The sequence below is a fragment of the Hyperoodon ampullatus genome, assembly GCF_949752795.1.
Source record: "Hyperoodon ampullatus genome assembly, chromosome: 6".
Lineage (NCBI taxonomy): Eukaryota > Metazoa > Chordata > Mammalia > Artiodactyla > Ziphiidae > Hyperoodon > Hyperoodon ampullatus.
Genome location: NC_136919.1, coordinates 79,659,280 through 79,803,458, shown reverse-complemented (window position 1 = coordinate 79,803,458; position 144,179 = coordinate 79,659,280). Strand labels below are relative to the sequence as shown.

The 144,179-nt window shown below is 38.3% G+C and overlaps 2 protein-coding genes across 3 annotated transcripts in view; one reads left to right on the top strand and one right to left on the bottom strand.

Moving 5' to 3' along the window:
• Window positions 1-42,211: 42,211 nt before the first annotated feature.
• Window positions 42,212-104,454, bottom strand: LOC307054752 (uncharacterized protein C9orf85; the record flags this gene model as incomplete). 2 transcript variants are annotated; one of them, XM_079706651.1, is made up of 4 exons in its annotated part: window positions 42,212-42,362; window positions 42,857-42,970; window positions 75,335-75,441; window positions 104,353-104,454. In XM_079706651.1, 4 exons carry the CDS (start codon window positions 104,452-104,454, stop codon window positions 42,212-42,214), a joined length of 474 nt encoding a protein of 157 aa, XP_079562777.1. The 2 variants fall into 2 exon arrangements, with proteins under 2 accessions (XP_079562777.1, XP_079562778.1); XM_079706652.1 differs by lacking the exons at window positions 42,212-42,362; window positions 42,857-42,970 and adding an exon at window positions 53,512-53,590.
• A 31,967-nt stretch (window positions 104,455-136,421) lies between these two features.
• The window catches only part of ABHD17B (abhydrolase domain containing 17B, depalmitoylase), a gene marked incomplete at its 3' end in the record, with an annotated part of 8,254 nt that continues 496 nt past the window's right edge, over window positions 136,422-144,179 (top strand). The window contains exons 1-2 of the mRNA XM_079707261.1: window positions 136,422-136,891; window positions 141,112-141,291. Coding sequence (XP_079563387.1) covers window positions 136,425-136,891; window positions 141,112-141,291 — 647 coding nt within the window. The 5' untranslated portion in view covers window positions 136,422-136,424. The remainder of the gene's footprint in view (window positions 136,892-141,111; window positions 141,292-144,179) is intronic.

The following is a 144,179-nucleotide window of genomic DNA, read 5'->3' as shown; positions in this document are numbered from 1 at the left end:
GGAGAAGAACAGAGGCTTTGGAGCTAAAAAAAAAAAAAAAAAAAAAAAGGATCAAGGCTGTAAGTTTATTTCCACCTTTTAGTAACTGTGTGACCCAGAACAAGTCACTCAACTTTTTGAACTTTAATTTTCTTCTTTGTAAAACAAGGTCAATAACATTTACTTCACTGGATCTCATAGAATGTCTGGCACATGACAAGTGCTCACCACCTGATCCTCTTCTTTTTTCCTCACTGCTCTAAAGTTTCCATCAAGAAGGCAGGGCAGGATAAGATAAATAGCAATTCTGAAAATGGGAATGTCAGAGGCGGGTGAGGCCGTGGTGGGCAGAAGAGGTGGAAATTGTGTGGACATTTGTTGACCAGGGTGTGGGGTTCTCAAACTATCAGGGCCATTAAACCACCCCGGGCAGCTTGTTAAAAAGCAGATTCTTAAGACCTGCCCCCTGGCGGTCTTTAGGTTAGAGGTGGAGTCCAGTGATTCTGCTACAAGCAGAGCGCAGACCACATACTGAGGAGACACTAATTTAGATAAATGGAGGAGTGGACAGAGCATTCTGGGGGTGGGGCACAGGGATGTACCTGGTTTCATGATCTGTTTCTTCTAAGCAGAGGGTTCACGTGACAAATCGCAGCATGTAAAGAAGAAAACTGAGTACCCGGTAAATGAATTCTTGAATCGTGGGCAAGACTGAGAAAGAAGTGAGTATATACACAGCTTTGATTTTAAAGCTCTGCATTTAATTTCATGACTAGGAGGGGTCACAGAAGAAGAAAAGGCCATGGAAAAAGAGATGCAGACAGATCCAGGAAAGGGAGAGTACAAGACAGATAACTCTAGAGAAGGGGAACAGAGGAGAGGCTTGGGAAAATACACCACTACCAGAGTCACTCACGTTGAGCAAAGACTTGTTAACCAAAATTTGAGAAATGGAGACCTGATTGAAATAAAAAGATGTTTATTTGGGGTTTGTTAGGACTGCAGCCCAGGAGACACAGATTCAAGAAGCACTTGAACTGTGTTCCACCAAACTACAAAATGGGGGAGGTCTGTAAAGGCAAAAACTGCAAGGTTCCAGTTAGTTACATGAGTGGTTTATCAAGAATCATAATTGGGGACTTCCCTGGTGGCACAGTGGTTAAGAATCCGCCTGCCAATGCAGGGGACCCGGGTTCGAGCCCTGGTCCAGGAAGATCCCACATGCCAACGGAGCAACTAAGCCCGTGCGCCACAACTACTGAGCCTGCGCTATAGAGCCTGCGAAGCCCGCACGCCTAGAGCCCGTGCTCCATAACAAGAGAAGTCACCGCAACAAGAGAAGCCCGCACACCACCCCCGCTCTCCGCAACTAGAGAAAGCCACGCGCAGCAATGAAGACCCAATGAAGCCAAAAATAAATAATAAAATAAATTTTTAAAAAAATCATAATTGGAGCTGGCAAGAAGTAAGGGTGTTTATGAAGTAAGGATTGGTTGGGGTCCGAAATGGTTGCATAATTAGTTACAAGGGGGAACAACCTTGAGACTCAAGATTGCAATTACCAGATGTTGTTTTAAAAATGGCTGGTGTCCTTGGCGTAGGCATAGTTCACAGGAAGTTCTGGTTCTCAATGGTGCAGGGACATGTCTGAGACCAGATACTCCATGACCACCTGACTCCATTTTTGTATGCCTGAGCTATGATTACTCCATTATAATCTCAATTTATCGTCAGGCTTAATGTCACACCTTTCGCTTCCAACATATGGAAAAGACAGGATTGGTTTATAATTCCTGAGATTCTTGCAAGCACCAGCTTCCTGTGGCTCTCAGTTGGGTGTGGGGTGTGGAGGAAAGCAGTCCATGAACTTGGATGGGAAAAAAATTACACATTTATTCCTTTCTTTTCACTCACTGGTAACTGAAATTTAGCTTTTCCTTCCATAATGAATAAAAGCAGCATGTGGCCATAGTATTAGAACTACCTGTGACTTTATTAAAAAGTAGCAAATATCTTTATGTCATGTTATTTATATCACAGATAAAAAATGTCTGTGTGGACAACTCCAAACAATCAACACTTTGAAATTATAGTAGTCATTATACGCAACACTAGATCTTATTTAATACATTGATGAAAAGCACATGTATTGTCATATACTGGGTTTTTAATCTCTCAGAGTGCCTTTGTAATCCTATATATGCTCTTTTAGCACTTGGAAACATTATTCTGAAATGGGGTCTGTTTGTGTTATCTATTGCTGTATAACAATTCATCACAAAACTTTGTGGCTTAAAACAACAATCATTTTATTTTTATCTCTCATAGTTCTGGGGCTGACCGACCTCCACGAGGCCAGTCTCCCTTAGGGTTTCTCATGGAATTACAGTCGGGCAGTGTCTGGGGCTGGAACCATCCATTTACAAGTCTAGCTCCTAGGCTGGGAAGACCTGAACCACTGTGGACAGGAACGGGTGGGCTCACTCAGCATCTCTCTCTCTACCTGTGTTGTGTATTGGTTTGATACAATTTCAAATGCACTTATTTATGACAAAGACCAAAAAAAAAGTTGTTTTTAGAAGTAAAGCTGTGTCAGGATGTCATCGTCACATCAGTTGTCCTTGACATGCACAGCTGCTGAGAGGCCCCGCTGGGGGCCTATCGATAAGAGCACGTGGAGAAGCAAGGGGACTAAAGGCAAGGGGACATTTAGACTGTGAGCACCTAGAGCTTGTGAGGAATATCCCCGAGAGTTTCGGTCTGGGCAAAAGCTACAGACTTTGAGCTGATGATCTAGCTCTCCACTTGCTCCTGCCGTGGCCAGGCTGCGATTGGTCGGCAGTAGTGTTAAACTGTACAGCAATCTAAAGAAGAGAAGGGACATCTTTTTCCTGTCGTTTGCAGTGGTGTAAGGTGGGCAACGGTCCCTGGAGGGATAACCCTGGGAGGAGCCTACCCTGCCCCACAGGTGCTGTGGTTCCCTAGCAACAAGCTCCAGCAGCAAGGGACTTTCGTTTTGTGCTGGCAGCTGAAAGTCAGCTCCCATCTGGCTAAGCCTTCTGTCCCTAGAAACCAAGCTTGCATAAAGGTGCACCTCGACTTAATTTGGACTTTACCTCTGTCATCTCCCCTTGCCCGGAACAAGAGTGTGATTAACCTATCGTTGGTTTAGAGTATATTATTTCTTTATTGTCTTATTAAGAGACATGACCCTGTATACCAGTGGCTTATGAAATTCCTGCAGTGATCATGTGTTAAATAAACTGTTGGCAAAGAGAATATCAGTCTCAGCATAATTTGCCATTCCCAAGACAAAACACTGTGTCTTTCCATGTGGTCTCTGTAACGTGGCAGCTTCAAGGTAGCCTGATTCCTCACTGGGCAACTCAGTAACCCAAGACAGAGACAGCCAGAGGGAAGCTGTACCACCTTTTATTACTTAACTTCAAAAGTCACACGTCACTTCTACTGTACCCTATTAGGGAGGCAGTCATGAAGGCCCGTCCAGGTTTACGGGGAGAGCATACAGACTCTGCCTCTTGATGGAGAAGAACTAAGCTTCTGGAAAAAGATGAGATCTGAAATATGGCTGAGGCCATTTTTAAAAAATATTATCTACCACAGGATTTATAAATTTCACCAGCCTGTCAAATGAGCCCATGGCATTTAAAAAAAAAAAAAAATTAAGAACCCTCCCCTTCTAGAACCTCATTGCAACAGAAGTCCACATTACATAACTCACCCTAAAATGCTAATCACCTGGACCGAATCCTGCCTGGTGATCATATCCAGCCTGTTCTCTAGTTCAACTGTTCATCTTGTGTTTTGATGTGGTTTATTTGAAACTATGCCTTCCAATGAACCACACCTCCAAAACACACACACACAGAGGCATGCACTCTTCTGCATTTCATTTTTCTGGCATAAATCCCGTCAGAACCAAAGTGAGCCTGTTTGAAACTCACCAGTGAACTCTATTTTCAACCTTTCTGAATTATATTTGCCTAAACAACTGGCCCTCGCTGCTTAGGACGCTGTCAACAAACCCTTCTGCTTTTGGCTCTCAGGCCTGTGGGGAGCCTCACTTCAGCCAGGCCCTCAGCGCACCTGTAGCCTCCGTGCCACGTTTCCCTGAGTGTCTCTGCCATCTGGTGGCCAACCGTGGTAACTGCACCCTGCGGTCCATCATAGTGACTCCCCTGCACTGCTCTTTCCTTTATCCATCAAGCCAGGATGCTCTACTTATTATCTGTTTTAGGTCCCAGTATCCTGCACCAAGTTATGCAAGGCAAAATCCTTGAGCTATCAAAATATATGCTAAGAGGTCTTTGTGGCAAGTTAACTAATCACAACCTGTAACAGTGCCTGTGGATGTGGTTTGAAGTCTGACAGAGGGGAAAAGGGTAAAAAATATAGGAAAAAGAAAGGAGGGAAGGTAATTCTTGGGGTGTAGTGAGTTCAACTGACCCACTGGATTATATAGCTCTGAAGTTCAAAAATCAAGTGGGAGGGACTTCCCTGATGGCACAGTGGTTAATAATCCACCTGCCAATGCAGGGGACATGGGTTTGATCCCTGGTCCAGGAAGATCCCACATGCCGTGGAGCAACTAAGTCCACGGGCCACAACTACTGTACCCACGCGCCACAACTACTGAAGCCTGCACGCCTAGAGCCCATGCTCCACAACAAGAGAAGCCATTGCAATGAGAAGTCCAAGCACCGCAATGAGAAGCCCACGCACCACAATGAGAAGCCCATGCACAAGAGTAGCCCCTGCTTGCCACAACTAGAGAAAGCCCATGCACAGCAATGAAGACCCAATGCAGCCAAAACCAAAATAAATTTTAAAAAAAATAAAAATCAAGTGGGAATCCTATATTGCATCATTGAGGACCACAACTGGATTCTGTCCTAGCTGTATAACTGACCAGCTGTGGGCAAGTTACTTGATTTCTCTGATCCGTGGTGTCATCGTCAACAATGTCATGATTATAATATTTGCTCTGTATAATTGTTCTGAAAGACAATAGACTACTTTAAGAAAAACACCTAGTCAAGTGGCTAGCAAGCATGAAGTGCCCAGTCATTGGCTGCTTTAACTAATGCTACTACAGAGATGGTTCAAAACGTTAGAATCCTTTCTGTTAAGACTAGACAAACTCTTATTACACCCATGAATAAGTGCTAGAAATTTAGAAGGGGGTTAGATGCTAAAAATTTAGAGGGGGTTTAGATATGAAGGAGAACCTGAGGGAGAATTTGGGACCGGGATTTCTTATTTACGAAGAAGCCATTTAAAATCTTTTTCTAAAAAGGCTTTCCCATGGAAAATGGTAACAGATCACTGTCCCACCTCATGTCCACTAAAGCAGGGGTCCCCAACCCCCGCCCACAGCCTGTTAGGAACCAGGCCGCACAGCAGGAGGTAAGCGGCCAGCGAGCAAAGCTTCACCTGCCGCTCTGCATTGCTCCCCATGGCTCCCCATCACTCACATTACTGCCTGAACATCCCCACGCCCCATCCGTGGAAAAATTGTCTTCCGCGAAACCGGTCCCTGGTGCCCAAAAGGTTGGGGACCACTGCACTAAAGGAAGAACCAGAGGAAATGAGGCCAAATGGTTTGTTAGCAATTATGCTTAAACCAGAAATACCTCAAAGACATTTATGGATCCTCTTTATGCTTTTTTTTTTTTTTTTTTTTTTTTTGCGGTATGCAGGCCTCTCACTGTTGTGGCCTCTCCCGTTGCGGAGCACAGGCTCCAGACGCACAGGCCCAGCGGCCATGGCTCACGGGCCCAGCCGCTCCGCAGCATGTGGGATCCTCCCGGACCGGGGCACGAACCCGTGTCCCCTGCATTGGCAGGCGGACTCTCAACCACTGCGCCACCTCTTTATGCTTTTAATCTCAAAAAAAATTGTATCTCCCCTTAAACAGAATAAGTCCCAGGTATGGATTGGCATAATATGGTCTGAATTGCCATCGCCAAGGTGGAAGAGGTCTAGTGTTATCAACCTGCCACTGAGCAGCTGGCTGATCTCCTCCAGGTATTGTACCCCACTGAGGGTTCAATGTCATTCCTTGGCACTAACATGCTGGAAATTCAGCATTGGCGGTAGCCAGTAACCAGTAGGTCAGCCTTGGTGAGAGGCAGCTCATTCTGTTAGAAAAATACAGAGCCTCAATTCATATTAATACAGTCACTCTATTTTCAGGCCCATTGCTCAAGCATCTGGTGGCCAGGGAGAGATATTGGCTGATATTCACTAAGTCATCCTGTCCACCTGGTTACTGAGCATCTCCCCTAGAGTGGATGCCCTTGTATCCACTCTTATCGGTCCACCTACATACCTCCAATCTTCCAATCTTGTTAGTTTCATGCCCCTGACCAACTAACCCAACTATTTGCTCCCTACCCAGAAGCCTATATATATATCCATATCGCTGGCCATTTCTCCTCCCATACAAATGAAACAACCAAGTATCCCAGCCACAGCTCTGTCCACTGGGAGGATTCCCTTCACTCTGTCCTTGAAGATCAATACTGAATGACTATTATGTGACAACTGTTCATTTCCTTCTCCCAATATACTGATCCAACCCACCTATGAACCAGACACAAGAAGTTTCCTCTTCGACCATTGGATCATCTGGAAGTTGCTGTGAGATCAAGTGCATAAACTGAGGAAGAGGTGCTATGCCACCAAGGTGACACACCCTCTAAACCTGCTTGGGCCTGATCTGCATGAACCATTTCTCATCATGCAGTGGATTGTGGTAGCTCGTTATGATTTAGTGGTTATGTCGCCCAGTCCATGGTGATATCATAGTCACTTGATATCCTATGGTCAGGTTGTTCCATCTCTACAATGTCACAGTAGCCCTCATGGAGCTTTTTTTTTTTTTTTTTTTTTTAACTATGGTGAGTTGTTCTCTGCTACAGAAGGCATGGTCATGTCCAGAACCCTTCAGGTCTGTGCTGTGGTTCTCCTATCAGAGCTTGTCAGAGACTAAACAGTATCCTTTCCACCATGGGTACATCTAGCACCATTTGGTCTGCTGAATCGTTTAGCACAACCATCCGGGCAGACTGTAATGCAACCCTAACCTGTGATAAAGTCCTTTGTTGCTCTGGTCTCCACTCAAAACTGGCTGTGTCCAAAATATAAAGAGGCCCAACAAGCACTGAGCCTCTTTCTTAGTGACTGAAGGTATAAGGTGCTATAAGTTGGTTTTCTCCTTAAAGGGATGTCCCAGCATACTCCAGACAATTGAACCCCTAATAACTTCACCAATACGGCAGGACCCAGAATTTTTTCAATTTGTCTTTCATCCTTTGGACCACATATGTCTAACTAAAACATCCATAATATTTGCTACTTTCTGTTCACCAGCTCCAATTAACATTGTATCAGTGATATAATGGACCAGTGTGTTACGCTGCAGAATATCAAGATGATCAAGGTTTATGAAGATTATTTTGTGCCAGAGATCAGGACAGTTGATATAACTTTGGTCAAAATCAGTGAATGCGCCTCACTGTTTTTTCCACATTGTGAACTCTTTTGATCATCTTCACTGAAAGAACTGAAAGAAAATGCATTCCCCAGACCAACAGCCATATATCAAATGTCCAATCTGCAACAATAAAGATGCCACATACAGTACAGCAGCTATAATTGGGGGTACCTTTGTCTAAGTCTATATAGTCCATCTTTACTACAACAATCCACCCGGTTTTTGCAGGGGTCATGCAGCTGAATTGAACAGGAATACAATGGAGAGCCTTTAAGATTTTGAGTTCAGTCCCTATATCTGTGTGGACAGTGCTCAGATAGAAACTGTCTCAGTATATACGTCTATCTGGGGAAGAACTGAAGGAATATATATTGTATATACTTGCTGGAGAGTTGCAGAAGCCTACCTCCAGGGACCCTTCCTCCCCTTCAAGTGATGGGCTTTGGGTCTTAGAACCACTCAAATATGAAAACTGGGAGAAAGATTATTTATAGTGGAAAAGTGACATCAGTCTTTTGCTCACCAACTCTTAATTTTTTTCTGGTTATACAAGTCAAGCATCTCCCCAGTTGGCAACCCATTTTTCTCATCCCTAAAAACACCAGAGCCTATTAACCATCACTATTGATCCCTGCAGGTCAAGGTGCTCTGCCTGATATTCCACCCTCACTGTTAATTATGATAATTATGCATACTTTGCATCTGATGTTTACGTGCTGCCACTGGCCTCTGTTACTCTTCCCATTGACACTAGGAAGATTAATTTTGCAAAAGCACCTATGATTGATAATCCCCGCCTACAAGGACAGCCACCACGGAGCTTTCAGTGACTTTGGTGCCCCTCACTAGTACATTCGTTATCACTTTTATACAAGCAGTATGTGCTGGGTCTCCTTTGAGAATCCAGCCAGCAGGTGGCTTCTCTGGTCTTATTAATAAATCCATTCTGCATGCCCACCTCTTTGATCATACCGACTCCTTCCTCCATATGCCTCCACACCAGTTCTGGCATCACCACCTCACTTGCTGAAGGTCATCAACATGTTCAAGCTTCCCATCCCAGTGGCATATCGGGACCAGCTGCATGTTTAATCCCAGGTTACAGGAGAATGCTCCAGCATCATTTCACTCTCCCCCATCCGTCCGGCTTTATATTCTGCTCCTCCACCACCTTGCCCATCCCGATAGTCTCAAAATCCATTCCTGCACATGCTCCCCTGGTTCTACACAATACATACTAGCCACGCCCTGCAATTATTTGGGTGAATACCTATTTCTACCACAGTAAGTTTTAAACCTCCCCTCCTGGGTTATCCTGAGACCTAACCCTGGTTATTGCCTCCAGGCAATGAGCTGGAGGCTGGGGATGGGAGTGTCAGATCTTGAGAACAAACATCATCTTGTAACACAGCCACCTCATGGGTGGTCTTTGAATGTTCTCCAGGCAAGAGGAGACTGTTGCTTCTGCCAGCCCCGTGGGTTCACAGGAATATAGGGAGGGGTTCAAGGTTCTTAGACACATCCTTGAAAATATCTTCATCCTGAGGCCCTGACTTTAGCACGGGAGACTGGTGGAGGCTGTGCACTTGAATAGTGTTCTTTGCAGCCCAGCCGCCTTATTTAAATCTTGGGCCTGATTTTTAGCACAGACTGCCCTATAGCTGCAAGAGATAAGATTCTTTTCATATGCTGCCAAGCAAGCCTTCTGGCTCTTACACCTTCCTTTGAGTTAATAGTTGGCTGACCAGGATGTGTTCTTCTTTTCCTTCAAAGATTCCGAGGCAGACATCCAGCCAACTCCATCATCTTTATAATAGCCACTGCCCATACCACTCAAGTGCTGAGCTTCTGAACAACTCAGTGCTTCCCCTTTCACTTGTACCCTCACGCAACCCACCACACTGAGAGCCTTAGCAACTGTGATGCTACCGCAGGCAAAGGATAACATCACCCACTTACCATTGGCCAACCACCAGTAAGACATTTCCAGAGACCATTTTAATAGCTTGTTTTCTAGAGCTAGTTCTGCTCCAAATATCTTAGTTCAGATTCACCCTAAAGCAGAACTTGAGACTAGGACTTGAGTGCAGGTTGTTTATTCGTAAGATGAGCCCAGGAAACAAGAGTGAAGAAGAGGGGAAAGTGAATCAAGAAAGAAAGGTCAGTATTAGTATACATTGTCAAGGTTGGTCCTATCTTGATTCTTCTGGTACCTTCTGAAAAGTAGAATTTTCCATCTGAAGGATGGAAAGCTGTAGCATTTATTCACTGGCTCCCATCCCCCACTGGCTGAGGACTGCTCCTGGGACCATTAACTCCCCTCACTTCCAGGCTGCTCTTGGTGGGGGGCCCTCATCTTTGAATATTAATTAAAGTAATAATCTACAGAAAAGTACACCCTCATGAATTCTGAGTCTTGTAGACATAAATTCTTTCTTTAACCCAAAAGACCCTCATAATCATAGGCTTATAGATAATATTCATAAAGTTTGGGGGTTTTGATTCAATTTCCTCATGGCAACATTACCTGTTGACTATATAGATTCAATGAAACCGACCATTTTAAAGCTCCGTATCAGTTCTTTACATAAGACTAGAAAGCCGTAGAAAAGTAGGCAGTAGAAACTTTAAGTGAATTTTTAGCAAGATTAAATATAGATACCAATTTAACTAAGATTTCAATAGGTCTATTATATCTTAACCTTATTGTCTAAAATGTTAATTATCCTGGCACTAAACTTTAGATTTCATAAAGTTGTTCCTGTACAAATTTCATGGTTATTAAATGATGTGGTAAAAATCCAACATGAGCACACAACAGTCATTATAAATAGTCCCTTCAACATCAAACATATACATACACAATTACATTTAATATTTGTTAAGACCTGACTGTTAGAAAACAATCATAAGAAATATTTAAGACTAATGAGGAATATGAAAAAATATCCAGAGAAATAAGAGCTCAAGAATTTATATACATACGTGACTATGGAATTCTCTTGGCCAAAAAACAAAGTCGCCATATGTCTGCCTCTTGGGAGACATGAAAGGTAATAAGTATTGAATGGGTCAGACGGTCATTGAGAAAACATGAAAAAAATGACTGGCTAGTGGGTCTGTTGCAATGGGGTATATAGGCTGGGGTTCTTTCACACACCGTCCTAGTTCCCTAGTGGCTGTCACTTTATCCAGCTCTTCCTTGTGGGAGAAGTTGTGGCTTTAGGCTTTAAGCCACATTCTTGGTCATGACTTCTGGGAGGGTCCTGCCTCTTAAATCCTATACCTTCCTCTCAGCAAGACTCCAGAGCTACTTTTTTTCAATCCAAGCATCTCAGTGGACTAATAACAAGAACACCTGAAATGCTATTGACCCCAGGTTTGAGTATCGTGCTTCTGATTGGTGGAGGCCTGCTATTCGGTCCAGTTTAAGACAGTGGTCCTCCTTGGGGAGCCTAAGAGGCAGCGGAATGTAAAGCGAAGGGTATGAATTTAGGCATTGGGCACACCTGGATTTGAATCCGAGCTCACTGGATGACTTGGAGAAATTATTTATACTCTCTGAATTTCTATTATCTACTACACGAGGAAACTAATGGTGGCCATATTTCAGGGCTGGGTCAAGAATAGTTTGTATAGAGCTCCTGTCCTATTTTCCACTCAGTAAAGAGCAGTGTGTATGGGGTTGAAAAGTGTGGGCTCTAGGGCTCTTGCCACATAGTCACTGTTTGATCTTGGGCAAATTATTAGCCTCTCCATGCCTCAGTTCCCATGTCTGCAACATTGGAATAATGACAATACCTTCCTCACTGGCTTGATGTGAAGAGAAAAAGTATCCCTGCTCTTTGTACACTGACCTCTTTCTATTCATCCAACATAAGCTTATTAGTATCTCAAAAACTCTGTGCCTTTTTCCCTGACTGTAATGTTCATTCAAAGACCGGTTTGTTTGTTTGTGTGTGTGTGGTGTGTGTGTGTGTGTTTATAAAACATTTAGAACAGTGCCTGGCACACAGTTAGTGTTCCATATGAATGAACTATTGATAATAAAGAGGAAAAAAAAAAAGATTGAGCTATTACAATATCACTATTATCCCGTAACCCTATAGAACTGAAAATCCTGAGGTCAGGCTCTTCCAGAACCAGTTCCTCTGTCTTCTAGAAATCTTCCAAAGCTAGCTGAACTGCTGCATGTAAGTCCACTAAGAAATGTATCTCTCCAGGACACCTCCATTCCCCAGTCCCTTTATCATGTACTTAGTATATGTGCAAATAAAATACCACATCCACACTCTTGTCCTTGCCATTAATCTTACTTGGCACTCAGCTGGTGCCCAGAGGACAACACTGGACTTGCAGTTTGAAGAGCCAGGTTTCAGACTCTGCTCAGCCTTTGCTGGGTGACCTCTGGATCCATCACATAACTTTTCAGTATCTTTCTTTCTTTGTCTTAAGCACTAATTTCCTCACTATCTGTTGAAAGGATTAAATAAGTAATATAATTTGTATATATGTAAATAATATTGGGTCACTCACCTGCTCAATGGCTCTCCTTTGTCCTTAGAACAAAATTTAAACTCCTCACCATGGCCTTTGCCTGTCAGACCCACCCCACTACTTCCCTTCCCCTCTCTCCACTATAAATACATCAAACACACCAAGTTTACTCATAGCTCAGCAGCTTTGCCCTCGTGTTTTCCCCTGTCTGTAATGTCCTTCTCCAGATCTGTTCACAACTGTTTGGGGTGTCTGTCTGTTTGTTTGGGGCCTTCTTCAGATTTCTCGCCAAGTGTCCTCCTGTGGGAGGCTTTCCCCACCTGCCGAGTCTACGTGGTACTGTCCCAGTTGCTCCCTATCCCATCATCCTCTTTTATTTTCCTCACTGCACTTATCAACATCTGAAATTATTTTGTTCACTTATTTAACAATTTTCTCTGAAGGCAAGGGCCATGTCTGTTTGATTGACAGCTCTCCCCACAGTGTCTAGACAGCACCTGGCCTATGGCAGATGCTCCTTAAATATTTGTGTATAAATGGATGTGGACATGTTCCACAAAGGGGTACGAATGCTGGTGTCCTAGAGGATGTATTGCACTGGCTGTGGCCACTCACTGCTAGAGCCACAGCCAAGAGAGCAGCTGTTCTCAGGGATCCGGCCCCAGAATCCCCTGGAAGGCTTAAGACACACATCACATCAGGAACCCCCAGCGTTCCCGATCCAATAGGTCTGGGTGGGACCCATGAATGTGCATTACTAATAAGTTCCCAGATAGATGCTGATGCTACTGGCCCACAGACCACACTTTGAAAACCACTGCTCCCAAGGATCTAAGATCCTCCTTTGTGTCTTCAGAAGCAAAGGGGAAACAAGGCCAGACATTTGAAAAGAGACCATACTAAAAGGCTCAGGAGGAAAACAACCCAACACCAAACCAAAAAACCCACAAACACCCAGAGCTAGACCCAACCAGATAATATGGTTTATATTTTATGTCTTTGAGTTCTGAGAGCCCTCTGAGTCCCAGCTTCCTGACAGATCCAGCCTCTCTTCCCCAGCCCCTTTCTTCAGGGCATATGCACATGCCACACAGAGATAGTAAGATGTTTCACCCCACAGCCTTAGCAGGAACAAAACCAATGAGAACATAATACAACACAAGAATTGCATAATCTGAGCAAATGTGATACATATAATGCAGCAGGAAGTCTTTATTTCCTTAACAGTGTCTTATGTATTTTGCAGCCCCCTCCAGTTTCTAGGGCAGGGCTTTGTCCCTGGAGTGTGCCTAATAAATATCAGAAGTGAACTGAGTTATGGCTTATAACATCTCTTCACCCACAGAAGCACAATATACTTTACTGATGTTACCCATTTGTTCTTATCCAACTGTATTTATCCATAGTACCTGGGATCATTTATTATTTTTAAAGTTGCTATAGCTTTCTAGATAGCACACAGGCTCAATAAACTACACCTTTATCCTTCCTTCTCTCTGTACTCTGTCTTTCTGGATCATTATCTTGGAAACCTGTGCTTAATTACTAGTCTTGCATTTCTTTCAGTTGTCATGGTTTGTCATGACTGTGGGATATTTTTGAAGAAAAATATGCATAAAAATTTCTCCCTTAAAGCTCAACAATAATTAATTACCCTTTAATGCCATCTATGATCCTCTTGAGAATGAAAATTAAACTTCCCACTATGTTTCCCTTCTTATCCTTTTTTTTTTTTTTTTGTGGTTGTGTGCCCCTTACATATAGAGGAACAGTAAAACTCCCTGTTTTCTTGCACACAAGTATTTCCAAAAGCCTATTGGTCTTCAAAACATAGACTAAAGCAGGAGTAGGAGGACATGAGGACTGACAAGAGATGACCATAGCATCTAGATCCACAGTAACGTTTCTCTGTGGACATCACTGAGTTCCAAATAAAGAACAAGGTAAAGTAATGGACAGATGAGTACTAGAAGGGGTGCAGATCAAGCTCCACCTGTGGTAGTCATGGGTATACCAGTCCTCTTCACTCCTCAGCCCTGACAAGTCTCAGGCAAAACCTTTGCTCTAGACCTTAAAAGGACATGCCAGGAAGAAACTGGAGTCAAAGCAGGTCTAAGACAAGGAGCAAAAGAGAATCTTAGAGTGTGAGAGTAGAGAAAAGGAGTGAGAAGATGGAGAGAGCACAAAAGAGAAAGAGATAGAGATGCAGAGACTCTTCTAGAAGGATGAATCACTCTTCCGACCTAGCTACACACACACACTCCCCAAAAACACCTTGCAAGTCCCTCAACCTGGAAGTCCAAGCTTCCACAGACTGATTCACCACCCAAGCCCTAAATAAACTGCTTGACTTAGTTCTGAAGGGATTACTCTTAGCCTTAGTCACTCTTAGATTAGTATTTCCTTTATACCTGCAGTGGCCGCCTGTTTTGTCCACCCAAGGTGATTAATGGACTAAAGTCATTTTTCTCACATCAACTTCATGCAGCCAGGTTTGTTTTTTTTTTCTTTTAAGACCATTCAAAGCCTAAATAAAATAGAATGTGGCCTCAGGATTCTCATTCAGATTCAAACAATTGAAACCATTCCTAGACCAGGTTAGAGAAACGTAAACAAAGAAATCACAAGAAATTAAAATGTGGCAGCTGTTTGCCAACCCTCAGCCAAAAGGTAACCTTTTATGAAAGGATGTCTTGAAGAGCAAGTGTCATGCTTGCAGATCTTTGTGGAATGGAGGGATTTAAGAAATTTCTGACTGATGATTTATGGGTGAAGACAACTGGTATATCACATTTGATCCCCATAATGGGCCAGTGAGAAAAATGAATTTCATTTTATACATACGGCAACTGAAGTTCAGAGAAGGTAAGTGATACACCTATGATCACACAGCAAGGACCAAGAACTAAAACCCAGGCCTCCTAACTCAGAGTCTAGTGCTTGTGAAAGTATGTACAGGCAAAACGTTGGCCTTCCCCGAACTTAAGACAAAGAAATGTATCTCCTTACAGTCAGTACTATTAAAAATCTCCCACAAAAGTATGCTTATATTTACATTCGCCCAAAGAAAGCATAATCGTCTTATTAAAAAGTCAGGATTGGGGCTTCCCTGGTGGCGCAGTGGTTGAGAGTCCGCCTGCCGATGCAGGGGACACGGGCTCGTGCCCCAGTCAGGGAGGATCTCACATGCCGCGGAGCGGCTGGGCCCGTGAGCCATGGCCGCTGAGTCTGTGTGTCCGGAGCCTGTGCTCCGCAACGGGAGAGGCCACAGCAGTGAGAGGCCCGCGTACCGCAAAAAAAAAAAAAAAAAAAAAAAAAAAAAGTCAAGATTGCTTGCATTTTTTTCCTCCCAAGACAATAATGTATGAAGTTGAAAGGACAATAATCAAGAACTAGATGTCTAGTTCAAAAACAATGGCAGCCAAAGCAAATCCTCTTTATCCTTTAATTTCCTCTCAGTCTCTCAAAGAATATATTGTTTGCTATAAATCAAGGATAGTCAGACATTTCCTATTGAAAACTTCAATAGGAAAAATAGAGGCCCAAACCAAACACAAAAAAGGGAACCCAGAGGAAACAGGTATAGTGTAGGAAGTAGCATAAAATATTTTTTAAAAACCATCATTATTTTCATTGAGACAAGAGGAGGTATTTCATCCATAGAAACTAAACAGTGTGCTATGGGAAAAGAATCAAGAATAAAAAAAGTTCTTTGAAAACTCAGAGTATGACCAAACAACTTACAAATTCAATAGAGGAGTTAGATGATAAAAATTAAGTAAATCTCCCAATATGTCTTACATAAAAGACAAAGAAATGGAAATAAGACAAAAAAAACAAGAAACTTAAAGAGGAAATCAAAGATATCTATCAAGTGACAAATAGCAGTATCAGAAAAAGGAAGTAGATAAAATGGAAGGAATATTATCAAAGAACTAATACCCAAAACAAAAGCACCCAGAATAGAGGAACATAAGCCTCCAGCTGGAAAGAGCTCACCAACTGCCTGTTTTAAACAAACAAAAAAAGACTCACATCTCAGCATATGACAAAAAAATTTTGGAGGAACAAACCAAAGATTCATACCACTTTCAGACAGGAAAAACAAGTCACAAAGGATGGGGAATCAAAAGGATATTTGATTAAATATTAAAGGACTAAAAAAAAAATACATATTGCCAAGATAAAAAAGAAAAAATAACTTCATTAAGTGAAGTGCACCCTTAATTCACAACAAATATGTTTTTGAAAACTAGATATGGCTTGGCTGTCTTAGAAACCTTTCTTGTTATTCATTTGCATCAAACTCAGTCATTATTAAAGGAACTTTTGCAAAAAAAAAAAAAGAAAAGGATATTTGATTCTGAAGAGCAACACCAACATCAAAAGGTGTTAAGACAATTACTTCAAAATGTTTAAGAAACAGTGCCTGCCAAATTCTGTATCAAATTACAAATCAAGTGTGAAGATAAAGACACTTACATACATGCAAGGGCTCCAAAAATTTAGCTCATGTGTCCTTTCTTAAGAAGCCACTGTAGAATGTGCTTCAGCAAGGTAAAGGAGTTTTAACAACAAAGGAGACAGCACGGAATACAAAAAACAGGGACCCTACAAAAGGAAGTCACAGAATTGAGAGGCAGAGCGGTGACCAGCAATTCAGAATGGACCAAAGGGACCAAGGACAACAATGGTCAACCTAGAATCACATTCTCAGTAAAACTCTTTTCCTTTTTAGAAAAACAAAGACTAAAATTGCTTACCACCAAAAGACTCTCACTAGAGAAATGTTAAAAAACATACCTGAAGATGGAAAATGATCACAGGTGATTGAAGGAAATAGGAAGGAGGGGATAAAGAAATAGGCTAAGATCCTGGTAAATATAAACACATAGAGATTGACTATATAAGTCAGTAATAATGAAGTCTAATTAGGGGGGGAAAACAAAAGAAGATAGAATTAAAACCCTGACAAAAATAATGTGTAAGACAAATGCCAAGGTTCTTGAATTCGGGGGGAAACGGATTAACTTAGATTTTGTTAAGAATGCACATTAAGATTGTAAGGGTTAACAGGAAATAATTAAACCTTTATACCATCTTTGAAGTAAGAACTGCAATTAAGAGTAACCCAACAGCCCTAGCCAAAAAGAAAGCTCTTCCTTACCATAGAATTTCAGCTAATACACGTAAAAGAAATAAAAAATTAGGAAGTCACCATTTTGTAGCCCCTAACAAAAAAAACAAAACAAATTTTAAAAATGGGTCTAGCAAGGATTACAAGTGAACAGTAAAACCAACAGGTAAAAATTTGATGGAGAATGAAATATTTGCAAAGTAAATATTTCACAGGTTACTTGTGAGTCACAAGAGGAAAAACCAAACATTATGTTGAAGGCATTAGGCTTACCCCATCTGAACCCAGTAATGGATACTCATCACTATTAAATGGAATGAGACATTATGTGCAACTTGATGTGATGCAATGGGAAGTAAACAACATTGCCTATGATGTATTCTTGCCAAAAATGCTTAGCCTGAATCTAATGAAGCCTTTAGCTCTCATTTGTAGTTTACAGGAAATACAGGGACTAGAAGAACAAGTTAAACAGGACTACAAGGAAGCAGTCAAACAAAACCAGAATTGAGGACCTTCTACAGTTAACTAGACAATGTCATAAAAAGAAAAGGCGTGTGTGGGAGGGAGGAGAGGCGTATTCTAGATTCAAGGAAGCTTAAGAGACATAAAACATTATGACCAAAAGATACATACAGACCAAGATTGGATCCTAGTACAGACTAAGTAACTGCAAAAGCTATTTTGGAAATAGTTGGAGAAAACTGAATACTAACTGAGTACTCGGTGATATTAGGGAATTATAGTTGATGTTGTTAAGTTTGATGACGATATTGCAAATATGTAGAAATGTTCTTATTTTTAAGAGACCGTATTAAACTACTTAAAATACAAGATTTTTCCTTTTCTGCAATTTACTTTTAAATATGTAAAGAAAAAATAAATATATGAAGTAATTATGGCAAAATGCTAATATTTGTTAAATATAGGAGATGTTTTTTCATTAAACTAGTGCTTCTCACACTTTAAAGTGCACATGAATCAACTGCGACCTTGTTCAAACGCAGATTCAGACTTAGCAGTTCTGTGGGGGCCTCGGATTCTGCATTTCTAAGAGGCATTCAAGTGGTACCGATGTTATTGCTTCATGAACCACATTTTCAGTAGCAAGATATTATAATATTTTCTATGCATTTCGGATTGTTAATTAAGGCTATTCACTAAAGAAAAAGAAATGAGTGCATAAAATCCAAAACAGAAGAAACCAAAGTCAACTTGAAAATAAATAAATTCATAAGAAAGTGTCACCAGCAAAGCCCATTCTGGGTAATAAAATAAAGTCTAACCTTTTTTTTTCCTTTCCCTTTGGGCTTAGTCTTTCACTTGCTCGTAGGACGCCGCACTCCGAAGCACCGCACCCACCACTTCAGTCGGAGCTCCTAGTGAGAAACGGCTGTGCGGACACTTGCACTCGGAGGGTGTGTGCGCAGAAGCGCCGCGCAGGACGCCTCCGTTCAAGATGGCGGCGGCGGGCTGTGTGCAGAGACGCTGGGCCTGGCGCTGGGATCTGGAGCCTAAGCAGCACAGCTGCGTCCAATATGCAAGAACTCTGCTCCCTCCCTCCCCACTGACAAGATCCTTATGAAACAGCCCCGCCCACAGCCGGTCGGGAGAACAAGTACTCTAGAGTGCTAGCTCGCACCTCTCCATTCTTGGGTCGAAGAATAGAACTTTCCTTTGCTTCTGAACCAAACTTGGTCTCATTCTCTTGGCTACAACGACACTGGGCAGGAAGACCCTTTTTGGGTACCAACCCGAAAGGGTCAGTAACAAAAGCAGTGGTAGAAAAAAAGAGGGAATATAGGAAACAGCAGGATGAGAAAGCAAAAGATAACTTAAAAATAAATTTGGGCACATCAGGAATCACAAAAAAAAATGAATTCTACTTACCTGTTAAACAACTGAGATTGTCAGACTGGAAAATAAAAACTCTAGTCATATCCTATATACAAGAGAAAGACCTAAAACATAAGAACATAGAAAAACTGATAATAAAAGAACTGAAATATAGATAGTACTAACCAAAATAAAAGCTTTTGTAGCTATAGTACTAATACAAAATGGAATTTAAGGCAAAAAATATTATTAGGTTAAAGAAGTTCCCTAGGTTGATAAAAGTTTCAGGTACTAAATTGTGGTATTCTTGTAAAATGGAATACTCTAAGAGCAGTGAAAAGGAATGAACCAGAGTAAAAACAGTAAGTTACAGAAAGATGTGTGCATTATACTATTTCTATACAGTATAAAACCAGGCAGAAAATATATGTACACACATGTGTGTGATATATATATATATATATAAAATACGCAAATACATGTGTGTGCACGTGTGTATGGTTTAGGGATACATAGACATATGGGAAAATTATAAAGAAGTACATGGGAATGACAGAACATGAATTCAGAATAGTGGATCCTTCTCAGGGGAGAGAAACACGGGAATAACAAGTGTCCTGGAAACATTTTATGTATTAAATGGCTCTGGTGTTTATTACATTAGTCTTCTATATTTCATAATATTTTTTCAAAGATGATGTAATGAGAACATGTACTTACTCACCATTTGTTCAAATCCCATTGTAATGGCAGAAAAAAATATTTTTAAAAGAATGAATTCCTAATAGCTTCAGAAGCAACAGCAAAAAGGGGACACAAACCATCAGACTAAAACAGTGCAGGTTCTTACATAGAGTAGTAAGAGTAGGGAAATCATATCCCCAAACCCACAGCAGGACAAAGAAAAGAGCAGTCCTCTGGGAGAGACTGGAAGCTCACAGTCATGACTTGAAAGCACATCTCAATTGCTAACACCTCGAAAACTCTCCAAAAGCAATTGTTGACAGGCTGCCTTAATTAAGTCCACCTGCAGCAATCATCACAGAATAACTGGGCCCGACTGACCCTTCTCTTTCTCCCCCTCCTCTTTACAGCTGAGGCAAGTGGAGCTCCATGAGATTAAATGATCTGCCGAAGGTCATACAGGCTCTTAAGTGTCAGTCTACACACCAAGCATCTCTTTCCACTTTACCATTTAGTCTTCCAGGAAAATAGCGTTAAACCAAATGATATCTAAGAAAGCATCCAATTCAAAAACTCTTTATTAATTTAAAAAAATATTTTGTTTTTTTCAAACACTTTAAGATTCTTGAAAGTGTTTCACTAGTACCTCTGCCTAGTGCCTGCAAGCTCCAGAACCTTCTACTTCTAACCATAAATAAGTGAATAAATTGGATTATCTCTTTTTGCTTTTTTAAGGCAGGAAATATTAGCAATTCAGTTAAATCTATTTCAAGGTAATGAAAAGTAAAGCAATAGTAGCACATATAAAAACGGAGCCCTGGTGAGAGGAGACACTGATAGGTAAAAGTTCATGATGAGGTATTCTTGTCCACAGTTTAATGAGACTCAGTGGTTTAGGTATCCATTTCCCCTAGTGGCCTGAGGGAAATTGTTTCCTGCCACAGACCCTGGGATTACCACAGTAATCTCTCTAAAGATGTTTTAGGTTAAAACATGAATTGTATGCCGTATCTTCCTCATAATTCTGGCCATTTAATTTCCAAAAGGATTGCAGTATGTCTTTGAGTTTATCCATTCTTTTCCGTTTATATTTATTGAGGGTCCACCATATACAGACTTGGGGCCCACCATATACAGACTTAGGCTCCCACATGAAGCCTAGGGTCTAGTGGGAGAGGTTGGTCAATGAGAATGTCAGTAACTAAAAAAATTACAGATTTTGAAAAATGCTAGGAAAAGAAAAAAACCAGGATGATGAAATGTAGAGTTTCTGGGGAAGGATACTTTGGATAAGGAGGTCAGGGAAAACCTCTCTGAAGAAGGGATATTTGACCTGAAACCTGAAGAATAAGAGGGGGCTGGGTAGAAGAGAGCTGGGGAACAGCACTCTGACACAGGAGCAGTTAATACAAAGTTCCTAAAGTGGGAATGAGCTTAGTGTTCTTGGGAGACAGCAAAAGCTGGTGTGACTGAAACACGAGAAAAGAGAAGAACCCTATCAGATGAGGTTCAGGGTGGGCAGGCCACAGATCACGCAGGTCTGAATGCCTTGGAAATGAATCTGGATCCTATTCTAAGAATAATGAAAGCCCAAGTAAGTGGGTTAAGCAGACAGGCCTTCCCTGTCAGGTGTCCCTTGTCAAACAGACAGGTGTCCCTTGTCAAACATCAATCCCCATTTTTTCAAGTACCCACCTACCAGGAGGGCCAGGCTAGGACCTATAAAAGCGAGGCGTCAGGGCCTTTAACGAGCATCACAGGTGATCCTGATGCATCCCCAGTTACAAGCCATCACTCTAGATCACACGCTCAGGGAGACATTCCAGTAACTGGTTCACCTAGGGCCAGTGTTTCTTAACTCAAAATATAAACAATCCAATAAATTGTTACATTACTTACAATATGGATAAGCAGTGAGTGTTATTAGCACACCAAATTCTAGAAAAGTCAAACAAAAAAATGGATACAACTTTCAGGGTTTGGTTTCGAAAGCTGTTTTTCAGTCCTTCCTGGTTAAGAGGGCAGCTACAGAACACTTGGCTGAATCATCCCCCTGGCTTAATGGGATTTACGAAAAAAAAAAAAAAGAGAGAGAGAGAGAGAGACTGTACAAAAGAATAGAAAGTCCCAACAGGACTTCAAAATAAAAATATCCATTATCAGGAAGGCAGATCCTAATGTTCAGTAAATATAATGTGATTGAGAAACCATCACCGACTGGTTCAAATTATGACCCCTGAAACTAAACTTTGTAAACTTCGTAGCCAAAAGAAAGAAAGGAGAACAAAGCCTCCACTGGGGATGGAGGATGGAGGATGGAGGATGGAGGGTGGAGGGTGGAGGGTGGAGGGTGGAGGGTGGAGGGTGGAGGGTGGAGGGTGGAGGGTGGAGGGTGGAGGGTGGATAGTGAAAATACTTAACAACAGGTAGCACATGGTCATGGATCAGTCAGAGGCCACAGCTGTGAGCCCCTGAAGCTACATGTACAGTGTTTGAGCAGGAAGGAGGTGAGCGTCAGACCCACTTCCTCTATTCTCACTCTCCTATCCACCACGGACAAACCAAGAGGTCACCCCAAAACTGCAGGACCTCTTCTGAGGCAGTTAGAGCCACTGCCACACCCCTAAACTGATTATTACTTTCTCTCTATCCATTCTGAGTCTTCAAACCCTAGAAATGCAGCATGAGCAGTGATGCTGATGCTGGCCGTGAGCTCAGGAGGGCTCTGAAAGCAAGTGTTGCTCTCTAGGCATTGTGGTTTTTCAGGTACCACTTCTGATCGAAACAAAACAAGAAATTGCAAGCTAGTTTAAATTACCTAGGAATAAATTCTCTGTAAGGTTAAGTGATGAGGTAGCAGGTCCAGAAGAAGAGCCAGCCTTAAGGAGTCTGAAGTCTATGACCACCTGAGAACTACTTCTGGCTACAACTGAAAGCAGCCCCCACTGATGATCAGAGAGGAGTCCAAGAGCTCCCAAGTGTGGAGGAGGCAGGGCAGGCCTCCCTTCTGCTGGCAAATTTCAGGGTTGGGAAGATCTCTCTCTCTCTCTCTTTTTTTTTTTTTGCGGTACGCGGGCCTCTCACTGTGGTGGCGTCTCCCGTTGCGGAGCACGGGCTCTGGAGACGCAGGCTTAGCGGCCATGGCTCACGGGCCCAGCCGCTCCGCGGCATGTGGGATCTTCCTGGACCCGTGTCCCCTGCATCGGCAGGCAGACTCTCACCCACTGCGCCACCAGGGAAGCCCTAATTTTTTTTTTTTTTTTTGACTGCGTTGGGTCTTCATTGCTGCGTGCGGGCTTTATCTAGTTGCGGTGAGTGGGGGGGCTACTCTTCATGGCGGTGTGCAGGCTTCTCATTGTGGTGGCTTCTCTTGTTATGGAGCATGGCCTCTAGAGCACCGGGGCTTCAGTAGATGCGGCACGTGGGCTCAGTAGTTGTGGCTCACGGGCTTTGTTGCTCTGTGGCATGTGGGATCTTCCCGGCCCAGGGCTCGAACCCGTATCCCCTGAATTGGCAGGCGGATTCTTAACCACTACTCCACCAGGGAAGTCCAGAAAGACCTCATTTTTCAAGGAACAGTACACAGAAGAAAACACCGCAATACCTATGGAATATTCTGCAACAAAAGAGAAAGGACATTGTGTCAAGCTGCGAGAGAATGACTTACTTATTGAGAAAAATATACTTCATAATACTAAAAACATAAAATAAAAATAAAAAGCATTTGCGTTATGTTCAAAGGCAATAACATATAAGAAAACGGTGACTTTGAAGTTAGATTCATAGTGGAAAATCTTTACAAATAATATCACAGAAAAAGAGCCACTCTCCCTAATACTTAAAGAGCTCCTAGAAATCAAGAAGAGAAAAACCAAAAAACCAGTAGAAAAATGGGCAAAGACCATTCACAGAAAAGGAAGTACAAATGACTGTAGATTTATGAAGAGTTGCTTAACCTCACTCATAATGAAAGAATGCAAATTAAAACTATCCTGAGATACCATTTTCCTCCTCTGCTAGATTGGCTAAAATTCAAAAAAGTAAAAGCACATTCTTTTAGCAAGGAAGACCGACACTTCACTCTGATTGCTAGTAGGAATTTAAATGGACAACCCCAGTCACTTGTTAAAGTTATTAAAGATACTATTGCAGATTCTTTTAATCCAGCAATTCCATTTCTGGGAATTTATCCTGTATCCATAAGTTCATACCTTTAAAATGACATATATATATATATATATATATAAAGTTATTCATTGTACAATATTATTATGACAGCAAAACATTGGACCATCAATGATAGGGAACTGGTTAGATAAATGATGATTGGGGGAGGAGAGAATCATGTTGCAGAACAGTGTATATAATAACCTTGTGTATATAAAAGAGAAAAGTTTGTTTAATCATTCCTCTATAAAGGGGCATTTTGATTGTTTTCAGTTTGAGGCTATTACAAGTAAAATTTCTATGAACATTCATGTACAGATTTTTGTGTGGACATGAATTTTCATTTCTATGGGATAAATGCCCAGGAGTGTGATTATAAGTCATGTGCTAAGTGTGTGTTTAGTACTTTAAGAAACTGCCAAAGTATTTTCCAGAGTGGCTGTATCATTTGACCTTCCCACCAGCAATGTATGAGAGATCCTTATCCTTGCCAGCATTTGGTATTGCCACTATTTTTAATTTTAGCTGTTATAATAGGTGTGTAGTGATAGCTCATTGTGGTTTTCATTTGCATCCCCCTAATGGCTAATGATGTTGAATGTCTTTTCATGTCTTTATTTGCCATCCATATATCCTCTTCAGTGAAATGTCTCTTCATGCCCTTTGCTCATTTTCTAATTATATTGTTTGAACACACACTTGTAAAAAGTTTATGGATTTACTTTATAAATGCAAGTTTATTTTGTAAACACGAAGGAAATATAACAAGGCTATATGATGATATGGATAGTTAAATTAGTTTCAGGAGACAGAATGATGATGACACTAAGACAAATATTGGGGAGATAGTACCAAGATATGAACATAAAAAGGAAAAATAAAGAGAAAGAAGGAGGGGGAGGCCTTCCCTGGTGGCGCAGTGGTTGAGAGTCCACCTGCCGGTGCAGGGGATACAGGTTCGTGCCCCGGTCCGGGAGGGTCCCACATGCCGCGGAGCGGCTGGGCCCGTGAGCCATGGCCGCTGGGCCTGCGCATCCGGACCCTGTGCTCCGCAACGGGAGAGGCCGCAACAGTGAGAGGTCCGCGTACGCAAAAAAAAAAAGGAGGGGGAGTGAGGGAAAGTGGATAGAGACAGAAGAGAGGGAATAGAGAGTACAGGGGCAAAGACAGCGAGGGTTAGAACAGAAAGAATAAAGGGAGAATAGCAAGAGAATAATGGCTCCAAGGAGAAAGATGAAATAAATCAAGGCTAAGTACACCCTAGGACCAAGGGCTTTTATTGGGGGCTAGAAGGCACCTCCAAGACAGGGGAGACTGAGGTTTTCCATAAAGAAGTTTTTGGTATTTTAAAATCGAATTGAAACCTGCAAAGTGGTGAGACTTTGACTTTTTTCAACTAAATCTAAGCTGATTGTTCATGGCGAAGTTGAAAGAGAATTAGAGTCAAAGGATATGATTTTTAATCCCAGCTCTGTCAAAGACTGAGACCCCGGACAAGCTTTTATTTGTAGACTAGGAAATCTGCCCTTTCTCTCTCTTGGGGGTGTCGTATGCTATAAGGCACTTCCTAGAAAACACTTTTGCGCCTGTAAGGTATTCTACAAATAAAAATTGTGATTGCTGATATTACAATGATGTTGTGCTCTTCACATTATAGTTAATTTCAAATGTAAATGATACAATAATCTACATAAGTATATAGGACCACAGAAAACAAGGTCGGGTGCAGGAGACGTGAAAGAGGTTAGAGTTAATGGAATGGGAGGCTGTGACCCTGTACAGCCTTTGGTGAGAGGAACCTCTCAACCTCTGTCTTCCTGTCATGGCAGTAAGAGGAAAGCCTGGGGTCATCTAGCAGATAGAGAGGTGGGAAATTCCAGGGGTGGTTTCCCATACTGAACCCTCTCTTCCCAATCCAATTAGACACCAATTCAAAGACACTGTCCTCTTCTCAAAGCCACCACCGGATCAAAATCCTTATCACTTCATACCAGAATTTCAGCATCAGCCTCCAACTCAGCAGAGCATCAGTATTTCCCATAAACCAGCTTTCCCTGATTTTCCCATCTCAGGCCATGACACGTTTAGCCTTTCTGTTTAACATTTTCAGTTTCTAAACTTTAAAGTCATTCCTTGTAAATTGGTGCAGCCACTATGGAAAACAGTATGGAGGTTCCTCAAAAAAACAAAAATAGAGTTGCCATATGATCCAGCAATCTCACTCCTGGGCATATACCCAGAAAAAACTATAATTCAAAAAGATACATGCATCCCTATGTCCATTGCAGCACTGTTTACAATAGCCAAGACACGGAAACAACCTAAATGTCCATCAACAGACGAATGGATAAAGAAGATGTGGTATATATATGTACACATACAGTGGAATATTAGAGCCATTAAAAAGAATGAAATAATGCCATTTGTAGCAGTATGGATGGACCTAGAGATTATCATACTAAGTGAAGTAAGTCACAAAGAAAAAGACAAATACCATATGAAATCACTTATATGTGGAATCTAAAATACTACACAAATGAACATATCTATAAGCCAGAAACAGACTCACAGACATAGAGAACAGACTTGTGGTTGCCAAGGGAGTGGAGAGGGGAGTATTGGGAGTTTGGGGTTAGCAGATGCAAACTATTATATATAGGATGGATAAACAACAAGGTCCTACTCTATAGCACAGGGAAATATATTCAGTATCCTGTGATAAATCATAATGGAAAAGAATATGAAAAAGAATATATATACAATGTATAGCTGAATCACTTTGCTGTACAGCAGAAATTAACACAACATTGTAAATCAACTATACTTCAATAAAATTTTTTTTAAAAAGACATTCCTGAATCATCATCCTACATATATATGTATATATATAATAAAATTTTATAACTGTATGGTTATAAAGATGGATACAATCCAGACTGGATTCATTTTATATATTCTTTTTTTTCTCACTTTGAGATAAATTAAAATTCAAACACTGTTGTGGGTTCCTGAAAATATCATGAGTCCTAGGCACTGTGCCTACTGCTTAAGGGGTAAGTGAATCCTGTTGTCCACTAAGATCCACAGGCTGTGGGACGAAGTCCCAACTTTCTATACAGAAGTTCAGAGCCTTCAAAAATATGACTATTGCTCACCATTATAAGTGTTCCTGCCTTTGCTTTCCCCAAAGGATACTTTTCCTCTGTCAAACTAGCCTGCCCACTGTTTCAAACACAGTTGTTCCTGCTGCCATTGCTAGAGCTGCTTCTAACCTTTTGGAATCTATTTCCCCAAATCTTTACTTTCACTTATATCTGTTATAGGAGGCCCATTTCAATTTCTGGCATGAGAAAGAAAGACAGTATGGTATAGGCAGAAGAATATGAAGTAGATTTAGATGGATTTAGGTTACTTTTCCTCTCTGAGGTAGAGTTTCCTTATTTCTACAATCAATATATTACCCTCTCTGTGGATTGTCCTGAAGATTACATGAGATGAAGTACAAACCAAAACCCAAAAACCCTAGTAAGGTACTGAGCACACAAGCATCCTTTCTTCCTTTCCCTTCTCTCATCTTCCTAACTGTGTGGGATTTCCATGATCTATTTCTCTGTTGAAACTCCTATACTACATATTTAATTAAACCCAGGCAATTTCTTCCTGGATTGGGTTATAAAGAAATATAAAGAAACAGCTTTACTGAGGTATAATAGACATACTATAACTTGCATTTTTTAAAATGTACAGTTTCTTGGGTTTAAATATACATCTCTAAACCCATGAAGCCATCACCACAATTGAGATAATAGACATACTTGTCATCACCAAAAGGTGGTCCCTCCTGTCAACCCTCCCAATTCCCCTCCTGCCCCAGGCAATCACTGATCTACTTTCTGTCACTATAGATTAGTTGGCCTCTTCTAAACTGTATATAAATGAAATCATACAGCAACTATGCTTTTTTTATATCACTTCTTCCATTTAGCATAATTATTTGAGATTCATCTTTATCATTGCACATATCAATAATTTGTTCCTTTTTTGGCTGAGTAGTATTCTATTGAAATATCACAATTTATTTATCCATTCACCAGTTGATGAACATTTAGATTTTTTCCCCCAGCTTTGGGCTCTAAAGTTGCCACGAACAATCTCCTACTGGGGATTGCCAGAGGTTTCATAAGACATTCTGTCGGTCACAGATATTTGGGGTATGATTGGGTCTACTGGGTCATAAGGTTCAAGTGGCAGGGCAACTTGCACCTCAGCCTGCACCTGTTTCAGAATGCTTTCTTGCTCTGGACCCCACTCAAAGCTGTCAGCTTCACAGCTTACTAGGTAAGTGGGTTGGAACATTATGCTCAAATGTGGCATATGCTGCCTCCAAAATCCAAAGAAACCCAACATACCTTGTGCTTCTTTGTGGTAGTCAATGCAAGGTGCAGCAACTTGCCTCCCACTTTAGAGAGACATGCCTCAGCCTGTTGCACACATCAAAACATCACACATGTGGAAGGCCCTTGAACTTTCATAGACTTTTGTCCCACCTTCTAGGATGAATGTGACTTACTAAGGCATCTAGGATACATGCTACTTCCTGTTCCCCAGTTCCTATTAGCATTGTGTCATTACTGTCGTGGATTACACTGATGCTATGTAGACTATCAAGATGATCAAATTCCCTTTGGACTGTTTTATAACAGAGCAAGAGGGTTCACATGGCCTAGAGACAAATCAGGAAAGGTACACATTGCCCTGCCTTGAAAAGGCAAACTACTTCAAGATGCTTCTGATTTTTATTAATGATGAGAATGGAGAAAAGCATTTGTCAGGTCAACAGCTAGATAGGTAAATTGTCAGGTAAACAGATATGTAGGACTATATTGATTTGTTCTAGTAATGGTACTCCAGTCAGGCCATGGTTATGATTGTCATTACCATCTGTTTAACTTTTCAGTAACATCTCCATAAACCATCTGACTTTTATACTAGCCAAACAAGCAACTCGAAAGGGGATAGGATAGAATCACACCACTGCATCTTTCAAGTGTTTGATGGTGGCACCAACCTCTGCAATTTCTCTAGAAACAGAGCATCGCTTTTGGCTTACTATCTTGATGGGGAGAGTTGTGTAGCTCCAGCGTTTTCACTTTACCTGTTCTATAATAGTAACAACAATGACATCTGCTCCATAACTACAGGAGATGCTCTCATCTTTCAAAATCTGACAACCTTCAGAAGCTTCAAAAGGCTTTCGGATTATCCACTTACTGTTGGAAACTCACTGTTTCATTTCTCCTTTATCTTTCATACACTCTCTAAGGCTGTCAAAAGAAGCCAGGTGGCTCCATGATCTATATAATCATTTATTATCAGCGTAATGACTGAATGCCACAGCTACTTGATTTCCCAATGCCTTGTCCTCTTCCTGTACTTCATCTCATACCCACACAGTGATAATCTGAATAATCACAATGCTGCCTTATACCAGGGATCATATTTCCTCTGCCAATAGTTAGTTTCTCTCACATCTCTCGCATAGCACAAGATTTAATCTGTCCTGCTATATTTCCCTATGGCTCCTAAATCTCACCCACATTTTCCCCTTACAATAGAATTTTTCCAAATATGGCCAGCTTGTCCCCATCAGTTATGGCCCACACCTGAGGTTTAGACAGCCCTGTGCCTGAGGGTCTGTAGTACCAGGCTGTCCAGCAGGGTGAGTCCAGCCTTCTAGCTGTGCTAAACATACTGTAATGACACAGTGCACTGACAACTTGGACCTTGGCCTGCTGAGCCATTTCAGCCTTCTCTACTGGCTCCCCAAACTAGCTGGTATCAACTTTGCAGAAGAGCTTTGCCTAAGGGGCTGGAGGATCAGTAGTTTAAATGCACATCACAGGTGATTCTGATGTACACCCAGGTCTGGGGACCACTGCCCAATATGATATCTCAGTTGCTGGGGGTTTTTTGAGGGGGTTAATGGCACTATACAGTGATCTTAGTGTCCACACTTTTGGGCAGTGGAGAAAATATTTTCAGTTTCAAACAGGAACAAATTCGTTCCACCAAATGGAAAGAGAGAAGAGAAAAGAAACTGCATCAGGCAGAGACTGCAAGTGAGGGTTTTTTTTTTTTTTTAATTTGGCCATGCCGCGCAGCATGCAGGATCTTAGTTCCCTGACCAGGGATCAAAGCCAAGCCACATGCAGTGGAAGCTCGGAGTCTTAACCACCGACTGCCAGGGAAGTCCCACAGGGCATTTTTATATAAGATATTTTAAAATGTTTGCTATAGAAAACTGATGCAGACTCATTTTTTTTTTAATTTATTTATTTTTGGCTGCATTGAGTCTTTGTTGCTGTGCACGGACTTTCTCTAGTTGCGGCAAGTGGGGGCTACTCTTCCTTGCAGTGCGCGGGCTTCTCATGGCGGTGGCTTCTCTTGTTGCAGAGCGCGGGCTCTAGGTACACGGGCTTCAGTAGTTGTGGCTCACGGGCTCTAGAGCGCAGGCTCAGCAGTTGTGGCCCACGGACATAGTTGCTCCGCAGCATGTGGGATCTTCCCGGACCAGGGCTCAAACCCGTGTCCCCTGCATTGGCAGGTGGATTCTTAACCACTGTGCCACCAGGGAAGCCCCAGATTCATATTTGAATGAGAACAAAAGCAAAGACTTAATGACTCTCTGATGTGGAGCAAAAAGCTGCCAGTCCAGTGGTGGACAAGAGCAACCTTGAAAATAAAACTACAAAATAAGAAAGAGGCTCTAGATGGACCAAAATGATTCCTGCTACTACAATGGTTATACACCATTTTCTTAGGAAGAACCAGAGGCTAATATGAGAATCTACATTTGGCTTTTATGGTTTGCTGTATACACAGTTTTCATTATTGAAGGTAGATCCAGTTATTCTTTTGTGCCCTTCCTGCAGTACCTGGTTGAACCACCTCCTCCAACCATGTTTGTTTATTTACACACACAGACATACACACACACACATACCTTTATACACAAACTGAAATACAGAAATACTACTTTGACTTAAAGATAACGAAGCCATTTCTTCACATTCTCAAGAGATGCCACTCCCCCCTGCCCCCACTCCCTAGTCATACTGGACATGCCCACAGCATACCCACCACAGAAGAGAACAAAAATTCCTAACAGGAAATTTCATACTAACTTACTGGGGCAATGTGCTGAACTACATGTTCTCTACCTGTCTTCCAGTTCTAGAAATCTACCCAAACAAACAGGACTGCATGCGCAATGGTTACTCTAAAATTTTCATAAATGATGTAGCATGTAGCTGGGAGGGGCAACGGACAGTTAGTCAGGCTTTAGGACTGCAAACATCCATAGCTACCAGAGGGGTTATTATGTCTCTACACTGGTAATTTCTTAATGTGAAGGATACTATTTTTAAATTGAGTTACATTTATATATCTGCCACAGACTGGCAGAAAAATATTTCCAAGTTATATCAGATAAAGGATTTGTATATAGAATGTATATAAAGAAATCTTACAATTCAATAGTAAGAAAACAACCCAATTTTAAAAATAGGCAAAATAGGGCTTCCCTGGTGGCGCAGTGGTTGAGAGTCCGCCTGCCGATGCAGGGGACAAGGGTTTGTGCCCCGGCCCAGGAGGATCCCACATGCCACGGAATGGCTGGGCCCGTGAGCCATGGCCGCTGAGCCTGTGCGTCCAGAGCCTGTGCTCCGCAACGGGAGAGGCCACAACAGTGAGAGGTCCGCGTACCACAAAATAAATAATAAATAAATAAATAAATAAAAGGCAAAATATCTGAATAGACATATTACCTAAGAAGATATACCATTGGCTGATAAGCACATGAAAAGATGCTAAGTCAACATCATTATTCATTAGGAATATACAAATTAAAACCATAGTAAACTTCACACCCACTAGAATGGTGATAATCAAAATGGATCAACAATTACAAGTATTGGTGAGGATGTGGAACCTCCTCAATGAGAACCCCTCAACACTGATGGCAGGATTATAAATGGTGCAGCCACCCTGAAAAACAGAAAAAATTTGGTAGCTTCTTAAAAATTATATGTAAATTTACCATAGGATCCATCAATCTCACTTCTAGGTATACATACACTCAAGAAAAATGAAAACATATGTCCACACAAACACAATGCAGATGTTCACAACAGCATTACTCATAATAGCCATAAAGTGGAACCAATAAAGATTGGAATGGGTAAACAGAATTAGTATGGCCATACAATGGGATGTTATTTAGCAAAAAAGAAAAAGAGAATGATGAACTACTGATACATGTTACATGAATCTATCTCAAAAATGTTATGTTCGATGAAAAAACCCAGACTTACCGACTACATATTTTGTGATTTCATTTATCTGAAAGGTTCATAAAAAGTAATTTTATAGACACAGAAAGGAGATTAGTTGCCTGGGGCTGGGAATAGGAATGGGGAGTGACTAAACACTGGGCATGACGGATCCTTCTGAGAAGATGGGAATGGACTAAAACTAGATTGTGGTGATAATTGTACAACATTGTAAACTTACCAAATCATAAAATTAAACACTTAAGTAAATTTTATGGCATATAAATTATACCTCAATAAAGCATTTAAATAGTATAGAGATGGAGTTATCACTATGTTGTATGAAAAGCTTTTATAGAATTTTACAGAATTTATAGCACAGTGAAGACTGATACTTTTAGCAGTGATTCTCAACCATTTCCAGGACTAGAATCCTTTTTTAACAGCAAAAATAGTGACAGCCCTGCATATTTATATATATGAATTGAACATTTGGTATAAATTGAGGAAACATAATTTCAAGAATACTGTGAACTCAGTAATAATTTTAATTGAATTTGCATTTAACTAATCACATCTACACATAAAAATAGTAGATACATATGTAAGACGTATTATTTATTCAGTCTACTGTCAATGCTGAGAGCACATGTGGATTCATAGGCTCCTTGAATACTGGTGGGGTCAGTAGCCCCTGAGTTGAAACTTATTCGAAATTTTTTCATCTCCTAATGCAGCACTGAACGCCCCCCCCCACAAAAAAACCCCAGCAAATTTACTACTTTAAGTTCAGTTCCATGGTGTTTTAGTCATCTCTGTAGTCAGTTTACAGCTGGGAAGAACATGACTGACTTTTGGACTATAGGTATGTCCTACATGGGGGCAAAATGTACTTAAGTGGATCATGGAAAAAGAGAAGTCGTATGACTGGAAAAATACAGAAAGCTTGTCTGGTTGGATGCTTGTTCAAACATACAATGGAACTGTTTTGTGGATTCCTGTTTTGTCTCCAATCCATCCTCAGGGCCCATTTCAGTTGTAACTGGTCGTGTCACCACAGTTCTCCAGCACAAACCTCGTATTAGGTGATCGTGACCATGCAGAGACAGCATACTCCCACATGTCTTCCTTCCTCTGGGATTTTCATTTTCTGTAGGATATCCTCTCAACTTTACAGACAGTGGCATAGCGTCATTAAATATTTCCAGAACTACCAGTTGAGGGCTTCCCACATATAAATCAATCACTTAACAGGATCTGAAATGTACTATTTTCATTGCCAAGAAATGGATTCCAAAATTGTTTCCAAATTATTTATAAGAAACACTTGTTTGTTTCAGTAAGTCTTGTTTTTGTCACTGTCCACTAGCAGCCGCTCTCGCTGCACCTGCCTTGTTCAGCTGGTAGTCACAAATGTTGCAAAGGCAAGAAACATCGGAGAAACTTATTTTTTAAAACAGTGTGTAACTATTCAGTTGTACTTCCAAACAGTATGTCCAGTATGCTCTTGGATGAAGTATAATAAATACACTATTCTCCTTGTGTTTCCAGATGTTCTGGACACTCTGTAGTGTATCGATTACGTATTTTTCTAGAATAACAATTGGACCTATTGCTTTAAATTTAGAGCACTTCATCAGGAAACCTACTGAGTATACTATTTGAAAGTGTAAATAACATAATTTAAGTCAGTTTATGTTTCCGAACTTCGTGGACATGCTGTAATATCCTCTTCTAAGGGACGTCAGTTTTGTCCCGTAGATCATCTTTCCTAACCTCAGCTGGTCCTGGCAATTTCCCCAGGGCCAATTCATTTCCTTTATCAGCCATTTAGGTCATTGTTCTCCATGTTACTGTGATTTTTCTTCATAACACTAAGAGAAAAAAATAACTTTTACAGATTAAAGAAAATATACCCCACAAATAAATTGTGACTAGATTAAATAAGTGAAAATAAAAAGTAGAATAAATAATTACGAACAACTACACAAATAATGTTGTTTGTAATTTAAATATGCAAGCTTATAATTTAAATAAAAGTTCAGTGTAACGGAATATGCTTTTCTAATTTATTTTGTATTTTTAATTCATTAGGTAATTTTAAAAATATAAATTTTTTGATCATTTGATTTACTAAAGTTTCTCAGTTCCTGTGTCTGTGTGATATTAATTACGGTTGGCAATATGGTATTACTTAGTTTTAACAAAGAAATGAAGGGAAGTTTATAAAGTTGTTACTGTCAGAAATATTTTTTCTAAAGCTCACTATTGTACTCACAAATTTGTGGATGTTGTATGTATGTATGTATGTATGTATGTATGTATGTATGTATTTACTTATTTATTTATTTATTTATTTATTTATTTATGGCTGCGTTGGGCCTTTGTAGCTGCGCGCGGGCTTTGTCTAGTTGCAGCGAGCAGGGGCTACGTTTCGTTGCAGTGCACGGGCTTCTCATTGCGGTGGCTTCTCTAGTTGCGGAGCTCAGGCTCCAGGCACGCAGGCTCAGTAGTTGTGGTTCGCGGGGCTTAGGTGCTCCAAGGCATGTGGGATCTTCCTGGACCAGGGCTCGAACCTGTGTCCCGTGCACTGGCAGGTGGCCTCTTAACCACTGTGCCACCAGAGAAGTCCCTGGATGTTGTTATTGAAGGGCCTATCCCTCACAAATACCAAAAATAGCCGATAGCAAGCCTGACATGTCTTATTACAAATGGAAGGGTTTGCCTCTTACTTGCAGTGTATACGAATTCTGTATCAAGGTTTCTTTTCTCTCCCCCACCCAAGAATTTTCAGTTTACCTATGTCTCACCCACACAAAGCATCTTGGGATAATTTGAAAGAAAATGTCTAAGCCAAAATTTATAAAGTAATATTTATAAGCTCTATGAATAGAGCACCTATGGGCCAGGAGCTTTATAGATAGTGTATTTAAACTAATAGCAATCTTTTTTTTTTTTTTTTGCGGTACGCGGGCCTCTCACTGTTGTGGCCTCTCCCGTTGCGGAGCACAGGCTCTGGACGCGCAGGCTCAGCGGCCATGGCTCACGGGCCCAGCCGCTCCGCGGCATGTGGGATCTTCCCGGACCGGGGCACGAACTCGTGTCCCCTGCATCAGCAGGCAGACTCTCAACCACTGCGCCACCAGGGAAGCCCAATAGCAATCTTATACTGTAGAAATCAGTCTTCATTTTACAACTAGGTAAAGTGCACAGAAGGTAACTTCACAAGGAAATTGGCCCAGGGTCACAAAGCTAGTGAAGGAGCAGGGTTAGGGTTCAAACAGATCTTTCTGCCTCCAAGTCTCTCTGCCTGCTACTCTTCCTGACGCCAAAATCCACATTGCTTTATTTTAAGGAATGGATTTGCTAATGGTATCTATTAATTTTTTAAAATTAAGTACTCTAATTACTTTTGAATTCAGGTAAAATTTAGATACAATAAAGTGAACAAATCCTGTTAAATTTTATATTTTTAGATACTTCTGTAACTATCCTTAGATCAGGATAAGGGCAATTCCAGCACCCCAGAAGTTTCCATTGTGTCCCTTCCTAGTCAATACCACACTCTCAAAGGTAACCACTATTCTGGTGTCTATCATCATTAGTTTTGACTATTTTTGTTCTGTTTGGTTTTGTTTGTTTGTTATTTTGGGGTTTTTTTTGGCCACGCTGGACGGCTTGTGTGATCTTAATTCGCCAACCAGGGATTGAATCCGCACACTGGCAGTGAAAGCTCTGAGTCCTAACCGCTGGACCGCCAGGGAATTCCCAGTTTTGATTATTTCTGAATTTCATACAAATGGAATCATAAAATGTATAATCTCGTGTTTGGATTCTTTTGTTCATCATTATCTGTGAGGTCCATCCATGGACAATGTATAATTTTAAAATGTTAATTACAAATTAATGTTTATGTTCAATTCAAAGACATTTGATTTGCCTTAGAAAATAGAAAAGTTATTTTTAAATATTATTTAAATAATATACATTTAAATATTGAATATTTTTATTTAATTTATATACTACAAATTAATATTTCTGGAGGTTACAGAAACTTCTAAACCAAATTTTGATGGAATATTGTATCACTTAGTCAACTTTTGAACACTTAGGTACTGTTTGTAATTTTATATCCAATATATTTTTTAAAACCCTCCATATTAGCATCAAGTACCAACTATACATTTTATAATGCAAACTATTTGATTTGAAAGGAAACATTTTTAAGATTATAAAATTTTTTTTACTTTTAAGATTATATAGAAGTAACTGATGTAACCTTATGTGTAGTTTTATGTAATGGTATCTTTTGAAAGCCTGGTACTTTAATTCCTTAAAAATTAGTCTTATTTAAGAGATTTGGGGATGCATAATTTTTTCCATAGTTGTTGATGAAATTGTGCAGCTCATTAGCATAGAGCTAAGTAATCCCAGCGTACTCCCGACTCTGTAAGTTTGCCAGTAAAAATTGTGCAAAACAATCTTGCAACATTTAACATTACTGACAAATTTGAACATAATGAGTGACAAAAATTCTATGCCACAAGTTCTATGGAGGATATCTATAATCTTTTTATTTTTTTAAAAATGTAGCTTTTAAACAGGGCAATCATTCAGTACAGGACTAATGTTACGAGAGAGGGAAAAGACCTAGAAAGAGGGACATAAGGAAAGGATAGAGGTGTGTTCAGGTTAATGTTGTTACATATTTCACTTAAGAAAAAAAGCATTTAGGAACATGGAATATTTGTAATTTTGCACAAATGTGGTTGAAATAATATAGGCTTTGGAGCCACAAAGACTTGGTTTGAACCTCAGGTTTATTACTTATTATCTTTTTGACTTTGGCAAGTTACTTAACCTCAAGCCTTAGGTAAGTCACCTGAAAAATGGAGAACACTAAGAACATTGCTGTTTATCTTTTATGATGAAAAAATATATATAAGCACCAAGTACATATAACAACTTTTTACCCTCCTAATAATTATTACCATATTAGGAGATAATCACTACAACTTACCTTCCCAATACAGCTACTAGATATATCCAGAATTGCTTGCAAACACCTATATTCCTTCCATTATGCAGTAGGTCTCACAATAACATGACATCACTAATTAGGAAGACCACAGGTATTATGATTCATATATGGAAATCAACAATCATGGAGGAGAGTACAAAAAAAGTGACTTGAACTCAGGTATATCAGCAGTGGCTAAAAACTTAAGCTCTCTCCAGTGATGCCTGGGACAGTTCTTCAGAAAAAAAGAGAGAAAAGCTCTAAATTCTCTCAAATAACGGAATATGAAAGTGTGGCAGTGGAAATGACTGTCAACAGAGCCCTGGAATAGTAGTATGAAAAATAGTGGAGTTATCCAGTCAGCAACTCACATATTTTTCTTAAGCATACTAACCCTAATAGGCAGAATAGGGTTTGGGATCAGATGATTGTGTAGGTTCAAAATCTGGACCTAACTCTGTGGCTGTATGTCAATTTACTTAATCTCAGTTTCTCATCTGTAAATGTGGATAACGATAGTTATCACTACGCAGGGCCATGATATACATTCAAGGAGTTTATCACTTAGTTTAAACTAAGCCCTAAGAAAGGGCTTAGTTTAGAGCACTGTCAGAATACAGTAAGCACTCAATATGTGTGCCTGTTGCCTTTCAGGACACCCTTTCTTGGTTCTCCTTCTACTTCTCTGGTCACTCCTTAGTCTCCTAAACTGCACACATGCAGGGCACAACTCCAGGAGTCCTAGCAGAGAACAGCTGCTGTGAGGCTGAGAGGTAGGCAGAGACTTCAGAGGTCACCCAGTGTTGCAGTTTGGGCTCACCCAAGAGGGGAGGTTCCTTGGTGAACACCAGTGGCATTGAGACCTCAGAAAATACATGCTTAGGAATAAAAACAATACTCAAGGAGTAAGAGCCAGGAATAAGTGTGAAACTGAAATAGACCACCCCAAGCCTAAACCCAAGTTTTGACAGGGTCAAGGTGATCTGCGGTAATTTATTTTTCAGAGGAAGTCTCTATAATGTATCATTCACAATTTCTAGCATACAATAAAAGTTATTAGATATGCAAAGCTGGGGGTAGTGACCAACAATCAAGAGATAAAATAATTAGTAAAAGCAAACAAAAGTGAACAAGAACTTCAAAATAACTGTAATTAATACATTAAAAAAGAGAAAAAATGTACAAGATAGGTAGCACAGAATATTTCAACAGAGATAAATCTATTTTTTAAAAAAAGAATCAAATGAACATTTTAGAACTGCAAAATTCAGTTACTGAAATTAAGAATGTATTAGATGGGTTTAAAAGCATACTAGTAGGAATTGCCTGGCTGGCGGTCCAGTGGTTGAGACTCCGTGCTTCCACAGCAGGGGGCATGGGTTTGATCACTGGTTGGGGAACTGGGATCCCTCGAGCCTCATGGCTAAAATAAACAAATAAATATAAATACATAAATAAATACATGCCCTTTTCACAGGGAATTATACTCAATATCCTGTAGTAAACTATAATGGAAAAGAATATGAAAAAGAATATATATATGTATAACTGAGTCACTTTGCTGTATAGCATAAATTAACAGTGTAAATCAACTACACTTCAATAAAATTTAAAAAATAAAAGCATACTGAACACATTACTCCTGTTTATATAGAAGACAGAATTATGAATGCAAAGAAAGGCCAATAGAAAACATACAAACAAACAAACACAAAAAGGAAAAAACAAATAGAAAAAAGAAAGCAGAGCATGAGAAAGACGTGTGACACACTCCTATGTATATAGAATGGGAGTGCTAGAAGGAGAGGAAAGAATAGGAAAAAGCATATTTGAAGAAATAATGGCTAACGACTTTCCAAGTCTGTTCAAGGACATTGACCAACAGATATGAGAGACTCAGAAAACTTTAAGTAGCATAAATAAGAAATTCACACCTTAGAAATCAGTCAAATGGCTGAAAACCAAAGATAAACAAAAAACATCTTAAAAGCAGGTTTCACATCATCTGGCCTTCCATTACCTTCCTGATCTTATCTCTTTCAACTCTCCAACTTAATCACTCCCTTCCTTGCTGTCCCTTGAACACACCTGGCACAATCTTGCTTTAGAGGCCTTGTAGTGGCTGCTTCCTCTGCCTGGAACATTCTTCCCCAACATGTCTCTCCAAGCACCTTATTTAAAAAGACCACTTCCCATCCCCTTGTGCACCCTCATTCCCACCCCATCCATACCCTTAGACTCCCAATCACCCTACCATGCCTTATTTTTTTTCCCATAGAACTTTTCACCTTCTAACATTCTGCATTCCATATATAAACACATACATATGTTCTTCTGAAGAACATAGGCAAACAACCAAATTGACATCTTCATTATTAATAATTACTAATTACTTCATTTCCAGTTAATAATTACTAACTCATTACTAATATATATATATATATATATATATATATACACACAAAATCACAGTAGCAATAATAATATCAGTTGTTTAGTGCACTCATAGTTGGCACAGAAAGATTAATTAATTTGTACCAAGTCACACAGCTAGTAACTGGCAGAGCCAGGACTTAGATCCATGCTGAGTTCCAATAAAAATAATTTTTAGATTAGAAAGGATAAGACCTAAAGATATGTAAATGAGCTAAATGTAACAATTAAATTTCAGTCTGTTGAAAAAACAAAACAAAATCTCTCTTAGCACTAAAGAATGAAATGCAGATATTAGTACATGTCACTAGGTGATGCTCTTCATTAAATTTCTCTCCTAGTAAGGTAATCTGAGGAATTATAACTCACTCAGATGGGGAAGAATTTATGCTAGGTCTAATAATAATTAAGTTGGCTCATTACCACAAAAGTTACATAGTTCAGAAAACAAATTTACAAACAAAAAGGTAAGCCACACGAATTTATGGCAGAAAAACTTTCTGTGGACTGTAAACTTAGAGGTTTCTATATCATGAACATGATATCTCTCTCTATTTATTTATTTATTTATTTATTTATATTTTATTTATTTATTTTTTTGCGGTACGCGGGCCTCTCACTGTTGTGGCCTCTCCCGTTGCGGAGCACAGGCTCTGGATGCGCAGGCTCAGCGGCCATGGCTCACGGGCCTAGCCGCTCCGTGGCATGTGGGATCTTCCCAGACCAGGGCATGAACCCGGGTCCCCTGCATCGGCAGGCAGACTCTCAACCACTGTGCCACCAGGGAAGCCCCTCTCCATTTATTTTTATCTTTTTCCATTTGTCTCCATTTAATTTTAATGTCTTGATAAGATTTTATATTTTTGTCAACAGAGTTCTTGAGTGTTTTTAAAATTTACTCCTAGGTAAATAACATATTTTTGACGCCACTGAAATGTTATCTGTATCTCTACTTTTTTATGCTTAAAATATTTTAAAGTAAATTGACTATACACCCTTTAATATTTCAATATGTATCTCTCAAATAACATTATTACACCTTAACAAAATGATTCCTTAATATCATCTATTACCCAAAAACCAATGGTCAATAAACATTAAAGGGGGCTCAAGCTCATTAGTAATTAGAGAAATACAAATTAATAAGACAAAGACATATGTTGCACACATATCTGACAGAAATTTAAAAGTATGATACCAAGTGTTGGAAAGGATGCAGAGCACAAGAACTCTAATACATTGCTATGGGGAAGGGAGATAACAATCCTTCTGGAAAGACAGCATTACATAGTACATAGTAATACTGAAGATGCATATATACCTGATGCCCTCTACCACTGCTAGACACACCTAACAGAAACTGTAGCAAGAAACAAGACAAGTACACCAGGAAACATTTCAATCTTCTTCTATTACATACCTAACAGAAAATGTACCGAGAAATAAGACACTTATACCAAGAAACACTTAGTATTGTTTGTTATAGGAAGATTCTGAAATAACTCAAATGTCCCTCAATATTAGAGAGGAAAAATAAATTGTGGTATGTAAATACAATAGAATAAAACAATAAAATGTAGAATAAAAAATGTAATATTAACAAATTAGAGCTCTTGCAACAACACGGATCAACTTCACAAGTTTCATAATAATGAAATAAGAAGAGATACAAATTAACATGCATAGTATGTCTGTTCATATAAAGTTCGAAACCAATGCCTGCCACTTATTTTCAAATGGTTCAGCAAATAAAAAATATATCCATATATCTATTCAAATATAAAGAAAATGTGGCAAAATGTTAACAATTGTGAATCTAAGTGAAGAGCATACAAAGGTTCATTGTACTACACTGCTACTTTTCTTTAGGTTTGAGATTTTTCAAAACAAAAAGATAGAAAAAATGTTCAAAAATCAGACAAAGCTAACTTATATTGTTTAGGAGAATTTTATTCACGCGGGTGATAAATGTATGATTTTTCTTTATAATTATGTGTTAAACTATACATATAGATTTTATGCATTTTTTCTGTATGTAAATTTCATAAGCAGAAAAAGTTAAAAATAATGTGATAAGATACACGAAAACACTTTCAAAGAAAAACTGCTACATACTTGTTAAACATTATTATTAAAAAACAATAAACTTTTTGCTTTACAACAAGCAAGCGTAAGTAAGAGGGCTTTTGTTATGTGGGACATTAACCTGAGATCAATCTATCAAAAGGACCTCCTGAGGCTAGCAACATAATAATGTCATCTGACTTTTCCGTGAGATAGTTTCTATACAACCATCAATTCTGAATCTTGCTTAATTTGATACTAGATAGTATATTCTTCTAAATAATTCCCATGAACTGCAATACGATACTCCAATACTCATTTTGGCAGATATACTAGCATATGCTACTTAAAAATGTATTATAAGAAAACTCTGGATGAAAGCTTTATCACTATTCAAATATCATATACAATTCACATTGTCCATGTATTTTCTATAGGTTTTTCCAATGTCCTTACTAGGATTCCACAGTATTTTTTTTTTAAACCCTCAAAATCAAAGTTGTTCAGAATTTCATGCTTTCAAACTGTCTTTTAATATAGTTATATCAATCCATCTGATTGTCTTCTTCTGTGTCATCTAAATCAATATCAAAATCTAAATCATCATCACTTTCTTCATTTCTTCTGCAGCTTCTTCTGTGGCTGGAATGTAGATTATTTTCAACATTTTCTGTCTTTTCTGGTTCTATATTAAACCTAAAGATGGAAGAAAAAAACTTTATTTCTCAGGACTTCATTGTTTAACTGTGTAGATTGAAAAGACTTTTACACTACATTTCTTGATTAACAGGAGCCTAATGAAATAAATAAAGAGGAAAAGATCCTTGAAGATTAACTTAACTCAAGAGCCAACCAATTATAATACAGTTGTCAATAAAGTATGATCAAAGAAATTAACACATGATGTCCATTAAAGAAAAGAAGTTATATAATGAGTAATTCTTTTGTAATGTGTAATAAATGTGAACCTCATAAATATTTTAACTTTCTAAAAATGATGTTTCACTTTTATTATAATGATAGAAACATTTAACAATTAATTAAGATGTTCTTCCTGTTGGGTAGAACAACGTCTACATTAGTGTGATATTCTGCATCTTAAGATTCTCAGAGCAACTGAATGTTTCCTTAAAAGAAAATTCACATATTAATTAAAAGAGTAAATCCCAAACATAAAAAGAAATACTCACGGAATAACAACATCTTCTCTCTTTCCACATTTGGCACAAACTTCAAGATCACAGGCACATGGTCTACACATTATGTGATAAGAATCCTTCACTGTCTTTTGTAAACATTTAACACTAAATGTAGAAAAGAAAAGAAAATCTTAATTTTTTACTCATTATCTAAGGTTTATTTAATGAAATAAGGGGGTGTGTGGCTAAGTGTATAGCTGATAAGCCTCAATCTCAGATATTACTCTCCTATGTTACTTCAGATTAATTACATAGCATTTCTAGAGAACAGTGTACAGCTCAGAATAATAGTAGACATTTATCTACTTCCTTAAAGCTTTTAAAAAATGTCATCTGCAAATATTAACAGTTTTACTTCTTCCTTTTCAATTTGGATTCCTTTTATTTCTTTTCCTTATCTGATTGCTCTGGCTAGGACTTCCAACACTATGTTGAATAAAAGTGGCAACAGTGGGCATCCTTGTATTGTTCCTGGTCTTAGAGGGAAAGCTTTCAGTTTTCACCACTGAGTATCATGTTAGCTGTGGATTTATCATATACGGCCTTGATTATGTTGAGACACTTTCTCTCTATACCCACTTTGTTGAGAGTTTTTATCATATCATTGTGTGAAATGCTTTTTCTGCATCTATTGAGATGGTCATATGATTTTTATCCTTCATTTTATTAATGTGCCGTATCATATTGATTGATTTGAGGAAATTGAACCATTCTTGCATGCCTGAATAAACCCCACCTGAACATGGTGAATGGTCCTTTTGATGTATTGTTGAATTCAGTTTACTAATATTTTGTTGAGGATTTTTGCATCTATGTTCATCAGGGATAATGGCCTGTAATTTTCTTTTCTTGTGGTATCCCTGTCTGGTTTGGTAGCAGAGTAATGCTGGCCTCATAAAATGAGTTTGGAAGCATTCCCTCCTCTTGAAGAGTCTGAGAAGGATTAGTATTAGTTTTTTGTTTTTTTTTCTTTTGGAAGAGTTTGAGAAGGACTGGTATTAGTTCTTCTTTGAATGTTTGGTAGAATTTACCAGTGAAGCTGTCTGGTCCTGGACTTTTGTTTGTTGGGAGATTTTTGATTGCTAATTCAATCTCCTTACTAGAAATTGAACTTTCAGATTTTTACTTCTTCATGATTCAGTCTTTGTAGGGTGTATGTTTCTAGGAATTTACCCATTTCTTATAGGTTGGCAAATGTGTTGGCATATAATCGTCCATCATAGTCTCTTAAAATCCTTTGTATTTCTGTGGTATCTGTTGCAATGTCTCCTCTTTCATTTCTGATTTGATTTATTTGAGTTCTTTTTTTTCTTGGTGATTCTAGCTAAAGGTCTGACAATTTTGTTTATCTTTACAAATAACCAGTTCTGAGATTCATTGATCTGGCCTGTTGTCTTTTCAGTTCCTATTTCAATTATTTCCAATCTGATCTTTGTTATTTCCTTCCTTCTACTAACTTTGGAGTTCATCTATTTTTCTAGTTCCTTTAGGAGCAAAGTTAGGTTGTTTAAGATTTTTTTTGTTTCTTGACATAAGTATTTACTGCTAGGAACTTCCCTCTCAGAACTGTTTTGTGGGTTAACATAAAATATATCCTGGAGAATGCTCCATGGACACTTGAGAAGAGTGGGTATTTTGTTGCTTTTGGTTGGAATATTCCATACGTACCCATATAATATTGTTTAAAAGGCCGTACTACCAAAAGCAATCTATAGATTCAATTCAGTCCTTATCAAAATTTCAGTGGCATTTTTCACAGAAATAAAACAAACAATCCTAAATTTGTATGGAACCACAAAAGGCCCCAAATAGCAAAGCAGTCTTGAGAAAGAAGAACAAAGGTAGCGGCATCACACTTCCTGATTTCAAACTATATTACAAAGCCACAGTAATCAAAACAGTGTGGTACTGGCATAAAAATAGACACATAGATTGATGGAACAGAATAGAGAGCCCAGAAATAAACCCATTCATATATGGTCAATTAATTTATAAAAAGGAGCCAAGAATATACAATAAGGAAAGAACAGTCTCTTCTATAAATGGTATTGGAAAAACTGGACAGCCACATGCAAAAGAATGGAACTAGACCACTATCTTATACCATACAAAAAAACTAGACCACTATCTTCTATCATACAAAAAATTAACTCAAAATGGGTTACAGACTTGAATGTAAGACTTAAAACCATAAAACTCCTAGAAGAAAACTGGCAGTAAGCTCTTGACATCAGTCTTGGCAATTTTTTGGAAATCACTTTGGAAATAAAGTCAAAAAATAAAAAACAAGTGGGACTATAACATACTAAAAAGCTTCTTCACAGCAAAGGAAAATGCCAACAAAAGGAAAAGGCAACCTACAGAATGAGAGAAAATATTTGCAAATCATGTATCTGTTAAGGGGTTAATAACTCAAATATACAAAGGACTCATATACCCCAAAGGCAAAAAAAAAAAAAAATCTGATTAAAAAATGGGCAAAGGGGCTTCCCTGGTGGCGCAGTGGTTGAGAGTCCGCCTGCCGATGCAGGGGACACGGGTTCGTGCCCCGGTCTGGGAAGATCCCACATGCCGCAGAGCGGCTAGGCCCGTGAGCCATGGCCACTGAGCCTGTGCTCCGGAGCCTGTGCTCCGCAAGGGGAGAGGCCACAACAGTGAGAGGCCCGCCTACCGCAAAAAAAAAAAAAAAAAAAAAAAAAAAAAGGGCAAAGAATCTGAATAGACATTTTTCCAAAGAAGACATACAGATGGCCAACAGGTACATAAAAAGATGCTCAGGCTTCCCTGGTGGCGCAGTGGTTGAGAGTCCGCCTGCTGCTGCAGGGGACACAGGTTCGTGCCCCAGTCCGGGAAGATCCCACGTGCCGCAGAGCGGCTAGGCCCGTGAGCCATGGCTGCTGAGCCTGCGCATCCGGAGCCTGTGCTCCGCAATGGGAGAGGCCACAACAGTGAGAGACCCGCGTACCACAAAAAAAAAAAAAAAATGCTCAACATCACTAACAATCAGGGAAATTCAAATCTAAACCACAATGAGATATCACTTCACACCTGTCAGAATGGCTATTATCAAAAAGACAAGAAATAACAAGTGCTGGCAAGAATGTGGGAAAAAAGGAAAGTTTATGCACTGTTAGTGGGAATGTAAATCAGTGCAGCCACTATGGGAAACATTATAGAGGTTAATCAAAAAATTAAAAACGGAACTACCATTTGATCCAGCAATTCTACTTCTGGGTATTATTCCAAAGAAAACAAAAACACTAACTTGAAAAGATATATGCATCCCCATGTTCACTGCAGCATTATTAGCAACGGAAAAGAAATGGAAACAACCCAAGTGTCCATTGATGGATGAATAAAGAAAATGTAATATATATGTACACACACACACACACACACACACACACACAATGGAATATTATTCAGTCTTTAAAAAAGAAGGGAATCTTGCCATTTGTGACAACATGGATGGACCCTGAGGGCATTATGCTAAGGGAAATAAGTCAGACAGAAAAAGGCAAATTCCATATAATCTCACTTATATGTAAAATCTTGAATGAATGAATGAATGAATAAATAAATAAATAAAATACCTAGCTCATGGATACAGAGAACAGATTGGTGGTTGTCAAAGGCAAGGGGTAGGGGGTGGGCAAAATGGGTGAAGGGGGTCAAAAGGTACAAACTTTGAGTAATAAAATAAATAAGTCATCAGGATGTAATGTACATCATGGTAACTATGGTTAATAATTCTGTATTGCATATTTGAAAGTTGCTAAGAAAGTAAATCTTTTTTTTTTTTTTTGCTTTATAACAAATTTAATCAGTTATACATATATATATGTTCCCATATCCCCTCCCTTTTGGGTCTCCCTCCCACCCTCCCTATCCCACCCCTCCAGGCGGTCACAAAGCACCGAGCTGATCTCCCTGTGCTATGCGGCTGCTTCCCACTAGCTATCTACCTTACGTTTGGTAGTGTATATATGTCCATGCCGCTCTTTCACTTTGTCACAGCTTACCCTTCCCCCTCCCCATATCCTCAAGTCCATTCTCTAGTAGGTCTGTGTCTTTATTCCTGTCTTACCCCTATGTTCTTCATGACATTTTTTTTCTTAAATTCCATATATATGTGTCAGCATACAGTATTTGTCTTTCTCTTTCTGACTTACTTCACTCTGTATGACAGACTCTAGGTCCATCCACCTCATTACAAATAGCTCAATTTCATTTCTTTTTATGGCTGAGTAATATTCCATTGTATATATGTGCCACATCTTCTTTACCCATTCATCCGATGATGGACACTTAGGTTGTTTCCATCTCTGGGCTATTGTAAATAGGGCTGCTATGAACATTTTGGTACATGTCTCTTTTTGAATTATGGTTTTCTCAGGGTATATGCCCAGTAGTGGGATTGCTGGGTCATATGGTAGTTCTATTTGTAGTTTCTTAAGGAACCTCCATACCGTTCTCCATAGTGGCTGTACCAATTCACATTCCCACCAGCAGTGCAAGAGTGTTCCCTTTTTTCCACACCCTCTCCAGCATTTATTGTTTCTAGATTTTTTGATGATGGCCATTCTGACTGGTGTGAGATGATATCTCATTGTAGTTTTGATTTGCATTTCTCTAATGAGTAAAGATGTTGAGCATCCTTTCATGTGTTTGTTGGCAGTCTGTATATCTTCTGTGGAGAAATGTCTATTTAGGTCTTCTGCCCATTTTTGGATTGGGCTGTTTGTTTTTTTGTTATTGAGCTGCATGAGCTGCTTATAAATTTTGGAGATTAATCCTTTGTCAGTTGCTTCATTTGCAAATATTTTCTCCAGAAAGTAAATCTTAAAAGTTCTCATCACAAGAAAAAAATTTTGTGACTATGTATGGTGACACATGTTAACTAGACTTATTGTGGTGATCATTTTGCAATGTATACAAATATAAAATTATTATGTTGTATACTTGAAACTAACATAATGTTATATGTCAATTATATCTCAATTTTCAAAAAATTAAAAATTTTTGTGCATCAAAGGACATTATCAAGAAAATGAAAACAAAACCCTGCTGAATGGGAGAAAATAATTGGAAATCATATCTGATAAGGAACTGGCATCTAGAATATACTAAAAACTCCTATAACTCAATAATAAAAAGACAAATAACACAATTACAAATAAAAAAAGAATCTGAATCAACATTTTCCCAAAAAAGATATACAAATGGCCAATAAGCACATGAAAAGATTCTCAACATCTTTAGTCATCAGGGAAATGCAAATCAAAACCACAATAAGGAACCATCATATACTGACTAGAATGACTAGTATCAAAAAGAAGGGCAATAACAAGTGTTGGTAAGGATGTGGAGAAACTGGAATCCTCATATTGCTGGTGGGAAGTAAAAAGGTACGGTCACTTTTGAAAACAATTTGGCAGTTCCTCAAAAGGTTATAAATATAGAAGTATCACCTAACCCAGAAACTCTACTTCTAGATACATACCCAACAGAATTGAAAACACAAATGCACACAAAAACTTGTACATCAATGTTCACAGCAGCATTATTTGAAACAGCCAAAAAAGTAGGAATAATCCAAATGTCCATCAATTGATGAATGGGTAAATAAGAATATATATCCATACAATGGAGTATTACTTATTAATAAAAAAGAATTAAGCACTGATAAATGTTACAACGTGCTTGAAAAAAATATGCTAAGTGAAAGAAGGCAGTCATAGAAGACTACATATTATATGATTCTGTTTATATGAAATGTCAAAAATAGGTAAACCTATAGAAAGAGAAAGCAAGGGATGGGGAATGTTTGGGGGAGAAATGGAAATTGACTCCTAATGGGTATGAGGTTTCTTTCTGAGATGATGAAAATGTTCAAAATTTGCTATGTTTGCAAAACTCTGTGATATATAACACAAAAAGCTGCTAAACTGTACACTTCAAATGGATGAACAGTATAGTATGTGAATCTTAATAAAGATATTTTTAAAAAGCCAAATAGAAATATATTAGAAATAAGAAAGACATGGAGTGAAAGATACAAGAAATCCACTTTAAACATAAACAGGCATACCTCATTTTATTGTACTTTACAGATATTGCTTTTTTTTTCTTTTTTAAACAAATTGAAGGTTTGTGGCAACCCTGTGTTGAGCAAGTCTATTGTTGTCATTTTTTCCAACAACATTTGCTCACTTTGTGCCTCTGTGTCACATTTTGGATATTCTTGCAATATTTCAATTTTTTAAATTATATTTGTTGCAGTTATATGTGATGAGTAATCTTTGATGTTACTATCGCAAAAAGATTACGACTTGCTGAAGGCTCAGATGATGGTTCGCATTTTCTAGCAATATTTTTAAAATAAGGTATATACATTGATTTTTTAAAACATAATGCTATTCCATACTTAATAGACTACAATATAGTGTAAGCATAGGTTCTACATGCACTGGGAAACCAAAAAATTCATGTGACTCACTTTACTGCAGTGTTTGCTTTACTGAGGTGCCCTGGAATCAAACCCACAGTATCTCTGAGATATGCCTGTAGAGAGTTAAAAGGAGAAGGGCAGGAAAAAAAACCAAATGCAAACACTAATCAGAAGAAAGCTACATTATTATTAAAATAGACTTCAAAGCAAAGAAAACTGTCAGGTTTAAGAAAGGATATTATATGACAATGAAGGAATCAATTTTCCAAAAGCATGAAATAATCCTAAATATTTATGCACCAAAAAACAGTGTGTTGAAATAAATGATGCAAAAGCATTGAACTAAAAAGAGAAATAGACCAATCCACATTACAACTGGGGACTTCAACACTTCTCTCTCTGTAAGTGAAGCAACAAGCAGACAAAAATCAGTAAAGATATAGAAGACCTGATTGACAGAAACCTATCAATCAAACTGACATTTACAGAACACTCCACCCAACAAGAGCAATATATTCTCTTCAAGCACACATGGAACAGAATCGAATATAAACCATATTCTGAGCTATAAAACCAACCTTAACAAATTAAAAACAAAAGCCTAAAATTTATATAAAGTATGTTCTCTTACCACAGTGAAATTAACCAGAAATCAGTAACAGAAAAACATCTGGAAAATGCCCAAATATACAAAAATTAAACAAAACAATTCTAAATAACCTACAGGTTAAAGAGGAAGTCACAAAGGCCATTAGAATACTTCGATTGAATGATAATGAAAACACAGCACCAAAATTTATGGAATGGAGCTAAAGATGTTCTTGGGAAATTTATATAATTAAATGCTTATATTAAGCAAAAAGAACTATCTAAACATCCATCTTAAGAAAGAAGAAAAAGAAGAGTAAATTAAACTCAAAGTAAACAAAAGGGAGGAAGCAATATCAATGTAAACAGAAATCGATGAAATTGAAAAACAGAAAAAGAGAAAACGAATAAAATCCAAAGCAGGCTCTTTGCAAAGATTAATATAATTCATAAACATATAGCCAGACTGATCAAGATAAAAAAAGAGAGACCACAAATAATCAATTTCAGGAAGGAAAGAGGGAACAATACTAGAGATGCAACAGATATTAAAGAATAATAAGAAAAATACACTAAAAACTCTATGCCTATAAATCCAACCACTTCATTGAAATGGACAAATTTCTGGAAAGACACAGTATAAAAATGTGCTTAAGATGAAACAGATAATCTAAAAACTCCTCTACCCATTAAAGAAAAATTTAGTCATGGTTAAAAACTCTCCAAACAAGTAAAACTCCAGGCCCAAATGGCTTTAGAATTGGTGAATTCTACCAAACATTTAAGAGATAATACTAATTTTACACAAATCTTTCCAGAAAATAAAATAGAAAGAAACAGTTCCCAGCTCATTTGATGAGGCCCTAACATCAAGATAAAAAAAAAAGACAAAATTACAAATGAGTATTGGTAATGAACACATGCAAGAAAATGTAACAAAATGTTAGCAAATCAAATCTAGCAATATGTAAAAGGTTACATATCATGATCAAGTGGGGTTTATCTAGGGACATGAAAGGCTGATTCAATATTAAAATCAATAAATGTAACTATCAAATCAATGTTCTAAGGAAGAAAAACCATATGATCATCTAGATGCAGAAATAGTTATTTGACAAAATTTAACATCTATTCATGAAATAAGCTCTCAGCAAACTATGAATTGAAAGAAACTTCCTCAACCCAGTAAAATGCATCTAAAAAGAATCTACAGCTAATATCATACTTAATGATAAAAGACTGTGTATGTCCCCCATAAGATCAGGAACACGGTAAGAATATCTGCCCTCATCACTCCTTTTCAAAAACATACTGGAGGCCCTAGGCATTACAATAAAGGCAAACTAGAAATAAAAGTCATACAGACTGGGAAGCAAGAAATAAAACTGTCTTCATTTTTTATCTTTTTATTTTTTTCCCCCACCGCACGGCTTGCAGGATCTTAGTTCTGTGACCATGGCAATGAAAGTGCCAAGTCCTAACCACTGGACCGCCAGGGAATTCCCATGTCTTCATTTTTTAAAAAATTCATTGTTGGGCTTCCCTGGTGGCGCACTGGTTGAGAGTCCGCCTGCCGATGCAGGGAACACGGGTTCATGCCCCGGTCCAGGAGGATCCCACATACCGCGGAGCGGCTGGGCCCACGAGCCATGGCCACTGAGCCTGCGCGTCCGGAGCCTGTGCTCCACAACGGGAGAGGCCACAACAGTAAGACGCCAGCATACCGCCAAAAAAAAAAAAAAAAATCATTGTCTATGTAGAAAATATCACAGAATATACAAAAAAACTGGTAGAAATAAAATTGGGGCTCGGCTGCATGTTCGTGCACTGTGCACCCTCCAGCCACTAAACGCTGCTCTTCTCCATGGCAACGCTGTGGACCTGGGCCAGATGTGCAGCTTCTACATTGGCCTCGGCTCGCGCATCAACTGCAACATCTTCTTCTACGACTACTCGGGCTATGGCATCAGCTCGGGCAAGCCCTCCGAGAAGAACCTCTACACCGACATCGATGCCATGTGGCACGCACTGTGCACCGGGAGTGAGAAGAACTACAATCCTGCAGCCTGTGGAACAAAAACCACATTCACAGAAAGATAGACAAGATGAAAAGGCAGAGGGCTATGTACCAGATGAAGAAACAAGATAAAACCCCAGAAAAACAACTAAATGAAGTGGAGATAGGCAACCTTCCAGAAAAGGAATTCAGAATAATGATAGTGAAGATGATCAAGGACCTAGGAAAAAGAATGGAGGCAAAGATCGAGAAGATGTAAGAAATGTTTAACAAACACCTAGAAGGATTAAAGAACAAACAGAGATGAACAATACAATAACTGAAATGAAAAATACACTAGAAGGAATCAATAGGCAGAAGAACGGATAAGTGACCTGGAAGACAGAATGGTGGAATTCACTGTTGCAGAACAGACTAAAGAAAAAAGAATGAAAAGAAATGAAGACAGACTAAGAGACCTCTGGGACAACATTAAACGCAAAAACATTCGCATAATAGGGGTCCCAGAAGGAGAGGAGAGAGAAAGGACCCGAGAAAATATTTGAAGAGATTATACTCGAAAACTTCCCTAACATGGGAAATGAAATAGCCACCCAAGTCCAGGAAGCACAGAGAGTCCCAGGCAGGATAAACCCAAGAAGAAACACACCAAGACACATAGTAATCAAATTGGCAAAAATTAAAGACAAAGAAAAATTATTGAAAGCAGCAAGGGGAAAATGACAAATAACATACAAGGGAACTCCCATAAGGTTAATAGCTGATTTTTCAGCAGAAATGCTACAAGCCAGAAGGGAGTGGTATGACATATTTAAAGTGATGAAAGGGAAGAAACTAAAACCAAGATTACTCTACCCAGCAAGGATCTCATTCAGACTCAACGGAGAAATCAAAAGCTTTACACACAAGCAAATGCTAAAAGAATTCAGCACCACCAAACCAGCTCTACAACAAATGCTAAAGGAACTTCTCTAAGTGGGAAACACGAGAGAAGAAAAAGACCTACAAAAACAAACCTAAAACAATTAAGAAAATGGTAATAGGAACATACATATCAGTAATTACCTTAAACGTGAATGGATTAAATGCTCCAACCAAAAGACACAGGCTCGCTGAATGGATACAAAAACTAGACCCATATATATGCTGTCTACAAGAAACCCACTTCTGAACTAGGGACACATACAGACTGAAAGTGAGGGGATGGAAAAAGATATTCATGCAAATGGAAATCAAAAGAAAGCTGGAGCAGCAATACTCATATCAGATGAAATAGACTTTAAAATAAAGAATGTTACAAGAGACAAGGAAGGACACTGCGTAATGATCAAGGGATCAATCTAAGAAGAAACGTAACAAGTATAAATATACATGCACCCAACATAGGAGCTCCTCAATACATAAGGCAACTGCTAACCGCTATAAAAGAGGAAATTGACAGTGACATAATAATGGTGGGGGACTTTAACACCTCACTTACACCAATGAACAGATCATCCAAACAGAAAATTAATAAGGAAACACAAGCTTTAAATGACACAGTAGACAAGATAGATTTAATTGATATTTATAGGACATTCCATACAAAAACAGCAGATTACACTTTCTTCTCAAGTGCGCACAGAACATTCTCCAGGATAGATCACATCTTGGGTCGCAAATCAAGCCTCTGTAAATTTAAGAAAATTGAAATCATATCAAGCATCTTTTCTGACCACAATGCTATGAGATTAGAAATCAGTTACAGGGGAAAAAACGTAAAAAGAACAAACACATAGAGGCTAAACAATACGTTACTAAATAACCAAGAGATCACTGAAGAAATCAAAGAAGGCATCAAAAAATACTTAGAGACAAATGACAATGAAAACACAACGATCCAAAACCTATGGGATGCAACAAAAGCAGTACTAAGAGGGAAGTTTAGAGCAATTCAATCCTTCCTCAAGAAACAACAAACATCTCAAATAAACAATCTAACCTTACACCTAAAGGAACTAGAGAAAGAAGAACAAACAAAACCCAAAGTTAGTAGAGGAAAGAAATCATAAAGATCAGAGCAGAAATACATGAAACAGAAACAAAGAAAACAACAGCAAAGATCAATAAAACTAAAAGCTCGTTCTTTGAGAAGATAAACAAAACTGATAAACCATTAGCCAGACTCATCAAGAAAAAGAGGGAGAGGACTCAAATCAATAAAATTAGAAATGAAAAAGGAGAAGTTACAACAGACACCGCAGAAATACAAAGCACCCTAAGAGACTACTAAAAGCAACTCTATGCCAATAAAATGGACAACCTGGAAGAAATGGACAAATTCTTAGAAAGGTATAACCTTCCAAGACTGAACCAGGAAGAAACAGAAAATATGAACAGTCCAATCACAAGTAATGAAATTGAAACTGTGATTAAAAATCTTCCAACAAACAAAAGCCCAGGACCAGATGGCTTCACAGGTGAATTCTATCAACCATTTAGAGAAGAGCAACGCCCACCCTTCTCAAACTCTTCCAAAATATTGCAGAGGAAGGAACACTCCAAAACTCATTGTATGAGCCCAACATCACCCTCATACCAAAACCAGAAAAAGATACTACAAAAAAAGAAAATTACAGACCAATATCACTCATGAATATAGATGCAAAGATCCTCAACAAAATACTAGTAAACAGAATTCAACCACACATTAAAAAGATCATACACCATGATCAAGTGGGATTTATCCCAGGGATGCAAGGATTCTTCAGTATACGCAAGTCAATCAATGTGATACACCATATTAACAAATTGCAGAAGAAAAACCATAGGATCATCTGAATAGATGCAGACAAAGCTTTTGACAAAATTTAACACCAATTTATGATAACAACCCTTCAGAAAGTAGCCATAGAGGGAACTTACCTCAACATAATATAGGCCATATATGACAGACCCACAGCCAACATCGTCCTCAATGGTGAAAAACTGAAACCATTTCCTTTAACATCAGGAACAAGACAAGGTTACCCATTCTCACCACTGTTATTCAACATAGTTTTGGAACTTTTAGCCACAGCAATCAGGGAAGAAAAAGAAATAAAAGGAATCCAAACTGGAAAAGAAGAAGTAAATCTGTCACTGTTTGCAGGTGACATGATACTGTACATAGAGAATCCTAAAGATGCTACCAGAAAACTACTAGAGCTAATCAATGAATTCGGTAAAGTCACAGGACACAAAATTAATGCACAGAAATCTCTCGCATTCCTATACACTACTGATGAAAAATCTGAAAGAGAAATTAAGGAAACACTCCCATTTACCACTGCAACAAAAAGAATAAAATACCTAGGAATAAGTCTACCTAAGGAGACAAAAGACCTGTATGCAGAAAACTATAAGACACTGGTGAAAGAAATTAAAGATGATACAAACAGATGGAGAGATATACCATGCTGTTGGATTGCAAGAATCAATATTGCGAAAATGACTATACTACCCAAAGCCATCTACAGATTCAGTGCAATCCCTATCAAATTACCAATGGCATTTTTTACAGAACTAGAACAAAAAATCTTAAAATTTGTATGGAGACACAAAAGACCCCAAACAGCCAAAGCAGTCTTGAGGGAAAAAAACGGAGCAGGAGGAATCAGACTCCCTGACTTCAGACTATACTAGAAAGCTACAGTAATCAAGACAATATGGTACTGGCACAAAAACAGAAATAGATCAATGGAACAGGATAGAAAGCCCAGAGATAAACCCATGCACCTATGGTCAACTAATCTATGACAAAGGAGGCAAGGATATACAATGGAGAAAAGACAGTCTCTTCAATAAGTGGTGCTGGGAAAACTGGACAGCTATATGTAAAAGAATGAAATTAGAACACTCCCTAACACCATACACAAAAATAGACTCAAAATGAATTAGAGACCTAAATGTAAGACCAGACACTATAAAACTCTTACAGGAAAACATGGAAAGAACACTCTTTGACATAAATCACAGCAAGATCTTTTTTCATCCACCTCCTAGAGTAATGGAAATAAAGAACAAAAAATAAACAAATGGGGCCTAATGAAACTTAAAAGTTTTTGCAAAGCAAAGGAAACTACAAACAAGACGAAAAGACAACCCTCAGAATGGGAGACAATATTTGCAAATGAATCAATGGACAAAGGATTAATCTCCAAAATATATAAACAGCTCATACAGCTCAATATTAAAAAAACAAACAACCCAATCCAAAAATGGGCAGAAGACCTAAATAGACATTTCTCCAAAGAAGATATACAGAATGCCAACAAACACATGAAAGAATGCTCAACATCATTAATCATTAGAGAAATGCAAATCAAAACTACAATGAGGTATCACCTCACACCAGTCAGAATGGGCATCATCAGAAAATCTACAAACAACAAATGCTGGAGACGGTGTGGAGAAAAGGGAACCCTCTTGCACTGTTGGTGGGAATGTAAATTAATATAGCCACTATGGAGAACAGTATGGAGGTTCCTTAAAAAAATAAAAATAGAATTACCATATGACCCAGCAATCCCACTACTGGGCATATACCCAGAGAAAACCGTAATTTAAAAAGACACATGCACCCCAATGTTCATCGCAGCACTCTTTACAATAGCCAGGACATGGAAGCAACCTAAATGCCCATCAACAGATGAATGGATAAAGAAGATGTGGTACATATATACAATGGAATATTACTCAGCCATAAAAAGGAACAAAATTGGGTCATTTGTAGAGACGTGGATGGATCTAGAGACTGTCATACAGAGTGAAGTAAGTCAGAAAGAGAAAAACAAATATCATATATTAACGCATATATGTGGAACCTAGAAACATGCTACAGATGAACTGGTTTGCAGGGCAGAAATTGAGACACAGATGTAGAGAACAAACGTATGGACACCAAGGGGGGATAGTGGCAGGGGGGTGGTGGTGGGATGAATTGGGAGATTGGGATTGACATATATACACTAATATGTATAAAATGGATAACTAATAAGAACCTGCTGTATAAAAAAATTAATTAATTAAAAAAATAAAAATAAAATTGACAAGCTGATTCTAAAAGTTATAAGAAAAAGCAAAGTAAATATATTAGCCAAAACAATTTTGAAAAAGAAAAACAAGGTTGGAAGACTTTCTTAAGACTGGATTTCAAGACTTATCTTAAAGCTGTAGTAATCAAGGAAGGCAGTGTGGTATTGGTGAAAGATACATACATACATCAACGGGACAGAATAGACTCTTACACATAAATCAACTGATTTTCAACACAGTACACAAAGGGAATTCAATGGAGAAAGTACAGACTTTTCAACAAATAACCATGGAACAGTTGGATATCCATAAAATTAACAGGAAATGGATCATAAACCCAATATAAAACCAAGAATTACGTAACTTCTAGAGGAAAACAAAGGAAAAAATATTTGTAACCCTAGGCAAAGACTTCTTAACTACAACAAAACCATCATCAATAAATCCTGATAAATTAAACAGATCTTCACCATACATTCACACAAAACTCTGTACATGAAATGTTTATGGCAGCATAGTTCACAATCACCAAAAACTAGCAAACCTAAATGTGTATCAACTGGTGAATGGATGAACAGTCAGTGATACATCCTGATTGAATACTACTCAGCAATAAAACAGCCTAACCACTGATGCACACAACAGTGCAGATGAATCTCAAATCCACTATGTTAAGTTAAAGAAGTCAGCCTCAAAAGACCATATAGTGTGTGACTCCATAAATATGACATTCTGCAATAAGGTAAAAGTATAGGGAAAGAAAACAGATCAGTGTTTGCCTGGGACTGGGAGTGAGGTAGGAGGAAGTACCAAGTGGCATAAAGGAATGTCTGTGGGTAATAGAACTGTCCTATATCTTAATTGTGGTGTTTGTCTCACAACTGTATTCATTTGTCAAAACTTATAAAACTGTTGTTAAAAACAAAACAACAGGGCTTCCCTGGTGGTGCAGTGGTTGAGAGTCCGCCTGCCGATGCAGCGGACGTGGGTTCGTGCCCCGATCCGGGACGATCCTACATGCCGCAGAGCGGCTGGGCCCGTGAGCCATGGCCGCTGAGCCTGCGCGTCCGGAGCCTGTGCTCCGCAACGGGAGAGGCCACAGCAGTGAGGGGTCCGAGTAACGCAAAAAAAAAAAAAAAAAAAAAAAAAAAAACAGGCCCCAAAATAGAGTCACTTAAGCTAAGCCCCAAATCACCAAATTGAGACAATTTCAGTTTTGGCTTTCCCAGAAATGGAATTTTAAACCAATCAGGACTCATCTAATCAGCACAAGCTAAGTACTCTGCCTGATAGGCCCTTGCCACCCCCTAAAGGAAAGTGACCTTGCAGTAACCAACCTGCTTTTTTGTATAGTGTGACTTTCTTGTTCCCACACCCTTCTGCCTACAAAAGTCTTTCATTTTCTACAGTTCCTCAGAGCTCCTTTCCATCTGCTAAGTTGGATAAAGTCAATAAGATCTCTAAAATTCACTCAGTTGAATTTTGTTTTTTTAACACTGTACACTACAAAGGGTACATTTTACTGCATGTAAGAGACTTGACTAGGAAAAATGAATCAGAATTTTTTTTAAAACTTCACAATCGAAATGAAAATACTTATGAAAATTTTTTGTTAAATAATTTGGTATGTTTTGTGTTTTGACTTTCCAAAAAGCTTTACTTAATTACTTTGCAATAAAAATTACATTAACGTTTTATGCCATTAGAATACACACAAAATTCTAATAATACAAATGGACTAAGAAAAATTTCAGTGTTTTTTGGCCTCAATTTCTTTTTTTAAATAATTTTAAAGAAAGTCTGTTTTGGTTAGGTTCCTCTGAGGCTTCAAAGAAATTCATTGCTATGTATGTTGTTTTATAACAGGGACTCCTGGGGTAAACTAATCCTTAAGTATTCAAATTGCTAATTCGGGGATAAAACTGTATTTGTAGAACTGTTAATGTTAAAATTTACATGTAAAATAGGCTCAAAAATGGGATATCCTGTTTTGGAACGTATAGTTAAAAGATACCAGATTCGACATTTTCTAGCACATCTATTCCTCAAAACAGTGACTTTTATCACTGGCTCAAACACCTGCATAGCTTATTAAAATGCAGATCTCTGGCCTCCACCCATTATTTACATAATCAGAATCTTGGGGATGGGTTCCAATAATCTGTCTGTTAACAAACTCTTCAAGAAATTCTTAAGCATATTACCACTTGAGAACTCTTGACCAGATCAAAGTACTACTGCCTAGATAGGGGGGTCTTCCAATATCCTTCAATGTGGTTGAGAAGAGAAGGAATTTTTTTGCTGAAAGCAATTATGCTCTTTTCCAATTTAAATCCACTCAGAAAAACAGGTTGTATTAGGCTAGTAGCTCTGAGTATAAATATACCTATCTTATAAGGAGATACACACACATACACATTTTGCAAATGACACGTTTCCTTTTTATAAACGTGAAATGTTTGTGAAAAGGTAAATTATATACATTTTTAGACGTTTACAACCTTCCAGTTTCTCTGTCACAGAAGTGAGATCTTTGTGCGCCTTCAATTTCAAATCTCTTAACCTAGGCTTTATGTCTTCATGGGGAGTACAGTGAGAGAAGACCTGAAAGTAATTGAGTTTCAGCCTCTTTTTTTCACCTCAATACATCACGTTCGTCTAGCCAAAGAATCTTGATCTTAAGCATGAAATGGTTTAGACATTATTTTAATGATAAGAGATATACATTCCAAGTTGTAATAAAACTTGTGCAGTATCTTGAAACATCTTTAAAAACAGCTGTAAATTATTTAATCACCCCTGAGTATTTTTTTCTTGCAAAATGTGTAGTAAGGAAAAACTTGAAATTCACCTAAATATAATTTTACCTAATTTCCCCTGAAAATAGCTACATTTTGAATATTTTGTGAGTTCATTACCAAGCGAACTCCAGAGATGTTACAATAATGGTGATTTTGCCTTCTTTTCATTGCTCCATAAAATACAATTCCCAGAAATAATCAATCTTGACCATGCATATACCACAACTAATCATTTTAGTGGAAACTGTGCTCAAAAAAAAGCACAGGTTACTCCTATGAACTATGTTTACTAACAAAGGAGACAGTAATACACTTTTTAAAAATGTTATTTACTTTTTTATAATGAAAAACACAAAAGGAAAAAAAGTAATTAAAAGCTAAAAAATGTTCACTACCTATTTAAGGATAAAAATCAGAGACAAAATTTGATTTTGAGGACCACTGTAAATACTAGAAAATATTATGTATTTTGAAAATAGCACTGATTTGGGAAGCAAGAGACCTAGATCTAGCCCAACTTTGACATATCCTTGCCACATAATCATTGAAAGTCACTTTAACTTCTTTGAGTCTCATTCTTTACAATGGGTACTAAAAGTGCTGGCAACTTAGCATGAACAAAGACAGCAGCACCAAATTGTACTAGTAATCACTGTATTTGTCACCTCCACAAATTCATAGCTAAATAACAAAAATGAAAAACCCACAGAGTTTCTAATGACATTCTTGTAGTAGTAACACATTTTCTATTGTATAATAAAACATAGCAACATTTGGAAGATCTGTATAATTCAATGAACTAATATTTTCCAAATGAGCAAATGCATGATGTTACAAAGCATGCATGAGTGAAAGATCCATTCAATTGCAAGTCAGACCAATGGATTTTAGTATAACAAAGTGTTCTCCGATGTGGTTTCAGATTCTATACCATAACAAACCTTTAGGAAATTACCCTTCTGAGATCTGGTATGGTATCAAAGATGAATTTCTGCAATTATCTGGAAAAGGTTATTAAAATTCACTCATGGGCTTCCCTGGTGGCGCAGTGGTTGAGAGTCCTCCTGCCAATGCAGGGGACACGGGTTCGTGCCCCAGTCCGGGAAGATCCCACGTGCCGCGGAGCGGCTGGGCCCGTGAGCCATGGCCGCTGAGCCTGCACGTCCGGAGCCTGTGCTCCGCAACGGGAGAAGCCACAACAGTGAGAGGCCCGCGTACGATAAAAAAAAAAAAAAAAAATTTTACTCATACTCTTTTTGAAATGTACTGTTTCCTTTTCCTTCTACTAGTCAGACACTAATGAAATTCATAGAAACATAAAACAATGCCACTTGTCTCACTAATATTTTTGTTTCAAAAGTTATTTTTTCATAAAAAGTTATTAACACTTAATGGGCATGTTGCTTACATTCATATTATTTATTAAATAATTATTTTTAAAATGTCTCAGTTTTCATATCTAATACAATAAATATCATTATATCTAATAAATATCATTAGATATAACCCATAAAAGCCAATATAAACCAAGCTATCGGGGCTTCCCTTGTGGCGCAGTGGTTAAGAATCCGCCTGCCAATGCAGGGGAGACGGGTTCGATCCCTGGTCTGGGAAGATCCCACATGTTGCGGAGCAACTAAGCCCACGCACTACAACTACTGAGCCTGCACTCTACAGCCCGCGAGCCGCAACTACTGAATCCCGCCCACCTAGAGCCCGTGCTCTGCAACAAGAGAAGCCACCGCAATGAGAAGCCTGCGCACCGCAACGAAGACTAGCCTCTGCTCACCACAACTAGAGAAAGCCCGCGCGCAGCAACGAAGACCCTACACAGCCAAAAATAAACAAATAATTAATTTTTAAAAAACAACAAAAAAGCTATCTAAGGTCCTCAGTAATTTTTTTTTTTTTTCGGTACGCGGGCCTCTCACTGATGTGGCCTCTCCCGTTGCAAAGCACAGGCTCCGGACGCGCAGGCTCAGCGGCCATGGCTCACGGGCCCAGCCGCTCCGCAGCATGTGGGATCCTCCCGGACCAGGGCACGAACACATGTCCCCTGCATCGGCAGGCGGACTCTCAACCACTGCGCCACCAGGCAAGCCTCTCAGTAATTTTTAACAGTATAAAGAGGTCCTGAGCACAAAAGCTCTGAGAAGTACTGATCTGGACAATAAATACCAATGGGAAAAGAACTGATCTGATATTTTTAGTAACTTCTAGAAGTAAAAGACTCATTTTACTCTGCCACAACTTTTCTGGTACTGCCTTCATTTCCTGGTTATATTATTACACTTTAACCTTTATCATAGTTCAGCTCCACTTGTAATATTCTCACAGGTGACAGCTAGGTGCTTTTGTAAACAGTGAGCTGTGATACTCCACCCTTGGTGTACAAATAACAGAAACTCACATTGACAGAGTTCTATAAAGTGACATTTCCTACAGTGGCTCCAAGTAACCTGTGCTAACACAGAAAGATCCAGAAACCATACTAAGGAATTATATCATATGCTACTTAGGAAATGTTTTTAAGGAAACAATGTCCCCAAATTCCAAGAACTTTGAGTAGAAGTTCAATTCACTTCCCTGTGTCCCTAAATGATGTATCTGAAAATAAGTGGAGAGATTTTACCTCTTCTTATTGCAGTAGATTTGATTAGAATACTTCTTAAAAGATTACAAAATATTCACCTTTGACCAAGAGTAGTTTAGAAAAAAAAAGAGAAAATGGAAACTACTGCTTAAAACTATTACTTGGAGCAGGTAATTTAAAATCAAAGCTTGCTTTATCAATCAATATTAATGTCAAAAAGTAGGCTTTATGCACAGGTGCACAAGTGATGATAGTAATGAAAACTCTCCACTTTTACCTTTAAGTATTAAAGACCAAAGTTCTGGGCAAGAATAAAGTCAGGGTTTACAGTCACTGATACTATAATATGATGCAGAGTGGCCTGTGACTAAAACTCCACTCTAGGACATTTTAATACTCCTGGAATGTGGTGACGTGACTCTCATATCACTGATTAACCATCAGAGCCTCAAACTATTCTAAGAAATGCTGGAGTTGAAGAGCTAAAACAAAGAGGCCAAACTGACACTCACTGTCTTTCTCTCATATATAGTTTATTGTCACACACTGGTATACATGGAAGGACTGATCATACTGTAGTATATAACAATGTTTACTTTTGTTTGATAAAAGATCAAAAAAAATTAGTGATCAATACACTTTTTTTAAGGCTAGAAATCTAACTGCTAAACCAAAATTCTGTCTTGTTTTCTCTTTGTTAAATGTATACTCAAAGCAGATCTTTTTGACAAGGAACATTGATTAATGTTTATGAATCACCAAGATTATGTAACAAGAGGAAAGAAAAAATAAGAGCAAATGAATGAACAAATGACAACTTACGTAGAACCCAAAGACAAGACATATAGAGACAGTTTGAGAGTACCTGCATTGTCCATCAAAGAGAACAGGGGATTCTTGTTCATTTTCCCTCCATTCCCTGGTGCCTTCCTCATAGGGTTTCCTGTAAACATTGTTTACAGCACTCTACTACGTTTTCTAGATCTGTCTTTCCTATTTTCATCTTATTATTCCTCTGCAGTCTTAACTTGTGCCCTTTGGGTCTCTGTCTCCTTTTACTTACAACTAGCACTTCTTGCGACCTGTCAACAGAGTTACCTGTGGGCCCACCTCTCCTAACAGATTGTAAATTCCTTGGTGTCACAGAGTCACTTTGGTATCTTCTATAATACATAGCACAGTGTCTTATACATTGAAGATGCTATTTAAAATAATTGCAGGGCTTCCCTGGTGGCACAGTTGTTAAGAATCCACCTGCCAAGGCAGGGGACATGGGTTCAAACCCTGGTCCGGAAAGATCCCACGTGCCATGCAGCAACTAAGCCCGTGTGCCACAACTACTGAACCTGCACTCTAGAGAGCCCACGAACCACAACTAATGAGCCCACACGCCACAACTACTGAAGCCTGCACGCCTGGAGCCCGTGCTCCACAAGAGAAGCCACCGCAATGAGAAGCCCACGCACCCCAACGAAGAGTAGCTCCTGCTCCCGCAACTAGAGAAAGCCCACGTGCAGCAACAAAGACCCCAACACAGCCAAAAATAAAAACAAATAAATAAATAAATTTATTTTTAAAAATAATTGCAAACTGAACCAAATTTTTTTTATCTGTTATCCCTAGCAATCCCATTTCTTTGTCAGAAAATAGCTATGTTTGGGATAATATCCTCCATCACTACCCTGGACTCTTCCTAGAGACAGTTTTGTTCCTAGCAAAACATGTAGATTACACTAAATTATCTTTCAAATACAGGGCAGGTTTATTGGTTCTTGTAGGTCAAGTAAGGAAAATCTGGTTATACAAAATAAAGTTTTTTAACAGATATGTTTTCATTCTACAAGGGAAAATTTCGTGTTCGTTAATTTAAGGTATAGAAATGGTTCAAGTCATAGTGGATGACTTTGAGTCAAACCTTAGGGATCTGACATTAAAATGAAAGGCAGGAATGAGAGATTATGAAAAAACAAACAAAAAAAACTCCACATTCTAATTTTGAATCTGCTGTTTACTAGCTGTGCCTAGGGTAAGTCGCCTAATTTTTCTAAGGCCACTTTTTCATCTGCTGCTCCTACCTCCATAGGGTTCTTACTAGAAGCCAATATATATGACAAAGCTTTGAAGACATGCAAAGTTCAGTACAAATATCTTAATTATCTACTTGCTTAAGACGCTATCAGAAAAATGGAAAAACGTATAGTACTAAGGTTAAAGTGAAATCTAGCTTTATGTGATCTTAGGCCAGCTCTAAGTATTTGAGATCTTTTCCTTTCCTTTTACCATGATTCCTCAAACAGTATCAAGTTCCTGATAATTCTCTGAAGAATTCCAGCAATAAATTCTCCCAAGTCTCACCAAAAGAATATAATTTCTACTTTTAAGGGACTTCTTAGCTTTCTGGCTTCTACCATTTACAATTAAGATCCAAATCAGAAGGAATACAACATTTCAGTGCCCAAACAGTAAAAGTAAAATTGGATTTCTAAAATACCAGTAAAGGAGAAGGTTCTATAATAACAAAGCTATTTCTGCATCCCAGAGTACTAAAAGTACTTTACTGATCTAAGACATAGCCTCTGCAATGCCACTCCCAGTTCCTATTCAAAGAAGTCATGCTGTCTGAAAGGAAAAAGGCACTCAACTGCAGGGGTTTCCCCAGCTATTTACAGTACACCTTTCCCAGGTTGATGGGGGATGAAGGCAGGAAGGGGAAGGAAAAGAAAGAGTCAAACTATAGTTGAGTCTTTACTATCTTTTAATTCTGCTTGGATTCTGGCAGATAGCATACACTGTTAAACTATCTTCATCCCAATCACCTCTGCCATCATAAACTTACTTGAATTTCCAAATAAACTGCATATAGGTACACACACATCTAGAGAGAGGACCTGACTGACAATGAAGGTTTAATCATTAAGTATCCTTTTCTCCTATTTTATTTTAGAACAATTTTTCTTCCTAATTTATTACATTCTTTGCAACAGTAAGTAATCAATTTTTCACTGGTCTGGAAACGTGATATTTAATAATGTATTTATTTCAATGAAATTGATTGGGATGTTGCCTAGACCTGGTGTAAAATATAATTCACCACTTAAAAATTCCAACCCTTTTTGCCAAGCCAATAAAATTTGTAAAATGTAATGAACACAACTGGTATAAACTTCACCTTCTATTTCCACCCAGTCTAATACCCTAAGTTAATAATAAAAATGATGGGGTTTGGGGGGTAAGATTAGAAAGAGCCTAATAATCTATAAACCAGATAAACAACCCAACTGCTATGATTATTTTAAATGGTAAAAATAAAAGAATGTATAGAAAGCCAGTCTTTATTTACCACAATAATATATATATGCTATATATAGGTATATACTAAATATAATACATGGTGCCAGCGAAAGAAAGAAAAAAAGAAAAACAGGAAGGAAGGGAATAAAAGCCAGTTGTCAGGCAATAAACCCATAAATTAAGCAACCAATTTTTACCCGTTTTTTTAAAAGATTTTTTTTTGATGTGGACCATTTTTTTTTAACACTAAAGAGGCTATTAATTATGTAGTATTATCTATAAATACAAAGACTTTCCCAATCACGTCACTTAGAGATCATTTTATCCACTGCTCTGTTTGGCTGCCAGTCTCTTGTCTCTCTCCTCAGCAATGGTAAGGCGGATACCCTTTCCACGAGGAAGAGAGATCCATGGTTTGTTGCCTTTGCCAATAACAAAAATGTTGGAGAGCCGGGTGGCAAAGCTATTGCTGTTGGCATCTTTCACATGAACTACATCAAAAGAACCAGGATGTCTCTCCCAGTTAGTGATCACACCAATTCTTCCCAGGTTAGCACCTCCAGCCACAATGCACAGGTTACCAGTGTCAAATTTGAAGAAATCAGTAATTTTGTCAGTCTCCAAATCAGTTTGAATGGTGTCATTCACCTTGATGAGGGGATCAGGGTAGCGGATGGTGTGAGCATCATGGGTTGATGTGGACCATTTTTAAAGTCTTTATTGAATTTGTTACAATATTGCTTTTGTTTTATGTTTTGGTTTTTTGGCCGAGAGGCATGTGGGATCTTAGCTCCCGGACCAGGGATCCAACCCGCACCCCCTGCACTGGAAGGCCAAGTCTTAACCACTGGATGGCCAGGGAAGTCCCCAATTTTTACCAGTTTTTCAGGAATTCAACTTTGTTTGTTAATCTGTAGCCATTTCACTATATAAAATATCACCAAGTCAAGAGCTTTCTCTGGCTATGAAATATAATATTTATAAAATATAAAGCTTTTGCATTTCCATCCCAATTAATTTTGTTAAGCACCAATGTTTATTAGCACTGAGACAATTTTTCTATTAGAAGATTCTACAATAAACAAAGCACTTAATTTTCAGATGTCCTGACATAAATATTTTCTTCAAATTTAAAGAAGGAAAAATTCTTTCTCTAATAATTTATTTAAAAATCCATTTATTTTTCCTTTTAATTTGAATCTGTTTATCTTTCCCATGCATGCAATATAGCTTTAGGCCCATAATGGCTCAGGGACTCGTCAAAGGTGTATTTTAATAACAGAAGCTGTGCTTCTAGAATGCAAAGTGCTGATAAATGTGCTCAGTTTTACAATACATCAAAAGGGAGGCAAGTCAAAATGTTCAAAACATGTGGATTGTAGAATTAGCCACCTAAACAATGGATCTTCACTCAGATGCTATAAACTCAGATTATATGGAGGAATAAGGGCTCAATTTGGACTGGTCACGGCATATTGCAAACATTATTTTTCAGGTATCCCATAGTGAAGTAAGTAGTATGTTCAGTTCCTAAGCACTGAAAGCAAGTACACCTTGGATACTTACGAATAGAATCTATCTATCTAAAATGTGATTATAACCCGTTCAAGGAGATTCATGTTACAGTGTTTGAGCAATGAACAAATACAAGTAATGAATGCCAACTCATGGATAAATACAATAATTCAGCACCAAGGAATAAGTGCAAGGTACTATCATGATTTAACCATTAGCTGGTGGATATACCTGGTGCTTTCTGTGCATTAATTTGTTTTCTTTGAAAAGTGAGGGCAGTGGTACTCTTTATTAGGCAGAATTTTAAGAGTACAATACTTCTTCCCTTTAAAAAAAAGGGAGTTAACATATTTTGGCAAGTATGTAGAGAAATCTGAACCCTTGTGCACCACTGATAGGATTATAAAATAGTGTGATCACTATAGAAAAAAAGTATGGAGAAGCCTCATGAAAACAGGACTACCATATGATCCACCAATCCCTCTTCTGGGTATACATGCAAAGAACTGAAAACAGAGTCTCGAGGAGATATCTGCCCAACAATGTTCATAGCAGTATTCAAAATAGCCAAGAGGTGGGAGCCACCTAAAGGTCCATCAATGGATGAGTGGATAAACAAAATGTGATACACACACACACACACACACACACACATACACAATTATTATTCAGGTTTAAAATGGAAGGAAATTCTGTCACATGCTGCAACACAAATGATCCTTGAAGACATCATGCTAAGTGAAATGAAAATCAAAAAAAGACATATGATTGCATATATATGCATATGATTGCATTTATATGAGGTATTTAAAGTAGTCAAATTCAAAACAACAGAAAGTAGAATGGTGTTTACCAAGAACTGAGGAAAGGAGAAAAGGGGAGTTGTTGTTAAATGGGTTATAGAGCTTCAAACTTGCAAGATGAAAAAGCTCTGGAGATCTACTGCACATGTGATTATACATAACACTACCGAACTGTACACTTTTAAATGGCTGAGATGGCAAATTTTATGTTATGTGTTTTTCACCACCACTACAAAAATAGATAGATAGATAGATAGACAACTTTAAAAAAGAACACAGTTGGTCTATAAAAGATTATCTTTAAGGATTTAGTTTGGCTAATTAAAAAAAAAAAAAGGGCCTCCCTGGTGGCGCAGTGGTTGAGAGTCCGCCTGCCGATGCAGGGGATACGGGTTCGTGCCCCGGTCTGGGAGGATCCCATATGCCGCGGAGCGGCTGGGCCCGTGAGCCATGGCTGCTGAGCCTGCGCATCCGGAGCCTGTGCTCCGCAACGGGAGAGGCCACAACAGTGAGAGGCCCGCATACCACAAAAAAAAAAAAAAAAAAAAAAAAGCTTTTAGTAAAGATGGAGCAAACATCTGGTTAGAGGCAAGCAATAGGGTGGCGTGACCTGTTGAGCAACACCTCACTTTGTCCCCAATAGTACTACGTTTTGTTTTCTCCAAACAGTTTAGAGGACCACCCCCATCCGTTCTCCCAGCACACTACAGTAAACATACAAAAGCAAAACTTCTGGGGAGACAAAGTTCCACTTAGCTTCCTGCTGCTGGAGACCCAACTCTTCCCCACAAGAGCACTTGAAACATTTATGTGAAATAAGCCTTTTTAAAAACACTGTTTTATTCATCTGAGCCAAGGGAGTAGAGATGAGATAGAGGCGAATTTATTTATTTAATGCAATGACGTGTGAAGAGATAAGGGTTGCACCAGGGCAGTCAGTGGAGATAAAAATTAAGAGGCAATACGTTTTAAAATTGTCAAGTAAGAAGTGCAATACCTGGGGACTTCCCTGGTGGCGCAGTGGTTAAGAATCTGCCTGCCAATGCAGGAGACATGGGTTCGATCCCTGGTCCAGGAAGATCCCACGTGCTGCAGAGCAACTAAGCCCGTGCTCCACAACTACTGAGCCTGCGCTCTAGAGCCCGCAGGCCACAACTACTGAAGACCACGTGCCTAGAGTCCATGCTCTGCAACAAGAAAAGTCACTGCAATGAGAAGCCCGCGCGCTGCAACTAGATAAAGCCCGTGCGCAGCAACGAAGACCCAACGCAGCCAAAAATAAATAAATAAATTTAAAAAGAAGTGAATAACTGGATGTGAGGACCAGGGGAAGTGACTTTGTTTAATGAAAAGCAAACATTGTTTTAGGCATAAAGCACCCACAAGTCATGAAACTGGCCAGACATCCCTAGAGCAATGTGGTTCCAAGGCATGGTACACCAGTTCTTCTCCTCTTCACTTGAAATATGTTTCGGATGAAATCTACTTTCAATCAGCATTCTTCCTTTGGCATTTAAGGTCTTCTCTCCATTCAGGGCAGCTCCATTTTGGTCTGTAGCATTCAGTGGACTCCTGGGTAACCTTTTGTTTTATTCAAAAATTCTACAGTTGCAAAGTTTGAAAACCACTGAACGAAATACGTATGACATTTCAGTGGCTTGACCCTGTGGGTATCCATCTATTTTGTATGCAACAGGGTTCCTCAACCAGGACACTACTGCCAGGTCAGGCAGCTATAGCTTCGTTGTAAGCGCTTTCCTGGGCACTGTGGGATGTTTAGCCTACACCTGGGCCTCTACCTCCTAGATGCCAGTAGCATCCCTCCCAAATTCTCTAGTCATGACAGTCGAAAAGTCTCCAGACACTGCCAAATATCCCCTGGGAGGCAAAATCCTCCCCTCCCAGACTCTAATCTGTTTGTGGCCTGTTGCTATTTTATACTAGCTTCTCCTTTCTCTTCTAATGGTAATGTTAAACTTGAGCTAACACTATATTATTGGTGATTTCTTTTAATTTATTTTATTATTTATTTTTGCTGTGTTGGGTCTTCGTTTCTGTGCGAGGGCTTTCTCTAGTTGTGGCAAGCAGGGGCCACTCTTCATCATGGTGAGCGGGCCTCTCACTATCGCGGCCTCTCCCATTGCGGAGCACAGGCTCCCAACGCAGGCTCAGCGGCCATGGCTCACGGGCCTAGTTGCTCCGCAGCATGTGGGATCCTCCCAGACCAGGGCTCGAACCCGTGTCCCCTGCATTAGCAGGCAGATTCTCAACCACTGCGCCACCAGGGAAGCCCCTGGTGATTTCTTTTTAATGGGTAGGAAGAGAAAACAAACAGGCTAGAGACTCTAACAGATATGTGGGTATTTGCCTACCACATTTCAAAACTGACAGGAGAAAAAGGTTGCTTGGTTACCTGAAACACAAGGCATATGAAGTTTCTATGCCTTAGGCATTTCAGGACCTAAAAGTAAAATCTATTTGTCTAGATACATGCATTTCAAAAAAAAAAAAAAAAAAAGCAGGACTATATATACTACTCAGCAGTAGGAAACTTAGAAATAAACAAGATAAGTGACTTATAAAAATTAATATAGTATTAGGCTCAGGAGAAGAGGGAAAAAGGACTTTTTGAATGAATAATAAAACACAGAAATCACTGTGGGAAAGTGGAAAAACAGAGCTTTGCAATAAGACAATTTGCATCTGAATCTTAACTCCATCTGCTTTACTTTCTTATCTTGGTAAGACATTTAATCCCTCTGAGCCCAGAATAAAAAAAAAGAAAGAAAGAAAGAAAAGAGCCCATTTCATTTCCTTACATTGCTTGAGGAAGGGGACAGTCTTTTAACCATCTGTATTTCTAGTACCCAGAAAATAATATAAATGTCTATAAATGAGTTTTAAGTGAAAAATATCAAGATTCCTTTCTTCTTTTAAGAGTTATTTATCACTATATTTTTAAGATTTCTTGCTTTTCCAATAATTTTCAGCTCCACACCTAAAATTATTTAGTGTTCATGAATGGCTTGTGACTGGTAACGAATGGTAACGAATGGTAACGAATGCTTTTAATTTATCTTTGGGTGTTTTTTTTTTCCCCAAAAGTCAAAAACAAGACACTTGACAGAAACTAACACACCATTGTAAAGCAATTATACTCCAATAAAGATGTTAAAAACAAAAAACAAAAAACAAGGCACTTGAAAAATGAGGGGTTTTTTTTTGTTTTTTTTTTTTTTTTTGGCCTCGCTGTGTGACTTGCAGGGATCTTAGTTCCCCAACAAGGGACCGAACCCCACCCTCCACAGTGAAAGGGCTGAAAGTGCAGAGTCCTAACCACTGGACCACCAGGTAATTTCCCTTGAAAAATTAGGTTTTATACAAAAAGATTTAGACTCGTCCTGAACCACAATTCTTACATCTAGCAGTAATCTTAATAATGATTATACTATTCAGGGGTCAAGGGAGATGTCTGTCATAGCACCACAACAGCCCTCCACCAGGGAGTAGCGATTTCTCGCCTTCAAATAAAAAAACATGAGCCAAAATGATGGGGAAATCCTGGTACAACTACACTGACCTCTGATTAAGTGACAGTGGGAAATAAGGATGGCAGCTCATCTTAGCACTTTTACAGAGATGAGAAGCTGTAAAAAACTAAGCATTATGTTTATGAGCCTTTCACTTTATTTCTATAAAGACCTAAAGCTTTGCGTACTCAATGACATTTAAAATTATCTTATCATATCAAAGGGTAGTATCATATCAGTATCGCATTGTTCACACATCACTAATACATGACATGCATTTTATCCCCTTCCCCTCACAGCCATCATCCCATCTCTCTCTAGCAAAAACAGTTTTCAACTCTTCCCTCTTTCAGCTCAAGTTAGGACATCTATTCTTTTCTTAAAAGTCTTTGGGAATGGTCCAGGGTTGTTTTCAGTTATTGGGAGAAATTGTCATAAAGAACATGCTTATAAAAATCCTGTAGCACGTCACCTTACTGAAGGAAAAAGAGAAACATGAAAATATTTTCTGCCACTTACAAACACTGTACAATTTTTGCTTCCCATGGTTGAAATGAAGAAGTTTGAAGAGTTTAGATGTCAAACTCTGTTTCTTGGATCTAACTGTTTGGTATCAGATCCCATGGACAATGGAAATTTGCTAGATGTGCGTGGTTTTTGGTGATTCACACACCAAACAAATGGGAGAAAAGGCATTAATTTGCCCAATATTCAGAATATTATCTCATTCCAAAAGAAATGTCACTTATAAACAGTACCTCCTCCTCCATTTTATGTTCTGCTGAACTTTTCTTTATGTACATCATTTGGTTACATAATTTGTGGCATGAGACAGACAAATGAAACAATGCTCAGCATTTTAACCAAAAGTAATATTCAGGGTGCTGGAAAATGAATCTTTACACAAAAGACACATCTAGTGTCAAAGTAAACTTCTTATACAAATCCTAGCAAAGGACAAATTTAATTTATAAGTGATTAGCTTGAACAAAACATTTAAAATTTCAAAACAAGTTAACGCTACCTTAAGCACTGTTCATCAATGGATTTAAAAACCTTATAGTATTGGTCAAGTTTTGATATGCAGAGACAGCAAAGTGTACATAGGTGATTTATGCTTTCTATAACACTCAATCTTGGTTTGGAGTCTGAAAGCTAGGCTTTCTAAAATGCCTAATGTAATCTAAAATTCTAATGTAACCTGAAATTCATGAGATTCTAGGCCAGGCAAGTTGACCTCCTAAATAACGTGTTCAGACTTGTTTTAACTAGTAGTTTCTTAGTCTCTCATAAGCTACCATTTTTATATTAGCTTGGGCTTCTTTATTGCTAGAGATCTTCCTTTAGGCTTTAACGTCTTGTTACCTGTACTTCGGTATTTGTATAATATATTTCCTTCATTTTGCATTCAGTGGGAGCTATTCTATGGCTAACCTCATCTGCTTCAGGGTGATATAGAACAGCAGCTCCTGATGTCCTCTTCTAGCTCTCATTTCGAAGACCTCTGAGTCACATACTACCGGCTATTGGCAACATCACCATGAGCTTCCCTGACTCCAAGGACTTCAATGACTCCAAGACAGGACAGAGTTGCTGACCTTTGGGTCCATGTGTCCACATTCAACCATTCTTAGGTTGTTGTGTTATAAGTTTTATGGAACTAAACATAAGATTTGTTACTGTTTCCTTTTGTTTTTAATGGAGTCTTTCTATCTGAATAAAATATCTGTTCTTCTAGGAATTATAGTATACAAGTTCTTCTGGAGCCATAAAAATATTAAGGCCATAAGTAATACACAAAAAGAATAAAAATTCAAGAGCTGTCTAAAATAACTTAAGTTCAGAAATTCTATAGCATGGGACTTCCCTGGCGGTCCAGTGGTTAAGAGTTTGCCTTCCAATGTGGGGGGTGTGGGTTTGATCCCTGGTTGGGGAGCTAAGATCCCGCATGCTTTGGGGCCAAAAAACTAAAACATAAAGCAGAAGCAATATTGTAACAAATTCAATAAAACTTAAAAAAAAAAAAGAAATTCTATAGCAAATCACAGCATCTGGAAAATGTATAATAATTGATATGATCTTTTATATACTGGCACATTCAATGAAGATAAACATAAAGGATGCAGCACAAATTAAAGATAAGAGATTAAAATGAAGATAATGGATAAGGCACAAATGTTTTTAAATTATTTCCTTTGTTGTATCATGAATCTACTAAAACTCTACAGCTACATAAATACTTACTACCTATAAAAATTCTTTTAGGAACTAGCACTACCAAGAGAAAAATGGAGATTGGTGATGAAATCTCAAAATACCTTTATAGAAAGAAAGACCTGTTGAAAATATTCAAAAAACTACAAATCTTGTATTAGGCCTATTAACTAAAACTACACAGTTTATAGTGAATCAGCATCTAATTTCTGTGGTAGGGAACAGAGTTAATCCATTCATGGAAATCCAGCATTGAACAGTACAAACAGTTGCCAAACTTCCCTACTGCTAATTTGGGCCAATGAGCATAAAACTTTTAAATTTTCTTTAAAAGTGCTTTCTTTGGGGAGGAAATGCTAGAGAATACAAAGAAAAGACTGGAAGACAGGAGACAGAAACTTGTACAGCTATTTAAAAGGGGGTCAGCTATATCTATAATAAATACTAAAAATTTGCTCTGAAAGAGCAATACAGAAATAAAAATTCTAAAAAGCTGAAGTTAGTCTATCTTTACTTGAAGTTTTTAACCTTTCAGTATTAAAAAGGAGCATCTTAAGCAAACTAAAATGCCCAAACATTCAAAGCTGTTAAAGTTCTCAAATAAACAAATTACCCCATAGCTTGAGTTAAAGATCCACAGAAAAGCTGACATAATTTTTCAATAGAAATAAACAGCAAAGGTTATATCATATTTATTATTTAGACTGACTTCCAAACTTTAATTAAAATTTCCTCCCAAAAAGGAAGAGGGAATACATTTAAGGAAGTTGCTACTACTGAATAGCTGAAAGTAAAATAAAGCAACAATGAACAAATGTATTCTAAATAGCTACTATATAGACTACCAAATTAAAACTCATAATTGTAAAAATAATATTGTATATATTAATGCTAATTTTTATATGTAAAATAACCAGTTTTCTCTTTTAGGCAGCAATTACCCTCCAATATGGCCCTTACTCAGCTGAGCCAAAGGATGTAAGGGAGCAGCACCAGGATGTACATAAAGCTGATAAAACAGAATGCCAACATTACAGAGGAAGGGTAAAGGACAGAGAGGTGAGAAACAAAGTCCAGTGTCTTTTCATGTAGACCCAAAACTTCAAAGGAGTGAAATTATAAATTATCAATCTAGTGATTTATTTATGATACTCAATCTAAGCCATTTCAGTAATCTTCATGGGTCAAATTAAAAGGTCAGACCCTTTTTAAGACCCCCTTTAAGACCCCCTTTGGTAAAAAATATTATTTAATTTAGTGAATTAAATAGTAAATATTATTATCTCATCACTGGGAGATAGAATTTTGCAAAACAAACTTTCCCTTCTCTGCCTTAAGCCTAGTCTCATTTTATGAACGAGATGCTATAAAAATGGTGCGTTATTTATTTAGGGGAGAATGGGGAGGGGAATGGTGAATCCACCCTTTTAATCTATTTGCCTTCACCAGCTAGGATTCAGCATGTAAGATGAAATTCTATTCTACAGGGAATGGAAATTTTTTCTCTATTCACCTTAATATTTATCTGGACACGATTTTGAAAATCAAGGAATGAAGTCATAGACTATGATACTGATAGTACTGGTGAGGTAATTAAGAAACTTAACTTACCATTTTTTAGGCTTTGATAAGGGTTTGTACTTGCTGTATTTTACACGCCATTCAAGAACTTCTTTACAACGCTGACATACTCCATCATGAAGTTTTGCATTAATTTTCTTAAAAAGAAACAGAAAAACAAATTGAGAAGTTCACCTGTGAGCCAGCATTACAAACCCCAAAAGGTACATGAGAAATTTAAGGGTTTTTTAAATTTTAATTTTATTTATTTAATTTTATAAATTTATTTACTTTTGGCTGCGTTGGATCTTTGTTGCTGCGCGGGCTTTCTCTAGTTGCAGTGAGTGGGGGCTACTCCTTGTTGTGGTGCGCAGGCTTCTCATTGTGATGGCTACTCTTGTTGCAGAGCATGGGCTCTAGGTGTGTGGGCTTCAGCAGTTGTGGCACGCGGGCTCAGTAGTTGCAGCTCGCGGGCTCTAGAGCACAGCCTCAGTAGTTGTGGTGCACGGGCTTTGTTGCTTCATGGCATGTGGGATCTTCCCGGACCAAGGCTCAAACCCATGTCCCCTGCATTGGCAGGCAGATTCTTAACCACTGCGCCACTAGGGAAGGCCTAAGTTCTTTTTTTAAATAGCAACCTAACTTCAACCTGGGTTAACATTTTATGGTATACTATGTATTTTTATGTACATTATCAGTTTGGCTCTTTACAAAGGCAAAGATCCTTAACTGGCTGTAACTCAGAATCATCTAGGGAGCTTTTTAATTTCCTGGAAGGAGTATTTTAAGCACATCCCCATTGATTCTGATGCATATTTATTTTACAACTCAAACTGTATAGTTAAGATATATGCATTTTTACTGTATGTACGTTATATCTCAAAAAAAGGTAGTAATAAAAAAGAAAATCTAATTCATATTTTAAGACTACTGTTTTGACAGCAGAGACTAAGAAACTTGAGAAAGGAGAGCCAGGGAGAAGCAGCTGGAAGCAAGAAGGTATTTAATTATTCAATTTAAACCTTTTGTATTCTTATGTAAAGATGTCTTAGAAAAGTTACCTTGCTAACCTGGTTTCTTCAAAACAGTAAATATGTGCATGTGACTGTGGTAGAAAAGGGGCTTTATGAAGAAAATGAACATTTTTATTATAATATTCATCTCAAAATGTGTTGGGAAATGAAGAAGGGAAATTTTTAAATGTGTCACATGTTCTCACAACAGCTTTATATTTTATAACACATTTATTTGACTCAGGACCTAGACTATATATTTTCACTAAGTACTCTGGGAATTCTCTAACTTACTTTGGTTGTGGAGGCCTGGTCTTCGCCTATTGTTGGAATAATGAAGAAAGGACATTTTAAGTTCGTTTCCTTTTTTAATTTCTCAAAAGGAGAAAAAAAAAGCATCCCCAAAGATGCAGATTCTTTGGAAGGTTATTTGATACTGAGTTAAAAGCACAATATTTAGAAACCATCTGAAAGAAAACAAAACTTCTGAACAGCACTTGATATTCTTTAAAGTTCTAAACAAGAAGGTAAAATAATGACAAAATGTTTATTCAAAGAGATATTTCAAGGGTATTTTCAAAAAACATAAATTGAACTGTGAATACACTATGTGTGAATTTAACACTGTGGTGAAAAACATATTCTATTACTTATGAATTGTGTGTGGGGATTCTTTTCTTCCTGACCTAGAAGGAGAGTCCCTGGGAAGATAAATTCTGCATGCCACTATATTCCCTCTTTTCTGTGGTCCACTGACTGTTGCCAGAAAGAAGAAAATCTGTGCCTAACACCAAACTCCTCTTCTTATCAACCTTGGCACTTAGTTATTGCATACAGGGCTTGCTAAGAAATATCCAGAACTAAGGTTCACATTTCATCTTTGATTCTCACTGCCCTCTGTTGCGTAGAATATCTTACCGAAAGCATTGCTTATATCTTCCTAACTCTAACAATAATAGAAACAAACTAATGACTTGATCTATGATTATAATATGAATGTGATATAAACTTTCTAATTAGAATGTTCTTAGAATGCACACCATTTCATTACCTGCAATTTTATTATATACAACACACTCTACTTGTTAACTAGGAAGGATTATTTGGTTTCTTGCTTGTTTCTGTTCCAATTTCCGACCATTTCATCTTGATTTACAAAGCTGTGCATAGTTTGGAAACTGGTTTCTTTAGGGTGGATAGAGAGTAGAACAAAACAGGTCTTTGTGGGAACTTGTCCTGTATGTGATGTGTGAAGCAGTATAAATGGAGACGTTGTACAGCATCCACATGACCAGCAGGCACTACTACAAAATTAAACTTGATTTTCATGTGTTAAGAAATGAATGAGAAAAGAAATGAATGAATGAGAATGAACAGTACTTTCACTTTAAAATAATTGCAGAAAGAAAACTGTGTACCTTGCTTTTACCGTTTTTTGGCAAACTAGAGAAAGTGAATTCCAGACACGTGAGCAAAGAAAGCCAAATCCTAGTTCTAGGAATCACTCCGACTGGAGCAAAGGAGATGGCAATCTTACCTTACACCTATGTTTACAATTAACCCTGTTTTGGCAGTTAATTTTAGCATGTCCCTCATGGTAGAAGATAATAGATTATTTAAGGTTAAGATTTAAGCATGTTCAAATATAAAATCAAAACTTAGTGTTATAAGTACAAAAGCCTTTAAAGATCATTTACTTTAACAAGCTACTATCCAGATCTCTAAAGGAAAAAAATCGTCAGTGGAAGATTCCACTGGACTTAAGAATCTTAGCTAAAAAAAGAAAACCTTCTTCATCAATGAATATTTCTTTTAAAAATTAGAACAGGGCTTCCCTGGTGGCACAGTGGTTGAGAGTCCGCCTGCCGATGCAGAGGACACAGGTTCGTGCCCTGGTCCGGGAAGATCCCACAGGCTGCGGAGCGGCTGGGCCAGTGGGCCGTGGCCGCTGAGCCTGCGCGTCCGGAGCCTGTGCTCCGCAACGGGAGAGGCCACAACAGTGAGAGGCCCGCGTACCGCAAAAAAAAAAAAAAAAATAGTATAGACTTAAGATGTATCAGAAGACACTCCTACTTCACATACACATAGTCTTAAAAACTGTCTAAGCCATTATTAATTCATACAACACATTTTGTAGTAAGTGCTGTTATCCCTGTTAAACGTTGTTATCCCACAATGCATCAGCAGTAAAATAATACAGCAATCCCCAAAAGAAAACTGGGTGAGGACTACAACCCCAAGAAGGTAGCAAGAGCAAATTGTAAATATAACATCTGTATCAATATGCTGATGCTGAAAAATATTTTATAAAATATAAAGTATCATTTAACAGAAGGCAGGCACTACTGTGTTGGGGGGCAAGAATCTGAATAACATTCAAGAGCAACTAATATAATCTTTCATTAGGATTTTCTGTACATCATAATTCTTTCAGAAATGCTAAAGGTAAAACAATGGCATATTTTACTTCCCTTCATTAACTGAAAAAAAAAAGAAATAAAAAAATCAAATTCTCAAGAAAAATGCCAATTCTAACTTCAGCTTAATTTCCATGGAATGGAATGGAATGGCCTTGTTCTCTCCCCTGCCTTACACCAAAATAAGGTATTTGCTGCCAATATAGCTACAACAGTGTTATTCCAGAAAATAAGAATTTTATATTTTAACTATATTTAAAAGTATATATTTTAAAATTTTCTAGTAACACTCCTTTATTCTAAATTTGGTTAGAGGATAAAGGATCTCTGAATTTAGGAGTAAGATATTGTATGATTAATAATAATAATGTGAAAATCTGTATTTTAGGTTGTGACTTTCAAATCATAAACTGTATTATTTTAAATCCTTTTAATATGGCTAGAACATTGTTGGGCATAAAGTATCTTATAAAATAAATACAACCAAAAATAGATGAGGGAGTCAGATTGAGGGAAAAATGAGAGTTGGTAGCGAAAATTAGAAAGCAGTCAGGAGTACAGCTGGGAAGTGCACTTGCTAGAGATCGGCCACAAGTGAGATGTGAGTTTTCTAGCAGTCAAAAAAACATGAGCTCTGCTCACCTACCTGATTCAATGTCTGTAACATGCCAAAAATCCAGTTTCTCAGAAGCAGCACAACTATTCTTGTCATTGAAACCCAAAGTTTCATTTTCCCAAAAAGGACACCATATAATACAGTAAGCAATGCTCTCAAAAACATCCTTACAATTCCAAGTATTTCACAGAGCTGTTTTCTACCCTAGTTCTCAAAGTAGGCCGGTGTTATAGCATGCCAAACACAGTGTAGTAAAAAAGTTATTTTCAGGCATTCAAAGTAGATACAGAGGCCTGATATTCATAGGATCTATAGAAATGCACTGCAAATCATAAGGCCATCTTCAATAAATACTTTCTCCCAAATGAGTTCTAAAAACATTCACCTCTATTACGAAAAATTCAAACATGCAGAAAAAAGTTAAAACAATAATACTAATGCACAGCCATATACACTATCTAGAGACAACTGTTAATATTTTATGTGTGTGTACACTTAAAATAAGTTGCAAACATCGAGACACTTCACCTGTCAATCATACATATCCTGGAAATAGACTTTCTCCTACTTAACCACAATACCATTACCACACCTCAGAAAAATGAAAAATAATTCTCTAATATCATTGAATGTAGCCTGTCTACACTGAAATGTCCTCAACTGCTCCCTTGCCCCCCAAATTAGTATTCAAGTTCAGTTTGTTATCTCTCTTTTGATCTAGAAGGGTTTTCCTCTTTTACCCTCTATTACACTGATTTTTTTTCAATTATTATTTTTTTTTTTTTTTTTTTTTTTGCGGTATGCCGGCCTCTCACTGTTGTGGCCTCTCCCGTTGCGGAGCACAGGCTCCGGACGCGCAGGCTCAGCGGCCATGGCTCACGGGCCCAGCCGCTCCACGGCATGTGGGATCTTCCCGGACCGGGGCACAAACCCGTGTCCCCTGCATCGGCAGGCGGACTCTCAACCACTGCGCCACCAGGGAAGCCCCTCAATTATTTTTTAAAAAATTTTTATTGGAGTATTGTTTTTTTGGGTTTTTTTGCGGTACTCGGGCCTCTCACTGTTGTGGCCTCTCCCGTTGCAGAGCACAGGCTCCGGACACACAGGCTCAGCGGCCATGGCTCACGGGCCCAGCCACTCCGCGGCACGTGGGATCCTCCCGGACCGGGGCACGAACCCGCGTCCCCCACATCGGCAAGCAGACTCTCAACCACTGCACCACCAGGGAAGCCCCTGGAGTATTGTTGATTTACAATGTTGTGTTAATTTCAGGTATACAGCAAAGTGAATCAGTTATACATATACACTGATGTTTTTGAAAATACCAGGCAAGTTGTCTTTGAGAATATTCCACATGCTGTATTTGTAAGATTGTTTTCTCTTGGTATAATTTAACTCATTGCTTTATGTCCTATAGTTCTGCAAGGTGGAAGTTAGGTTTAAAGGCTTGATTAGATCCAGGTTTAAGATTTTTTTTTGACAAGAATAGTTCATTTGTGCTGCTGCTATGTATTCCATATTACTCCAAGTCAGGAGGCACAAGATGTCCAGTTCTCACCTAGTCAGTGATGAGAAATTTGACTGGTCACTTGGTTAAGGTAGTGACTGTCCAGATCTCTTCAAATTACAAAGATTAGCAATAATGTATAGGGGCCATGTCAATATGCTGTTCCACAATAACATTTCGCTTCATGGTTTTAGCATCCATTCAAGGTTCTTTGTCTGAATCAATCATTTTAAATGCTAACTCTATCATTCTTTCTACATTAATTAATTTTTTTTTAAAAAAAGGTTGACAGCTTAAGTCAGTTTTGAGGTATAATACATATAGAGTAAAATTCACCCAATTTAGGTGTATAGTTCCGTCAATCTGACAATCAAAATATAGAACATTTCCATCCTTCTAAAGTTCCCTCATGCCCCTTTGTTGTCAACCCCCAGGCAACACTAATTTTCAATCTGCTCCTATAGTGTTGCCTTTTCCACAATGTCATATAAATGAAATGGTCAAGTATATAACTATTTGAGGAGCTCATTCCTTTTTATGGGTGAATGGTATTCCATTGCATAGATATGCTATAATGTTTATTCATTCACCATTTGAAGGACATTCTGAGTTGCTTCTAGTTTGGGGTGCTAATAAATACTTACATACAAATTTCTGTGTGGAAACGTTTTTATTTCTCTTGATTTACTATCTAAGAATGGTATTGTTGGGTTGTATGATAATTTTATGCTTAACTTTGTAAGAAACTAACAATTTTTCAAAGTGGCTATACCATTTTGCATTTCCACTAGCCATGTATGAAGATCCAGTTTTTCCACATCCTTTCCAGTGACTGAAATTGTAAATATTTTTTTTTATTTTAGCCATTTGAATAGGTGGATAGAGTTATCTATTTATGCTTTTAATTTGCATCTCCTTAATAACTGATAATGTTGAATGTCTTTTCATGCACTTACACGCTGTGTATTTTCTTTAGTGAAGTGTCTGTTCAAATCTTTTGCCGGTTTTTTTTTTCTTTTAATTGTATTGTTTTGTTTGTTTTCTCATTATTTTGATGTGAGGTTCTGTATATATTCTAGATACCTGGCCTTTACTGATACATATTTTGCAAATATATTCTCCCAAACTGTGTTTTTTTTTTTTTTTGCGGTATGCGGGCCTTTCACTGTTGTGGCCTCTCCCGTTGCGGAGCACAGGCTCCGGACGCACAGGCCCAGCGGCCACGGCTCACGGGCCCAGCCGCTCCGCGGCATGTGGGATCCTCCTGGACCGGGCCACAAACGCGTGTCCCCTGCATCGGCAGGTGGACTCTCAACCACTGCGCCACCAGGGAAGCCCCCAATCTGTGTTTTATTTTCATTATCTTAACAGCGTTTTTCTAAGATAAAATCTTTTAAATTTCAAAGAACAATGTTTCGATTTTTTCTTTTATGGACCATGCTTTTAGTGTCAAATCTAAGAAGTCTTTGAAGAATCATGATTTTTACCTACGTTTTCTTCTGGAAGTTCAGTAATTTTAGGCCTTACATTTAGTCTATGATCTATTTTGAGTTCATTTTTGTACATGGTGCAAAATACTGGTAGGAGGTTCTTTTTTTTTTTTTTTTTTTTTTTTTATTAATTTTTATTTATTTATTTTTGGCTGTGTTGGGTCTTGGTTTCTGTGCGAGGGCTTTCTCTAGTTGTGGCAAGCGGGGGCCAATCTTCATCGCGGTGCGCGGGCCTCTCACTATCGCGGCTTCTCTTGTTGCGGAGCACAGGCTCCAGACGCGCAGGCTCAGTAGTTGTGGCTCACGGGCTTAGTTGCTCCGCGGCATGTGGGATCTTCCCAGACCAGGGCTCAAACCCGTGTCCCCTGCATTAGCAGGCAGACTCTCAACCACTGCGCCACCAGGGAAGCCCTGGTAGGAGGTTCTTTTAAAATTATCTATAGGCGGGACTTCCTGGTGGCGCAGTGGTTAAGAATACGCCTGCCAATGCAGGGACCACAGGCTCGATCCTTGGTCCAGGAAAATCCCACATGCCGCAGAGCAACTAAGCCCGTGCGCCACAACTACTAAGCCTGTGCTCTAGAGCCCGCGAGCCACAACTACTGAAGCCCGTGCACCTAAATGCCGCGCTCCGCAACAAGAGAAGCCACCGCAATGAGAAGCCCGCGCACCGCAAAGAAGAGTAGCCCCCGCTCACCGCAACTAGAGAAAGCCCGTGCGCAGCGTGCGCAGCAACGAAGACCCAACGCAGCCAAAAATAAGTAAATAAATAAATAAATTTATAAATTATCTATGGGCATCCAAGTTCTAGCATCGCTGAATTGTGTTTGTATCTTTGTCAAAAGTTAAGTATGTGTGAGTCTATTTTGGACTCAATATTCCATCACATTAATCTGTGTCTACTCTTTCTTCAGTACCACCCTGTCTTGATTACTGGAGCTTTAAAGTCTTGAAATCAGTACTGTGTCTCCTCCAAATCTGTTCTTTTTCAAAATTGTTTTGGCTATTCTAGTTCCTCTGCTTTTCTGTATATATTTTGTATACAGAAATGTATACAATGTATAAATGTATACATCTGTATACATTTAGGATCAATTTCTTAATTGTAACAAAAAAAGCCTGTTATGGACCTACTAGAGAATGGATTTGAGGATACGGGGAGGGCGAAGGGTAAGCTGGGACAAAGTGAGAGAGTGGCATGGACATATATACACTATGAGGGCTTCCCTGGTGGTGCAGTGGCTGAGAGTCCGCCTGCCGATGCAGGGGACACGGGTTCGTGCCCCGGTCCGGGAGGATCCCACATGCCGCGGAGCGGCTGGGCCCGTGAGCCATGGCCGCTGAGCCTGAGCGTCCGGAGCCTGTGCTCCGCAACGGGAGAGGCCACAACAGTGAGATGCCCGCGTATCGCAAAAAAATAAAAAAAAATATACACTATGAAATGTAAAATAGATAGCTAGTGGGAAGCAGCCACATAGCACAGGGAGATCAGCTCAGTGCTTTGTGACCACTTAGAAGGGTGGGATAGGGAGGGTGGGAGGGAAGGAGATGCAAGAGGGAAGAGATATGGGGACATATGTTATATGTATAACTGATTCACTTTGTTATAAAGCAGAAACTGACACACCATTGTAAAGCAATTATACTATAATAAAGATGTGATAAAATTCTTTTAAAAAGCCTGCTATGATTGCAATTAGGATTATATTGAAACTATAAATAAATTTGAGGGAGAATTGACATCTTAACAATACTGACTATTCCAATCCATCACCATTGCATTTCTGGGATAAACCTCATTTGTCTGAGGCATATTATCCTTCTTATTGGTGAATACAATATGCTAATATTTCATTGAAGATTTTTGTGTTTATGTTCAATGAGGGATATTGGTCCATAGTTGTTTGTTCATTTGTTTTAATAACATCTCTGGTTTTGGTATTTAGTTCAGCTGCTAGAGGATTCATATAAAAGGGTTAAAAGGCCTTAAAATAGAAGTAAAGATTTTATATATCTTAGAAGAACACTAGAATATTAAAAGTCATGTAGAATAAGCTCATCCTTATTTTTAAATGTTTAAAAGTACATTTATATGTTTAAAAGTGTTTTTTTGGTTACACACCAAGAAAAAGTTTATCCTAACTAGATGGAGTTCAATTCCTTATAGCTAGCCTTTGGTTTATCATATTATATAACACTTTAGGAAATCAAATTTATCACTCAATAAATATGTACGGGGCAGGGGAAAAAACAGAGTTCAAGCTTCACATAGAAATCTCTTTTGTATTCTGTCCAGTAGTCTGTAAATTTTGTTCATCTCCTACCACCTCATTTGGTTTTGCAACTAATTCTTTCCTTTTAATGCTTTTCTTTTCCACTGTGTATTAACAATGGTATACTATATTGTATAATTTTCTTATGACAAGAATTTATTACTTTTGTAAATGAAAAATAACTTTACTGATCAATTTTATAGATTTAAAACAATATGAGCGGGCTTCCCTGGTGGTGCAGTGGTTGAGAGTCCGCCTGCCGGTGCGGGGGACACGGGTTCGTGCCCCGGTCCGGGAAGATCCCACATGCCGTGGAGCGGCTGGGCCCGTGAGCCACGGCCGCTGAGCCTGCACGTCTGGATCCTGTGCTCCACAATGGGAGTGGCCATAACAGTGAGAGGCCCGCGTAGCACAAAAAAAAAAAAAAAAAAAAAAAAACAATATGAGCACTTATATATAAATATTCACATTACAGAAATTTTTATAAAAATACAGATAAAGAGAAAAAGACAAGTCTTATCACTCAGAGATTCTATACTTTCCAGCATTTCAAGCATATATATTTATAGAAATTTGCACTTTTTAATGTATGCATTGTTTTATAACTTATCAATTTTTTTCATAAGAGTATATATACTTTTAAAACATGTTTTCATTGGCTGTATTATATTCTCTCAGAGTCATACTTTCATTTACTTAACCTATTCTCTGAGAGTTTGCTTGTTTCCAACTTCTGACTGAATACATATATTTTTAAATGTACTATGTTATAAATATCAGAAAACTTCTAATGAACATGCAAATTCTCATTTACACATAACAAGTTCTTATCTCATTTCAACAAAAGAGTAAAAATAACAGGAATTTTATCAGAGGTAAAAACTCATAGTAAAGAATAACTGTCCCTTTCTTAAATCAAGTACATAATTATTTGGACATTAAAGCAAATGTTTCCTAATATTGTCTATAAAAATTTGCTTTGTTTTTTTATCCTGGTAGTTAAAAAGTTAAAAAGAATAGAAGATATTGCCACTTTCCTTTTCAAAAAGGGAATTAAAAATCATTCTTGCTGGGAATTCCCTGGCAGTCCAGTGGTTAGGACTCAGCTCTTTCACTGCCAAGGTCCTAGGTTCAATCCCTGGTCAAGGAACTAAGATCCCGCAAGCCTCTCAGGACAGCACCCCGCCCCCCCCCAAAAAAGCATTCTTGCTATAATCAACAATACCACAATTACTATAGATAGAACACCACTATTACAAGATCCAGGATATTAATACTGAGTTCTAGTCTCTTAAAACTTTCAAACGTACAAACTCTTTTTTAATGTAATAAGAAGTAATAGTCTGAATGTCTATTACTCTCAGAAATACCTTATTTGGATAAGTTACTGAGTCTTACTATTTTTATGTATTTTATTATTTCACAAAATGAGCTAGTTATATAAATAGACCAGAAATACTTTTGAAGTGAGTTCTCGTAATAAAATTGGTTTTATTGTCATTTAAGGATAAATAGAAGACCAAAGTTACTATACGCTTACTTCTTTTTAGGAAACTACATTGGTTTAATGTAGCTAATTAGAGATTAGTTCTCAACATTTATAAGCAAAATATTACCTTAGTGTTCTAAAATACTTGATATATATATATATATATATATACATCAAATACATAAACATTTCAGTTACCAATATTTGATTTTTCACTATATAAAATTCTAATTAAAAGATACCTAAGGCATAAAATGAGGTATATTTCTACTGTAGGTTAAAATAATTAATTTTCCTCCCTGAAGTCTAGTCCATCTTCCTCTCATTCGCTCTGTATTCATCTTAAGTCCTTAAAACACCAATACCAAAAGCAGAGCAAAGTGAAAATATATACTAAAATACTCAAAATTCTCCTGTTGTTCAACATATTTACAATACTAGCTTTTCTAGTCATGAAATAATATTGGATTCCCTCTCCCACTTTTTTTTTTTTTACTGCTGAAATGTTTAACAAACGACATCTGCAAAAATAAACAATTGCATTTTCATCCAAAGACTGAATATAAAATGAGTTCTGATCATCCTAAACAGAGGACTATTCTCTCAAAAAGCGGGTAGAGCTATTGTCAGTTGCAATTATACAGAGAGGGTCTATGTACAAACTACCTACTGATTTATTTCAGCAGCCATGCAAGCTACTCAGATTTTCACTGACAAGCTGAATGCAGACAGACACTTAAAAGAAGCCACACCTGCTTACAGGCAGAAACATGCTGTTGCAATATCTTCTGGCAGTAGCAAAACCTATTAAGAAAGCAATTTTTTTCCAAAGTATATTTCACTCATTTACTTTTAAGGAAAAATTAAAATAAATTGGCACTGTAAATTTTAACAAGCAAATACTTCTGAAGGATTCTAACAACCAAATCACTGCACTGATAAACCAATCACATCTTTAAAAGGTGTGGTCAGTTGGAACAAAGAGCACTCTGGTATGAAGATTTTTAATTCTCTCCATCTTGTGCTAAAAGGAACAGTTCAGGAGGACATGTTATGAATGTTAAAATATATTTTTATAGAAGGACCCAAAATGCAACGCTAAGAACAAATTATAAGCAGAACATAGAATAATCTCCTGAGGACAAGAGAAATTTTGCCTTACAACAATTAAAACATTGGGAACTTAGTATTTTAAGATAATGTGCTTTCAATTATCTTTGAGCCATCTTCATTATTAACTATGGGGCGTTTTTAGTAAATAAATAACCCAAGAATAACTTCTCTAAGAGGAAAGAGCATTATTGTCAGAGCAGTTTTACGGGAAGTAAGTTTTTTCTCCCTCAAAATTTTGCTGTAAATGGTCAAAATGTCAATGATTTTATCTAGGGATAATCTGTGTCGTTCCTGAAAAAAGACCCACCTTACAAAGTACGATTGTACCCCAAACTCCATTTGCTCCTTCTCAAGATCCTTTGCTAATACTTCTTCCTCTGATTACCCCTTAAAATTATCCATTCCTCAATATTTAGTCATCAACTCACTCACTCACCTGCCCACTCTCTCTCTGTCTTTGTCTCTCCTTCAACTTAGATGTCTACCAAGGAGGTGATACACTTTTCCTTAGAAAGAAAGTTGATTACTATAGTTGAAACACCACTGGTTAGTGTGAGAAGAAATAATAACAATAATGGTAATAATAATAATAATGACATTTATATAGTATCATCTTAAAAATCAATATTCACAGTTAATCATATCATTTCCTCATGACTATCTTAGGGATAAATAGTATTATTCCTATTTTACAGATGAAGGAACAAATCCAGACAGGTTTAACAATCTGCCTACAATCACACAACTACAAAGTCATACAACCAGGGCTCAAGACCATGCTGACTCCAAATTCCATATTTTGCCCCACCATTCCATACTGTCTCTCTTTTAGAAACTAAATCTCAGGGCTTCCCTGGTGGCGCAGTGGTTAAGAATCCGCCTGCCAATGCAGGGGACACAGGTTCAAGCCCTGGTCCGGGAAGATCCCACATGCCGCAGAGCAAATAAGCCCGTGTGCCACAACTACTGAGCCTGTGCTCTAGGGCCCACGAGCCACAACTACTGAGCCCACATGCCACATCTACTGAAGCCCCCGCACTCTAGAGCCCGTGCTCCACAACAAGAGAAGCCACCATAATGAGAGGCCCGCGCACGGCAATGAAGAGTAGCCCCTGCTCGCCGCAACTAGAGAAAGCCCGCGTGCAGCAACGAAGACCCAACACAGCCAAAAATAATAAGTAAATAAAAATAAATAAATTTAAAAGAAAAAGAAACTAAATCTCAGTCTGATTTCTAGTTTCCCCATTGAAAGCATCATTACTTGGGAAGGTGCACTTTGATTTCCAATCGAGAAACTTAGAGAAATCTTTGAAGCATACAGTGTTTGTTGAAACGTACAGTGTTGTCCAGAATAACCTCAGAACTGACAGGAAAACCTATGTTAGAGACATAGGTCAAGAGTCCAGAAGAGCTGTTACTTAAGAAGCTTTTCCAAAGTTTAATATCAAAATATATCACCCCTAAATGTAATTAATCCTAGATTCTCAGTCTGTATGTCTAAAGTCCTTTAATTCAGACACGGTTCACAGTGGTATTGTACTGTATAGAAACCATCTGTTTTCCACGCTGACTTTCTCATGGTCAGGAAAAATAGAATTTATAGAAATAGTTTATGGCCTTTATTCCTATTTCTGGAATTTAGGCCAAATCTAAACACTCTGAAAGCTGGGAAATTACTTCTTCTTCACTCTTCCCTATGTTTTAACCCTGCCTTAGTTAAAAGGTCAAACGTCAGACCAAATCTCAATCAGCTATGGAATCTAAGATTAGGAACATGCTAGGAAATCTGGGTAATTTCCAGATCAGTGATTCTCAACCTTTGTTTCTCCCTCTACTGTTCACAACCCCATGTTACTCTCATCATCAAATACAGAAAATAGTACAACTTAATTAACAGGAGAGTTAATGAGTATTTGGGGGAAGCACAGGGAAGAGAGGTCCTGATACATTCTTTTCCAACAGAGGATGTCTATCAAAACTAGAGGAGATAGAGCTAAATACATGTATTTCTAGCTTCTCGAGAAATCTTCTACTATACTTATCATTTAACTCCCTGCTTGGTTGTTTACAGTTCTGGTCAATGTTCTTTTGCTTATGCAAGTCCTTGAGTGATTTCATATCTATGGGACATGTCTGTACTTTGATCGGGTGTCTAGACAAAAGCATGCTTAGGGAAAGGTTATTTATTTACATGGTTTATTATAAAACAGGTCTTTTTGGTTTTCACTATAAAAATAATAGCAAACTAAATAATTTTTACATAAAAGACTGCTATCATAAATCTATAAACCACATGCCTAATCCTTTATAAAAATTCTCCCTGCTGCTATTCTTAGCCACATTCCTGTGGCTAGGGGCAGGCATAATTATCTTCATTTTGTAGATGAGAAACCTGAGGCTCAGAGAATTAAGAGATTTGCCTGAGGTCACACAATTAATCAGGACAGCAGAGGCAGAACCCATGAAAACCCATGCCTTTTAGTTTAGGGCATTCTATTAAAGTTACAAGTAGAAAGTGTTCCCCTACAGCTTTCAAGGTTTTCTAAATAGTAAAGGAAAAAAGAAAAAAAGAAAAGCACAGAATTTTGCAGAGTAAAATTCTGTCTATGTTTTTGTCCTATGTTTTGGCTCAAATTCTAACACTGGTATATTAATTGTTTGGCAAATAGGGCCAAACCTGCTGGCTTGTTCCTAAGGTAACCTTGCAGTATTATATGTTATTTGCTTAAAAGGCACAAAACAAAATTCGAAAGTTAGAAAAATTCATTTAAGAAAGAAAATATTACCTTTGCTAAGCAATGTTCTAAAAGAGGAGGATTTACTTTTCTACCATGTTCTTCACAGATTTTCAACACACTGAGACCTAAAAAATAAAGTGTAAACTAAAGTAGTGAGCTACATAGGCCAACTATGTACAATCCAATTGGAATGCAAAAAGCCCTACTCAAGCAGCAATTGTGTAGTGTCATGAGGCAACACATGCGTTTTTATAAGCACTCATTAAAAGTTAGTCACAATTTGAGATCTTGTCCAACCGGTATGGTATGCACTAAGTTAGTGATCTTAAGAGACAAACTACTGACCAACCATTGTTTAGCATGTATTAAACAAAAAAGAACAATGATATTCATTTCCTTCTAATAGCATATTTTAGGAATTTATGGATTTAACTCTTCCAAGCATAATTGGTAATGTCCACAAACCAAATGATTTTATCTTTTAAAATAAATCAGCATTGTATGTCATTTACTTGGGTACAGGTATACAAGGACAACTGCCATACTGAAGCTAGTTAATTTCTTCAAAGATAGTTGCCTTGTTCTGGTCACGTTAATATATCATAAGAATAGCCTGTATATGCTGACAATTGATTGAGGAGTCAAGTCACAAAAAATTAGGTTTGTGCCATGATTTGTTTAGTCTAGAGCGCAGTATTCACGTGTGACTTACCTAACTTCAGTTGAGAGCATTTTCTCATTCTTAAAAAGGAAAGATGTTTTTGATGACAAGAATATAAAAAAACTAAGGGATGAAATTAAGGTGTGTTCTGAAGTGAAGGATGCAAATCACCTATAACAAAACTACTACATTTTATTTCCATAGTTTTTTTTAAATCTGAAGTTGTCCTATAGTTCTTATTTTATTCTCACATCAGCCCTGTGTGGAAGGAAGAAAGTAGTATTGTTATTCTAATTTGTAGAGAGTTGATATAACTTACCCATGGTTACAGAGAGTGACTCAGTAGCCATACAGGAAGGAATCTGAAGAGTCTACTCCTGCTTCGCCCTGACTCCAAGTTTAGGACTCCTTCCAACAGTCAAATTATAAAATGTATCACAGGTTAGAAGTAAGTACAGCATGTACCATGACCATCTCTCTGCTGTCTACAAGAACAATTTGAAAAAAGTACAAGCTAGTGTGTACTCAGTACTATGCTAGGCCTCGCAAGGATTCAGAAGATTTACAATACACAGTTCTTTCCTCACACTGCTGCACATCTAGTTGAGACAAAAGTAATGGGCATGAGGGAAATCTGAATAGTAAGCAATAGTATTGTTAAGAGTTAAAATAGTGTTCAAAACAATAGATTAACTGTTAGCTTCTTCAAACTGGGCTTTTGGAAGGATTTTGATTGCGGGGTGGGGGAGTCACTGGAGATTCAAGGCTGACTGGTAGCCTTGCAGATTTAAAAACTCTATTGTTTCATTCAGTCCCAACCCAATGGGACAAAGAGAGGGAGTTATCTATCTCTACTACTCAATGACAAATTTGCAAAGGTGTCACAGAATGGGGAAGACATCTTATGTTTTCAAAGACCATTGTTAATCTTGTAAAATAAGTCCTCAAAAGGTTGCAGATCAAAGCCTAACGTGACACACGGGTTTAATTTAAAACAGCAGCAATTCATCTTTCAAACCTTCTTTGTACTTCTACCAGTCAAGTGTTAAAACCAGAAGTGGGATTTATCCACAGGTAGAGCAGGAGAGACTGTACAGATGGTCACACAGGCCATATTTTTCAGCCTTTCCTGAAGGTGTCAATAAAATTTCTAGTTTGCTCACTATTTCTTCTTGTACACTGGTCTTAACTCCCCAGCTATACTACAACACCATGAAGGCCAGAACAAGGTCTTATTTTCATCTCCTTATTGCTTAGCACAGACACCAAATAATGGGCACTCAGACTTTAAAACTTTAATGATGGGGACTTCCTGGTGGCGCAGTGGTTAAGAATCCACCTGCCAATGCAGGAGACATGGGTTCGAGTCCTGGTCTGGGAAGATCCCGCATGCCGTGGAGCAACTAAGCCCGTGCGCCACAACTACTGAGCCTGCGCTCTAGGGACCGCCAGCCACAGCTACTGAGCCGGCATGCTGCAACTACTGAAGCCTGCACGCCTAGAGCCTGTGCTCCGCAACAATAGAAGCCAACGCAATGAGATGCCCACGCACTGCAACGAAGATTAGCCCCTGGTTGCTGCAACCAGAGAAAGCTTGAGCGCAGCAATGAAGACCCAACACAGCCATAAATAAATAAATTTATATTAAATAATAATAATAATTGTAGGAAATGATTTTTAAAAAAGAAGAAGAAGACTTAGTAAAATTTGACTGATTTTTTTCTTACTGGGTAGCAAAAAGTAGGCATTAATAAAGGTGTCTCTAGAGAATCCCTAAGAAGAGAGTTAACTACCAAGATAAACCAGGTTTTTTATTTAAATATACTAGGGAACAGCTGACAAAATCATCATATGAGGGTCAAAGAACCATCCACGGTTCAATAATAAGGAGTTTAAACTGGAGCAACAGCATCACATATGTAAAAGTAACCATAATATTCTTTCATATGGATGATAAATGACAACTTATCCCATATGACTATTTTAACTTTATTAAAAATTAGATCTAGCATTATGCCCTACAAGCATTCACGTTTACAGGAAACATGATATCATATTACTATAATGTCTTGTGATAAAGGCTAATGATGGTATACAGAACATTCACAAATACAAGTATATACTATGATGTCAAGTATATTACTCAATTTGATGACTTCAGGGACATGAGTAATTTCAAAACAAACAAGTCAGCCACCTGGTAAGACAGGGCTGAGCATTTAATAATATATAAATCTTTACAGAACAATAAAGCATTTAAAATAATCCCTAGTTTAGCTTGGTATTTCATATTCGTGTTGTAAATGGCCTTCAAAACCAGGTGCAATTAATATAAAGCTACAACAGAATTCTAATGCTGATGGGCCATCACTGAAAATTATTATACATGTATAGTTCTATCACCTACAAGAAGAAATACTTCTTTGTTAATAACATATAACTCTGCCAAAGCAAAAACAAAGAGAAAAGAAAATGTGTCATACAACTGCGTTCCGTAAGGACAATTTGAATAATTACATTAACTTTAGAATATAAATCTAACTATTCCAATTAGAAATGAACTTGATAAAATATCTAAGAAAATATGCACCATAAAGTTCTAAAAATGTAATTCAACCTCATAAGTAGATAAATTGGAAGACATTTAGGACTGAGGTTGAAATAATCAACTCCAAAGCTAAAGGAAAGTTCAAATTTACTCTTGATAGTTTTAAAAGTCAAAAATCCATTAAGATGATCCATCAGGATGCTTGCCTACATCCACTAATACTATTTCTGTAAAGAAAGGCTGGTCATCCAGGCACCTATAACTCTCTCTCCTTTGACTCCAAAAGCCGTGACTTTAAGGTTATTTAAAAATACTTCATGGGCTTCCCTGGTGGCGCAGTGGTTGAGAGTCCGCCTGCCGATGCAGGAGACACGGGTTCGTGCCCGGGTCCGGGAAGATCCCACATGCTGTGGAATGGCTGAGCCGGTGAGCCATGGCCGCTGAGCCTGCGCGTCCAGAGCCTGTGCTCCGCAACGGGGGAGGCCACAACAGTGAGGGGCCCACGTACCGCAAAAAAAAAATACTTCATATTCATCAAGATAATGGTTATTAGAGGAGAGAGTGGTGGTGAATAGGAGAGGTCAGTGACATTCTCTTGATCTGAGTTGACTGGGTTCAGTTTGTGAAACTTCATTGAACTCTATTATGATTTTTGCACTTTCTATATGTTGTATGTTATACTTCAACAAAAGTTTAATAAATGAAAATGCTCCATATTTACCTTTTTTCACTTTTTAGAGTAGTTACTAGTCTGAGATTCCTGAATGAAGGATTCATACCATACTCATCTTTTGCAAATGCTTGCTACATAACAATAAGACAGATGTTATATCAATAAAGACAGATGAATTAACAAAGACCAACAATCAATTGTACAGTGTCAATAAGAACTACTTGATTTGCATTCCTTCATTCCAAAGCACTGAACTGCTGCTACATATTACGTAGTACACCATGAGTAGTTAAGAAAAAAATGCTTGAGCCCCTCCCGCCAGAGGTAGATGGCATTTGTGTATGTATGTGTAAGAGAAAGAAGCCAAGACATATATACTAATAACTAATAAGACATGCACTATATGTGTGGTGAGGGCAATAAATGCCACAGGGAAGGAGTGAGACATTCCAGTGGGATTAACCAGGAAGGGCATTACTGAGGGCGTAGCATGAGCATGATGAACACCTTAATAAGATGAAGGAATGGACTAGCATTTACAGAATACTTAACACTGCATGCCAGGTACCATGTGAGCATTTTCATAGACCTTACTTAACTTTCACTAAGCTAAATATAGCTAATATAATATAGCTAAACTATATAAGCTATATAATATAGCTAAACCCACTAAGATCTTGACTAGTTAAGAAATTTATCCAAGATTACAGAGCCAGTACATACTAGACAATTTGACCTAAATCTTTTGACTCCAAGATCAATGTCTTTCTACCACACCATGCTGCTACTGTCTTGAATAAGAGCTTAATCTGTGGCCAAAAATCCAAATCTGAAATCTGACAAAAACTGACAAAAAAATTTTTTCCTACCCAATGCATGCACTTCAAAATATTTTTATTCTTCAAAGTAACCGGATCAAAACCAAAACAAAACAGACCACATCTATGTATAAGAATGACGGCCTAAATTGACAGTGTTGGAATTCTAATTCACAGCTTGAGATCAATCTATTTGACTATCCTTTTTGGTAAAAAGGTCTCAGTCAACCATAGTCTTCTAACAAAAAGCCGATTACCAAAATAATGAGAAGGTTATGAAAATTAAGATAATTTAACAGTTGACAGTCTTGCTGACAAACTGAAACACAGAATGTGAGAAAAGGCCAAGAATCAAGGGTAATTCTTACATTTTGGTTTGAGGAACTGGGTAAATAGTGGAGTTGTTTACAGAGTTGGGAAGCACAGGAGGAGGAAAAGGTTTGAAAGAGAAAAATTAAGAGTTCTTTCTTTGCCATGTTAAGCTTAAGAAACCTTTTTGATATTTAAGAATAGAGGTCAAGTAGGTAGTTAAATATACAACTTTGCAGCTTAGGAGAGAGGTTGGCCTGGAGTTCCAGATTTGGAAGGTATCAGCATAAAGATGGTATTTAAAGTCATGGACTGAACTGAATGAAAAAAATTATTTCAAGACAGTGCTGGAGAGGCAAATGCCGCTGATCAATTGAGTGAGATGAGTACTGAGCATTAACAAAGATTTGGCAACACAGAGATCGATGACCTTGACAAGGGTGGTTTTAGTGGAATGGTATGTACAAAAATTATTTAAATAGGGATAGAACAAAATGGGAGGTAAAGAAATGGGAGATCCAGGAGCTTTTCTATAAAGAAGAAGAAAGAAATAGGGTGGGGCCAGAAAAGAACATGGGTTCTATCTAAGGAGGATTTTTTTTTTAATTGAAATAACCCATTACAGATGGAAAGATTGATGACGCAACAGAACATGGACAATTGAGAAGTCTTAAGCCTTTAAGTCCTAAGGTAGGCAAGAAGAAATGAGCTCTAGGGTGCAAGGAAAGGGACCAGTCTTAGGCAGAGACAGGTACTTCATCCATTTTAACAGGAAGGAGAGTGTATGGGTACAGATGCAGGTAGTTTGGTAGATATGATGGGTAGAAAGCTGGATCTAAGCAAGGTTAGGCTTCTGTCAGGTAAGTACCACAGAAGGAAAGAAGGATAAGGGATTTGAAGTACATGCAAGCAAAAGAGCAGTTGTACTGATAGAACATGGTCTCCAAGCTAGATGAGGGAAAAAAGGACATGAATGAGGTGCCGTGAAAAGTGGAAAAGTTAATGCACATGAGCACCCAGTGGGGTTAAAAAAAAATTTGAGGAATAAGGAAACCAGGTAAGTAGACAGTGGGTTTTTTTGTTGTTCTTTTTGTTTGTTCGCTTGTTTTAAGTTTATAAGAGGAGCAGTTACCAGCAATGAGGTTTAACATTTGACCATGGGAGTAGATTTCTGAGGTGGGGGGATCTAAAAGCTGTGAGATCAGATGTTTGATTATCCATGTGCCTGTAGCAATCACTAAGTCTAATGACAGGAAAACTGTGGAAAAGCAGTGAGCCAGGTACTAACAAGGAGGTAAGGATGGATCTGGAGGGGAAAATAGTCTGATGGCATGCATTTCAGAAGAGCTGGGGTTCTCAGCAAGGAAAAAATGGACTGAAACAACACATGGGAGAAAGGGTTCTAAATGAGGGGTTGAGGATGTGGGGTGAAAAAACATCATTACTTAAAGACTATAGGGAAACAGAGTTCCCAGGAATAGTCAGTTAGGGCAAGAAAGTGAACGAAATTTTATTTTCAACACTATGTCTCTGTTTGATGATAGTAAACTATCAGTTCTAGGAGGCAAACTGGAAGGGTTAGAGGAGGGGACATTGAAAAGTTCAAGGACTGTATCAAGTTAGGATCTACACAAAGCCAAATGAGTATAAAATTTCCCAGCAAAAATGGCCAACTTGGGAATCTTGGACACTAAAAAAGCAACCAAAACAAATTAACAAACACCTTTTCTAAGCTTCATGAGAGCAGTTCAGTATCTTTCCAATAAATTCCCTTTTTGCTTAAGTTAGCAACTAAAGAATGCTAATGATAATTACCTTCACGTAGAGGGCCTTGCATACATAGACAAGTTCAGAAGAGGAATGTTTATTTAATTCATTCAGTATATTTAAGTGCTATTTGGCCTGGAGTGATAAGGAAAATCTCAGAAAGGAATCTTAGGCATGTTAGCTTCCGTTTATCCCCTTTCTCACTTCATTTCTTCCTTTCACAAAAGTCAATGGTGAGAAAAATATCAATAACAATTAGGCTGGAGTGAGCTGGCAGCAGGGTTGCTCTGAGGACAAACACGATTCTCTGTACACCTGCCTGTGACCTCACAATAACACTTGTGCAGGTGTGGAGAGTCCTATAGCTTAAAATAACAAATGCCGCAGCAGCCTGTAACTGTCATCCCTGAGGCTCTTTGACCAACTGCGCCACTCCGTACTACACAGTGTTTCTCCAAACGGAAAATGACCCATTTGGGGAAGAGTTAATATACATTACGACTTTCTCTCTCTCAGGTGAACTAATTTACCTAGATGAAGAATTCTGAGAATACTTTATTTCTAACAGGGTAGTATTTAACTTTATGTAGAAACAAGTGTTGACAATGTAATTATAAAATTTTATAATCCAACAGTGAGTATGGTAGTATTCCTTAACACATAGACCAAATCAAGACAAATTAATTTCAGTTGTCATTCATTGTACATAAAATGAAATGTCTACAACATATGGTTGATGTAGAAAAAAACAATTATAGCAGGCATCAAAAATAAGAAACATGCAAAATCAATTTATTGGCTTCAAGTGGAAGCACCTTGGGAATGTAGGTATATGAAATATCCCAAAACATGAATGAGGTTATTTTGTGTAAAAGATAGGGAATACTACACTTCAAAACATTCAAAATAGTGAATATTCACTAGCACTATGACTTTTATTTAGTACAATACTCTTATGTATCATAATGCCCAGCACACCATAGATTAAATCACCTTGTCAATTGAAAAAGTATGTTGAATTTAATAAGAAGTCAATTGGGGGGAGGATACATTTAATTTCAATCCATGTAATAGACAGCCTTGGTGAAATATATCAAAGAGCACTTCCCGGGCTTCCCTGGTGGCGCAGTGGTTGAGAGTCCGCCTGCCGATACAGGGGACACGGGTTCGTGCCCCGGTTCGGGAAGATTCCACATGCCGCGGAGCGGCTGGGCCCGTGAGCCATGGCCGCTGAGCCTGCGCGTCCGGAGCCTGTGCTCCGCAACGGGAGAGGCCACAACAGTGAGAGGCCCGTGTACCGCAAAAAAAAAAAAAAAAAAAAAAAGCACTTCCCAATCTGGGAAAAAGATCAAAGGGAGTCCCAGGTGATCTCCAGAGTGCCAAAGATGGTTACCTTGAAACTACAGTGGAATCTATTTCTGCCCAGCTGCAGATTTGTTTAATGGCTACTCACTCATTTAAACCTTAATTGTTGAAACCCATTGATTAAGAAATAACACTTATTCCCATGACTGGCACTTCATAACTCATACCAAAATTACTCACATCAGAGATAACCTAAACCAATCTGAGACCATTTCCTAAATTACAACATTTTTGGACTAGAGGAGATAGGACAAAGATCCCATATGACTTGATTCCAAGCTACCTGAAAAAATGAGCCTTACCAATAGTATCTTTTCCATAGCAAGGTTTTATTCATTCATCTTACAGTGTCAGGCATCATGGCCAACTAAATTATTATGACTCTATCCTGGAGTCAGTCTAGGAAACATAAGATCCAGGCTCAGTAATCTTATGAACAAGATCCACTTTGTTTTTGTTTTTTGTTTGTTTTTTATTTTTTGCCACACCACATGGCTTGTGGGATCTTAGTTCCCTAACCAGGGATCGAACCCACACCTTCAGCAGTGAACGCGCAGAGTCCTAACCACTGGACCACCAAGGAGTTCCCAGGATCCACTTTGTAACGATCAGCTGTATTCCTCTTACAGAGAGACAATATTTAACTTAAGGGTCATGACTGGAGTTTGTAGATAAAAGCTTAAAAAATGGGAAAATATTATAAGACAACTATTAGAATTAATTTGACTTATGGTTAGCTAACATATTCAATATGACAGAATGTCAACCTGTCATTTGTTTTCTTTCTGGAGAAGTTAAAAAAATAGTTTTCTTTTTAAAACATACTGATAATAGGTAGTATTTCTACAACTTCCCCAAACAAAAAGCAAACAACAAAAACAGAACTTCATGACATCTGAGTAATTAATCAGTCATTCTGCTGTCATATGTGTTTATAATTGAGGTAAAATTTATATCAGTGTCATGCACAGACCTTAAATTGCTCAATTCAATGAGTTTCAATAAATGCTTGTGATCTTCATGTTTCCGTCACTCCAGAAAGTTGTCCTGAACCCCTTCCAGTCAATTCCCCCACCACCCAAGGCAACTACTGTTCAGATTTCTATAGATATGAGAAACACCTGACTTCTTTCCTTCCACACAATATTTTTGAGATTTACCTACATGCTTGCATGTATCAGTAGCTTTTTTTTTTTAATAGCAAAGTAGTATTTCATTATATGATTGACACAATCTGTTTATCTATTCTCTTGTTGAAGGATATTTGTGGGGGGTTTTGTTTGTTTTTTGTTTTGTTTTGTTTTGTTTTGGCTATTGTGAATAAAGGTGCTTGTAAACACAGAATCCTGTTCTGCTGTATAAATGTAATCATATCACCTTAAACTTAAGACAGCTTTCTGCCTAAACCAGGAGCTGAGGGTCTTGAAGGAATTAGCATCTGCTTTCACACAAAATGAGTGAGGAGCCCCACCCCTGCTCCAGAGCCCTGGCTGATTAGATGGGACCTGCTCCAACCAGCCCATATCTGTGATGTGTGACACTCCAGGGGGCCACACTTTATGAGAAGAGGCTCTTTCCCCGGAACATTTCAAACAGGTAGTGTTTAGGGGTAGTGTCAATAAAGCCTATCTCTGTTCCAACCCTAATCTGGTGTCACATTGCTTCTATTATATACAAAAACACAATATTCAAAAACAACAACCAACACACAGACACAAAAAGCGACTTTTGATTTACCCATTCTTTAAGGTCTCCCAATGGATAGCCAGCCACATGCTATTAATGTAACTTTGGGCACATCATTCACCTCTGAGTCCTAATTTCCCAAGATGCAAAATGGGATAACTGTAGCACCTGTCTTAGGGTTATTTTTGAAGATCAAATTAGATAATACATATCAAGTATTCACACATGCTAACACACTTAAGTACATAGCATTAGCTATTATTAACAAAACTTTATTTCCAAAACTATTTAGAGAGTATAACCTCAGATTTTGCTTTTCCTTTTCCATTTCAAGGTAGTAACAAGAGTTTCCCCAAAACAGTGTGTTCCCCCCAAAATTAATTCACATTCAACTGGTATTATGTAAACCAAAGTCCACAGCCAGGGAAGTTTTGGCTAATAATTTTTTTTAAACTGCAAAACATCTAAGTGTTTTATGCTAATGTACACTATGACCCCCTAAAAGTGAGATCTAGTATTGACCACGAAATTGACTTCTGCCCTAACAAAATCATGCGATCCTGGGGCTCTAACACTTTCAGACATGCTAGTAAAAACAATGCTGACTACACATATGAAACAAAAAGCATCCTTAAGACGATAATATACGCTCTTCCCATTTCATTTAGTTAAATGCTATCCATCCTTCAGACCTCAGGGAAGCCTTCTTAAACCCTCCAAACTTAATCAAGACTTCCTGCTAGATACTCTCAAGGTTCCCTTAGACTTTTCCTTCCTAGCTCGTACTGCCATTTGTATTAACATACTCAAAAAGATTATTTGATTAATGCCTGTCACCTTGCCCACCAAACTATAAGCTTCAATTAAAGGCATGGCTGTATATTATGCTCAACCTTATACCCCTAGTATCTACCACAATGTTTGGTACCAAATAACTGACATGGAACAAATATGTGAATACAAAAATTCACTGCAACTTTATTTGTCATAGTGAAAAACTGAAAACGACTCAAATGTTTATTAATAGGAAAGTAATTAAATAAGCTACTCTACATATATATTATAGAATATTATACACCCATTAAAAAGAATGAGCTTAAGGCTTCCCTGGTGGCGCAGTGGTTGAGAGTCCGCCTGCCGATGCAGGGGACGCGGGTTTGTGCCCCGGTCTGGGAAGATCCCACATGCTGCGGAGCGGCTGGGCCCGTGAGCCGTGGCCGCTGAGCCTGCGCGTCCGGAGCCTGTGCTCCGCAACGGGAGAGGCCACAACAGTGGGAGGCCCGCGTACCACCAAAAAAAAAGAATGAGCTTAATCTCTATGTTCTGACGTACTCACTTTTCTAAATGAGAAAGGAGAAATGCATTTTATTTCATATGTACTATATTGTGCTTAGATGTCTAAAAACATACACATCTAACTGTTAACAGTGACTACATCTGAAGAGGAACAGGCCTGGAAAAAGGTACTTTCACTTTTACACTTTATACATTTCTCTGTTGTTTCAATATTCTTCAACAAACATGTATTTCTTTTCTAATTAATTTTTTTAAGCTTTGAGCAACTGCAAGTCCACATAAATTATCATATGCTTTATGCTTAGTTCTATTTCTATCACTATTTCTTAAAAATATTTTTGTAATGATCTCCATAGCAATTGTGAGAGGAAGGTAAGACAAAAGATAGTATTAACCCTGTAGTATAGATTAAAAGCTATATGTAAACTAACATCACAAAGCAAAATAAACAACAGAACTGGGGCTAAAATGTGGCTCTTTTTTCTTGGTCCAGTGTTCCTTCCACTACACATTATTGCCTTTCCAATAAGGGACACAAGCTTGATATTGATACAATCAGTATTTTAGTACCAAATGACTAGAAGAGATTTAAACCTACTCCCATCTCCACCTCACCTCTGCAAGTCATGAGAGGGCACTGCAGGCCAATGGCCATAGATGCTTCTTTTAATAACCTCAGTGACGGGGAGGTTACAAAATTCTAGTGCATGTTCCTCACTATTAAGACAATGCCCTTATATTGAGCTGAAACCTATCTCTTTTACTTTGACCCGCTGGTTCAAGTTTGGCCATTTGGAATGCGAAGCTTCTCTCCTCTTCTGGAATATACTCAAGTATATGAAGACAGTTATCACCTGTGTCTTTTTGGGAGCGGGTGCTTTACTTAGATAAACTTTCCAAAAAAACAGTTGTCATTATCCAACTTCTAATTTCAGTCCTGACAAATTGCTTGGCAGACGAGGAGACGGAGAATCATCATGCAAGACTATGACAAAATAATGAGGTACAAGTAGTCAATTGTTACTACAATCCTTCAAGGAGAGTTACAGAGAATCATGCACATCTTACCACTCCTTTATTAGATGTTGCTGAATCAAACATCTTTCTGGTATAAAGCACAGGAATGAAGACAGGGTCAGATGCTTCTGACAAAATCTTGGCTTTAGACAGCTACACATAGCTGGTTCAAGAATTTGCCATGAATGCAGCCAATTATTAGTCCTCCATTAGATAGATGAACAATCAACCTAATGATCTTCCTCAGTAAAATATTTCTTGCTGTTTTTATTAGAACCTCCAATAACAAAGCACCTGGTGGTTCTACCAATGGATGAATGAGACTTCCTCGCTATTTAAAAGAGACAAAGGAATTAATGATAAAAGTGATAAACAAAATGAAACTTAGGGACTGAACTGGAGACTCATGAAAACATTTCAGACCATAATGACATGGTTGTTAGATAACACCAGAAAATACACGATGAAAAGTACAAGAAGTCTAGGAGGAAGTACTAGAACAAGAAGTACAAGCTCAAGAAGTCCTGTACTTAAAAGGACAACAAGCACAGGAAGCGACACTGTAGCTAAGTACTTATTAAAACTGCTTTTTATCACCTGATGAAAAACAATCAGCAGTAAATGCTTGTGAAAAAACTTAGAGTAAGAATACAGGGCAAGATAGACATCTATTTGGAATAGCACAGCTTTTTTACTCTGGTTTACCTATTGATGACAGGCACAAACTTGGGAAAGTCTTCCCAAATATTGCTCCAGGTTTTCCTTCTGAATCTGAACCTAATTAAGGGAAAGGAGAGGTCCCCTGAGCACCCAATTGAAAATATCCCTCCTTATTCTTCTTTACTCAACTGTGCTTCCCTTCATCATAATTTATAGTTATGTATCTCTGTGCTTATTGTCCCATGACCCAGAAAACCATAAGTTCCTCGAAGGCAGAGTCAACTCTTTTGAACACTGTATACACGTGCACATAGGACCTTGTACATGAAAGATGCTCATTATATATCTGTAGAGTGAAGACAGAAAGAGGAAAGAAAAAGATCACTGGTTACCATGAACTGTCACTTTGGGAGTTCCCTGGTGATGCAGTGGTTAAGAATCCGCCTGCCAATGCAGGGGACACGGGTTTGATCTTCAGTCCTGGAAGATCCCACATGCCGCGGAGCAACTAAGCCCCTGCGCCACAACTACTGAGCCTGCGCTCTAGAGCCCGCAAGCCACAACTACTGAGCCCACGCGCCTACAGCCAGTGCTCCGCAATGAGAAGCCCACGCACCGCAACGAAGCCTAGCCCCGCTCTGCAACTAGAGAAAGCCCGCACTTAGCAACAAAGACCCAACGCAGCCAAAAAAAGTTACTTTTCTTGCGTAGCCAATGTTGGGAAATTTATCACTTGTTGGACACTAATGATCCAGATCATTTTTATATATATCATTTAACCTCTCAACAATACAGGCGGGTTTCTCATTTGAGACCAAAGTAAGACTGAGAGAAATTAAATATTTAATAACTTGCTTAAGCCACACACCTAGCAAATTTGAGCTCCAGTTTATGTTAACGTCAGGTTTATCTGATGGGATGGCGGCTGCCCCCAAGCTGCTCTTGTCTTCAATTATCTCCCCTCCATACAGCTAAGTGAGGAGGGGGAAATACCTAACAGCAAATTAGTAGCTGTATACAACCCAAGACCTCTGGCTATCTATACAGTCTGAATTTCCTTCCAGCTTAAAGAAATCTGCTGAAGAAATATAAACAGCAAAACAAACTGTTTTACATTCATCAAATAATTTGATTCTCAAAACACTTACAAACGAGAGAGAAATTCCCATTATGTTGGTGTGGACACTGGGGATAAGAGGGCTTAAGAGCTTTCACATTCTCCCTACAAACCTATGGGCCTGGGATTTTCCAAAAAGAAACAGTGACTGCATAAACCTGGTGCAACATTTGAAAAAGACACTAGCGTTATAATCCTCGTTTTCCTACTGCAAATATGTAATCCAGATGGGAGCGTTCAACGACTCACTTTTCCCTTTGCATTTTAGGTTTGATGAGGGTTCCGTTCATTCAGTACAATTAGTCAAATGTTGACCGCCAAATATATTTACGAGGAGACAACACATCCAGGTCAAAGAAAGGGCTACACTGCAGCCAAAACTAACTCTGGGCTGCGGTCCACATTTGCCCTGGCCAACTCGTCTCACTTCCTTCTTTCCCCTCCACTGAACCATTCCTCCCTGGAGTCAGATTTAGGGCAATAGGCAGGTTCCTACCTTGGTCTGAACACTCTTATCAAACTTGTCATTTTTGAAGCTAAACGTATTCTGGTGCCTCTGAGGCCTGGAACGAGCCACGTTCCCTTTCTGGGAGCTCATCGCCGAAACCACAACCACCTCGCGCTGGGACAAGGAAGATGCACACAAGACTAGGATACCAGGAACTATCTCCACGGAGTTCACGCTTCTGTCTCTGACCCGGAAGGAACTTCACAAGCATTTCTGCCTCCGCCCCCCGGCATCCCACGTGACTCCTCGCGGAGGTCAAAGGACACCTTTCGGCCCTTCAGCTCCAACAAGGGTCTTTTACTCAGCCCAGTCTCTACCCCTCCCCATCTGCGAAGCCTCTTTCTCAAACCCGACGAAAAATCCCACTTTCTTCGAAGCGAGAATTCCCCCATTGGTCCGAATGTGGCAGTCCGCCCCAGTGAAGGGGAGGGAAAACTTTGCTCCTATTGGCTCTTCTTTTCCGCAATCCCCGCCTCCTGCCGACGCAGCTCGGCCTCTCCTGGCGCCCTACTCCTCTGGGCGGCTTGTGATTGGTGGAAGTCGGGCTAAACTGGACTGCGTCCAACCCCCGGCCCGCTCGCAGGCTGGAGTCCGGGTCAGCCTTGGCGCTTTCCTTCAGTCAGTGACCAACTCGTAGCTTAGTGAGCTCTCTGCTAGTCCCTGGGTTCCTTTCCAGCCTCCTTCCCGCCACGAGAGCGAACCCTGCTGCCGGCAGGCCGAAGGGGAGCAAATAAAGGAAGATTAAAAAGAAGAAAGACCTGGCTGGGTCTGGGTGGTGTCTGCAGTGCCAGAAAGGGAGGTGGCGGCGGCTGCGGCAGCTGCGACCACGGCCGCGCGGGACGTGAGGCCCAACAGCAGCCGACGGCGGCGGCGGAGGCGGCCGCTCCAGCGCCTCGCGCCGGGGCAGTTAGTCAGCAGAACGCGAACACGTGTGGAGGAGCAGGGCCGGCGCGAGGCGAGACTCTGGAGCGCGAGCCGGCCCCCTCGGGCGCCGCCGTCCTTCCTCGTCCCGGCGCCGCGGGCTGCCGCCCTCGTCCCCCCTCTTTGGCCGGGCCCGCCCGCAGGCCGGGAGAGTCGGGCGGCGGCAGCAGCGTGGATCGCGCCTTGTAGAGGACAGTGCGACGGCAGAGGTTCTCTCCCGGCCCTTTCTGCCTGACGCCTTGGCTGCGGCCCTCAAGTGCAGGTGCGTGGGGCCGCGGGGGGGCGGGGCGCTGCGGCTGGGCTCGGGGAGGGGGCGCTAGGCCCGGAGCAGCAGCGCGGGAGGGACGAGCCCGGGCCGGGCGGGGGGAGGGGAGCGGGAGGCGTCTTTGTTGTTGGCGACTGGGATGCCTCTCGGCGCCGGCAAAGGCGGAGAAGCCACTCCCGATCGCGTCTGGGTTTTTGAGAAGATTCTCTGTTGGTTCGGTGAAGGGGAGAGGTAGGAAAGTCTTCGCAGTCGGTGAGGCTGCGGGAGTCTGGGGGCGGGAGAGGGACGGACAGACGGACTGGGAAAGGTCTTGGGTCCTCCTTGCAGAGAAGGGCCTCATTTCATTCCTTTGCTATTCTCCCTGTGGACGGAGAGTTGGGTCCAGGTTCACATTTCGCTCCCTGGCTCATTGTGAGAGTCGCGACGCCTGAAGGCTGTCTCCTGGATGTCCTCGAGTGTGCCAGACTAGACTTTAGCTGGAATCTGCACCGTGCTTGGTGATTTGTGTATTCTGGTCCGCTGCTGTAGGGTGGTTTTCTCTCGATGGTTGAACTCTTTACTTGTTTTCGAACTCTGGGGTAGGCTCATCAGGAATTGTTTTTGAATTGAAAAATTAGAGTTTTTCTTTGAATTTTTTTTTAACCCTGAAACGAAAAGTTAGATTGTACTGTCAAGTTAGATTGTACTGTTGTGAAGGGCTTTTGTAAAGAAGAGAGTTTAACCCTGGCTTCTTGTTTAAAAAAAAAAAAGAAAGATATGTTCAGAGCTTTGATCCATGGAGATTTCTGCCAACGCCAGGATATAACTTTTTAAGATGACGCATAGATTTAGGTCAGCGTGAAATGGATTTGTTAAGCAGAAGGATGAGTAACGGAGTACAGGGAGGGTGACCTTTAAATTTTGGCTGTTAGCTTACAAAAAGGTATTCATGTTTAAAACTTTTCTGTAATATGCAGTACTTGATCCGTAAGATAATTCATTGATTTTTTTAAGGCTCCAATAAATAAAAAGTTTGGAAATGTTGCGTCATTTAAAACTACTAGTCATTAGGTAATGAGTCTGAGTAAAAAGTTAGGTACATGTTGTAAGAGCATTCATCTGTTTACATAAAGAAGAAGACTTAGAATAAAATGAACTTTTCTCTATAAAGAGTTTGTCTGATATGTTTATAGCATAAACTCATTTGGGTGATTTATCTAATATCTAATCAGAGCCAATATTTTGATAATTATCATAATTGCCAGTGTTCTTTTTTTTTTTTTTTTTTTTTTTTTTTTTTTTTTTTGCTGTACGTGGGCCTCTCACTGCCGTGGCCTCTCCCGTTGCGGAGCACAGGCTCCGGACACACAGGCTCCGCGGCCATGGCTCGCGGGCCCAGCCGCTCCGCGGCATGTGGGATCTTCCGGGATCGGGGCACGAACCCGCGTCCCCTGCATCGGCAGGCGGACTCTCAACCACTGCGCCACCAGGGAAGCCCCCCAGTGTTCTTATTTGGGTGCCCAACTCTTTGGTTGGGAGTAGGGGTGGAGGCTTACTTAAAGAAGAGCAGTGGAGATAGACATGTTTCGCCTTATAGAAGAAATAAGGTCCCTGTTGTGCAATAATTGCTATATTACTTGAGATCCAGGAGGAAATGAATAGCACCCTCACCTATATTTTGACCTCTCTTTCTCCTGCTGTAGAATTAATAAGGTTAATTGTCAAGGATAGGATTAGATTTTTAGCAGGCCTAGGCAGTTTTAATCTTGTCACTTGCTGTGCAGTACTGTAGTTGATAAGTGGCTTGTTTCCTTGAGTATCTTTGCCCATTTTGAAATGTGCATGACACCTGACAAAGAATTTTCTATTTCCTGTGACATACAGAATTGCCATAAAGCATTATGGCAAAGTAATGTTTTTGGTAGTTTAATGAACACAGAAGAATTAGGCAGTTAGTGTCTGTTCGAAGTTTTGTCACTGAATTGGTCTACACCTCCAGGCAAGCTATCCCACATCTGAGTCAGTTTCTCCATCTGTAATATAGGACTAATAAAATGTGCATCTGCTCACTATGTAGAAAGGGCAGTGAGAACCAACAGTTCCTCTGGTTATGTGACATTGATTGTTTTAGTTAATAAGAGTACTTTTTAATGCAGTTTTGTTTTGGTATCATGAATTTCAGTTCCTTGGTGAAGAATTACGATAAAGAAACATAGTTATAATAGGGAGACTGTCTCTCCATATGCCATCACTTAGGAAGTGATAAACTCAAAATTTCTCCAGTGTTAAGAAGAAAATATAATTTGGTGTCATATCTTTAGAATCAATGATGACAAGAAAATAGAGTGACAGATTGACTTGGTTGGTTTGTTTACTGATAGATTTTATTTCTAATTATCCAAGGTTTTGCTCTTAATTCTCAAAAATTACTCCTACCTTTCCTACCCTATTAAAGATTTCTCACATAGCAATATAGCTCTCAAACCCAGCCTTGTGAGTTGGAGAGGAAAAGTGATGCTTTATGACTTTATTACAGATGAAATAAAGCCTAGAGAAGTTAGTTGAAGCTACACAACTTGTAAGAACCAGAACTGAGACTTGAATCTGGGTCTTCTGACATCTAGTTCTGAATCTTTGCTTTGGAGCAGTATTTTCCAAACATCTGTCTAGGCCCAACAGTTTTCGCCAACTGAGGTGAAATGAGAAATAATATAGCAATATAAGTATTGGTAATATACAATATAATGAATATTCATGCACTCATTACCCAGTTGGAAAGTTAAAACTACAAAACAAAGCTTCCTCTGTACTTGGTACCCCTCTTAGATCCTATTCCCTCTTTTCCCGACTCCCAACCGCTAACATGCATCCTTCCATTTATACTTTACTGCATTCCTTTATATCCATGAACACTATATGGTTTTTCTTTGATTGGTTTAAGACTATTTAAATATGAATTTTGTATCTGTAGCTTGCTTTCTTCACTGATCATACCAAGATTTATCTATGTTTATTCAGGTAGCTCTAGTTTATTTTTACTGTCATACGGTGTGTGTTTCATATTGTGACTGTATCAGATTTCTGTTGGTCATTTTAGTTGTTTCCAATTGTTTGCTTATTAAACAGTGCGTAGGGAATATTCCGGTATATATTTACTTAGGTGCATGTGCAAGGCTTCCTTTAGGGTAGTGGTTCTTGAACCTATATCCCATTTTTAAAGAAATATTTTACAACTTCCCCAATACTGTCCTAAAATGAAATTCATAATAATAAACTTACATTCATATTTTAAATAAAGTAATGCGCTGACTAAAATAAAGAAGTAATTTATAACAAAGTAATGTATTGCACTGTGTCAATGCTCAGGCTCAACCACACTGTAATCTTGCTACCAAGTGTGATAGTAGACCAGTAACATTAGAATTCTGGGAGCTTGTTAGAAATCAGAACCTCAGGCCCTACCCTAGTGATTCAGGTGCTGAATATTAACAAGATTCCCAGGTGACTTGAGTGCACCTTAAAGTCTAAGAAGCCCTGCTAGAAGAAATAGTAGTAGTCAGATACTTTGCACGGATAGGATCACCATGAATAGGACAGCTGCTAAAGCAGATTAAACAGGTGTGTTGAATTGGCCATTCAAATACCAACAGAGGCACTGATATTGATAAGGGAGTTTCTGAAATAACTAATTTCAGTAAAGTTGGAACAAAAATAAAAGTGCAGTCTTCTCTCTTTACACAAGGGTTGCATTCTTTAAAATCTTCACCTATATTAAAACAATACAAATATACTTTGTGTTAAATCCTATTTATTAATATCTGACTTTATTTTTTCCTTCTGTTCCCCTAAATGAGTGTCCAGCAGAATGTTCAAAAGTCATGGGACGTGGCACAGCATTATCTTTACACACCAAGTGTGCCTCGTGTCCCTGGCATCTATACAGTAGTACCCCCCATTCGTTACAACAACTAAAAAGCCATTATTGAGAAAGATTGCCCTGGGATAGAAATCTGGTAGTAAATTGCTAGAACACAGGGTAGGAGCTGCTTCTTCAACTTCATTTGATAACTACCAGTTTTCTCTCCACAGTGTTTGTATCATTAATGGATTAAAGGGTCTGTTTTCTCACCTTCCAGATACAGACTTATTAAGATTTGACATTATGAGGAGTATGAAATGTTACTTCATTGTAAGTTTCTTTTGTTTTTTTTTTGTTGTTGTTGTTTTTTTGTTTTTTTTTTGCGGTATGCGGGCCTCTCGCTGCTGTGGCCTCTCCCTCTCCCGTTGCGGAGCACAGGCTCCGGACGCGCAGGCTCAGCGGCCATGGCTCACGGGCCCAGCCGCTCCGCGGCACGTGGGATCTTCCCAGACCGGGGCACGAACCCGCGTCCCCTGCATCCGCAGGCGGACTCTCAACCACTGCGCCACCAGGGAAGCCCTGTAAGTTTCTTTTGTATCTTCCCCAGTTACTCATGCTGTTGAGAACACTTTCATTTATTTTTTGGCTATTCATGTTCCTTCTTCTATGAATTGCCTATTCTGTTTTTCTATGGGTTTAGTTTATTGATTTGTAAATGCTTTTTATGTATTCTGGATAGCAATGCTTGGTAGGCTTTACAGATATTTTCTAGTCATTTGCATGCCTTTTCACTTTAAGTATGGTATCTTTTGGTGACTAGACGTTCTTAATTTTAGTGTCAAATTCTTTTATGATTATGCTTTTTCTCTTGAAAGGAAATCTTCTCTATCTTGAGATTATAAAGATTCTGTTATAGTTTGTTTTAAAAGTTTTCCTTTTTCACATGTAAATCTTAAATACACATGGGGCTATTTTTATAAATGACGTGTTTGTGAATCTAAATTTACTCAGTAAAAATGACTACCCTTTATACTGAAATTACTTTTATGTTAATATGTGCTTAGGAAATTATAGTGGTAGTATATTATATTTAGTTTGTAATAGCCCTTTGTGGCAAAATTAAAACTTGGTAACTCTTGTCATTCCAATTTTTTTTTTTTAATTTGGATTGAACACACACGCCCTGCATTGAAAGGCAAAGTCTTAATCACTGGCCCGCCAGGGAAGTCCCCAATTTGACTTTTTTAATAAAAGGTTTGGGAACCACTGCTTTTAGAGTACTCTGATTCCTTTTTTCATCTGTGTCTTACATTCAGCCTCTAAAACATCACAGAAAGTGAGCAGGTACTCTTAGGTACTAATCTTTCATCATTTGCATCTCCACATTTTACAGTTTGTTTTATATGTCTTGTCATCACTTTTTATTCTGGCTAGAATTTTTTAAATGATACTTATCCTAATTTTTTAACAGAATTTCAGACTAAATTCAAATATTTTAATGTTAATTTGGCTCAGATATAGGTCCTGTTTTGTTTTCCCAGGAATTAAAGGTGAAAATGGTTAAACAAGTCCTTGTACAGTTAAAGATGAAAAGTGGGAAAGGAAGAATGGGCCGGTGTCTACTATCAGTCACTCTTCTAGGTTTGAGCGGTGCATCTGTAAACAAAACAAGCAAAGATCCCTAACTTTCTAGAGCTTACCACCTAACAGAGGACCATACACAATATGCACAATAAATATCTAATATGTTAGAAAGCGATAAATAACTTCTAAAGAAAAGGCAGAGAATGGTGAGGAGGAAATCAAACGAAGTTTTGACCTATTAAATAGGTCTCCCTTTGAGAAGGGGAGAATGAGCACAGTGTGCAGTGAGGGCATTAACCATGTGGACAATCTTGGAAGAGTGGACAGAATATAGTCAAGTTAAAACTGTGTTCCTGGCTCTCCCACTTAATAAGTTGTGTGAACTTGGACAAGTTGATTGACTTAACCTGAAGCCTTGATTTCTTCATATGTAAAGGGATGATAACCTGAGAAAAGTATTATTAAGATTAAAGGAGATAACAAGTAAAAGCACCTACCTCCTTCCCTCCCTGCCCCAGCCCCCTGCCATGTAGCTTCATGTAGCACTCTGTACTTTATTTTTATAGCAATAGAGATAGGGGTCTTTACCCTTAAAAATACATACTGCTAAAGAAATTCTTTTCATTATGTCTGTCTTGGCATATTTAACTAAGATTTATTTTTAGAATGTAGCCACAGTGAAAGAATAGGATTAAGAGAATAAGTATATGCTTGATGTAGGTCAGGATGAGGAAGAAAGAGGCGTTGAACTCATTAACTTGGTGTAGGCCAGTCTCCATTCCAATCCCAACAACCTAAAATAAAAGAAAATGCCTCCAGGAACAAAAGTAGAAGACATTATCAGTTTATCTAGTGCAACAAATTTGTTTGGCTTCTGAATTTACATTATTCTTAAATGTGTTTTGAAAATTAAAAGCAGTTGAAATAATTCCTGTAATAAACTTCCCCCCAAAATTCCATCAGCAAACTGTAGCCTAGATTTTTTGTTTCTGATTAGTATCCTGCTTGGTGTACTGATAATTTTTCACTCTTTAGCTTTGCCATCTCCACCCCTAAAAAGTAAAAATTATTCTCCACACATCAGCTATTAGCGAGAAAATAATGCCATTCGGTAACTTGGTTTGGCAAGCTTACATTCCATTCACAGCTTTTTAACAGACCTCACTGTCACTTTTATTAATGAAGATTTCGGGCGGTTAAGTTAATGGGAGTGAGGAAGATCTTTAAAAATTATGCATGGAAGACATTCTGATAGAATTCCCTAGGATAGTTGCTTTCAGTTTTTCATTTGTTAAAATCCATAAGAAGTTTTGCTTTCATGACCTAATACATGCATATGCACACACACAAAAATGTTGCACCTAAGATTATCTAAATGCTCAGTAGAATGAATGCAAAGGGAAGTACTCAGAAATAAGGATACCAGGAAGGGAAGAGGGTGGGGGAATCATGTATGACATGTTAAAGAGTTTAGATTTATCCAAGAGGGATATAAGACTTATTGAAAGATTTTAAACAAAAAAAATGAAATCACTTGGCAACAGTGTAGAATGTGCATTAGAGGGGTATGAGATAGATACTACTGAGTGACTTTTTAATATTAAGTTGAAAAGTGGTTGAGCTAAGATGTGCCTGAGGGGATGGAGAGGTACCTAAGAGTTAGGCCTTGATTAAATGAGAGGACTGAAGGGAGAGAGAGGGAGGAGGAGGGAAGGAAATACAGATTTAGATATTCAGGGTCTATAGCTTAAGGGAGAGGTCTGTGCTAGAGATTTAGGTTTAGTTTTTTAGGTTTAGACACCATCAGTGTATAAATGGTAGTTAAAGCCAGGGGTATGGCTGAGAACAAAAGACAGGAAGAAAAAGACCAAAGTTGTAGTTAGAGCATAGGTTTGGGCGAATTAAAAGATAAGAGGACAATAAAAGGCAATTTGTAAATAATAGTAATAATAATAATAGTATAACCTTTGAAAAGATCACCAGAAAAACCTAGATTGGAAGTTAGTTTCAAGAAGGAGAGGAGAGGACAATGGTGTTTAATTCCGCAAGTGATTGTGTAAAAGGAAGACCAAGAAATACCCAATGCACTTGAAATTATGAGGTTACCGGTAATCCTAAATGGATCAACAACTTCATGTTAGATGTTAGATCACAATTCATTTTGGCCCTCATGGTGAACAGTGGAAAATGAGAAGTAAAGAAGTTTGATTTTGAAAGATACTCAGAGAAGGTAGTAGAATCTAGATATATACACTTTTTTTTTTAAGAGGAGACTCTTGAATATGTTTATAAACAGCAGAGATGAATCAGAAGAGCAGGAGAGGCTGAAGATACAGGAAACATCAGAGAGGTAACTGATTAGGCAGGGTCTCTGAAGATGCTAGAGGCGTTGGAACCCTCCAGAATATGTGTGGAGGAGTCGGTCCTGAGGGAGTGACACTTCGCACAGTCAGGATTTGATTGATTTCGAGGGTCCAGAAAGGGATTATAAAATACATGCCTGCATTTTCCAAGTAAAAAGAACATCTTTTCTGCATCTAGTATGGCAGGAATTTAGATGTCTCATTTTATGTTCCCAGTAACTCTGCACAGTTTACAAATAAGATTGAGGCTCAGAGAAGTACTGTGATTTGTCTAAAGCTCACACAACTTAGAAGGTAACTGAGCTGTGATTTGATTGCATTTATATCTAGTTTCAAAGCCCAGTAGTTCTAAAATTTTTTATTTTTGAGGGGAACAATCAAATTTCCAAAAAAGGGGAAGGATAATGAGAGACTACCAGTTGAAGTTTTGCTCAGTACAATCACTTCAAAAATAAAAACTTAGTACCTATTACCATTTCTTAGTTTCTTACAAGAGTTTCATTTTTACACAAAAAGATATATTTTAATGTTAGAAAACTGTTGAAAGGATATAACCTCCAAATAGAGGGCAAACCTTTAAATTTATTAACTCACTACTTTTGTCCTTAACTTTTCTCATTTTGCTGAAGAATGGTAAAAACTTGATTATAGTCTAGTACCAGCCCTCAAACCACCCATGCCAACAAGGATTCATGAAATGAAACTTATATATACAAAAATATAGTACATTGTTACCATTGTATAACAAACTTCAGTTGTTAGAGCTGAATATTTTATTGTGTTCAAAAAAACTAAATATTGTATTTCCCCCATATTAGAAACTTCTTTCATATTTTGTTTTGCTGCAAATTGATTTCTAAGGGTTCTCATTACCAAACTTGTAAGAAATTAATAAAATGATAAACAAAAGCAACTCCTAGAAATTCAAAGCATTAATTCACAAACTGTTTCCTTTTGTAAATTTGTTAGATACTTCTGGGTTTTGTGTATTATGGCTTATTTTTTAAATTGCTGAAAGCCACTGTAAATCTAAATACTTTCAGAAATAGAAAATCAAATTGCTTTAACAGATATTTTGTACCATTGCTTACTACCCTACCTTGTCCCACTTTGGGAATATTATCCTGGATGCACAAACTTATTTGCTTATAGAAGTGTAAGTATTGCCTAACCAACTATAACAGTACATCTTTAATCAACACATGTGTATCTTATTTTTTTAGTGTTCCTATCAAAGTGAAGAACTGACTTAGTTCCATCTTTCTCTCTTTAAGTTTGAAGTTCTGCTTCTGCCTGTGATGGCACTGGAAAGTAGTACTAGTAATACAGGGGGGAAAAAAATCACTGTTCAGGGGCTTACAGTGGGGCACCGACTGATACCTTATCACTTAGGGACAATATGCTCCACCTGAGGGCTGCAGGAGCGAATCACTCAGTTATTTTAAGTGCCCAAATCATTTAAAAGTGAATGCTTTAAGAATATAAATTCTTCCCACTAGCACACATTTCATCCCAAAAGAAACTGTCAGTAGCCGAGAATGTTCAGTTTTTGCTAATACAAAATTTAAATTAACTCTTCAAAGTAACTAATGAATTCTAGGCTCGCTAAAATGGCTCCCAAATTAATCAACTTGGAAGCATTTCAACTTTTTTTTTTTGCCACCATTCAAATAACTTTTAAAAAAGGATTTTCTAGCTTTGTCAGAAGATACTCGTGATATAACTTAATATAGAAAAATATAGTATTGTAGCTTTATAATCAGGAAAATGGATTTGCTATTGCAGTTAATGGGTATTAGCCAGATAAAACATCCCCAATTAGCACATTAATAAAATGTACATGTGATAATTATCCTTAACTTACTGGTCTGCTTATTTAACTACCTTTCTTAAGGATTTTAAGTATATCAGAAGGTGGTTTTTTTTTTTTTTTTTTTTTTTTTGCAGTATGTGGGCCTCTCACTGCTGTGGCCTGTCCCGTTGCGGAGAACAGGCTCCGGACGCGCAGGCCCAGCGGCCATGGCTCACGGGCCCAGCCGCTCCGCGGCACGCGGGATCTTCCCAGACCGGGGCACGAACCCGTGTCCCCTGCATCGGCAGGCGGACTCTCAACCACTGCGCCACCACGGAAGCCCAGAAGGTGTTTTTTTTAATGCATAGAGTGCAATGTAAATAGAAGCATAATTTGTTAATTATTATGGTTTCCAGGAAGATTCAAGCCATAAATTACATACATTAGTGTTGTGAATCCTGGTTCAAAATAACAAAACAAAACCTATTTTAATTATATTTAGCATTATCTATCTCAGTTTATGTTCTGTCAGGTCTTTAGGTATAACTGCAAGTTCTTATTTTCTTTACTCTTTATCTCTTTCATTTCATTAGTAAATTATTGATCAGGTGCTGCCTGTATACTGCTGAAGAAAACACATGGTCACTAACCTCATAGTAAAGACAGTAGGCATTAATCAGTTAAGCACACATGGCAGGGATCACAATATTCAACTGTAAAGGAAAAGAACTGGGTGCTATGAGGAAGAATAACAATTTAGATTTGAGGCTTATAAGATGTCTGGAAAAAGTGGCATTTGAGACTGGAATATTGAGAGGTCAGAGGGAGCAAATCAGGCAAGTGTGCAAATCCTGACTTGGAAACAGCTTTCAAGGAACTGAAAGAGGGTGAGTGAGGGAGTCTGCAATCATAGAGGTGAAAGTATCAAGATAAGTTTGGAGAGGTAAGTAAAGGCCAGATCACACAAGGCCTTTAATGACCTGTGGAGAAGTTAGATTTTATTACAGGTACATCGGGAAGCTATCAAGGAGTTCTTGAGCAGATTACCTTGTAGGCTATCTAGAAAAGAAATTGTAGGTTAGGAGAACATATGAATGGAAGAAATTCACATTTACTCTCAAATATTTTCCATTTGTTTGTTTACTCACACATTCTAAGTTGTTCCTTCTGCTGTGTTATTCTACATAACCCTGGTCAGTCCTTTCATTTGTAAAAGCCAGGAATTACTATAAAAGAGTAGAAAAGGTAACCTCAGTAAATCAAAGGAATTGCATGTGTTCTCATCTGCAATAAAGGATGAAAGAAATTGTTTTTCCAGATTGAACTCTCTGTTTAGTATTTATTTAGACTTTACAATATTGAGGTCGAGGTCATTGAAAACTACCTGTTGTTTGATACTGTTTTGACTTATTTCAATAATGTTCCCACAGGTTTCACAATTTTTGTTCTCTTTTAAAATGTTATATTTTAGAGGCTATTTTTATATTCTTGGTATTTTTAATAGAATAAACAATCAAATTTCTCTTTCTATAGGGTCAAGGAGAGGAAGGGAATTATATCCAGTTGTATAAAGAGCAACATTGTGAACATAGGATACAATGCCCCCCAAATCCAGGCAGATTACAGAGGAGAATTAGGATTTAGCATAATAAAATATTCTTGCTGGAAAAGCTCTAGATGTTATTGTTGAATCTTCTCACATTAAAACTGAGGTAGTTGGGGGCATAAGAGCTCATTTAAATAGAGTTGTAACTAGAGCCTGAGTTCCCTAACTCCTCAGCTGGTGCTGTTTCTACCATTCCTTTGATTTATAAAAATGAGGTACATATAATGTGAAACAAGACTTCTTCAAAAGGTAAAAATAGTATGCAATACCAAAAATCATTAGATGAGTTTAATATTTCATGCCTAAGATGATATTTAGTAACCCAGTTGATGACATTTGAAAGGATGAGTGGACTACCCATCTTTAATGCTTGCTTGCTTTCGTCCTCCTTCCAAACAAGTATTTACACCAGAGATACACAAGACATGTATCTAAAACTAGCTCTCAGATTCTTCTCAAATCAAGTATCAAGGATTTGCCTCAACTGTTTTTGCAATCTTCTGTTCCCCTTCCCACCATCCCACTTTTCTCCAGTTGCATTACTGGGCATACAGCAGCAAAAACATCATTGTTCTGTATCAGCTTTTACTAAAATACTTTTCAGACCTATTCTAGAAATTGTCTCTAAAAGAAAACAAACAAAGAAATGTCTGCAGTATTTACTTTGTTTGCTACTTGCCTCATTGAAAGGAAAATTTAAGAGAAAATTTTTATTAACTAAAATATCCAGTAAATCAAGATTACCTTTATTTTGTGTGGGAGAAAGTTTTATGTGTTACTAATTTGAAGAAACAGTTACCTTTAAATGTAGTCATGTATTGATATTTAATTAAAGGATGTGGTTTATACATTTTGCACCATATAGCCATTTGTTAAATCTTCTGCTTTCTAAATCATGTGTGTTTGATGTACCTCCATGTAGCAGGTTGAAGAGTATGCCTGTTTGAGGTTTGTTTTTGAAAGCTTAAGATTTAAATAAATAAAATTCTTCAGTAGTACACAAGTTACCAAGTTACTGTGCTCTAAAATCATCAGTACTATCAGATTCTAATGTAATTCCAAGTCAGTGCAGGCTTATATGCAGTTGCCTAAATGACTGCATCATTCTTTATTCCATGTGTAAAGAACTACAATGGTTTTCTATACATTGTTAAACAGAGATTTATTTTTAAATTTCTAATTTATCTAATCCTCCCCTTTCCCCGTTTTTTTTTCTTCCTTTCTACCATGTACCTTTGCCTTAGTTCTTTCTCAACTGTCATACTTTTACATGTATTATTCTCCTAGCCTGGAGGGTTTTCCCTCTGCTTTTGGAAGTTGTATTTACTCTCTTTAGTTCTAACTCCTTCATAAGGTCTTTCCTAAATGTTATCTACTTTCGTCTGATTTCTGAAACTTAAAGTCTACCCTATATTACATAGCATTTAATTTTTTATAAGGTGAAAAGAGCCTGTAGAGCATTAATTTATTAATAATATATATATTCATTCATTATAATACATGTAAAATACTGACAGCCAATTTACAAAAGAACACATGAATTTAAGAATTAAAAGAGACTTGAATGAATGTTAGGCCAATTACCTTATTTTTTCAAATGAAGAAACATAAGAGTTAAATTACTTGCCTGAGGTTTTAAAGAATTAAAACTGACTTTTAGTCTGTTAAATATGTTGTTCTTATTTTCTTTAATTGGGCATTTAAACCTTTCTTCTTTGAAATAGTTATTCTAGTTCTTATCAGGCACTCCTGAAGAAAATTTGCACAAAACTTCCATGTTTGAAGAAATGATGGCAAAATGTTGATTTGTTGAGGCCAGGAAAGGTATTAAGCACAAGTTAACAGTCATGAGTATTTATTACACACTTTCTAGGAGTGGTAGTATTTCTTCAGACCTTTACTTAACAGGTGAGTATAGCTAAGGAAAAGCAGCTGGCAACCAAGAGAAAAAGGAAGTGGTGGAGATGGCAGTTTATGTTGTGTTGATAGACAAACTGAAGGCCATATTAGTAAGAATTGACTGGCTTGTTACACAATCTATATAAAAGAGGTCATGATACTTGTTAAGGAATGTTGTACTTATATTAAGGCCTCATAAGTGCCAGCATTCCCCCCATATCCCTACTAAAAATATGGAGAAGGGATTGATATGAGGAATATACTTCTATGCTGCTTATGCAGTTCTGTGGTTCTTTTGTCCCAATGCTTAATGAAAATACCTCTTTCAAAATCATATCTATAGGAACACTTGAAATTGTACTCTGATCCACCCTGAAGCCATGTGGTTTTGTGTTTTTTTGTTGCCTGCTTAAACAGATTTATATGTTTCACTTCTCTCTACTGCTTTATTAAATAATGGTAGGATAAAACTGACTTAATTTAAATAACCTAAATTTCACTCCTTCACCAAATAAACTTTTTTTTTTTTTTTTCCTGTGGTACGCGGGCCTCTCACTGTTGTGGCTTCTCCTGTTGCGGAGCACAGGCTCTGGATGCGCAGGCTCAGCAGCCATGGCTCACGGGCCCAGCCGCTCCGCGGCATGTGGGATCTTCCCGGACCGGGGCACAAACCCATGTCCCCTGCATCGGCAGGTGGACTCTCAACCACTGCGCCACGAGGGAAGCCCAAATAAACATTTTTAAGAGGTTAAATCTCAGAGCTGGTCTAGTGGAAGAGCCTGTTATTTTGAGAATTGATGTTTAATTACATATATGCAAGTTTGGACTACTTCCATTTTCAATGGAAAGAATGTGCCAAGCTCTCGGCTTCTGTAATGCCACCTTGTCAATGTTCTAATGCTTAGAATTGTTTCTTATTAACATCTTCTACCCCAAAATGGCAGTGTATCAGGATAACATAATAATGTATTTCTCTCAAGAATTGACATTGGACAAACACTTAGCAGGATGGTTCAGAGCTAGGTACTATTTAATCAATTCCATGCAAAAGCAGTTACTGTGCTATCTGCTTGGGTCAAACCTGAAAATTACCTTAGATACCAACAGCACTATTAAGGATATGTGTGGTTCTATGAACCCTGAAACTATATGCAAAATTTTTAGTAAAAAGGATCCAAAACATTTAATAACAGAGTGACCTGAAAACTCTCTTCTAAAAAATCTGTTGGTTCTTGAGTTAGAATTTGTTACATAGTCATTTTATGCTTCTTAAGTCTTATTAACTAACCTACCTATACTTTGATTCTGTAAATGCTCATTTTGTCCCAAACTTCACTTCTGTATGGTTAATATTCTCAGCTCTATATTCTCCTGACTTCAATTTCCTTTTTCCCTTTTGGCAGTGCACACAATCCAGATTACAATTTTGGTAGCGACTTCCTGACCTCGGGATATGCCTTCAACCTGGGCATTAAGGAATATTCCTAGTTTGTTGTTGTATACTGTCAGTACAGAAAAACATATTGCATTTCTATACATTAACAAAGAATTAGAACATGGTATTTTTAAAAAGGTTAAATAGAGAATACAGGAATACAAACACTCAGAGATTTCAGTTCTTCCCAAATTGATTTCTAGATTCAGTGCCACTCATCAACATCCCAGAGAATATCAAGTATCAAAGTTAATCCAAATGACAAATCCCCATCGGGTGGTTATATAGTTGTTACTGGAAACTGATGCCACCTTTGAGAGCAGTTTGGCAGTCCATTTTGGATACCTTTTAAGAAATAGAAATTTGACAATATTAAAGCATATATCCAAAGACTTCCTAAAATCCTTGCATACTTGAAGGCCACTGAAATATATCACTTTCTTCCATGTAATAAGTAAAATTTGCCTGTTTTAAACAGTGACTTCATAATCTTCAGAAAAGAACATCAAAGCTGTGAATTTATAAATGCCAGTCCAGGTTTTACTTACTTTTTTGCCACCTGGTGGCCAAGACCACTTCCTTCCTGTTGCCCCAGGTACATAGTCTCACATTCTGAACCCCCAAACAAATTTTTTTTTTCATGTAGTCTTAGATTTTTAAATTTTATTTGGTTTGGCTTTGGTTTGTTCTTGTGTATGAAATGGGAAGGTCTTTCATCCTTGTTCTTCTTTCTCCACTGGACTCGTTATACTCTCTCCACATCCACACCATGGCGAAACATTTCATTCCCAATACTAATCTTAACTCAGTGATTAAAAGCATGGACTCTGGGTCAAACTGCTAAGTATCAATCCTGGCTTCACTACAGTGATCTGGGGGAAACTAAACTTCTCGGTTTTCTCATCTGTAAATTGGGCTGGTGGGGAGGATAATGGCATCTCTTTCATAGGGTTGTTAAAAGGATTATTTATGAAGTTTTTTTTTTTTTTTTACAAGATCTAGCTATATAAGTATTTTGATAAATAAACACTAGTTTGGCTTTTGTAACCTAGCAAAATATCATACCTGCAGGTTTAGATTTCTGAATGTCACAAGTGATACTAATGTTTGATTTATTTTGTTTTACAAACTAGCTCAGCTATTATCATTGGCTTTTGAGTGACTTCTGTGTGGCAGCCATTGCTAGAAGTAGGTATACTTGAATATTGAGTATATGCAATGAAGGGTATGTGTGAGATACGGTTCAAAACAATAAGGACAGAAATGTCCTTGTGGTTAGTAAATAGTTGGTAATTTACAAAGTGGTTCAACTGATTAACTGTACAATAAAGAAAAAACATTTTTAAGCCCAAAAAGTCTGGCTCCTTTTGGAACAGGACTTCATGGGCCCCTCATATACATTTCCATGCTTTTAGAAGATACCTTTTAATAATCTATACAGACTGGAATTTAACTTTTTAGTGATAATTCACTGAGTAGTGCAGATATAAAATGTCTAAAAATTTTGAAGTTTAGGAGTTTGCAGAGTATATACTTAAATTTAAATTTCTTGAAAAATTGAAATAAGTTTTATTTTAAGAATATAAAATATTTTAAATACTTGACAGTATAATTTTCATATTCAACATATTAAAATTTAAAGTGTATTTAACCCATATTTTAAAAATTAACTTTGAATTGTTAACCTAGTTTTGTTTTATTTTATTTAAATATACAGCTTGCTAGATACAGCATTTCTTTATTTTGTTTCTGATAGATGGGAAGTGAGAAATAATTCAAACAAAATAAATCTACATTAGAATGAAACTAAAAATATTTTTATACTTTTTGAAACATTGTTTCTCCCCCAAAAGAAATGAAAGCAAGGACTTGAACAGATGTTTGTTCACTCATGTTCATAGCAGCATTATTCACAGTAGCCAGAAGTGTCCAGCAGATTGATTAATGGATAAACTAAATGTGATATGTACATAAAATGGACTATTATTCAGCCTTTAAAAAGGAAGGAAAGTCTGACACATACTGCAACATGATGAACCTTGAAGATGTGCTAAGTGAAATAAGCCAGTCACAAAAGGACAAATGCTATATGATTCCACTAGAGTAGTCAAATTCATAGTGACAAAAAGTAGGATGGTGATTGGGAGGGGCTGGGGGAAGGAGGGAATAAAGGAATCATTGCTTAGCAGTACAAAGTTCCAGTTGGGGAAGATGAAAAAGTTCTGAAGATTGGTAGTGGTGATTGCCTAACAGTATAAATGTACCTAATGCCACAGAATTGTACACTTAAAAATGCTTAAAATGATCAATTTTATGTTATGTATATTTTACCACAATTTTAAAAAGCACATTGTTTCCCCCAGAGTGGCCAGGAGACACAGAAATCACTCATTTTGAAAAGCAACTGTGTGAAATAGGAATCTCTCACCCCCCTCAGGAATACCTGCACTCCCCCTCCCCACATTGTCACTAGCCTATCCCCCTCCCCCAAATTACAGCTCATTAACTATAATTTGCAAAATATAAATTAACATGCTTGTTTAGGTACTTTTTTAGTGGTGGGGGAAACTTTGAAAATCTCTGAAGTTTTTCAAATTATATATTTCTTCACTCTTTTACATGCTGTGGAAGATTGAGTGAATTGAAGCTTTTGACTGTAAATGAAGCTTAATTGTAAAGTTTTAGAACTAGAAGAAATCTTAATATCTAGTTCAAACTTCTCATTTTATTTAAAAGGAGAATTAGATTTAAAGGGATTGACTTCCCTAAAGTCACCAACTTTATAGTTTCTGGACTATACTGTACTCATTTGAATAATTTACTGGGTAGAATCCCTAATTGCATTACTGGACCAGATAGTTAAAGCTGTACCATGTTCTTGAATATTTGTAAGGTATCTTCTGTTCCCATTGAAAATGGTAAATAGAACACACTTTTTTCTTCCGTAGGCAGAGGTGGATGGATGTATATGGGAGAGATTGATAGACTTGAGACTGACTCAAGTAAAGTACCCTATCCCCAGAAATCCTCTTTATTTTCATAGTTATAGGAGTTCTATATAAGACTGCAGCTAGTCAGTCCTATTCAGACTAGAAGTCTGCTGGGTCAGCATGCTTACACAAATATAAAGGATACTCAATTTAATTCTTTGCTCATAAATATGAACAGTCAGTGAAGAAGCAATCTAACAGCATGAAAATCAAAGATGAGCAAACAGAAGGAACAAACATCTGAAAAACACAGATGGACAGAACAACAAAAATTTGGCTCACTTAGTATTCTAAGAGAGATTTCAGAGGATATTGCACCCATAAACCAAAAAGTTGGGGGGTTTTGTTTTTTTTGTTTTTGTTTTTTTGGCTGTGTTGGGTCTTCGTTGCTGTGCGCGGGCTTTCTCTAGTTGCAGCGAGCAGCAGCTACTCTTCGCTGTGGTGCGCGGGCTTCCCATTGCGGTGGCTTCTCTTGTTGCGGAGCACAGGCTCTAGGCGGGTGGGCTTCAGTAGATGTGGCTCGTGGGCTCAGTAGTTGTGGCTCTTGGGCTCTAGAGCGCAGGCTTGGTAGTTGTGGCGCACGGGCTTAGTTGCTCCACGGCATGTGGGATCCTCCTGGGCCAGAGCTTGAACCTGTGTCCCCTGCATTGACAGGCAGATTCTAACCACTGCGCCACCAGGGAAGCCCAACCAAAAAGTTTTAATGTTAAAACTGATTTTATACTCTAGAGTACCAAAGTAGCGATATGTGAGATAAACTAGAAGAAATTACCTAGGAAATAGAGCTGAAAGAGAAGGGAAAAGGAAAGAAAAGTTTGTAAGTATAATAGTCCTAGGTTTCCTAAATAGGAATTCCTGGTAGAAAGAGAAAGAGGTGAAGAGGGAATTAAAAAACAGAAGAAAAATTCTTTGAGCTAAAGAAAGTCCTGAGGCTTTAGATCAAAATGACTTGTTAAATACACAACAGAATGAATGAAAACTATAGTCTCATAAAATTTCAGAGCTCAGGATAAAGGAAAATCTCATAGTTTTTTTTTTTGTGGCGGGGGGAGAGATGGGAATTACCTTAAAAAACAAAAATCAGATTGGTATTAGGAATCAACATTGGATGCTAGAAGATGTGGGCCAATGATTTAAACTGGGGTGGAAATTTCTTTAAAAACTTGTAATTCTAAAGCATGCCTAGTTTGCCATTTGTGAAATCTAAGTAAGAACTTTGTTTTTAAATAAATAGTTTTGGCTGCGTTGGGTCTTGGTTGCTGCGCGCGGGCTTTCTCTAGCTGAGGCGAGCGGGGGCTACTCTTTGTGGAGGTGCGCAGGCTTCTCATCGCGGTGGCTTCTCTCGTTGCGGAACATGGGCTCTAGGCGCACGGGCCTCAGTAGTTGTGTCTCACGGGCTCCAGAGCGTAGGCTCAGTAGTTGTGCTGAGGCATGTGGGATCTTAACCACTGCGCCACTAGGGAAGTCCCAAAGTAGGAACTTTTTTAAATGGTACATTAAAATGTGCTTTATTTCCCCCAGGCCCTTGTGAGAGAGGGAGGGCAAATGCTTGGAGATGTATTCTAGCAAAACCAAACAAAAAATAATCCCACAGAAGAATTAAAACATGAGATTATGAAACAACAGAAGGATGATGAAAAGAAATCCTAGCTAGAGAGACCCCTGGACTGTGAACTGTCCCAGAACTTAATTGTTTCAGTTTAAAACAACTCACTGGGGACTAAGAACATCTTCAGAAACAACACAAATTCTGTTGCACAAATTCGAAGAATAAGAAGTTGGGATATGTTAAATGTGATAAAAGCTTATGAACTTTCTGAAAATTAAAAAAAGGCAGCAGCTCTAGGAAAATTAAAGGCTCTTCAGAAAGTCCAAATATGAAACAAACTGAAATGTGCCTTAATTTTGAGCAGTTATCAGAGTTATAAACACCTTCACACTTGGAATTTAGTGACATAAAATATCCCACTACTTGGATGGCAGTGGATAACATTGTAAATACTTTTTATTGTTACCCAATTTTAAGAAATCAACCTATAGATAAAACAAAATTTTTATAATTATAAAACAAACTGCAAATGATATAAAACTTAATGTGAAGGTAATTGTATAGCCAATTATAATGGTATTTGATTACATAGGAAGCCAGTGGAAACTTCCTGAAGTTGATGGAACAAGAAATGGAGATTCAAGTATAATGTTGAAAGTTATAAAAATAACCTATAAAAACTTTAAAATAACATCAGAATGAGCAAAGAAGGGAAAAAGGGTAAATGCTCTAATCTTTCATAATAATGAAACATTATGATAGTGGAGGATAAATACATGAGTGTGGTATTAAACATCAGATCTAGGGCTTCCCTGGTGGCGCAGTGGTTGAGAGTCTGCCTGACAATGCAGGGGACACGGGTTCGTGCCCTGATCCGGGAAGATCCCACATGCCACGGAGCGGCTGGGCCCGTGAGCCATGGCCGCTGAGCCTGCGCGTGCAGAGCCTGTGCTCCACAACGGGAGAGGCCACAACAGTGAGAGGCCCGCGTATCGCAAAAATAAATAAATAAATAAACATCAGATCTAAAAGCAAATGACCCAACGTCATAATTTCTGGGGTTGAACCTGGTTTGGTTTGAGTTTGGGGTGGGATTAGGGAAGAGACTTTTGTTTTAAATCTTTATTTTTATTAAATTCATACAAGCATATGGTTAAGGAGCCAAATGATTCTACAAAGTTTGTTGTGAAAATTAGCAAGCCAGGGCCCTGTCTGTCTCCTTGATGTATCCTTTCCCAGGGAGTATTAACTTTCTTTTGAAGGATTCTTTTTATATTTACCTCCATATCTCTAGATAACAGTATTTTTTATACATCTTTATTGGAGTATAATTGCTTCCCAATGTTGTGTTAGTTTCTGCTGTACAACAAAGTTAATCAGCTATATGCACACACATATCCCCATATCTCCTCCCTCTTGCGTCTCCCTCCCACCCTCCCTATCCCACCCCTCTAGGTGGTCACAGAGCACCGAGCTGATCTCCCGTGCTATGCAGCAGCTTCCCACCAGCCATCCATTTTACATTTGGTAGCGTATGTATATCAGTGCTACTCTCTCACTAGTCCTAGCCTCCCCTTCCCCACTGTGTCCTCAAGTCCATTCTCAACGTCTGCTAGATAACAGTATTATATTGCTACTTCTTACGTGTTGACATCCCACTTACAGAAGGCCCCCTAGTGTAACACACATCCTTCTTGTTCCCACAACTTCCCCATGTAACCTCTGCCATATAAGTATCGTTCGATCTTTCTTTCACATTAGTCTGACTCCTCAGAGAAGATTCCTCCAATGTAAACCTCTGGTCTTCTGAGTTGGGAAGAGTATCTAGGGAACTGATTTCTTAAATTGACTTTTAACCAGTACTTATTTTAGCCTGGCAGGAAGACTTACTTTTTATTTTTTAACCTCTTGTGTTTTGACTTTTTTAAAACCATGTCTTGTAATACTTTTATAATTACAATGTTACTTTTTAGTATTTTAGTAATTTTAATTATGCAGCCTGTTTAATAATTATTTGAATATAGTAGTAGTGTTATCACCATTTACATTTCTGTCTTTTGACTCTGGGTCCAGGATATTTTACAGCAGTTCAATTGCCTGAGAACAGAAACTTTGCCGTTGCTAAGTAGTTTCTTGCTTTATTGGAACAGCTTATTTTATTTACTACTTGGTAAGGAATGGCTGATTGGGTACTTGTTCATTGTTGATGGTAAATGGTTTTATAATCTCTTTTATAACTCTTAGGAATTCGAATTGGGATACCAGTAATATAAACCCTCTTTTTAAAGAAGATTGTGTTCATAATTTATAATCATCAATAGTCCTTAAATTTTCTATAACTTATGACTACTTTAATTATATTGTGCTATAGATGGGTATTTTAAGGTGTGTAGTGTGTTTTCACCTGGAAAGTGTCCCAGAAACAGATTTTACTTATTATAAATGTGGAGAAAATAATGTATATTTGTGGAATATCTTCACCAATGTACGTTGACAGCTTTTCTGTGAACTTTGAGGATAAGCATGTTTTGGAAAGTTTTTCAATAGAAGTGCCCAAAACTGATGATTATGGGTAGGGAAATGTGTGCCTGTTTTAGCTTATGCTTAGCAATGTGTGTAGATGTGACTTTGAAATTGCACTGTCCAGTCACCAAGAGTTTTATGGGAATCTGTGACATTAGCATATGCAAAAGTCGACAACCTGTCCTACTTAATCAGGAAAACTTGATTCACTTTGTTCAGGCATTGCTTAAGTAGATCATCAGGATTTTAAGTGTTTAGAATACTGTATGGGCTGTGTTCAGAAATTAGTTAACTAATAATCACATATGTTCTTATATTTTCTTACGGTTTACTTGCAACTCCAGCATACAAGGAACCTTTCAAGAATATTGAATTCCTTTGACACCTTAAAACCATGCATTAAAATGTATGGATAGGGCTTCCCTGGTGGCGCAGTGGTTGTGAGTCCGCCTGCCGATGCAGGGGACACGGGTTCGTGCCCCGGTCCGGGATACATCCCACGTGCCGCGGAGCGGCTAGGCCCGTGAGCCATGGCCGCTGAGCCTGCGTGTCCGGAGCCTGTGCTCTGCAACGGGAGAGGCCACAACAGTGAGAGGCCCGCGTACCGCAAAAAAAAAAAAAAAAAAAAATGTATGGATAGTCTAATTGATTTGCATTCCTCGTTTTAAATAAAATGGCTTTTACATTAAGGTTGGGTTTGATGTAATATTTTTGTCAAGATAGTAATCTTCTAAAACAGTATTGTATAGTTAATCTCATTTAGTTCTGGGTGGTTACATTGTTCAACAGGACCTATAAAAATAGCTTATATGTACTGTGATGGAAAGACTGGAGAGGAAGGAGCTCAAACATTTAAAGCTAGTATGGATACGAAGCATGTAAGTTTTGGTTCTGCATTGCCTGGGTTTAAAAGCTTTTAGTTCAGCGCTGCCCGATAGGACTTTCTGCAGTGATGGAAATGCTCCTTCTGCACTGTGCAATTTGGTAGCCACTAGTCAACATATGGCTAGTGTGGCTGAGGAACTGAATATTTAATTTTAATTACTTTAAGTAGCCGTATGTGGTTAGTGCCTCCTGTATTAGTGCAGTAAGAATTAAGAAACTAGGGGAAAACATAAGTACTGTAGAAATGGCTACATTGACCTATGTAGGAGTGCTGAGCCAAATTAGTTTGCTTGGCCTAGCGTACAGGCTCTTCAGCCTTAATTTCCATCTTCTATAATCTTGTCATAAATCCAGTTTCCTCACTTCTGATTCTTACTGTTTAACTTTCTTTTACTGAAGAAAAAATAAATAAATAAATTCATACTAACACTAGGATTGGGACTATTTTGGTACCTCTGGTAGACCTCAACTTTCTTTATGTGTCTAACCCCAACTTTTCTCACCAGCGGGAAAGGAAACTTATTTTGACATACCCATTATGCTTTGTCTATTTGAGAAACTCCTGTAAGTTTTATAAAACTCGCAATTATTAAGGCATCTGTTCAATTTACCAACAAAAACCACGTTTCATAGGTGTTTTCAAGTGATACATTGGCCCAGTTACTAAGTATCTCTAGAATCTTATTAGTATTTAAAAATTATAACTATCTTTAAAAGTAACTGACATGACTCTTTAAAAGAAAATAGTTTTGCCAAATTTCTCCTTCCAATTTGAAATACAAAAAATACAGTGCTTTTTAAAAAAACTTTTCCTAAGTTTTTAAGTTTCCATTCCTATGTAACAACCCATGCGTTCTGTCTTCCAAGTTTTCCTAGCAAAATCACCCAATCAAGTCCTTTGATCTCACAGACAGTGGAGTACTTCTGCTGCTGATTCTTATAATGATCTAAAAGAAATAAATACAACCTACCCCAAAGAGATAAGGGCTACATACGCTATATTTCTCCATAAGACATATACAAATAAGAAAATGTGTTAAAACAGCATGTACTAAACACCTAGTTTCTAAGTAACATTTAGCAGAAATTTTGATCATTATAAGTATTTTGGATACTCTGTCTTCAGTGAAAAATAAGGCTGGTGCCAAACTTCTTTAATGGTGATTATTCAGCTTCTCTGTATACATTAAACTCTGTAATATATATAGCTCTCTAAAAACAGTAACACATGTGGTTTTCACTTGTTGCTGTGTACTTTGGTAAATGCTACTACAGATTACATGCTGGATCTTAGGGTGGCAGTACCTAACTCCCTTGGTGCCCTCCAAGGATACTGAAGTGAGCTTAATTTGATTTAGATACACCCCTAGGCTACTGAGCTGTATGTGATTGACCCCCTTTATATAGTATTATGGTGATTTCCTTTGAATTAGTCAACTGGGATGTGTTGGGCTCATGGCCCCCTTGTACAGAACTAACCTAAAATCTGATTTTTTTTCCCTGCTTTTTCATAGTTGAGTATCTTCTGTGCCATCGCTTCGAACTTCATTCTGATCTTTGCTACCTCTTGCTCTTAATAATCAAACATCTACCTCGTTTATCCATTTCTGGTGTTAGGCAGGCTTTGCTACAAATCTATTTTTATTTTTTCTGGTTTCTTCTGTCAGTTTAAAAAACATCAAGCTTTAATTTTTATAACCAAAGATAAGCATCAAAAATGGGTTGTTTTGGGCTTCCCTGGTGGCACAGTGGTTGGGAGTGCGCCTGCCGATGCAGGGGACGCAGGTTCGTGCCCCGGTCCGGGAGGATCCCACATGCCGCAGAGCAGCTGGGCCCGTGAGCCATGGCCGCTGAGCCTGTGCGTCCGGAGCCTGTGCTCCGCAACGGGAGAGGCCACAGCAGTGAGAAGCCCGCATACCACTTAAAAAAAAAAAAGGGTTGTTTTTACAGTAGCAAACAGACCAGTCTTTACATTTTGTGCAGTCTTCCCTTTTTTAGTTATTTTTTGTCTTAGAATGCTCAGAGATTTGTTTATCTTAAAAAATTAATCTCTGGGAAGTGTTGCTGTTATTCTGAATCACCGGGACTTCTTGAAGCCTGATTGCTAAATAGATAGACGTATAACTAACTGAAAGTAGTAATCGCAGATTCTCTAGGTAACAAATTCTGACATTCTACAAAACAATATGTAATATTACTTCCCCAGATTTCCATGCATGAAGCCAAATTCAAAGAAATTCATCTTGGACTTTAGAATGTAGTTCTTAACATGAAATCTAGTATATCAAAATTTAAGCAGTTTGGGGCTTCCCTGGTGGCGCAGTGGTTGAGAGTCCGCCTGTCGATGCAGGGGACACGGGTTCATGCCCCGGTCCGGGAAGATCCCACATGCCGCGGAGCGGCTGGGCCCGTGAGCCATGGCCGCTGAGCCTGCGCGTCCGGAGCCTGTGCTCCGCAATGGGAGAGGCCACAACAGTGAGAGGCCTGCGTACCACAAAAAAAAAAAAAAAAAAATTAAGCAGTTTATTATCTACTGACTACACTCTAAATTGGGTAAGACTTTAAATCAGCTCAGATGCTATTTAGAGTGAAATTGTCAAAATACCACACAAAATGAAGAAAAGTTATAAGTATTGATACTTTTAAAATGTTTTCTCTAAAACCTTTTTTAAAAGACTATTGAGTACTAGTACTGTTCATTATGATAAAATCTTGAACCCTAAAAGAGTCAGTTGTCCTTTGTAGATGGTAGTAATATGAGTCAATCTGCATTACCAAGAAACTATTACAAAAGAGATGAAAGGGAGATTTTTTTTCAGTAAATGTTATTACATCAGGAATTGACAGAAGTCGTTTCAGTAATTTCTTCTGTCAGAAGAGAGGAAGGAGGGGCTTCCCTGGTGGTGCAGTGGTTGAGAATCCACCTGCCAATACAGGGGACACAGGTACGATCCCTGGTCCGGGCAGATCCCGCATGCTGCAGAGCAACTAAACCCGTGTGCCACAACTACTGAGCCTGCACTCTAGAGCCCGTGAGCCACAGCTACTGAGCCTGCGTGCCGCAACTACTGAAGCCCATGTGCCTAGGGCCTGTGCTCTGCAACAAGAGAAGCCATCGCAATGAGAAGCCTGTGCACCGCAACAAAGAGTAGCCCCCCACTCACCGCAACTAGAGAAAGCCCACGCGCAGCAACGAAGACCCAACTCAGCCAAAAATAAATTTATTTTTTTTAAAAAAAGAGAGGAAGGAGATTATAGTATGTCATTTTATTTAAGGACATTCTTTAACAGTAGTCTTCCTGTTTTGCTGAGAAAGGACTCAGGTGTTCATCTTTTTTCCTTTGTCATTGAGCAGGAAAAAGTTACCAGGAGAAGCAAGTTCTTAAATTATTATTTCATGCAATTTTAGGAACTTCCTCCTGCTATATAAGTGAAGTAACTCTGAGTCCCCTGCCAAAAGGAAAACCTTAATTTTCACAATGGGCCATCTGTTTAACATTGAGCTGACCTTTCATTTTGTGAATTGATTTTCAAAAGGGCAAGATTTCCTTCTCCCTGGAAGACTGTTCTGTTCTGTGCTTTATAACACACTGAATGATTTCAGTAACTAGCAATGCTTTTCCTGCCTGAACCCTCCTTCATTCAGGTTCATACATTTTTATTTGATTGCTTCTATTCTGCGCCCATACAAGAAACCTAAGTAATTGTCACAAAATATGTTGGATTTTTTTCTTAACATGTGATTTGTAAACTTTTTTCATTCTTTTGTGGGGGCTTCTGAGGTGCAGAGGGTTGAGTTAATCTTAATAATTTACTAACTCATTCATCTAAAAAATAATTAGAAACCTCATGTGTCAAATACTCTGCATGGCACTAGAGGTCCAGAATGACCTCTTTTTCTGTTGCATTTTGTTCTCTATTTTGTTGATATCTACCATTAATTTCTTATTTCTTTGTGTTTACACTCCTTCTTGAGTTTTAACATGTTGATAAATACTCAAGGCTAGACATTTGTAATGAAAACTATAACTACTCTTGAGGTGTATCAAAGTATCATTTTTATGGTGGTTATGTCTGACTTATTAAGAGTCATAATGGAAATTCCCTGGCGACCCAGTGATTAGGACTCCATGCTTCCACTGCAGGGGGCATGGGTGCATTCCCTGGTCAGGGAACTAAGATCTCCTGTGCCGCTTGGTGCAGCCAAAATAAATAACAGTCATATTCATGCTTTTCTTCTGTGTCTTAAGCTTATCAGTATTAATATTCCGAACAATTCAAGTGACCAGTGCCCCGGCACATTTTTACTTCTTAAATACTCCCTAACTCTTATTCCAATCCCCTCCACATTGGTATTCTCCAAAGGTTTGATTCTGGGTTATTAGGGATATACTTGGCTGCTTTTTTTTTTTCCTCCATTGCTTACTTACCAAAAAAGACATTATATTAACTATTCTTTATTTGTCATATCTCAGATATCTCAGACTTCTCTTGCATTTCTTTTCCTCCTTGCTGGAGTTTTTCATAGAGGGTCTTGACTTAGAACCTTCTGAGTTTTTGTGTGCCTGCAGATATACTTATTTTATCGTCATATTAAATTGGTATTTTATCTGTGTGAAATTCTAGCTTCAAAGCTTTTTCCTTACTTTAAACTTATCCCTTCAGTGCCTTCTGGTTTCTAGTGTTGCTATTCAAAAGTTAGATGTTCATCTGATTCTTGTTCCTTTGTAAGTAATCTGTTCTTCCCTTTTGGAAACGTTAAGATTTTTGTTTCTGGCAGTTTTAATATTTACTGTAATTTGTCTAGCTGTGAAAGTTTTCTTAAATACCTATTTGGCATACTGAGCTATTTCAATCTGAATTTTCTCTCTTTAATTCTGAAAAATTATTAGATTGTCTTTATTTTCTCCTCTCTTTTTTTGGAGGGGACTCTTATAGTATTGATATTGGTATTTCTACTGAAATCCTCCTTAAATTTTCTTTTATATTTTCCATCTCTTCATCCCCCTGAAAAATTCCATACCTGGGAATTCTTCAACCTGATTTTCCAGCTCACTAATGTGTTCTTCAACTGTTATCAATATTTGTACCCAACCCATCAGTTCAATTCTTTATTTCAGATACTGATTTTTTATACCAGGGATTCCAGTTGAATTTTTCTTTCTGACACTATTTTCTGCTTCATCTTTAAGTTTTCTCTCTCTCTCACTTCCTCCTTCTCTCTCTCTCTCTCTCTCTCTCTCTCTCTCTCTCCAAATAGGTTTATTATAACTTATTTTAAATTCTTGTTTTGTCTGGTCCAAAAATTCAGCTACAAATTATTCAATTTGTTGTATGACTTTTGTGTACTCTCATAACTCTGTTGTTTTCCATCTGTGATTACTCACTGCCTTGTCGCCTCAAGATTTTGTTGTCAAGAAATAACTAGTAGGGCTTCCCTGGTGGCGCAGTGGTTGAGAGTCCGCCCTCCGATGCAGGAGACACGGTTTCGTGCCCCGGTCCGGGAAGATCCCACATGCCGCGGAGCGGCTGGGCCTGTGAGCCATGGCCGCTGAGCCTGCGCGTCCGGAGCCTGTGCTCCGCAACGGGAGAGGCCACAACAGTGAGAGGCCCGCGTAATGCAAAAAAAAAAACAAAAAAGAAATAACTAGTAAATAATATGTTTATATTCAGATGAATATATGAAACAAATTGGATTTATATATCAAACAAATATATATGAAACAAATTGGATTTAAATTATCTAAATTTAATAAGATATTTCAGTGATTTATCAAGAATAAGATATTCTCCCTCAGTAATTTGCCCAGTTCTGCTCTGATCTTACTAAAACTTAGGTTTATTTGTTTTATTTATATTTTCTATTGTGAAAAATTTCACATTTATAGAAAAGGAGAGAAGAACTTTTTTAAGCAAGTCTATGTTGCTGCCCTATATCAGACCTATCATTAGGAAAGCGATCATTTCCAAGTTTATGTTATTAAGTGGATACCAGTTGTCTGGGTTTGAGGCAGTGGAGGTAGGAATAATTTCTTCTGCCACCATTAAGAAGGTCAGATTGTCTTTCATTTGACTTGACCCTGGCATGGCAGCTTTTTCTCGTCTAATTTTTTCCTTTGGGTTCATCTTCAGAATCGTCTCTGCAGCATTATATATGTTCGGTCAGCCAGTTTATTTCAAAATTACTTTATTATAGTACATAAAAGTCTTCACATTCAAGTGGTAAATTACAGGAACATAGTATAGCTATATACAGTTTACTTAATCAAGCTTTTAATATGCTCTTGAGGGTCAGCAGTTGATGGCGTGTAAGGTAATTGGGGATAAGAAATGACCATAGGCAGATTATTAAACGGATAGCACTGATATATTGTACCTTCTACCTCATCTTCTTTTTCCAGGTTATCTCCTTCTTTGTTTTTAGGTTTTTTTGTTTGTTTGTTTTTGTTTTGGGGATCATCTCCTTCTTTGGAACTGACCCTTTGAACTCCCTTCTCCGCCATCTTCACCAGATCCTTTATCCTCCTGACCAGGATAATAGATTTGTAGCCAAATTCTGTAGTAGACTTTGCTAATTTATCACACATTCTTTGCCTGCTAAGCCCTGGGCATGCTCTCAGAATCCTCCTCAGTACAATATGTCATGGAGCCAATTAGAGTTAGCATAAGGATGACACCTAGTTGTCATTTTTGTTCTATCTGACTCTTGTTTCAACCAGAGTAAGACATTAACTTATTCAGGCTATATTCATTTTGAAGGCTGAAAGGGAATAAAAATAGAATAACAAGTAAAGGTGCTTCCCATTAGCCAAGAGACATTTTTCTGCCCTTCCCTTACTCATCTTTTAAAGCCTTTCATGTCACTCCTACTCTTCTTCTCTCTCTGTGCTGTTTCTGCTTCTTCTTTCTCCTCATTAGTTTACACTGGGAAATTAACATGTTTGTATTAAGCAATATAAACTAGATTTTGAATCAGTAATTAATGAAAAAGGCATTCATTTCTTTCCATATGTGCTCAACACTTTAGTCGCTCTTCTGAGGTGATAGTTTCTCATTTTTTGGTATGATGAAGTACTTTTTTTCCCCTATCCTTTTATTTAGATTTTTTTGGGAGAAAATTAGGTGCTACCAAACCTCTGGAAGGTGTTTGTTTTGAATGCCTTCTTCCTGGAACTAAACAATGGTCTACTGCTAAAAAGAGATAGGAATTTGAGAAAAGATAATTAGAAGGAAATGCTGGTAGGGCAAACAAGTAGTACTTTATTTGGTTTCTGAGTTAATATGAGCTGTGGATTCTTTTAAAATACTGATGAAAAAGGCATAGGAGAAAGTGGACCATTTCTGAATGTGTCAGCTCTACAGCCATTACTATGTTAAATGCCTTAACGATATCATTATATTTGTCCTTCACAACCACTCTGTTCATTGTAGGCATTGGCCTCATTTACTTATGAAGACAGTGAGGGTCAAAAAGGTAAATAATTTGCCCAAGGGCACACGGCTAGTAAGTGCTACCACAACTCTCTCTGACTTCAAACCTTATGCTCATTTCCATCTGACCATTTAGGAAATTTTCCTTGAGCAGATCTTTTTTCCATAATAATGCCTTCTTAATTTGGGCAATAATTTCATACATACATATATTCATATATACATTTTAATGTTTTACAGGTTATTTAGGCCATTGGCACTATGGCTAACATAATAGGCTTCTGAGACAAATATGGCTAAAATAATAAGCTTCTGAGACAAATAGTGTTTTGAGCCCTTGAAGCAGTGTAGCGCAGTGATGTGGGACAATGACTGAGCCTGGTGTCAAGTCCTGGCTCCCTCACTTCCTCACCTTGTACAAGTTTCTTTTCTCAGACTACCATACAGGGGTTGCTTAGAGGATTAAACATGCTAATACGCATAGAACCCTTAGCACAATGCCTGACAAATAGTAAGTGCTGTTATTATATATTTACTATATTATGTTAAATCCCTAGCTTCTCACGAGATTCTGAGAATTTTCACTGAGTTACACAGAAATTACAAGCTAACTAAAGATATTTCATACCTACTATGTTGTTATTTGTGGAGAAATAACAAATTTATACCTCTACTCTCTGGTAAGAGTATCATTTTTCATATTTTGGTTAAGTATTATAAAATATCAACTACTGTTTGCAACATGTCACATAGTATTTGAGTCTGTTTCCTGGTCAGGAATATTTGCCTCACCTCATGATTTAAAGTGTTTCTAGAAAGATGCCAAAAATCTATTTGGGAAAGCATACTTCATATAATAGTAGTAGACACTGTCCAGTAGTAGAATTTACTGGTGTCTTTGTTTTAACTTTTATTGTATGCAAATACAGAATGGACATTCAGTGATTAAAACATTGACTATTCTTTTCTTTTTCAGAAGATGAATAATCTTTCATTTAGTGAGCTATGTTGCCTCTTCTGCTGTCCACCTTGTCCAGGGAAAATTGCTTCAAAATTAGCATTTTTGCCACCTGATCCAACTTACACGCTGATGTGTGATGAAAGTGGAAGCCGCTGGACGTTACACCTATCAGAACGAGCAGACTGGCAATATTCTTCTAGAGAAAAAGATGCTATTGAGTGTTTCATGACTAGAACCAGTAAAGGCAACAGAATTGCCTGCATGTTTGTGCGTTGCTCACCCAATGCCAAATACACTTTACTCTTTTCACACGGAAATGCTGTTGATCTTGGTCAGATGAGCAGTTTTTACATAGGACTGGGATCACGGATTAATTGTAATATATTCTCATATGATTATTCTGGATATGGTGCAAGTTCTGGGAAACCAACAGAGAAGAACCTCTATGCAGACATAGAAGCTGCTTGGCTTGCTCTTAGGACAAGGTAAATGGTGATTGGGAATTGTTTTCCACATTTGTGATGGCTGATAAAATTGTCTTGTATAAGAATAGAATAAAATCTGTTTTTGTAACACATCTTGAAGTACTAAATAAAGATTATATTTACCAGTATAAACCTATGCAGAGTTACACTTTTAGATTGTAATTCTAAATTTTGTATAATAGCATAAAAGAGTTTGACAGCTTGTGTGTGTGTATGATTTCCCTAAAAATTTAAGCCAGTGAAAAATGTTTCGTTTTAGAAACTTATTGGATTATGGTATAAAAATGTTTATTCAAAGTTGCAACATTTCAAGGGAATGAGAGAAAACAGTGATTTAGCTAATCATTCACTTGATCTGTCATTAACAGAGTAAGAGGCTAGATTGTTAAAATCCTAAGGCAGGGTTTGCATCATTTTATATAATTAATAATTAAAAATTAATAAATAGAAATAACATTAATCTTTTCTAATCATGAAGATACTTATAAATTTTTCTTGAAAAAGATTGCAGTTTTGTATACTTCAGTGTATTTTCTCATCAGACAGTTAATGTACACTAAACAGAAAGATACCTTAGTACAAATTATTCTTCATTGTACATTAATAAGCTGCCTGACTTCCAGAGATGTTTTTTTTTTTTTTATTTGGCTGCGTTGGTTCTTCATTGCTGTGTGCGGGCTTTCTCTAGTTGCAGTGAGCTGGGGCTACTCTTCGTTGCAGTGCGCGGGCTTCTCACTGCGGTGGCTTCTCTTGTTGTGGAGCATGGGCTCTAGGCACGCGGGCTTCAGTAGTTGTGGCACGTGGGCTCAGCAATTGTGGCTCTCCGGCTCTAGAGAGCAGGCTCGGTAGTTGTGGCGCATGGGCTTAGTTGCTCCACAGCATGTGGGATCTTCCTGGACCAGGGCTCCAACCCGTGTCCCCTGCATTGGCAGGCGGATTCTTAACCACTGCACCACCAGGGAAATCCCTCCAGAGTATTTTAGACTGAAGGTAGAGTACATAAAGAAAATTTACCATTCCTAATTTAATGTTTAAATATTAATGGTTTCAGTTAGTTGGGAAGAACTTTCTCAATTTCATTAGTAGATATAACCTTTTTTAGAAAATATCTTTAGAAACATTTTCCCCTCCAAGATGTATAGTAAAACTATGGTCTCATAGCAGCGTTCTGTATAAAAGGGATTCTTAAGTCAATTGATATGAAAACATATTTCTGACAAGTAAGAAAAAAATAGATGGTAAGTAGTAATTATGGAGTTTAGGGGTGGGAGGGAGGCAGGCACAGAGTGGTAAAAATTTATAAACTTAAAAACTACCTTAAATGACCACAGTCAAAATATGCTTCGGTTATACTCATGTCAATCCCCTCAGGCCCGCAAACAAAACTGAGTTCCGCCTTTCAGATTCAGCCAGTTGAATATAGTATATATAATACCTGTCAGGAAAATATGATAATTTTTTAATAACAGCTTTATTGCAATGTAATTCACATACATATAATTCAACTTCAGTGAATTAGTATAGCTTTTAAAGGTGCTAAAAGCAGATAGCCTTCATTATTAGTGCTTCCAAGTAACACAAAAGTATAAATTTATTCAAGGAAAACATGTTAGTATCCAGCTAAGTGTTCTTTCTATGTTTATGTAAAAGAATCCCCTCTTGTAAGTGGTCAGCTTTATTATTTTTTTTTAAATCTTATCAGATATCAATTTACAGGAAACTTTCTAAAGTGATTTCTAGTCTGGGTTAATTAATCTTTTTATACACTTGACCAGTATGAATAAAGAATAGGAGTAGAACAGATAGATTGCTACCTAGTCCCACATACTAGTTTAGCATAGAATTTCAGACTTAAAATTTCTCTTATGTTGAACTCTAAATATGGTTGGAAGAGTTAGTAAAGTTAGGAAGTCTTGGGAAATTTATTTAATTTTTCTGAGCCTCTGTTTCTTAGTCTGCTTAATGAAGAGGTTGAGTTAAATGATCTCCAAGATTCTTTCCAGTTCTTGAATTCTATCATCTAATAAAATGTGTGTAATTAGAATTCGTGCCTTTCATTTCCTTTACTTGATTAAAGTAAAAAAGGGCTTAAGTAACCAGGAAGGGAAAAAATAATTAACTTAAATAATTATTATTTGAATAACCTCCCTTTAAGGATAATTGAATATCTATAGTAACCATGTTTCTGAACTTCTGATGGATCAACAGAAAATAAAGTATGAATATTCACTATGCAGCCTTTCCCCCACAGTATTTGAGCTCATTATCTGTGTGCTGTAATAGAAAAGGCACTGGATCTGGAGTCAGGATGCCTGGGTTCTAATTACAGGTCTGTCATTAACTTACTCTGACTTTGAACATCTGCTCAGTAAGCAGCCAACCTAGATTAGATGGTTTCTGAAGTCCTTTCTAACGTGTACTATTCTGAAATTCTGTTACTGCTTTGAGTCCTCTGATAGTAAATTGGCAGCTGCTTCAGCTACTCTGGAGCCTTGCCATTGCTAGCTTTAGCCTAAAACCCATCGTTGCCACCAACAGTTCTGCTCTTCAGCTAAACAGCATCCATGCAGCCCCAAGCGTTATGCTGATGGATGCTGCAAATGTTCATTTTCCTAATTTCTTCATTCCTATGAAGCTAGGTCTGTTGCAAAGAAAAAAGCTTTTCTTTAAAAAAAATTTTTTTTTTAAGATTCTGTGTAGGGTATTTATTTATTGATTCATTTATTTATTTATTTATTTATTTATTTAGGCTGTGTTGGGTCTTCATTGCTGCGCACGGGCCTTCTCTAGTTGTGGCGAGCGAGGGCTACTCTTAGTTGTGGTGCGTGGGCTTCTCATTGTGATGGCTTCTCGTTGCAGAGCATGGGTTCTAGGCGCACGGGCTTCAGTAGTTGTGGCACTCGGGCTCAGTAGTTGTGGCTCACAGGCTCTAGAGTGCAGGCTCAGTAGTTGTGGCACATGGGCCTAGTTGCTCCGTGGCATGTGGGATCTTCCCAGACCAAGGATCAAACCTGTGTCCCCTGTGTTGGCAGGCGTATTCTTAAACAGTGCATCACCAGGGGAGTGCAAAAAAAGCTTTTCTGAGTTTTGTTACATTTAGAGTCAGTCTGTAGTAGATGGAACCCAATCTTTGGGACATGGTCCAAATTCTTCTGTAGGACTGATTTGAAGAAACTATGGAGAGGTATGTCACCACCTGGATAGTCCAAATACTCCTGTGCCCCTGGGAAGAGCCATAGGGAGCACGTAGAGTTTGTCTTGCTCTTTCCTGGTGAATGTTCAGATACTTGGAAAGCTTTATTACATTTTCAGAAGACTAAAAGCTGTTGTGCAAATGGCCCTTAGCATCCAGAAATGACTGCTGTCAGACTGCTGAAGTGGAAAGGCATATTTGATGTCACTCTAGCCCTTAATCCCACATTCATTAGCTCCTATAGTACCTCACTTACACTTGCAGTAGTTTATAGTTAAGACAGTTATACTGTAGACAAGTAACAATGCCTGGAACATAGTATATACCCAATATAACTGAGTTAGTGAGCTCATATATTTAAATCTGAATCATTTTTAAAGGAAGTATTCATAAATCACTGACCCATGTGGCTTTTGGAATTCTCATTCATCTATTGAACTTTCCAATCATTAGTCCATTTCTATGGGTAAATAAATGTAAATCTCAAGAAAAATAAGTAATTTGCTCTTGGCTAAAGCAATACATATATTTTATTCATCATTCCATACTGTAACTATATGTTGCATTTTCATCACTATGACCAACTTCAGAAAATAAAATGAACCACTTTTAATGCCTAGAGAAATAAAGAACCTTTGTTACATTGAATGGAAAATAAACACTAAATCTCCATTAAACATCAGTACATTAAAATATTAGTGACATAGTATGTTCCAAATATAGTCAATAATATGCTACATTGAATTGCATAAATGATTTAATAAATTCATTCCTTAAGATTAAAATTTTAAGAGACCTCAGCCATTATTTTTCCAAAAGATAGACTTGAAACATGAAATAATATAGATTTTATTGTGACATTAAATATGTTAGTGACGACTAAGAAACTTAAATTTTAAATATAAATTTATTGACATTGTCTCATTCTGTCATTCTTTTTTATGATTAAGTCCTTCGTAGTGATTGAACACTTCATACCAGTCTGATTCTCCAACTCTTTTTTTGTTTTAACTTCTGAACTTTGTAGATATGGCATTCGCCCTGAAAATGTGATTATATATGGCCAAAGTATAGGGACAGTACCATCTGTGGATCTTGCTGCTCGGTATGAGAGTGCTGCTGTTATTCTTCATTCTCCTTTGACCTCAGGAATGCGAGTCGCTTTTCCTGATACCAAGAAGACCTACTGTTTTGATGCATTCCCAAAGTAAGTATTAATATTCAAATAGTTTAATTCGAAGAAACTTTTGAGGGAATTTTTTTCCATCACTTAAGGTATTCATGATACAGGTCACTCAGCCATGAGCTCCTATTTTACATATATTATAGAAATTGTGGGAAAATTAATTTGTGAAGAAGGTGGTGGCAGGACATCTGTCAGAAGGCTGAAGTGTTTGAGCAATAGTAACCCAAGTGAAAAGTGCTGAGAGCCTTATACCCCAGATGGTGGCACTAGTATTGGAGATAAGAGAGTGAATTTGAGAAAAAATTGATAGAACTAAATGTCAGACTGTATATAGGATGCTAAACAAAAGAATTTGAATATAATTCCCAGGTTTCTGACTTGAGCTGCTAATGGACGATAGTACCATCCAGTGAGGTGCATAATACTGGAGGAGAGGAACAAGTAGAGGGAAAATGAGACACGTGCATAAAATATGAATGAACGGGGCTTCCCTGGTGGCGCAGTGGTTACGAATCCACCTGCCAATGCAGGGGACATGGGTTCGAGCCCTGGTCTGGGAAGATCCCACATGCCGTGCAGCAACTAAGCCTGTGCACCACAACTACTGACCCTGTGCTCTAGAGCCTGCGAGCCACAACTGCTGAGCCCACGTGCCACAGCTACTGAAGCCCGTGCGCCTAGAGCCTGTGCTCCACAACAAGAAAAGCCACCGCAGTGAGAAGCCTGCACACCGCAACAGAGAGTAGTCCCCGCTCGTGGCAACCAGAGAAAAGCCTGCGCTCAACAACGAAGACCCAACACAGCCAAAAATAAAATAAATTAAAAAAATTTTTTTAATCTTCTGTAAAAAATGAATGAACGATGTCTACTTAGTGATATCTGATTTACAAAAAAGTGAATTGCGAAAATGTTGAGTCTTAAATGAGCCAGAATAATTATTGCCCCCACAAAGTCTGCAAACATAAGTGTTAGACAAATTTAAAAGAAGGGCTACTGGGCTTCCCTGGTGGCGCAGTGGTTGAGAGTCCGCCTGCCGATGCAGGGGACACGGGTTCGTGCCCCTGTCCGGGAAGATCCCACATGCCGCGGAGCGGCTGGGCCCGTGAGCCATGGCCGCTGAGCCTGCGCGTCCGGAGCCTGTGCTCCGCAACGGGAGAGGCCACAACAGTGAGAGGCCCTTGTACCTCAAAAAATAAAAAATAAAATAAAAGAAGGGCTACTTTTCTTCATGCTTCTCAACACAGGATGGTAGTTCCCACTAGCTCTTCTTCATTGTTACAAAAAAATTGACAGCCTATTTTTCTCAAAGAAAGGAAGAAGGCAAGAAGTGACAGGCTGGCAAATTTCAGTCTTATTTCCTTTCCCAAATTGGCAGCAATACAAAGATTCTTTGTGAATGATAGATAGGCCAAAGGCCAAGTCACCACTTGATTCTTTATAAGAACAGCAAGGGTCATTTCAAAAGCAAATTTTTTCTTCATTAGTCAGTAAGGGGTTACTTTGGTAGGGAAGCATATGGGAGCATATGATATTATCACCAGAGCAGGCTGTGGGAGGTTTTTGGTTTTTACATTTATTAGGGGTTTGTTTTTGTTTTAGAAAATGGTAGATTGGAAGGTATGTGCATTATACTTTGTAGCTGAATGGTAGGAATGATAGGGAGATATTTGGGGTAAACTATTGCCAAGTTACATCTCTGTTTAGCTCCCTCTTTCATTTCAGCTGCACCAACAGAGAGTGCAGCACTAACAGTAGACTGTTTGAAAAAGATCATACGTTTCCTTTTTTATTTAATTACTCTACTATTGAAGAGTTGACAGCAAATAATATACCCAAACATTTTTTCCTTACCAAATGCTGCCTTGAATTATTTCGTTGATGATTTTCTTCTTTTTCAAGATTCTGTCCTCATTTTATAGTTATGCCTTGCGCCTCTTTCTCTCAGAAAATTTTTAAAGAATTGTTCTTTGTAAGGTTTCTTCTTTGTATTGTTTGTCTCTTCCAAATTGCCTTTTTTTACTGTTTATTTTGATCCTTGTCTTATATGTAAAGTGACATCTCCTCTTATGTCTGATAATTCTTACTTGTGTGCTCATATGGAAGAGTAAGGAACTAAAGAGCTGACCTGAAGTGTGGGGAATTAAGACTTGTTGACTGTGAGTTTCACTATCCAGTGATCTGGCCAAGCCAATTAGTTGGGGATCCCACCCTGATGTCAGTATTTATCTTTCCTCTTAAGGCAGATATATAGTCTCCAAAGAAGACTCTTCCTACAACTACCTCTTAAAAGGTGGAGGCTTGGCTGCCAGCATTCTGGGAGCCCAGTAGGGAAAATGGGTTCATAGCAGCCAACATGTATATGTTTACTTGCTATTTGGTACCTCTGCCTTAAACTGTGTCCGGCAATCCCCTAGTCCACAAACCCTCCAGTTTTAGGTAGAGGGCAGTTACCCAGCTGCAAAAGGAAGGGGAAAGAAAAGAACTGGGGTGGCGGGGGGGCGGGTGCAGGACACTATTTCTTAAACAGACTGAACAAATTCTGTAGATTTGAATCACCCGCCTTTATCTGCATGTCAGTTCCTAGCCTTCTGGGGGTATTCCATGACATAAATTGGATTGGTTCTTCACTTTACCCTTCTGTCCTTAAAAATTGTGTTTTCTCCTATACTTTTAATCTGTTATCTCACATATTCATCTGCTTTCCAGCTCCAAAATGTTATGTTTTATTATATCTTTCTATTTTTGTAGTAAATACCCAAAACAAAAAAAGTATTTTGCTATCATTTTAGTAGGATATTGGGAGGGAGAAAAAAACGTGAATGCAGAGAGGTATGAAGTTAGCACATAGCTGAAATGGTCCTTGGTTTCTTCCTGTCCTTGCAACCTAAGTTTCTGTGCTAAAATGTCAA